Source organism: Gallinula chloropus, assembly GCF_964237585.1.
Source record: "Gallinula chloropus genome assembly, chromosome: 5".
In the NCBI taxonomy this organism is placed as follows: Eukaryota; Metazoa; Chordata; class Aves; order Gruiformes; family Rallidae; genus Gallinula; species Gallinula chloropus.
Window position 1 is genome coordinate 68,338,340 of NC_140090.1, and position 124,168 is coordinate 68,462,507.

Genomic DNA, 124,168 nt, shown 5'->3' on the forward strand with positions numbered 1-124,168 from the left:
GCACATGCGAGATTTGAGGATTTACACCCACAGCCAAAGCCAGAGACTTTCCATTCTGCCAGGCTCTTCTTCCCACTTCATCTGCTTCCCATCACCATCACATCACAAGATACTGACACAAGTACTAGGACAGCTCCAAACGGCCATCCCTGCCAGACATCATGAGAGTTCACCAATAGTAACCTCCTATAAAATATCCCCAAATCCAGATGGCAGAGGAGTTTTAGCAGGCTACCTTCAATAATATCCCTTCTAAAATGAGGAATTGGTGTAGCATTTTGAGCTCCTATGTGATGAAACCCACCCCTACAGTAGGAGAAACCAGACTGCATGTGCTGGGATTCAAAAAGCTCAGACTTGAGAAAACCACAGTAATCTGAGTTTCCATAATTAAGCAAGAAAGGCTTGAATTATTTTAATGATCCAGCAGTATTTTGCTGCAGCTGTGATGTAGAGTTCACAGGCAGGACAAAGTTTGTAGACAGAGGCAATATCTTTTATTAGACCAACTGGTATGGCTGGAAAAAATAGACAAGCTCTTAGGCACATAGGCTTGTCTAACTTTTCAAAGTCTATCCGTTGCTCTAATAAAAGATATTACCTCTATCTTCAGGCTTTGCCCTAATTTATCTATTGAAATCTTTCTTTTAATGTTCACAGAGAATAAAAAAAAAATCTTATGCTGAAGTTTTGTATTACACAAACTCAAAAGCACTCTTAGAGCTTAGCAGGCTCCAGTTGGCGCTGTGACAATAGCTTACTGCTCTGAAATAAAGTGGTAACAACTGACAAAAGATATCATGATGGATGTTCTCCACCTAAAAGTCTTACTCATGCAAAAATTCTCACAGACTTCAATGAAATTGTTCTGATGCTTCAAAGGTGTAAAAATCAGCCTACCTGCGTGGGTAAGAGATATGGAGCCTGATCCCTGAACACAAATTCCTTCTTCCAAATAGAACAGAGAAAAATAAGAAGGGCTGAATCACTCCATACACTTGTAAGCCACTGGAATAAACATCTAAGGGAGCTGGCAGCCAGCCAGGCAAGATTCTCAACTCTGACCAACTGAAATGCGATGCATCTTTCTTTAGTTACCAATCTATTTTTGAAATCAATAATCTGTAAATAGCTTATCATAAAAATAGAAATCTTTACACAGATAAAGCATGTCAGAACATCCCCCTGTAATTTATTGCAAACATGCTCCTTGCTAGTGCAGTCTTAATTAAGCATCTGATAGCATTTATAGAGTAGACTTCATTTTGAAAAAGTGTTTGAAATCTCAGCTTCAAAGCTCTGACACAGAGCTGGCACACATGCCTTGGTCCAAAAGAACAAGATTTTTAGCACATATTTTGAAGTTCATTTGCTGCCTTTGTCAGGTTTTGGCTGATTTCAAGTGTTATCCATAGTGTACTTTTTTCAAGTACTCATCCATTATAAAAAACCATGGCCAGCACTCCCCTTCAAGCTTTGCTATTATTTTTATTTATTACCTTTTTTGGCCAACAAATAGTTCCACATTTTGGCACCTGATAATACTCGATGTGTTCAGGTTAAATGCACTGCCTATATTTTTTTCTGAGTTTATCACTTTGATGCTGCAATGCCAAATCAGAAGCACATACTCACCAAAATGTGGAGAGGAACAAAACAGCAGTTACAATCCCCCTTTTTTCCAGGATATTCTCTAAGAGCTTTTATAGTATAGCAGGAAACAAAAGCCTCACTAACCAATCCCACGGCTGTAGCGTACTCACACTGATTTGCTATGCACTGTTCTGTCTGCTTCAAGAATCATTAATACCTTGTCAGGACGACCCACACATGTACGTGCACGGTGGAAAGCGAACAGAGAGAAAAGTCATCACACCTAACGTTAGCTACTTAAAAGCTTTGCGTCTAGTCAGAGGCTGTGGGTGTACAGGCAAGTCTCCTGGTGTCCCTGCCAAGCCTAGAGCAGTTCCTGGCTCCCCACCACAACACTGCTCCATCTCAAGGCGATTTGTGGGGTCCCAGCAAGGGAGGAGTGAACCATGTTAAAATGCTGACAGAGGGAAAAAGCAAAGGGAGCAGAGCTGGGGTTGGCTTGTTCAAGACTCATCAAATTCCTGGTCCAGGTCATGGCATGACCTCACACACAGGGCAGGGGAGGGGAAAGGCAGATTTTTCTATGCCAGAGAGAACTGTCCATGTAGGGGTAATTAAGAAAAGCTACTTACTTTCCAAGAGTGTCCCTTCACCAAAGGGAGAAGTAGCTTGCATCTAGTTTAAGCTAGACACTTGGGACAGCTAGCCTCAAAGGAGGTGAAATCCACTCAGGTTAGCATCATATCCTCTGATCCTCTGACATTGTGGGGCACACTGAAGAAAGTGTCTGGGTCTCTGCCATCCCTCTCAACAGCATCTCCTACTGCCGCTGTGCGATCAGGGGCTGGGCAGGCTGCTGGCCTCACCCAGAGGGCAGCTCTTAGGCCTCTGATCCCACAGCACTTCACAAACTCTTGTCCACATACATTTAAGGGCAGCAAAGAGGTGCTGTCCCCATTTTGTCAGCTATGACAACAGGGCACAGAAAAGAAGGTAATAAAACACAGCAAGTGGCAATCAGACACAGAAGTCCTAATTCCTCAGTGCCTGTGCTGAAAGCCAGTCTGACTTCCTACTGCTGTCAGGATGAATCACTGAGATGCACTGCATCTTCCTCGCACAGTATACTTTAACACGAGTTCAAATTTCAATGCCTAGCAGCAGCTGGCAGACACTGAGAGGTCAGCTAAAAGGTATATTAAATATAATTTCACACTTAACGTTGCCAGCTTCATAAATATAAGCATACTTTGATATATGTGCCTTGCTTGAAACAGCACGGTAGGAACAATGCCCACACTGACATACCTTTAGCAAGCTCAGATCTCTACCCGTCTCTGAACATGCCTGACTTCTGCTCCCTGCAAGGGTCAAACCATACATTGGCTCTCCCATGTCACACCCACATTCTCAGCCTATTCACTTGTTTCAGTCTCTTCTTCAACACCACCACTTCAACACCATGTCCCACTAGAGGTGTCCAGAAGGGAAGAGCCTTCAAACACTCCTCAAACCCAAACTCTGTGTGTCACAAACTCACTGAAGGGACATGGCAGACAAAAGACAGTGATGAGACATCTTGGGGCTGCTGGAAGGCAAGGTGACATAGAATTTGTAGAACTAAAAATGCCAACTAATGAGAAAAAAGTTCTGTTAAGCGGCATTTCTGAAACCCAGGAGAAACTATTCATGTCAGCTAAATACCAAAATCCCTACTCACACGCTGCTCAGGAATAACAATGCAGAGAAAATGGGTGGGGGACTCCCCAGTCCACATTTTAATGTTCCTGATAACTCAGAACTACAGGTCCCAGACGTACAGAAGTCAGTATCATCACAGAATCCAGATGTACCATCAAAACCCACTGGAAAACAGGACAAACTGCTCCTCAAGCTCCTACCAGGACAATGTAAAAAAAGAAAACGTCTTGCGTTAAACCAACTTGAGAAATTTGGTGGAGGTCCCACTTTTGGAGAGCTAAGGACACTAACAAAGAGAGTTTGTAAAAAGAATCCTCAGAAGAGAGAAGAGGCATGTTTTAAAAAAAGGATGATAGTCTGTTAATCCCTCAATGATAGCAAAGCATATCTCACCCAATTCGCTACTGATGAGAACGTTAAACAATACACAGACATGTTTAATCAGCCAGTCTGATAAAGTCTCCCCAGGAATCCTACAAGAATATTTTAGGCTAGGTCAGCTTTACCTGATGGCAAACCTAGGAAACACACCGCAAATGACAACACTGGTTTCAGTTAATGAACAATTAGAAGACAAAAATATAATCAGTCTTGGTCAAGGTATTAGTTCCACTAGGTATCTAGATCATGTCTAGAAATAGCTGAAGACTAAGAACTACCTGTATTTACACGTGACAAAAGCCCCAAAGGAGAAGGCTTCTGACTCGCTCAAGCCGCAGAGATGGATCCAAATGGCACTGATTTCATTCTGAATCACAGCCTTACACACCAGCTCTGTTAGTTTGCATAGTTCCTTCCCTCTCCTGCACAATCCTGGGATGACAATTGAAACCACACTGTGTTCTACTGCCAATGCTTGTCCCTAATAGCCAATGGCAAATTGTTTCCAAAAGGTGTTTTCAATTAGTGATGCTTTTGGAAAACCAGTATGTCCGTGACTTGAGACTGCTGGCACCACTGAAAAGCCCACAGTTTCCAAATATAAGCAGTGAAGCTTGTAAATTATCTAAACCAGAAAATTGACTGTTGGTTTGCCTGTTGGGCTTTTTTTCCTCCTTGTGCCTAATGTTAAGTCCTTCATTTGAAGAACTTTGACTTCTGGGTGGCCGCCTCTCTGACAGCAAGGCTTCAAGTTCATGATGGCAGGAAGGACGAAATACACTCTTCTTATTAGAATATTAAATTACTTCCAAGACACACTTCAAAGCATATTTTCAGCTCATAATTAATACTTGAGGTTGGCTTTAAGTGGGATAATTCTGTATGCCCATTACAGGATATTAAAGAGGTAAAGATCTGCTGTTAGAAACCTGTTAAGGTTAACCACAGACACGTATCTTGAGCTTACAACAGATCCCGCTTGCAGTATGCAAGGACCCAGTGGATGCCATTAGATTGGTATCACTCTTATTGCTCCATGGATTCTACTAGCTTTCCCACCCCCAAGCTTGCAATCTCCGACTCTTGAGTTTGAGTCTTCCCACAGGAAGGGGGTAACTACTTCTCTTGGAAGCTGCTTTTTCCAAGAGTGTGCCTTTAGTGGTATTGGTACAGCATTCACAGTCGTTCATTTATTTGACTACTATCCGACTGATAATGACGGTAATGCACGGGTTATTTCTGGATGGGTAAGGTCTAAGAAGAAAGACCGCTTCTCATGGCTTATTACAGGATTTGATTTAACTTCAGGCTGAATTTTATCTCTGTCATAAAGCCAGATGCTAAAGTAATGGCTATATATCAAATATGTGGTAAAATACATTTAATGAAACTGCTTATTTTCCGTGGATTTTATCATCAGACTATTTCTGCTGACAACTATATCCACAGTGTCTATGGCTCCAGTAGTAATTCAGGACCCACGTGCATCATATGCACTAAAAAACACAGATAAATTTGGAGTTTCTTTGGGTGACCATCAATTTCTATCCAAAGAGCACTAGGTATTGAAAATATTTTGAGCGTTATTTAACTATCATCAATTTTACAGGTGCTTAGAAGGGCATTTGGAAAACTATGAAATCCACAGTCCAACTGTGTGACGAGCAAAGGTCAAAGGTGACTCTGAGTACCATGAGACCATCTATACTCATTTATCTGTAACTGAGTTTACTGCCTTGAAACGGGAACCGCAAATTCTCTAGTGAGCCAATTAGCATATTTTCCAGCTTCCATACAGCTCACGCATCTCAGTATCTCCTGCAGAATTGCCCTCTTAGTTGTTTCCAACATACTGCTTTGTACACAGACGGTTTGAGAGAGGTCATGCTAGTTCTCCACTTCTCTAAGCCAAGAGTACCCCATATGGTTCCACTCCTAGGAAGAAAGGAGAAGGACCATACTTAAGGAATGTGAGACTTGATCCAGAAGAGCAAGAGCTACACCGCAGAGAAGAATCAGTGAACATGAGCTCTCAAAGAAATGCTGTGACTGTGGGTCAGATATGATTCTTGGATGTACAGGACTAGCAAGCAGGATGCCATGTGCCTATCTGTTGCTGCTACAGACACTGCTGGAAAACTGCCTTCAGCCAGCTGTCCCCATTCAAGAACGATGCTGATTATATTGAGGAGGGAATAGAGCTGTGAAAGCGAGCCAGGCTGGCGTGAAGGACTGCAATTTGCAAAGAGTGGCTCTGCAGGTGATTTGGAAATGGGCTAGACGCACTTACCCACAGGAAGGCAGTGTGACTCTGGAGGGCTCTCCATCTATCAATGACAGAACAAGAGCCCATGACTGGAAATTAATTAAATAATAACAATAAAAAAAGTATTGAGGACAGTTAATTATGAAACAGCAAATTTCTGAAGTTGTTTATCCCATCACCAGAGGGCTTTAAATGAATGGGGAAGAGGGGGTTGTTTAAATCAGCCTATTTTCACAGTCGAGCTACACAGCAGGTCAGTCAAATTGAGCGTCATGCCTCAGCAGACTCTTTCTCATTTTACAAACCCATGTATGAGCGAATAAGAGGCTGAGGCACAAGCAGAATCCTCCAGAGAGAGGTTTTCACCTGGAGAGAACATGCATGGACAAACACAAGCTCTTCTGAGCCAACAAGAACACGAACTGTGCACCCCAACGGCCCTGGGAAAGTCGCCTCCTTGGGGAAAGGTCTTCAGCTGCCTGCAGCAACCTCTGTTGCAGAGGTTCCCAAACTGCTCTCCAACTGAGCGCCTGCCAATAGCAAGCACAGACCTGGCCAAGATGTTCTCACTGCTTTTTGTTTCCAGCTGTTAAATTCCAGTAAGAAACATGTAACATAGTTCAAATATTTTGCTCACGCTGTTTTTCCCATAAGCAATTGCTCTAGTTGTGCAGGGTCTTGAAAGGTTAAAAACTAGAGGTGAATTTGATCCCTCTGCCTTAATACAGCCCACCCTAAAGAAAATATGTAAGAGTGCCCCATACATTTGCGTTAGCTGAAAACTGGAAGGTAAACTTTGTGCAAATGCAGATCACAATTGTAACTCAACATTTGACTGATATCTGCAAATACTAGTATCACTGCTCCAAAGATGAAGCGTGACAGCATGCCAAGCTATGGGTTAACGTTAACAGCATGAAAGGCAGAAACATCAGCATGTAACAAACTGAATTCTGCAAATCAGAAAGGAAAGTCAAGATAAACTTTTCTATTCTGACTCTGTTCTTTTACATCAGAACAATCTGAAGCATCTTAAACAACAAGTAAACATGCCAGCGAGAAGAGACAAATGATGGTGCTCAGCAGCCAGAGCGTTATTCCCTCTTCTCAAATGAAACCAGTTTCTTCCATCCCCTGCAGCTTGTCACTCCTAAGTAACACACTCAAGTGTTCAGACCTGTGCAGGGATTTATTACCAACTCAGGACAGCTGAACACCTCTGTGTGAGTTACAGTTCCCAAAGGGAGAGAACAAGATGAGACATGTCATCCGCGGGAAGCGAACTGGAAAGCCATCCTTCCACATACCAATTGCAAACCAAGGAACAACTGCCACTCTAACCTGCTATTAAGGCTTATACAACAGTAGCTCTTTTGGCAGCAGATCATGGTGTTTCAAAACAATGATGCTTTTCATTAGATTCCACTGTGTTTCAGGAAGCAAATACAGACTTAACGAGGCTTTCCAGAAGCGCGGCAGCAACCGACAAAGTATTTGAGATGCACAGCTCCAGTGAGTAGCACAGTCATTCTGAAAGCACGCAAGTGGGTCGGCTAGGATAACACAAGCAGCCAAAAGTCCTCTTTATCTTCTAAACACTGAAGGTGAGGGAGGACATTTTTATTGGCTTTCCTTACTGACTGTGCTTACTGGTAAAACACCCTCGTCTCTGAAGATCACGTCCCTGCTTCATTAATACTTTATAGAAAAAGCAAAGGTACTGAAAGCTTATTCTGGCTTTTTTTCTCATCTTTGAAAGTAAAAGGACGAATAAGGATTATTTTTTTAGACACACTGGGACCCTTTTCCATGCTGGATGGGCCCTCTACATGTTTATGGGCTCAATAAACAGATGTGACAGCAGAATCAGCATCTGAACCATCTCCGCAGGCTGGAAACATGAGTTCACATCTGCCTCTAGCTTTGGCTCAGCCCAGGTGCAGAGAGCCAACTGGCTAGTCAGCACGAGTCCCAGGGCTCTGGACACACCGCTCGCCAAGGGACGTGCTGTTGAGTAAAGAAGCTGACATACTTGATCTGAGGAACACTGGCTTCTCCTTCATAAAAAAAGTTACTGAAAATAAACAGTGATATCAGCAGCTGAAGACGATCCGGTAATTCTGAGAGCTGCTCTGTCAAAACCAGTATGAACTTTTTTTTCTCTGCTAAAAGTTTTCTTTTCCAGAGCCATTCCCTTCTCCTTCCACCTCCTATAAGGAAAAAGATTACCAAATGCTCATCTACTAACTTGGTTTCTCTTTCTTTTGAGAACTTACTCACCAAAACCAGGCAGATCATTGAGAAACAAACCCATCTTTCAAAAAGATGAAGGGTGATCTGAGGTCTGTGGAACTAAGTCAGACACAGGAGAGAAATACCTGTAATACCCAACAAGGCCGCAGGCTTCATATGCAAAACTCTGCCAGTTTTCAACGTGCTGTTTGTCCACAAAACACAAGCAAGATAAAATAATGATACTCCTCAACTATAAAGGATATTGTGAAGATACAACATAAATCATTTAGGAAAGAAGATCTTGATTCTCACAAAGGGCTCCAGACTAGCCCGCTACAGATTTCATGTGCTTCTTACTTTTGTCCTTAATAATGGTTACCCATCGCTCTTCCAAGAAGCATTCCCTGAGGCTGATCTAGCCTTTCCAGTGAGAATGGCAAAATTTTCCTGCATCTAGGCTAAGCTCACCAAATTAATTCCTGGGCTGGCTCTAACACTCTACTGAAAGCGCTCACAGAAGTCACAAGTACAACTCCCTCCTTTACATTCCTCCTTGTTCAGTAACCACAGGTAGGCCTCACCTCAGCCACACAGAAATGCTCTTTCTCCCCAGACCAGAGGCTGGACACGTACTTATCATTCACCATGGGGATCAGAAAAGCACATACCCAAACCTCTCTTGCATTGTGGTCTTCGCAAGCAGTCCCACACAGCAGCTCCTTGCTGATGAGAAACCAGCTATGCAGACATTCCAACTAGGCAAGGCCAAAGACGAAAAAACAGGGAACATGAGGTCTGGAGGTGTTTTGAAGCACTCACAGTCTGAAGTTCCCCTCTGCATCCAGACCACAATTCATTCCCATTCTGACCTGTTGGGTTTTTTTTAAATCAGAGGCAAACGTGGCATTTATAGTCTGTCTGATTACAAATGAAATTACCAGTCTCTCCTTAGGGCACAATAGTGTCCTCACCTAGGTGTTATCAGCCCCCAAATCTCATTTAATCTTGGCAGATGTGTAGTACTGAAGCACCACAGCAGGCCATTCTACAAGTAAATTAATTTTACAAATACATTCTTTGCAGTATTCCCATGCTCTTCCAAAAGACTGCTCATTCATATAGCATTTCTTAGGCAACCTCCGTAACGTCATTCATCAGCAAAATAAGTGAACATCTATAATGACTCTGAGCTTTTGCTAAGTCTCTGGCTTCTCTTTGATAACCTAACTGTCTCAGCTTTATCAAGTGATACCAAAGGCCTACATTATACTGTTTTCTAACTGTATCAACTCTTTTCTTTGGAAACTTTTTACTACCCTGTCCAAGGAAAACACAAACCACCAAGTTCATTTGAGGAAAACAACGTCATCTTTCTATGGTCCCTTCAGCTCACTGTTTTTAAACACATTAAATCAATCCTTCTGACACAGGAGCCTGTTCCCTGAGCTGAGGACAACATGCATAGTGCTCTGTCCACATTTGTCTCAGCAGAGACAGTGCTCAAAGGGAACACATGTGAAGTACAAACCTACTCCATCAGCCGTAACCTGGAAGAAATCTGTCAGCCTGAAGAGTAGAGAACATTAACAAACAACTAAGAAGGTATCGCAAGCAGATCCCCGATATCCCAAAACTAGAGCAAAGAGTTCCCAATGCTGAGCCATCCCTCTGTCCAGGACGTCTCTCTTCAGGGAACCTCAAGGATCTTGTCGATGCAGACTTGAAGACTCATTCTTGTGCTCCTGGTGCAGATGGGTGAAGAATCCCCTGGGTTCTGAGATGCCTTTAAAAATGCTTGTCCCAAGCAGAGCAGTACCACAACACTGATACACTGAGAAGGATTTCTTTTTCAGCATGTTACCTGACCTATTGCAGCTGCTAAAAAACAAGCTGACCACACACCCAGCCAGCACAAAGCCTCCTGTGCAGGCACAGAAACGCTCCCTTCTAACTGCTTTCAAAACAGCAACTGAAAAAAGTCCCAGCCTGGCTCTGAGCGTCACAACACGGGAAAACAGTTCTTTACATGTCCTAACCTTTCTGATATTTGTTCTTGACCCCACGAGCACACATCGATTTATGAGGACCAAAAGTGCTTTTTATTACTGTCTTTGTTAATATCTACTCGCTACATGTCTGTGAAGAAAAATGAGCGGTAGATGAGTAAAACATTGTTAGTTTTTCATCATCCATTCCCTCCTGATTGCTCAAGTTTAGCAAGCAGTCTTTTGGCCTTGGCTCATAGAACTGCCAGTGCAATACTGCAAGAGAAGTTACAGTACATATAAGATGAGGTTGAGAACCTACCTAACCTATTATCATGTGGGGAAAAAAAAAAAGGAAAGGTTAGATTACAAACATGTTTTTAACAAACTCTTAGAAAGGCCACAGTATTATTTTCCTGGATCAGAAGTGATGCAAGTCCCCAAATTACTGAATGCTACAGGTGGGTATTTCATCTCAGATCAAAGCAAGTAACCTTCTTTCCAATTCATATAAAACTCGCTCATAAAATATCACACATATCTGCTGATGATTCCAGCACTGACACTTTTCTGCTCAGGATGTCTGCTGTCACCAGGTGGCTAATGGTACTGGCAAGCTAAAGTCTTCAAGAGGCTAAATTCATATTATTAACTAAAAAGTTAGCAGTGACGCTTTTGGGCCAAGCAAGCATTTTAAAGCATAAAGAAGGGGGGTTGTGTCTATTTACTTGAACCTCTCACAGGCTTAAGTAGCAAAAGCCCTCTTTTGTCATTTTATCACTGTCCAGCTGTCAGCTGCAACCCTGCTTTTGATTACAGGTGGAAAAGGTCTGCCGACCACTTCTTCACAGAGACCTTGTTCATGCATCTGTACTTCCCTTTAAGAGATGTTTTGTTGTCCTTTTTTTAACAACTGGAAACAATGCGGAAATGCACCATCCCAAAACTCAAAGTCTCAAAACAGGCACCGCCTTGCTGACCTGCCCTTCATCACTGGTGCACCAACTGACTGACGCTTGCAACATGAAGCGGAAAATGAAATCTGACTCCTGCCTCAGTTTCCAGACAGCAGAACTAACAGATGATTTACCAGTCTGGCTTGCTTCTATGTTAAATTCCTCCCTCCAGCTTCACTCAGCCACTTGTATTCAATGATGGGAAAGCTACAGGAACTGAACTGGAAGAGCAGTTTCCAGGGTCAGCCTCAAGCTCAGAGCACCTGCAATTTATGTTCAAATGATCAGGTTTTTTCTTTAGGGAATAAACTCCTGACCTAAAAGCATACGCAGAGAATAACATTATAAAAGTAGAACTGAACAAGCCTTGAAGAAGAAGCAACAGTGTGGCTATTATGGGAATCTGTTCTTGAAAGGTCTCAGTGAATTCTGCGTAGAATGTCAGGAACTACATCATTTAACCAGGACACTCCAGACCAAATTTTGCAGCCCTTTCCTATGACTTCAAAGTCTTTGAACACTCTTGAAATGGAATTCTTTGTAATATCCAAAAAGGTGAATTCAAAAGATCAGGAAGAAATCCTTTTGCCAACAAGTTCAGCTCTTCCTCTGGAGTAAGAAAACGATATTTCAGATAGAGAAATCAAAGGAAATAATTATCTTAAAAGACTATTTATTTTTAATCGCAAATGGTTCTATTTATTGTCTTCCAAAATTACCTAAGGAGCCTGCTCTTCACTAGCTCTTGCTCTTAGATGTTATTTATGATTACAAAGCACTGGCATAAATCTCACTCAGCACATCTTTGGGTTTCTGAGGGCAGAACATTCACATGCTCTTCTGTGACCCATGTTCCTATTTGCTGTGCACGCCTATGTGCAACTCATCACCAACTGAATCAACTGAATCAATCCAAACACCAGCTGAATTCAGCTGGTCTAGAGTTTTTAGTATGCTTTATGCTAAACCATCGGTCTTCTCCATTTTGAATTCACCTTCCTTTCTAGGTTATTTTAGAAACCAATTAGAAAGTTTCTCTTGTTATATGCCATGGCTAGGTGCACTACATTTGATGCAAATGCCAAGAGGAGAGTGGTCCGAGTAGGAAAGTAAGAGTTGATTCCCACTCACAGCTACCATTCTCCAAAGGAAATAAGGAATACCAAGTTCAGCAGCACATGCAGCCTGCACAGCTGAATGCTTCCTCCTGAACCCGGCACACACAGCTGGGATGCAGCTGTTGCTACCACAGCAGTGCAGGCAGCAGCTGCTGCCAGGGGAAAGGCTGCAGCTCACACAAGAAAGGGACAACCCACCCAGAAGGTCACACAATCCAGATCTGGCCATTACAACTGCCAAAGCTGGACCACCACAGTTGGAATGTATTTTGGGGAACTGTACCTTCCTGGAGGGTTCAGCAAGAATTTCCTCCCCGAAAACCTAGCAAGAATGTCTTACTGAAGTGTTTTACGCATTATGCCAAGGCTAACAGGGAGAGCTACAAGGCCTGGGTCAAAGCCAGCTAATCCAAAGGCCTGCTCTTAAGTAAACACTGGAAAACCACTCTACTTCAGAGCCTCCTGCAGAAACCCGTACAGGAAATCTCTGTTTTACCCTTTCCTCTGATCCAGTTGTGCCAAGTGAGGTTAAATGATAATCTTGTACATATATGCAAAATAGTGAGTCTCTGTTTGAAAATAATCTGGAAGGCAGGTGGGATCCGTGACTACCCCATAACTAAATTAGGCTAAGTTTGGACTGTATAATGATTTCAAAGAACCTTTGTTTTTAAATAAATCATTTGTGGTGAAAAGAGCTGCAACAGTGCTTCTGGAGACCAAAACTGTTGTCTTATTTACAGGATGAGTACAACACAAGCAGTACTAAAGTGTGTTGTTCCCACACATCTGTTTCTACTAACTTCACGTTGGAACAACCTTCAAATCTCAAAATAATCACACCACCTTGGGCATCCCTTTCTTCTTCCATCCACCTACAGCAACTGTGCTCACACATCCTTAAATTCAAAAGAGAAACCAACCGGTGTTCATGTCCAGCATCGTATCTATGGGTATCTCATTACTGTGACTGCTGATCTCCACATTTCATGGGCTCACACCTTTTGCAGAATTTAAAGCTGTTTCAGCTGCTATGATGCACAGGGTAAGAACCTCCTTTCTTTCTTGCTTATATAGTAAGTGAAGACAGCATGAAGATCATCACAGTGGGGGTTTCCAACCTCCCCAGTTTAGTCAGAACCTCTTCTATAATGAAACTACTGAAAAAGGGCTGTCTGCTGGTAAATTCCACAGCAGGTATTTGTGCCCAGAGCATGCCAAGCTAAGGTTATCAGCAAGCAACAAGTTTATCCTCGAACATCCTGTCCTAGTCTTGACAAAGAGATAGGACTGAAAGGGCTGGCACACACCGTTCACTACTTCTATGTCTGGGGACCCAACTGTCTGGGAAGTAAGAACCTACCTGCTTTTAACCTGATAGTAAGGTGCACACACTGTTACACGTTCAGATAGTAGTAAGATTTTTGGCACAAACTGCTGTGGGGTTTTTTAAGCTGAATTATTTGTGCTCCTTTCCTCATCTCATGCTGTTATATAAAAAATGTATTTCCCCTAATGTGGGTTCATACAAACAGGTGTCCCAAGCACCTTTTTAGCCCTGGAAAACACACACATGAGGCTCTATCCTTATGTAGGCAGGTTTAGATTATCAATTACTTACCTTAAAGACCTACTCAATTTTTTCCAGATGTTCTTTAAGCTCTATTTAGTGTACCTTAGGTTCCATTTATTGTACATGCTGGATTCTCTCTGCAGTTAAGAAAGCAGACTCATGTTATACGTGTAGAGTACACAGTCCAAGGTTTTAGGAACCATTCCAGTTAAGGAGTCATAATGATTAAAAAGCAAAACACAGCTCATCACTACCAGCATCATAACCATGACACATAATAATAATTTCTTCAGAAGCACAAACTAGACATTTTATATTGGGAAATATTTATATGAATGTGCACTTAGGAGATGTTCAAAGAATATGACATGCTTCAGCACAGAATAGCCAACTTTTGAAGACTCAGATCGTGACCATTTTGAATATAATTTCAAATGGTATTGGTTCCTCTGACACTATAAATAAAACTTTTAAAGTAGATGCAGTACAGACAATAAGTGAAGAATTCCCATGCGCTGTCTTGGTAACATATCTCATCCCAAACACATCCCAAAGAGTGAGAAAAGGCTTCCAGTCCCCGGCACATTCTGTTCAGTTTTCTGTCCTATTATTCTCACTGCTAAAAAAGCCACAGCTGTTTTATATCAGGACACCCAGCATTCGTGAGCCACCCCGAGGCAAGGACACGGCACAGAGCAAGCACTGCGAACTCTTCCCAAGGTACATCACTCGGATTGTCCTCCGGTGACACACAGCACTGTCCTCAGTTTCCCTTGGGGTAGAGCTGGAGTGCCTCACTCCCTGGATGCTGGATGGCATATGAGTATTTCTTATCCTGAGGCGATTAGTTACGGAGGTGTTCTTTTAAAGGAGTGAAGACAAGGCACAGCCCTGCCAAACAGCAAGCCAGTTCCTATGACAACTTTCCACTGCAGCCTGGCTGGAGACCATTAATGCACCTTCCCCTGGCCAAGCAGCTTCTGTGTGGTAGCGTCACTTTGGGCCATTAAAGGCCTCTGTAGGATTTTCACCAGTGGCCAAGCAGCAGCAGTTTGTGCGGTGCTGAACCACCCAGGCCCCACAGCACCCCTCAATTTCAGACTCTTGCAAAAGAACAGGTTCACGGAGTGTGACTGAGTGATCCCGCTTCTGTCTCCTGCCTGGGATTTTCAGGGCAGATCTGCAGTCAGCCCTTCACCCTGCACCTCCTTGTGAGTCAGTATCTACAATTTCTGTAGGATTCAAAGGTTGCAGATCATCACAGTTTGTCCTGCAAACCTGCTCTGCGGCCGGCCCAGGGCCATCCCCAGATAACAGCTCCTGGCTAACCACCCATCTATCAGTTTTTAACCGAGGCATTATTTTATTAAGCTGAACTGCAAATAACAGGTATGATACAAGCAAATAAACCTATCTGCTTTTTCAATAAGCATCAGTTAAACATCTTATTTTAATAGCTTGCTTCCCATTTACTTTAGATGCAAAAATAATATACTTGTATGTTTTTAAAAGAAATAAAACACTCCTTCCAATGTTTCCCCAAAGAGTACAGTACCACAGTGTTTACCAGTAAACACCACATTAAGGTTTCTGGGTTTTTTCATAAGCAAACATTCCCCTGGAAGTTAAAAAAAAAGTCTAGGATAAATATTTCTAGTGATTTTAGGAAGGGTCTATTTACTTTCATTTCAGGCTATATTAGGAATCAAACATGACAAGGAGTAAAAATTTAAGGGGGTTTGTTGTTATTATCATTATTTAAAATTGCTTACAAACTGGAAATCTGCCTGAGAAAATTTCAGCTTGCATCTGTTTTTCGCCAGCGTATATCCTAGAAACAGCATATAACACTAATGCTACCAATGCAAATATACTAACAGGCTGTTAATGTCAAACCTCAGCTGAAAACATTTCTCCCATTCTTAGAATTTTTCTCCCCATTTAACTCTGCAATTGTACTTAATTCAATGGAGCATTTTAAATGCAATTCGGTGGTGCATTTTGCCATACAATCTGTGTGAATGACGCTGTACAGAGTAAAGGTTGTATTGTACTCTATAATGAAAGTACGTCTATGCTTGAACAAGCTCCAACTGCTGTTAATGAAACCAGCAAGTTCCTGAATGATCTTTTGGATTACGGACTAATGGCAATAGATTATTTTAAATACCAGTTCTACTCTGAAATATGTTTAGGTTGACACGGGCTGACAAGGGCTTGCGACAGACTTCCAGAGCTAAGCTGATCGGGCCACAAGTAAAACACCGGGGGTTTTCCTCACTGCCAGAACTACAAATTCAGCATGCGAACCGAGGATCAAAATGTAGTTTTGAGTTTTGTTTCTGGTTTCCAATAAAACCACACAGCGCCTGAAAGGGCCTGCAAATCTCCCTATTTTCGATATACTCGCTAGAGACAAGCAGGTGTATGGATCGTTACAGTATGTTTCAGCCAGTGACAAGATGTTATTCTCAACTGACAGAAGACCGTTTCTGAGTGATTACTTAGAAAGCATTTTGCAATCTTTGAGGTTCAAATGGTAAATCTCCCAGAGCTCAAAAAACCCCCAAACTTTTAAAGCATAAGGAACAATGCCTCGGGAGGAATGTTCTCAGGACCACAGCAGAAGAGGATCCCTAGCATCCAGCTTGGCAGCCTTTAGAAACACTAGCGAGGGAAACTTGAGGGTTTCATAATCCCAGCAGTTCCAGGAATTTTTAAAACTGCCTGTGCTATGAGAAACAGTAAGTACTGCCCTATTAAGTCATCTAGTCTATCAGAAACCAGTGTAGGTTTGTTTCCACCGTGCATTTTGCAACATCATTTTTGGCACAAACCCGGGGATTTAAAAAAAAAAAAAAAAAGCATAAGCAAGATGTGAGTTGAAGCAGTTTTGCGGTGGCTTTTTATTTATTTATTTATTTGGTGCCTCACTCCTGGCTTCAGGTTATCAGCTCGAGCTCGATATGGCCGGATTGCCGAGAGCAACTCAAACCAAACAGAGCAGTGACAATGACCCCTCGCCCTGATGCAAGGCTGTCCGGGAAGCGTTCTGCCCGCAGCCGGGATCAGGCTTTCCTCAGCAAAGAGGATCGTTTCCACCCGCCTACCCAACCGGGGCGGCGGCTACCCCGGGGGGAAGCCGTGAGCTGAAAGGTGCCGCCGGGACCCCTTCGGTCCACGTGGGGCGGAAGGAGGAAACGAACACACCGGGTGCCGGCCCCAAACCTCGGAAACACCTTCCCGAGGGCTCCTTCCCCTCAGGCTGCGCCTCGGACGGCAGAGGGGGGAGTGCGCTCCCCGCGCCGGGCCGGCAGACGAACAGCCACCCGATCCCAAGGAGGGGAGCACCTCCGGGGCGCACCCCGCCGGCCACCGGGAGGGGACTGCCTGCGGCTCGGAGGGGGCAGCTCGAGGTCCTGCCTGGGGGCGCGGTGGGAAGGGGAAGGGCTCGGGGATTCGCCTCGCCGGGGTCGGGAAAAGGGGGCCCGTACGGGATGGGCTGAGGTAACGGGGGCCGCCCCGCTCGGGACAGGATTGGGCTCTCGAGGCACAGCGGCCGGGCAGGGGAAGCGGCGGATCCGGCGGGCGCTGCCTCCGAAGGGATCCCCTCACCGGTATAAGGGGAAGTGCCGCCGCCGAGCACTCGGGCTCCACTCGCCGCCCCTCCCCGCCTCAGCCCCGGCCGCGACGGCGGACAGACACCCCCCCATTCCCGGGCTACGCGCCTGAGGGGAGAGGGGAAGGGGCGCCCCCCCCCCCAATACGCTCCCCAACGGTCCCCTCCAACGGTCCCCGCCACGCGCCCGGCGCGCGCACGCGCACCCGCACGCGCGTACTGCCCCCGCGCGCCCGGGCCGCTCTCACCTCCTGCCGCGCTCGGAAGAACTACCCCGCACAACTGCCGCAGCGCCGAGGCGGCCGCATTGCGCAGGCGCGCCCCGCGCCCCGCCCCTCCCGGCGGCAGGGACCGGGGAGAGTGTGCGAGAGCGGCGCCCAGCCGCAGAGGAGCGGCGGCAGGGAGCGGCGGCAGCCTGCCGGCCCGCGGGGCAACCGCACAGACCGCCCACCCCCAGCAGCAGAGCCCGGCATCGCTCCGGCTGAAACCTCCGAGGCTGCCCTCCCCTCCTTCCCGACCCTGCGCTGCCGGCCTGCCCGCCCCCAGCAGCTCTGCCAGCCGGCCGCGTACCAGGAAGGGGCCGGGGCTCTGGTTAAAATCCCGCGGCTAGCGCTTGATCTTGTGGGGTGTGCGTCTGCAGAGCGGGCTGCGGCGAGGGGAGCCGGGGTGCACCCCATCTGCTGCGAGAAGGGGGCCGAGGAGGTCCCGGGAGCGGCTGCGGGTGGCACGGGGTGTGATGGCCAGGGCGGGGGGGGGGGGGGGCACTGGCCGCGGCGGCAGGTGGGGAGGGGTCCCTACTGCCCATCCCTGCGGGTGAGCGGGGCCCTGCGCGCATCGCACCCGTGGGACGGTGATCCGGGCTGGCGAAGCGCAGGGGGTGGCTGTGCCGCGCAAAAGCTCCATTGTTCCCAGTTACACCGCGCTGGGACGGCGCTGCCCCAAAAAGTGCCAGGCAAAAAAAAAAATAATCCTTCCCAGCAAAACAAGCCTCCCTTTTCCTGCCTGTTCTTCCTGACCCCAGAGGCCTGGAAAAGGCTGCCGCTCCAGCAAGGTCCTGGCTACCTCAGGGTGGTCGCTGCCAGCAGTGAGGGTGATGGCTGCTGTCAGCCTGCTCTGGCTCACCCCAGCTCCACACAGCTCTGCCAAACCACTGGCACATAGGCCTGGTCTCCTTTCCTGCGCTTTGGTGGTGGCCAGGGGCCGGGAATGCCTCCCCTCCTCCAACAGCAGCTTTTCCAGCTCCACCACTGTAGTGCTTCCTTTATCTCCCTGAGGACGCTTCCCTTGGCTTTCTCCATCGCCCTCTGCTCTGCTCCGGGTGATAAGGCCACCACCCTCCATGGCACAGGGATGTGCCGCTGGGCAGGGTTTTGCTGACAGGCACACCTGGCTCTCCACGCTCTTTGAGCCTTGCTCGATTGCCTCACCAAAGGGATGCAACCAATGGCACCAGCCTTTAACATACACCATTAGTTCTGGCTAAAGGAAAGCCCATTTTTGGTGCTGAGCCCATATAGCAGGGTGGCATTACCTGCCTGGGAAGCTCAGCCTGCACCTCCCAATGCCCTGGGACATCTCATGACATCTGTGCTGAGCACCCAAGCAAAGGGGGTTCACTTGGAGATGTGTCCACCTGTACTTGGGAGCTCATTTGCCTACATCCTTTTGCTCAGGACCCATCCTGGAGTGTTTGTGCATCTCCCCAGCACATAACCCTACAAGATGCACTGAAGCCATCAGGGATGACTAAAAGTACAAAACGTCTTTCCATGAAGGAAAATTAAATAGACAAATATCCCCCAGGCTAGGAAAGAGTGGGGGGAAGGGTGGGTTGTGGGGGTGTGTGTAAGGCAGAGGTCTGCAAAACCCTGCATGGGGAGATGGGTGGGAAGGAACTGTGTCCCAGCTCTTCCACTGTGTTCCACAAGACAGGGGCTTGGAATTAAATTAGCTGGCAGTGACTCTGAAGCACAAACAAAGATGATGTTTTGTCATACAGCACATTATCAAACTGTGGATTACCAAGCACGGTGGCATCCAGGACGTGAACTCGCACTGATTAGATAAGGGCCAGCAAACACATGGATATGACTGCTGCTCAGAGCTACAGACAGACAGAGAAGTTAGACCAGGGAAGCGTAAGTCTGACACTCTCAGAACCGAACTCACAAGTTAGAGGGACCCAGTACAGACATTTTCTGATTTTTATTAACAGTTTTGTGTGCATGCCATTCAGTGAATATGTCCTTCTTTCTTATATATGTGTTCATCACTCATATATGTTTTCTCTCTGATTTTGCTGCCCTTATCCACAGAGATCCTCCTGTGGGGGATCAGCCCGGCTGTGCCACGAGAGATCTGGAGCAGCCTCACAGGAGACTCTTAGTTCTGCCTTTTTCCCACTGCCAGGAAGCATTTCCGACTCACGCCGCCGCCGCTGCGGTGAAGCCGTGTGGCAAAACACCTGCCCAGAGCATTAGTTAATGGACTGTGCTGGGAAGCAGCTGGAAGGTGTGTCCCACTGCTGCGTGTGTACAGCTGAGGGGACGGCTGTTTCCTCTGAATCACAAGCCCAGGCAGATTGCAGCTTGGGAGATAAACTGTTTAACGAGCCCCATCAGCAGGCGGCTGCCGTGCAGGGAGGATGATGGAGTTTTAAGGAGTCTTTCGGCTGCCTTACATGCAAGGCTTGATTTTCAAAGCAAGTGGGAGGTATAGAATGGTCCTAAGCAATTGAATCCCTAATACAATGCATGAGGTTTCAGTGGTGTATAATTCTTAGCTATGGGACTATTTCTCTTTGCTTTTCTGCCTGCTTTCTAGCCTTATAAAGATCCCCCTGATGCCATGTGTGTGTGTCCCAACAGAGACCATTGTCTTACTCAACTGGCGAGGTTACCTGAGGCTGAATGAAGTCCAGGCACTGCCCTGATTTCAGTTTGTGCCCTCTTCCAGGTTCCATCTCATTTCAGGTCTGAGCACTGGTGTTCAGCTTGTCTCCTGTCTCTAGCCAAGAGAGGAGAGGAGAGACAATAGAATTTGGGGGATTTGGCTATGGATCTTTAAAGGATGGACTTCCAGTCTGCTGGGACATGGCTTCTTCTCCAGGACATGGCCACACTGCAGCTTTCCCTCTCACTGGGAGGGCTGTACAGCTTCTAAGGTTGTTGGCCAAATCAGTCCCTGATTTGCTTAAGGGGCTTGCAAGGGAATTGCATTTGGGTGCCAACCACCTGGGACCATCCCAGGTCCTGCTGCAGCTGCCTAGAACATGGGAACACTCCCAGATGCAGAGGTGGATCCCAAGGTCTTGGACACCCTTTGCTACTCTGAAAGAACCAGCCTTCCAGCAAGCTATGGGTGTCAGTAGTCCCTGCAGAGACCTTTGAATTTCTTCTGCTGGGAGGACTGTGACTCTCCTAACTCCACTGTTAGAGTACATATGTATGGCAGTGCTAAAACAACACAAGTGAGGAGGCCAGGATAGGCTGCACTCCACTTTTCCAAGGCAAAAGAGAAGCAGAACAGCCTTTACCGTGAGCAATAATCAAAGTCATCAAAGTGATGCCACACAAGTAACTAAGCAGAGCTGGAAACTTCTCAGTTATTTGGTCAGATACTGCCAGTAGCAGAAACCTGACTTTGAAACTCAAAGCAACGGATGTTAAGGAAGTGGTAAAATGCATTTGTGTGTGAAGAGTGTGAGAAAAACCTGAAAAAAACCAAACTCAGACCAGGGAGAGGATTTCTGCATCAGCGATGTGAGCCAGGCGCTGTGCTCCAGACTTAGGATGTCTGGCAGCCCCCAGAATGGGCTGAGGCTGTCTGCCTGGACTGCTCTGCCACCAAAACATAAGCTCCTTGGATGATCCAAGTGTTGTCACAATCACTGACCTAAAACAGGCTTCAGGAAAACTGAGTCCTTCCAGGAAAACTACCTGTGAGCAGATCTGTGTCCTGGACAGACAGGCACAGGCCAGGTCTCTCTCCCAAGTGTGTGCATAGCTCCTGTCTCCTTTGCCTCTGCTGCCTGACCCTTCTTATTCTTCCTGTGTCCTATGGGACAGACGGATGGGTGGGGGCTATCCATGCGTGTGTTGGTCCTGTGGCTGATCCCTGGCTGCCAGCCTAGGACCAGCCTGATCCTGTAGTAGGGCAGTGCTCCCTCCTGGGCTGGGCTCACCTCACTCCCAAGGGAAAGGGGTGTTTCCCTGAGGGGTTTGTGCCCCAGGCAGTGCCCGTCTCAGCATGGCTGCAGGGACATGGGCTGGACACGGTTGCTGCCGTGCCTGCAGGGCCTCCTCTGGAGACACAGTTCTGACCCTAAGGGAATGTGAACCCCAGCACCATCTCTCCATGTTTGGCTAGTCCCTTTGAAACAGTGACAGGTCTTTTGGAAGTCACAGCTCTCTTTAAGGGGCAATGGCTTCAAGTTGGAGCACAGGAAGTTCCACACCGACATGCAGAAGAACTTTTTCACAGTGAGGGTGACAGAGCCCTGGGACAGGCTGCCCAGGGAGGTGGTGGAGTCTCCATCTCTGGAGATATTCAAGACCTGTCTGGAAGCCTACCTGTGTGATATATCCTAGGGAACCTGCTTTGGCAGGGGGGGTTGGACCTGATGATCTCTCAAGGTCTCTTCCAACCCCTACAATTCTGTGATTCTTCAGTGCCAGCCCCAGCTCACTTGTCCTCCCTGCTCATCTGCTGAACCTCCTTCATGCTTCCTCCCTGGTCACCTGTGAGAAGAAATGCAGCTGAGGAGTTGGTCATCAGTGCAGAGTTCAGTGGCACAGAGATGTACAGCAGGAAGCAGGACCTGTTTGCACATTCCACCATGTTTTTCACACCAGGATCACAGTTATTTTAAGCTGTGTTTCAATCTCACAGCAACATGTTGTGCTGGTATTCTCAGAGACCAGTCACTTCCCACTGGTCTCTTGGCAGGTCCTGCCCTGGGTGCCATGATCCTGGGCATGGTGCTTGGCCTGGAGCTGGAAGGCGGGGGGGGGGGGTGGGAGGGGGGGGTGTCTCCTCCCCATCAGCTCTGCAACTCTGGTTGCTCCCAGCAAGTATCTGTCAGGGGAATGCCCACCCTACTTTTATGGACAGGAAAGAAACTGAAGTGGCTCTTTCAGTTCCTAGGAAACATCCCAGAGGCAAAATCCTCCTGTCTGATCCCTGTAGCATGCCTGGATTGGCAATGAGTCTCTGTCCTGCGCACCCCCTCCTCCAGGCATGTCCCCACTTTGCCACACACCCCCCACCTCCCTTCCCGCACCCTAACTGCCCATGGTCCCATCCTGCAGAGATCCCACACTACTGTGGACACCCCAGTCCCCACCCAGAGGAGAGGGGCTGGGATCAACCCCAGGACACTTTCACCCCAGGCACAGGCATAGACGGTGGTTTCCTTTGAGCAGCAGCTGGGGGTCCCAGCGGGGTGATTTGGGTGTGTGCACAAGCATGGGTGTGCATGCACAGGCGTGTGTGCCTGTATGCGTGTGCCTGCCTCTGTCTGTGTGTCTGCCTGTCTCTCCATCTGCCCATTTCTGCCTGCTTACCTCCGAGTTTCTGCCTCCTTGCCTGTGCATCTGCGTGTGTATCTGCGTGTGTCTCTCTGCACGTCTGCTTGTCCCTTTGTCTGTCTGGCTCCGAGCAGGTGTGTTTGTGTGCATCTTGCTGTGAACGTGCCTGTCCCTGTTCACGTGCCTGTGCGTCCGTCTGTCTCTCCGTCTGTGTGTGACCTTGTCCACCTGCCCTTGTATGCTTGTGTGCTCTTTGTGTGTCCGTACGCCTGTGTCCGTCCTTCCCTAACACCTCCATCCCTCTGTCCTTCCCCCCTCCGCCGCCACAGCCCTTCAGCACCGCGGCGCACGGACAGCTCCCGCCACCTCCTACCGCGGCGGCTCCGGGGACGCACCCGCTCCGCACCGCAACCCGCGCCGCGCACCGCACCGCGCACCGCACCGCGCACCGCACCGCGCTGCGCCCCCTCCCCGCCGGAGCGCCCCTCCCCGCGCCGCGCTCCGCCCCGGGGTACATAAGCGCCGCCGCCGCCGGTCCTGCTCCGCCGCCATGAGCTACAGCGGGGAGCCGGCGGCGCTGGCCGCCTCCTACCGCCACCTCTTCGCGGAAGCCCCGGCGGGCCGCCGGACGCGCCCGGGCGCGGACCCGGGGTCGGTGCGGGAGCGCAGCGCCGAGCCGCGGCGGGCGCGGGCCAGCGAGAAGGAGCAGCTGCAGGGCCTCAACGAGCGCTTCGCCGGCTACATCGAGCGGGTGCGGGCGCTGGAGGAGCGGAACCGGGCGCTGGCTGCGGAGCTAGCGGAGCTGCGGCAGCGGTCGTCCGAGCCGCGCCGGCTGGGGCAGCTGCTGGGCGGGGAGCTGCGCGCCCTGCGCGCCCGCCTGGAGGAAGCGCACGGGGAGCGGGCGCAGGCGGCGCTGGAGCGGGCGCGCCTGGCCGAGGAGACGCACCGGCTGCGGGCGCGCTGCGAGGAGGAGGCGCGGGGCCGCGCCGAGGCGGAGCAGGCGCTGCGGTCCCGGCAGCAAGCGGCCGAGGGGGCCGCCCGCGCCCGCGCCGACCTGGAGCGGCGGGCGGCGGCGCTGCGGGAGGAGCTGGCGGCGCTGCGCAGCGCCCACGCCGAGCAGCTGGCCCAGCTGGGCGCAGCGCTCCGCGCCGCCGCGCCTCCTGCTCCGGCCCCGGCGGGGCGGCCCGACCTGGCGGCTGCGCTGCGGGAGCTGCGCGCCCAGTACGAGGCGCTAGCGGCCCGCAACCTGCAGGCGGCCGAGGACTGGTACCGCGCCCGCTGCGCCCGCCTCCACGAGCGGGCGGCCCGCAGCCAGGAGGCCGTGCGCGCCAGCCGCCGGGAGGCCGGCGAGTGCCGCCGCCAGCTGCAGGCCCGCCTGGCGGAGATGGAGAGCCTGCGCGGCGCCCACCAGTCCCTGGAGAGGCAGCTGCAGGAGCTGGAGGAGCGGCACAGCGCCGAGGCCGCCGGCCTGCAGGTGAGCCGGGCGGCGCCGGGAACCGTCGCCGTCCCCTCCCCGCGCAGGGTCCCCGGCGCCGGGCAGCTCCGCCCCGACGCTCGGTACTGTGCGACACCGAGCATCCTCCTCCCGTGCAACCTGCCCCGGCACTCGATACCTCCATCCCAGCAATCCCACTCCCCCAGAGCTGGGTAGCACCGGGCATCTTCATCCCACGCAGCCCCACCCGGCGCCGTGCAGCACCGGCACCTCCGTCCCACTCCTCGTCCTGTGCAGCGCCGAGCATCTCCGCTGCAGCGCGCTCCATGCCGTGCAGCAGCCCCTCCCGCAGTATCGCGCGGCTCTGGACATCTTGGCACGATGCGGTGTCCTTCCCCACCCTGCACCACACAGCGCCCTCGCTACCCCGCTATCCCGCGCTGTGCTTCACTGCATGCAACATCCCCCTCCAGCCACCAGCACTGTGCAGCACCAACCCCCCTGCCTTGTGCAGTGCCCACCCGCGCCCCCGCAGCACTGCACAGCACCAGGCATCTCTGCCAGCCTTCCTTCCCCCCGGTATACGGTCTCTCTGCCCTGCACAGCAGGTCCTGCCCCACCACAGCATTGCCTGCTGCCCTCACCCTTCATCCATAGGCAGAACCCCAGAGGGCAGGTTTGGGGGGGACAAGCAGGACCAGGACGCTCTCTCAACACCCCCTCCTCACAGAGGACAAAGGTCTCCCTGCATATGGCAGTGCTGTTTGGGGCATCACCCCATCCCTGCCCCAGCCCTTAGGAGTCAGCTCCAAAACTGCCCATGTTTCCCATCCTTATGGGTAATTCCTCGAAGCTGTCTGCCCAGGCTTGGCCCCCAGCCCTGTGGCCTGGCTCTTGGCACCTGCACTGCAGAAACTGGAGCCCTGCAGATGCTGAGGCTGAATCTGCAGTCAGATCCCAGCATTTCTTATGTCCCTTAAAGGACTTGAGTGGTGGACACTGAGTGTTCTGTAGCTCTTATTCCATTACCACAGTATTACCCCATTTTCTAGATACAGGGAAACAGTCATGATTCATAATAAAATAAATCCTGAGATTGTTCTATTATGTGGCTATTAAATGATCTGTGTTTCCTAAATCAAGCTGTTTCCTTCTAAATACTGAAACAACTGCCTTACGTCATACCTGAAGGACGCAGTTACTTCACAGCCAAGTAATGCCTTGTCATTTCCAGGCTCTCTAGAATCTGTGACTGTAGCACCAAGTTGCTCAGCATCTTCCTGAATAGTTGAGGTCTTCTCCAACAAATATTGTGGAAATAGGCAATACACAACATTACCTGTAAAGGCTGAAAGGATTACACACAGTAATCTTCTTAAATAGTCATGATGCTGTGTGAAAAGAGGGATTCTGGGAACACCCTATCAATTAGGGAGAAAAATAATGCAACTGTATTCAACAGGACCATAATTGAAATTGCTTTAGCTACAGCACAGCAACTTTTTACTATGTGACCCTGTGAAGCAACTAAATAATTTCCCTAGCTGCAACCAGTGGGAAAGTATGGAAGTCTCTTAAAACAGAGTATTCCTGTTGCTTGAGCTTTTAAAATGTTTCTATAGACTGCTAAGGCAGGGATGTGCCTTTATACCAGTAGGGTGTCTGGTCATATCTGAACTGTAAGTGAGAGCATATAGTTTGCAATGGTTTGGGGAGGGGGGTTTATTCCACCCTCTGGTAGAGCTGGGGTGTGGAAGAGAGGTAGAGTAGCAAGGATAACCCATTTTTAAAGGGGGAGTGTTTTGCTCGTGCAGGATGCAGGCAGAGAGGAGGAGGCTGTAGGCACAGAGGGTCAGAGCAGCAGAGGTCTCAGTCTGAACAGCAGTGGCATCCATGTGCATCCTGGGGCTTTGCAGCTGGCACCCCAATGGTCTCCTTGAACCCCTTCCCATTGCCCACTCCCACCTCAGAGGCACAGCTCCACGCAGCTCTTCTGCTGTTGGAGGTGGTTGGGGCAGCACAGGTCAAGGCAGGGACTCCAAGGGCAGCCCATAAACGTTCTACAAGGCAGGATGTGTCCAGGTGACCGAGACACCCTGCGCTGCGTTCGGGATGCGGCACTGCCAAGGGGGTAAGCTGGGGCTCATTCTGCCAGGCTCGGTGCAGCTCCCTGCCCTTTGGGCAGCTCCACACCTCGTGCCTGTCCCTGCTCTATGCAGGAGGGAGGTTACACGGGGCACAAAGAGGGGACAGAACAGGGATGGGGACAGGATGGGCATGGTGTGGCAGGACAAAACGCGTTTGCTGGAGCAGAGGAGCTGGAAGCACTTGCAAAGGCCGGGCTGTAGGAGGGGGTGTGGGAGAGCAGGCGTTGGCAATGGCCACGGTAGGACTTTGCAGGGAGGGCTGCTCTGCAAACTGCTTACTCATTCCTTCTCCAGATCAGCTGCTCTGGTGGCACAGTGGGGCGGCTGGCAGCAGGAAGCCTCTGACTTGGAAGATCCCTGTAGCAGGGGGTTTCATTGCTTTCAGGCTGCTGCTTAAGTATCTGGACACAAAAAAAAAACCCAAAACCTTGTTTTCTGGAAAAAAAAAAAAGGGGAAAAAAAAGATTAGTCCCCTTCGTTAGCAGATCTGTCCTCAGACTCCACCACAGCTCTGGGAAACTGGATGTGGCAGCCATGGCAGGGGAAGGTGGGTGAGAAGGACCCCAGAAGGATGTCATGGTCCAGCTGAGCACCCAGCTCTTGCAGTGCAGCACCCTGACTCTGTACCACTCCATACCCCCAGATCCCTATGTCCAGAGCCCCCAGCCTGGAGCTCTGAGGGAGTTTCCAGGAAGGGTGTCAGCCTTCCTCTCCTGGATCAAGCTCTTTCCTCCTGCCCTGGCAACACTAGCTCTCCTTCCATCACCCCAGACACACGTCCCAACCCTTCTTAAGCTCCCTGACAGACCGGTGTTGCCCCTGCCCCATCTCAGAGATCCTGCTGCAGATGTGAAACTATAGAAATCACCAGTGTTTAAAGCCTTCCCCCCTGCACACACTTGCATTCCGTGGCTGGTGCTCTGCCAGCTTCTTCATCCCTGTTAGCTTGAGATATTCTCCTGATGGGATGTGGCATCATGGACCAACTGCCCATTGCAGCTTCTCTGTCTGTGATGGGCAGAGCAGAAAACCTGTGGGAGAGGTCTCTGCTCCAAGCCAGAGCCCTGAGCACCCACCCTTGTCTTTGCAGGACACCATCGGGCAGCTGGAGGATGACCTGCGCAACACCAAGAATGAGATGGCTCGGCACTTGAGGGAGTACCAAGACCTGCTTAATGTCAAGATGGCACTTGATATTGAGATAGCTGCCTACAGGTAAGGCTGCTCTGACCTGGCCTGGCTGCCTCCCAGTCCATACCCCCAACCCTCCCGGGCTATGGTATTTTCAAGGGCCCAGAAAATACCTGGGTACACATTCAAGGAACAACAACACTGTGTTGCTCATCTCCCCTGCCTGGACCTGCCATGCTCCTGCCCAGGGAGCAGCCATGGCTCCATGCCATGTCTTGATCTGGTGCCATGAGCTGCGTCCCCCAGCCATCACAGAAGCAGGTTTTTTTAATGGGGACAGTTGGGGTTGGAAACTTGTGTCTTTTGCAAAGTCCAAGTAGATGCAAAAGGCAGAGTCCCTCTGCTTTGGGGCTTTATTTTCCTGAGGTCTCTGGAGGCAGAAGAGAGAGCTGGTTTCACACACTCCGTATTGCAAGTGACCCAAAAAATGATGAATCAAAGCATATGATTTTGAACCAGTTTCATGGCACGACCTGACCTGAGACAATGTCCACTGCAGGCTGTGGTGATGGCCTGGAGTGCTCAGACTCGCTGGCAGGTCACAGCATGCCCTCAAGCTTTGCAGATGTTTCATGTGAGATGTCCCCAGACTAACCTCTTTCCTTGTGCTGTGCTTGCAGGAAGCTGCTGGAGGGAGAGGAGACCCTCTTCAGCATGGGAAGCACTGGCCTTTCAGCGCTCAATCCCCTCCCCAATCCCACTTACTCATTCCAGCCAGGGGGCTTTAGTTCCTCTACTCTGTCCTTCGAGGAGGAACGAGGAGAGGTTATTAAAGTAACCTCTAAAATATCATCCAGCCGGGCTGAGGTGATTGAGGGGACCTTAAGCTCTGCCAAGAAACGAGGGAGATTAAACCTGCATGGAGGAATCCTTGCAGATGCAAAAATGTAACCCTTGGGACCCCGTCCGTCTCGCATTTGAGGGGGAACAGTCTCCACTCGGCCTTTAAATTGTCCTTCCAGGCACAAAGCCGCACTGGGCTCACAGGAAGCCCCCCTTAGAAACACATCACCCCCCTGGGGACACTGACTGGGTGGCTTCCTCGTGGGTCCCACCTTGCGGAGGCTGAGCTTGGGACATTGCTCCCTTTTAAATGGGGCAGAGGCGCAGGCAGGTAGATAGGTGCATGTCGGTTGTTGTTGTGGTGGCACAGTGGACTCATAGCACCCATCATCCCTCCCCCCTTCCTCCCCCTATGGCAGGCGAGGGGAGCTAGCTGGGACCATTGCTCACCTGGCTCTGGGGAGGGGGTAAGGGAAACAACTCGTTTACTCTAACTAGTTCCTAGGCTGCAGACCTTCATCGACTATCCAAATCCACAAACAGCCAAACTCCTCCCCACTCCCCAAGCCATAGCAGTCCACTTTTAGTCCCAGAAGCACAAAAATAGCCATACTGGACTGTAACCACACTGGATGTCTTGTCTATGAGCCACTGACATTTTAAACTATGAGGAATGTTCTTTTTTTTTTTGGTCCTGACATCTCTGGTTTTTAGCAGCATTATTCCAGCCAAGGGCACAGGGGTCGTTAGGTGCAGGGCAGGGAACCGGTGCACTGAAGGCGAAGGCCCTACCGTTCCACAGGGCACAGCATCTGATCTAGTGCTGCTGGCTCCAGAGCGATGGAGGGTTGGGGTCAACAGGGTCCCTTGTCCAGCTGCACGGTTGCCTCACGAAACCTTGTGCTTGCATTAGTGTGTCACACCCCAGCCAGCGCTGGGAAGCTGCAGGACTCCCAAACACCAGCCCGCGAAGCATCCTCGTCTCCGCTCTAACTGTTCCAACAACGTGCCAAATTTGATATAGGATTTACAACTGTAGGTTTCCTTCAATGCCTTAACGTTGCCAGCGATCGCTTCTGCAAGAGCCGGAGACCCCGCGTGTGCGCGCGCTGCGTGCCAGTGCCCTGGCCAGGTTGTTACCACGAGACCTCACCGCCCTCCCGGTGGTGCCAGAGGAGCTCCTGAAACCAGCAAGTTATTTGCTCGCACTCTTCCCCCTCCTGTGGTAAGGCACAAGTTCATAATTAAAAAGAAAGAAATAGTTACGTGGATCACACCGAGCTGTTCTGTCTTCTTTGCTGCTGCTTCACCCCAGGAACATGCCTTGGTGCCTGGCACACAGCTGGCTCAGTCCCTGGCAGCCCTCCTGCTATGCTTGATGCTGGGGTGCAGCTGCCAAATTCTGCTGCCGGGGCTGCCGACAAGGCGGGTGCCGCTGATGGGGATGGGGCACATCTGGTCACCCCCAAGTGGGCTCACAGCAGCCCCAGCTGTGTAGAAGAGTTCACAGCTGGCTGAGGGAACAAGGTCTCCCATGGCTGAGCACACCCTCATTTGCCCAGAAAATGGGCTCAGAGGCTTTGATTTGTGTCACACCCCTGGCAGCTCAGACCCAAGATACCTGCCATTTCTCCTCTGCCCCGCGTGCTCTGCCTCTTTCTGTGCCTTCACAAATGAAGAGAAAATGATTTCTGCAGCAGCAGGTGCAAGAAGAGGGGGTGCACCCACCTTCCAAGTAACCCCAGCAATGGAAGGTCCCGCAGATTTGGTGTTGCCCTGTGCTGCCATGTATTCATAAGATGCCCCCACTCTGCCCAAGATGGGACTTTAGAGGGGCACATGGGAGGGCAGGGAGGCGTGGGGCAGGCAGGAGCAGGCTGCCTGATGGGTGGCCCTGCCAGCAGCATGCTGTCCTACAGCCTTCCCATTCCTGCCTTGCCGTGCCATGTCATGGCAGTCGACATGGTGGGACAGCCATGGGCTTCTCTGCCAGCACCTCCCTTGACCCTGCCTCACCAATAACCTTGGGGATGATGCTGGGGTGAGGCCGCTCGCGGTGGAGTGATGCAGCCCCTGGGAAGACAACCCTGTGGGCAGGTGAAGCAAGGGGCACCTTTTGGAAGCAGAGGAGGGGACTTGGTGTGGCTGGATCAGCGCATCCCACCAGCAGCCCCCACCAAAACAGTGCAGAGCAGCGTGGGGTACACAGGCAGAGCTGGGGGGTGGTTGTGGGGATAGCATCTGCAGAGTTAAGCCTGGGGCAGCAGCACATAAAGCAAGGACCAGCCTCCGAACAGCTCCCGGCTCAGCTGTCAGCTGGCAAATGCAAACACACAGCATTTCTCCCAGAGCATAGGGGAATAAAAAGCAGATGTGACTGTGCAGCTAATGTAAGATGTCCTGAACCTCACATACCCTCCAGCGCTGCTTTCTTTCTGTCCCTGGAGTATTATCAGCCTGACCTGTCCTTTACTCCCAGCACAAGCCTTTGCAGGGATTCCTGCTTGCTCAGCTGGCTGGATGCTGGCAACAAAGCTGGGAGTTTCACTTTGATGGTACCAATGGGGACAGGCTGCGGGGGTGGTAGAGGACAAAGGAGCGGCGGTGAGGAACAAGGTACTGTTTTGGAAACAGCTTTTTGACCCAAATTAGCTCTTTGCAAGGGTTTCCTGCGTTTCTGGAGCGCTGTAGTGCTTTGGTGCTGTCTCATGCTGTTTAGCTCCAGCTGTGGGAGACGGGTAGCAGGTAGGGAAAGGACCTGGGCCTTTAGGATACACCAGAAAGGATCCAGGTGGATTTTGGATTACATCATGGTTTTGAGAGCCCCCATGGGCTCTGTGCCCGTGGTCTTACAGAGGCTGAGGTGCTACGCTTTAATTACTCTGATAGCAGCAAGGACTGAGCAGCCCCATAAATGCTCTCACAGGACTGAAGCTGAGCAAGAGCCTCACAGTGTGGAGAGGCCCACACTACCTTCCTGAAGGACAAAGCCCACCCACAGGTGTGTGACAGAGCTCCTGAGGGGGCCAGGGCCACCCCTGGCTCTGCAGCACCTTCCCAGCTGCTCATGTCCAGCCTCTGGCCATAGTGCCTGGGCTGTGGGGCCGCAGATAAGAGCTGGTCCTCCAGTGATGTCCTCTGCAAGCATGTACAGACCCAGGGAGAGCTGAGCTCCTCCCTGAATGTGTGGCAACACATGGTCAGGGGGACTTATGCCTCCCTTCTGACCCTAAGGGAGACCACCCATGCCTGCACTCTCCTCATCCTGAGGAGAACAAAGCCAGCAGAGAGGGGTGAGCCTGGCTTAGCACATTACCAGCACTGACCTCCAGTGATCTCCATTCAGGCCTCCTTTTCTATTGCTGTCTTCTTCAGGCTGAGTCCTTTCACCTGCCAGCTTACAGGCACCAGGCAGCTTTCTCCAGCAGAGCACTGAGGTGGAACAGGGCATTAAATCCTTCTTTGTGGTCCCATCTTTCTTTCTGGGTTAAACACCAGAGCTGCCAGAGGAAGGGACTGAGTCACGCTGCAGATGCTTAAAGATTTATACCTCTGCAGAACCTCAGCCTCTCAGATAAAAGGCAGCTGTGGACACCAACCACACTATCAACTCGGGGAGGAGGAGAGAGAGAGGGGACCTGTTTCTCCACAATGCTGTGCTGTCTCCACCTTTACTCCAGCCTCCACACAGAGGTGCAAGCTCCCACCACAGGGACAACTTACTGGTCTTTCCCTGGGCAGAGACACTGTCCCATGTGCCGTGCAGCTACGCCTTGGGACTGCCCGGCTCTGCTCATGTCGTTTCCTGGGTCACGCTCCTGCTGCTCCAGTGATGGAAGAGCCTTGTTTCTATCACAATCCTGCCACCAAAGGTCCTTCAGCTCTGCTGGACACTCCTGCAATGACTGTGCTGAGAGGTACAGCTCCCTAAAATCGGAGTCACTGCACAGAGCAAAGCTTTGCTAGTGCCACTTGTCTGGATGCTGGAATTCATTAAAGATTAAGCCATAGAAAAAGCAGCCAGAGAAAAAAGCCCCAAACATTTTCCTTTGGCAGGAATGCAAATATTCCCTTTTCCAGACTGGGGAAGAACCCTGTCATTTAGCAAGAAAGAAACAACAGGCAATTCAGAGCAAAGTTTCTTCCAGCACCTTTGTTTGGGTCTGTCCAGCTCTCTTCTCGACAGCTCTTAGCACAGAGACTGACACAAGGAGAAGAGCTGCTTCCCCAAATGACTGACCCACGCAGAGTCCCACTGCCAGCAGACACACCTGGCTGACCAAATGGCCCCCTCAGTGGGGTCTGATATGAAAGCAATGATCATACCAAACCAGCACGAGCCATGCAAGCTCATCCAGGCAAGTCTCTGCAGGGACATGGGAGTAAGGATCGCTTGGTAAACGCAGCACAACACACAAGGGGTGCAGAGAGAGAACGTGCATCAACCCCACTCTGCCCCAGCAGATCCCCATTGAGCCAGGAGGGCTGCAGAGCCGAGACATGGGTGTGTGTGTGGGGGTGTGTGTGCACGCCTACAGACAGCCTGCACACAGGTCTGCAATTCACCCAGCTAAACCAGAGAGGAACCTGCATGACAAATGATTATACTCTCCTTGAGGCAGAACATACCAAGAGGGAAGGGATGTGCCTGGGCAATGCCTGAGTGTGGTTGCAGAGCCCCAGGCACACATCCACTTGCTGCTCGTAGGTGATGCCCATGAACATCAGCTCAAAACAAGAGCCCCTGGAGTCCATTCCTACCGCCGCAGGGCCAGCTCAGCAACTTTGCCTTTGGGCAGGGGCAGGTGCCAGCTGCACACCAGCACAGCAGACATGAGCCCCTGGTCCCCCATGCCCAGAGCAGCCTTGTGAACACAGATGCATATGCAGTCATTCCCCAGGATGGTGAACATGCGCAGACCTGAGTGGGGTCTGCAAGAACCAGCTGTCTGGAGAGGTCATTTGGAAAAGCTGAGGTGGGATTGGAAACCCTGGGTTGCACAGAGATTAGGATGCCATTAAGTTCAAGCAAGTTTTTAATGGAAGTACAGAAACACCAGTCTAGCAAAGAGGCCTGGGGGCTGTATGAATAAGGATGCCTGGCTGTGCCTGAAGCAAGCCAAAATGGCAAGCCAGAATATTCTTTGCCTGGATTCTTAATATTTTTAATGCTCATCAGCTTAACTTCTGCCACATTGCAGAGCCAAACTCCTCCAAGTTTCACACAAGCAGGTACTGGTGAGGTGCACCCATTGATTAAAAAGTTGAGCTTCCCTTACTAGACACCAGAAATCCCATTCAGAGGGCAGAAGTTATGAATGCCTCAACACTGAGGCAAGCATCACTGTGGGCTCATTTGTAACCAAAAGACAAAGCTGTAAAAGCAGAAAGAAAAAAAAAAAACAAAATCAGACTGAAACAAACAATTCTTTTAAATCTGTTGACCAGCTACTTGTTTCTTAAAATCAATTTCTTTCTGTTCTTTCTGGTTGAACTTCTCCAGAGGAAACTAAATCCACTTGGAGCCTGAAGAGCCTGCAACACAACAAACCAACCGTTCCTGCTCTGTGTGTTGTGCCTCACAAATCATCTGTTACCTTATGGCCACTGACGGCTGAAGTGTTGTCCCTTGAGGAAGAAAAATGAGCTTGCAGGCCCCTGTGAAGGGTGTCAGGCTTCTCACCCAGGGAGTTCTTACCTTTCAGGCCCAGGTACACGCAAGGACAGACACGCTGGTCCGTCAGGTAACATCACTGTGTCTGTGATCCCACGCTGAGGAAAAGCCCGTTGCAAGGAACGTGCTCCCAGCACACCACTGGACCTTGGCCTGACCAGCTGCTGCCCAGCACCACCTGAAAAGGGCTCTAGAACAGCTCCCCAGGAACACACTTTCCCAGTCTGGGCCAAGTGGCCACCACCCACTTCTTTACTGTTAAAGGTTTGCCTTGGAAAAAACTAGGTATTTTAAGAGTCCTTTCCAAATAAGGCTATTTCACCAAGCAGTTAGAAAACACAAGCTCTCTTTTCCACTTTGGGAAATATTTCTTTTGCAGATTGCTGCTGCTTTGACACAAACATAACATTGTTATACTAAACCCAGTAAAGATGGTGGTACAGCTCCAGCAAGAATTATGCAGCTGTCAGGCAGCCAATCAATACCACATTTCATCAGATGGGATTACCATTTATCTCTCAAAGCCAATAAAGTGTGACCTGTTTAGTGATTAAACCCGTATCCATGGCAACTTTCTGAAACCTCAGCAAATGTAAATATCCCTTGCTCATTCAGCAAGGGTCTCAAAGATAACATGAGTAAAATTTGCTTCTCTCAGTGCTGAACTAGTCAGGTTTAAAGAAAATAAAGGAGGTAGAAAAAACAAATAGAAAGCAAAAGCAATGAGTTACCATTTGCATCATTCTCTCCATCCCTCAGCAATACCTACCAGAGCAGAATAAGTATATTTTGAAGTACCTAATCATTCAGGCTGACACCCATTGCACTCTACTGAGCATGCAGCATGTTAGAAGATTCACATGGACAACTTGACCATCTGTTTAAAAAAAGATGTAATACATAAGAACTCCCACACCTCTGGTAACAGGATCTCTCTCAATCACTGGTGAATCCTCCCTGTCCCTGCTTGTGTGGAGCACAAATTTCATAATGATGATACTTCACACTGAAGAAAAATGAAACCAGAAATGCCTGGGATGCAGCTTTGCTCCTGGCAATGTGCACAAACAGAAATTGTTGCCCCTAAGTGCCTGATGATTCCCTGAAATCCAACAGGGACCGTATCAGACAAGCTTCAGTGACTTTTCAGTAAAACTCATGTTTTCCCCACGTATGGAAATGGTTGTTAAGGGTCACCTGGCATGGGTGAGGGCTGGGTTCCCAGCACCCGTGGCAGCTGCCTGCTGCCATCGCAGCAACCCTCCGTGCAGGCAGCCCAGCTGCATGTTTCATCAGTCCCCTGAACCTTCTTAATGCACCGAATCCTCATTAAACACAGGCAGAATGTAACCAATGCAACTCGGGGCTTGTGCCTTGGTGGCAGCTTCTCTGCATTTGTAGGAAGTCCTGACACCAGGGCTCACCATCTCCTCTTGCTGGGCATTAGCAGATCTGTAAAGCAACTCAGAACTGTGCTGTAAAACAAACAGCATTGAATTAGGACCCATGTTAGCCATGACATCACTAAGCAGGTAACCAGAAAATAAAGCCAGAATTATTTCATCAATAGAGGAAACAATAGTAGTGTCTGTAAAATAATGAACAAGACCAAACACACCTCCTGTCACTTGCAGAGCACGGAGCTGGTTTATCTCCCACAAGGGCAGAAATGCCATCCCAGAGACAGCCTGTTGTTACAGCAGCTCCTCTATCATCAGGACCAAAAGCAACTGGAGGAAAGCCAAGGTTAAAAGGAGACCAACAGAAATAAAACAGCAGCAGGAGAGCTGAAAGAAGATTGGCACATTTTAAAGCACACAGACTGATTATGCAGAAAACTGCACAGCCCACGGAGCAGCCTTGGCTCAGCCAAAGGTCGCTCCTGCTGTGTGCTGATGCACCAAGCCGAGCCCCAGGGTCAGGGGGTGGCTGCAGGGCACAGGGAGCAGCTACAACATCACTGCCTGGAGGGTATGCTGTAGCCTGAAAGGAGGCACATGGTTCAGCCAGGAAATCTAGGCTAAGAATATGCTTTCTGAAGGCAGGTGAGAAATAAATAAAGGGAGAAGTGGAAAACTGGGAGAAAGAAAAAGATATCATTAAGCATTCATACCAAAATATCATGGGCAACACATCTTCAATCCTCTTTAAGTCACTGAAATCAAGTAGGAAGATCTGACCTTCTGCATTTTAGCTGGCATGTGACTGACCCTACAGAAAATCTCTCTGAAGATATCCAAAAGCACACCCCAGCACCCCCCCTCCTTTTTTTTTTTTTAAATTCTTTCAATAAACAAAGCAAACACTGACATCAGAACCAGTGGCAGCATGGTCATCTTGAGGCTATGCAAGTCAGCAGCACCCCAGAATGACATATATTTGAATTAACTATCAATTTCTATATAGCTATTAAACTTGGCAAATAAGCCCTTCCAAAGACATGAAATCCAAGCCTCGATTAGGGCAGAATTTGCAGTGTAAAATGTGACTATACTGCTGACTTATTTTTAAGCACAGAACTATATGGAGGAAACAAACCCATGAGAGATAATAAAAGGAAGCAGCAGTATGGAATAGACAAGTCAAACGCCTCATATCGATTCAGAATGATTGTAGTGGCAGAAGATGATCTGTCTCACAAGGGACTTGGTAACAACAGCCATAAGCATGAATGAAAATAATCTAGAGGTGGCTCTGACAAACTGATGCATGTACTGAGAAGAAAAACATTTCTCCTGTGTCTCAGCTGAAAAACTTACCTTAATGTCTTTGCTAGCTATTTCTCACTGAAATCCTCATTTTAATGAGAGCACAAGAAATTCCACATCACTCCAGCTAGTGATACTGCAGTTGGCTCCACTGGCAGTTTAGATTCTGGTATTAAACTACCCTCCACCATTCAACCCCCTAATTAAAACTGCCACTCTAATAACCCCCGAGCACATCCAGCAGTTTCAATATTAACTGCTATAATTTTGAGGCTAACATAGGGAGCATGCCATGGAAATACGAGTGTCCAATTTTAAATTGGCTAAAATAAAGTTTATTTTACTGTTACAATATATAATCTCTTATCAACACAACTCACAAAGTGTTTACAAAATAATCTCATTTTCTGCTGCAGTTTAAACTCTACTTTTATACAAACTTTAAAGGTAAAATAGAATTTGTAGCTAGAAATGTCTGTTACATTTTTAGAAGCATGACAAGAATGACTTTAAACAAGACTTCTCTCTCTCATAGTGTCATGTTCACAGACAAAACCAAACATTTATTGTGAAGAGCTAAGGAAGGAATCATGAAAGCTTTCTTTAGACAAAGGATGCCAGTCCTCTTCAGTTGACAGCCAACAAGCATTTGAGTTAGCCTAAGTGCCCTGAAACACCTTACAAAGGAATCTCCTCCCTTTCCCTACACTGACCATAGGGAAGGGAGAGAGCTTGGTGTGTAAGAGAAGCTTTCATGAGTCCCCACACTGATGATCTAGGATGCAGCAAGACCCTAACACACACAGCTCTAGCCCTTGATGCTGCCAAGAAACCACGGAATTCTCAAGCAGGACAGAGTTTGAAGTATTACAGTGGTCACAAAACCTAGTAACTTAATGTGTTAAAATTAAAGTTACTACTGTTGTCTGTGAATCTGGTAGTAACAGGTGAGTATTACATTACTCAACCCTGGTCTCCACTAGAATGCACTAATACATATTAGAAGGAGTGGAAAAAACCTACCATGTCCACTGCTGTTAGAACAGTATGTGCTAAAGTGAAAGGCTTTATGCTCCTGCTAGTCAAGCCAGCAGACAGATTTTACATGACAGCAGAATCAGGCTGCAGTGATTACTGTACATACAGCAAGCAGGCAGAAAGAGGTGCTACTTGTTTCGCTTTTTCCTGCATAGTTTAACCATCTTAGAGCCAGATCACCTCCAGTATGACCAGAGATGCATGATCCACCATTTGGTATAAGCCAAACTGCCAGCAAATATATGACCAGTGCAAACAAAATTGTCTTTCTTCAAGAAAAACAACTAAATTTAATGCTACTTCTCAAAACCCAATGCTTATGACGTGTCATTTTCTACCTGTTTTGGTCTGAGTTTCTGAAGTTCCCTTCCTTTCCCCAAATCACATCCCAAGACAGATGATCCCATTACATTTTTTTTTAGGCAAATGACCGTCTCCTCCCCAGAATAAACTGTACTGCCCACTGAAGATCATCCCTGAGAGCACTGTTCTAGCTAGACACTTAAGAGTAAGCAATATCTCATTGCTTCAAGGGGAAAAAAAGGCTGTTCACCCTGTGCGATCTTGTGGGGTTAGAAAGTAAAAAATGCAGCTCCTCTGAGCATTTAGATTCCCTGAGCTGAGTGAAGTTTGAAGACAGTAATTTGTAACACAAAGCATAGCAACATCTATGGCTGTACATACAGAAGCTGTGTACTTTACAGTGGTAAAGTCAGGCGTTGAGTTACAAGCATACAGCAGTTGGTGGTGGTGCCTTTTACTTGCTTCCTGTCACAGGAAATCCCACAGCCTTCTTTGGTGAAAAACAGCAGTGAAGCAGCTCGAGGGCTTCAGGTTCTTTTGCCTTCTGATATCCTGGCAATCGGTAAGTCAGTCAGTGGAGATACTACCAGGCCATAGTGCAGTACAAGTAAACCATCCTAGAGAGAAAAGAAAGAATCTTCACCATCATCATACCATTTCACCTTCTCCATGAGGGGTTTCTGTCACCACCTGGTATTACAGTCACTGTGTGGCAGAACCTCAGCTTCAGTCTCACTCACCATTTTATACCCTGTCCCTTCCATATGGTGAGTACTTGAAATATCAAGGCAAACGATTGTACTCCCCTCTCCCCTCAGACACAGAGAAAGGTGTTTTAAAAAAACCATCACTTAGTACTGTGCTTTTATTTTAAAGTTAGAAGGGAATTATCTCCTCTTTGATAGAGCTGGCTCCTGTTTATAACTCATGCTACTGTCCACAATGCTGTGAGGCAGAAGAAAAATAAATCACTTCAATAGTTCTGGAAAGCGCTGCCAAAGGCTGTGCTGGAAGAGCTCAGACTACTACTACACATTTAAGTAATGAATACAAGCGATTAAAACCCCCAAGTAAACAACTATTAGTTTATCAAGTCATGTTTCTCCTCTTCTGAGACTGCTCCACATAATGACAAAAGCTTGCAGCTGTGAAAGAGGACACTTCCTGACCCACTAGTGTTACTTATGTTACTTAACTCACAGCTGGCAAAAGATCCAGCACTCCTGCTTCCACCACTGATCTGCTGCGATCTGACTTGTTGCACTTTACCCATCTCTATGGACAGGCTTTAATAAAAGTTGTCTTTTGAAGAGACACACACCAATCACAACTGACACATCAGTACTTCTCTGTGCTTTGCTTCTGATGGTTCTGTGTGTTAACATACAGGACATAAGGTATGTTCAGAGAACTTACAGTTCTGAGGGGTAAAAAAATAAATAATTGTGTCTTTAAAAAAGTTAATTACAAAAAGACAGTAACAAGACTGTCACCAATTTACAGGTTCTGTTATGTAACACTAACAGAGTAGAAAGATTATTCTGATTATGGTGTTTTGGAAAAATATTTTTAACACAATAATTTATCTTTCTGAAACTGCTTTTGACAGGTTTGTGTAGCCTCAATTACTCAAAAAACCTCTGAGCCGTTTTGCAATGAAGGAAATTTACAATTAATAAATTAAACACAAGCCAACTCTAGAGAACATAATTTGCTTTGCAACATCTCCATGACATGCTCTTTTTTTCCTTCCCCTGGAGGAATCCTCTTCAGACAGCACCTATCAACACCTCTATGTTCAGTCTGGAAGATGACCTCTTATTAGAAAACACAACCTTTGTTTTGCCTGTGGTGCCACAAAGCTCTTTCAGTAGAAAGCTGCCCTAATTGCTGCTGTGTATCATTTTACTCATTCTTCTCCCACTAGTTTCTTTAACTTTGTCTGGCAGCTAAAGGGTGCCACTGGAAATAAAGCTATTGTTCTGAAAAAAAAAAGGCAGTGTGCTATTTTCAAGGGAAAAAAATAGAAAATTATGGTGAAAAAAAATTGAATAACAAAGGAAAAGAGAGTTGCAACAGCAATATTGTGATCAATTTAGCCAACATGCTCATTTAGTAAGACCTGAAACTCTGCCTCTGGCTACAGATTTTGTCATTTACTTAAAGAGAAGAATATTCTAAATCAGGAAAAGAAAAGACCAAAAGAGCAGCTAATTAAAAAAAACCCCAAACCACGAGGTCCTAAGAATGGCCATGCTAGGGCAGATCAAAGGGCTACCTAAGCCCCAGAGTGAAAGCCTAGATAAAAACAGATGAAAAGGGAAAGGGAAGTATGGTGCCTCCCTGTAGACTTTCCCAAATTCAAAAGCCTTTCTCGAAGTTCCTGAGCCTGAAGTCAAAGCAGCTTTGTATCAAGTGTCTTCTGATGACTTCTTCTCTGAACATGGTCTGCTGCTCTTGAATCTACAAACCTTTGGCATCCACAAGTCACAGCTAAGAGAAATCAAATCCAAATGCTTTGCATCACTGGGTACAGTGACGTCAATCATAAGATCAAGACTGAAGAGCCAGAAAAAAGGAATTAACATGCAGGCACTGAGAAAAGTGGATGAAAGTATTCTTCTGTAAGAGCTGTCAAAACCAACCAGAAAAGTCATGTTGGAAAAGGACAGCACATTAACACACCTATAGAAAAGACTACGCTCAGGCTACAGCAAATACAGATTCCCTAATTACAGCTACAGGTGACACAATACAAGCAGGTTCAGGCTGATGACAAATCTGCTCCCTGAGTCTCACACAGCATTGCTTTTGTTTAAAGGACAAACGAGGGCCTAGTGTGGGGTAGATGCCCATCAACCTCAACTTCAATGCACAGGAATGAAAAAAACCCTTCTTTTACTTCTGTGCTATTAGTGCCAGCTCACTAACTAGCTTCTCATCCTGTTAGTAAACAGAAATCTATAGCTAACTCCTAAAAGGATGCAGGAGGAGACAGGAGCTTTAACTCACACGCTTGGTGCCTAACATAAAGCAGGAGGACTATGTTGCAATAGGAAGGTAGGATCCTGATTGTCTTCACTTCTTGTTAGGGAGAAGAGGCACTGTGAAGTTACTTATGAGCTCCTTGGCACCCTGCTGTACTTCACAGAGGTATTCTTGCTCCTGTGCCCATTAGCTACTTGAAGACAGAAAACAGGAGGTATTGAAGCTTCCTTCTCTTGGTGAACTGCGGTCAAACCCAGCCTTTCCTCTGAGGCAGAGTTTCTTAAAATATTTATGCAAGAAGAAAATGCTACAATGCATTCTTTGTTGAATGAGTTTTTAAACGGTACATTTGGCACACATTGAAATAAATTACCCATCTACACAGGAAATATCCTGTTAAACCAGAGGCCAAAACCACTGCAATTCCTTACGTAAAAAGAGAAGCTGAGAGGCTGAGAGTTAACCCAGTATTGGCACTGGTTAGTCTAATTACTCACTTTTTAAGTGTAAGACATTGCTATATATGTTCAGCTGCTCTCTCTACATTCTGTTGTTACAAGGAAATCCAAGCAGAGAACGGGCTCTCACTGCTCATTACAAATCTCAAGTCAGGCTAGCTCAGCCATGCCCAAAAGGAAAGGCGGATGAACTTTACAGCAAGCCTCAGCACTGGTTTTGCCACACAGCTGTGAACCTGACTAAAAAAAAACATCCTACCTGTCACATCCAACTATAAACACTGTCAGAGTGGAACTGACAGACAGAAACATCATCATGTATAGACCCTTTCATGCTGTCAGAGCAGCAGCAACCAAAAGTGCCCCACTTGCCAAATTCAGTATCCCTACAGCAAAGAATACAAGGTTTCCATAGGAGATGTGTGCTACAGGGTCACAGTAACGAACGCTGATGGCAGCTCTCACTGCCCAGCTCAGGGGAGACCAAACAATACAATGGGGTTGGGTTAAAAAAGGTGGTCACAGTAACGAACGCTGATGGCAGCTCTCACTGCCCAGCTCAGGGGAGACCAAACAATACAATGGGGTTGGGTTAAAAAAGGTGAGCACTACAAAGAGAGCATTATAATCTGCCAGACCTCTGCACCAAGGCCAGGGACAGAAAGGAAGGTTCTCTTTTTAGCTTTTCCCATGTGTGAGCTTATTATAGCTATCAGTGATGCAGAGCTCAGAGGGCCAGTTTCAGACAGGAGAAAATAGCGAGCCGCTTGCCTTATGTTGCATTTGTGCTGCAGAGGGAAGGAAGGTAACACAGGGAAGAAATAGTTTGAAATATACTTAACACACTTCTTTCCTCAGCTACTTGATCAAACTCTTAACAATAGGCAAATCTCAATGTTTGGTAAAGAAATGGAGCCTTTAAAAATGTCAATCAGCGTCTTTGATGTCTCCTTGAAATAAGTTTCACAAGTTTCACACTGTTTTATATAAGTAGTAAATTTTCTTAATTTTTATAAATTCTGTGCAGCAATTTTTATGGTTTTGCCCTAAACAGAGCTAGAAATCTTGTTTTCAGCTAATTAGAAATATAATCAAGCACCCAGTTTCAGAAATATCAAAATATCTTGAGATGTACAAGATTAAGTGAGATTTATTCTTAAGGCTTTTTTAAACTTTCTATCAACTACTCAAATTAATACATTGCTTATATTCAACCACTACAATTAGTTGCCTATTTACTCCAATTACAACCACCCAAACAGGTTACTATGGGGCCAGTATCACAAATACTTATTTTACCATCAGATATCACTTGATCTTCTCACACTTGTCAGGAAGGCACAGTTATTCAGAACAGCTAAAACCATGCTAGCTTGCACCTATAGGAGACTTTAACTTACTGAGGCTATAAGGCATCACTAAGCAGAGTTACTTAGTAGGAAAAAAAAATTAATCCATCCTTCACATTAAACCTTCACAAAATGATCTTGAGCATTTAAGAACAATTCAGAAAGAAAGAAGTCTCTAAAAAAGTTACGGTGATCACGGCCCAGAAAAGTAAATCACACACAACATATGTTATGCTGAAACTTCCAAGGTAAGTGCTGCCAAAAAATATATTTTAAAATTAATGCCTTTGGCAAAGAGAAACTTATCTGCATTTTAAAAATAATTTTTCTCAGCAAAAAGAGTAACTGCTGACATGGATGAACTTGTAAGTGAAAAACGTGATTCAGAACAGTTATTTTTCTCGTCTAACAATGACTGTACCCATCTAAATAAAAACCACCCCAACACTTATTCCTTTAAGTGACTTTGTATTGCAGAACTAGTGACTGAAGCTATTTTCTCAGCAAGAAAAGTCTGCAGTGAATCTCAGAAACTGGTAAATGAGAACAGCAGTTTTGAAGAGCATTTCAACATCCTAGTGAGAGCTGCTAGGGGTGTTCCAAGATCCAACACTGGTTTGGAAAGGCTGGAAGGTTATGATGGCACAAGATCCTCTTGGAGATTAACGTAAAATCCAATAAACGTTCCCTTGAGGTAGTCAAAGTCTCACTGAGCCAGGACAATCATGCCCTTTGTTGCATTTCAGGTGTTGGTGAAAAAAGAAACAACCTTTACTGTTTTTAGGCTTGACTTTTTTTTTCCCCATACCTAAACATTTTCTAAGGTTTTTAAATCCTAGAAATGTATCCTATTGATTTCTGCAAAACATTATGTGAGGCTGTAAAATATGTAAAATGGCACAATTATTTTAGTAAGAAAAAGAAGTAACTATGGTTTATTTGCAACATTCCTACTGCAACAATGTGGCAACCAAAGGTTTTGTAATGAAATGCAGAAAAATGAAGGATGAACATAATTTTTCAAATTCTCTGGCAAAAGTGCCTAGGAAAGAACAAGACTTCACAAAAAGCAGAGATCTTTTTCTGTTTGCCCAACAGAGCAGGCTTGTGAGAATTCATTGCTAGCACACTGATTTTGTAATTATGAGACTTGAAACATCACTGGAGAATGTATCCCCAGACAACCATTCTCTTGGTGGAGCTGCTGACTGGCACTTTGCTACTAAACATCAATCAGGCAGACCCAATTCTGACAAGAATTGAAAGACACTAAACTTCAACTAGGCAGATCCATTTCTGACAAGAAATGAAACCAATGGAGTTTCTTCACAGTGCTTCCCCATGAGTATTTTTCATACATGAAAAGCTTTTGTGTTAAGATGAAGTCCAAAAGGATATACACTTGACTCTATGCATGGACTCAGAAGTAAAACATGCCCCTGCACGTACTGAAGCTTTCAGCAGAGGGCATTTCCAGCACTATGTCTCTCTGTATTTACTTATGCCTCGGTTCAGCTCCAGCCAGCAACCAAGCATCATTCAGCCACTCACTCAAGACCCCACACTAACTGCTGCTGGCTAAAGCAGGACAACTTAGAACTTGTTAATGTTAGAAACAAGTCTGTTACTAGTGCCACCTCCTCATGGTCTCTATCATGGACTCCCCAATATGGGTCCAGTTATATTTTCATTTTTTTCATAGTATTATACAAACAGCTAAGACATTAAGAATGGTATTTATTCCCTTTGACTGTAGAACATGAGGTCCATGCCACAGACCTCAAAGATTTTTAATGTCTGCCAACACAGCACAAGCCACATGATGTCTGCCCTGACTGTGGGATCCCTCCTAGTTACTCAAGTCACGTACATGGGATGCAATGTCCAAGTTACCTGGAAATCAGCTTTCCCCTTCTTGCCCCACACAAATGCCCTCCTGCAAGAAAGGGCTCAGTAGGAAATTTACATGGAAAAAGATCATGCCTGTGTGTGCACAAACCAGTGAGGAAGACTGGTTTTGCTACTAGCTTAGTCTTTCTGCCATCCGCTTAGATTGCTTTTCAAATAAAATACCTATCTAGATCCTATTTCTTCCCACTGTATAAGTTCAAGCATTAACTATTCAGACTTCCAAGTTTAGATTAACATACAGTTTACCAGACAACTTGATTTTACATCTGTGTCCAAGCACTGGGCAGACTACTTCATTGTTGTTGCACTTCTAAAATGTTTTGACTCTTCCCATTAGAAAGATGCTTGAAAAGCATTTTTTTTACATTTCCTTGGAATCTTTGTTATTTGCAGAGCCAGCAGCACTTAAAGACAGTAAGTTAACAAGAAAGCTGGCTATACAGTCATGCTGTGACCAGGACTCGTATAATATGCAAACATATTAATTGCATTTGTTACAAACCATCTCTGGGGTATGCTCTTTATGAGCAAGTCAACTCCCCATACCCAGTCACAAGACTAGGGATGCTTCAATCCTTTTATTTCTTGCAGATGCAATCACTAGGGAGGAAAAAAAGGAATTGAAAGAAAGGCTGGTAGAGTTTATCACTGATATGATATCAAGTTGTGTCAGAACAGGAATAAAAACCCCAAGAAACCCCACAAGCACAAAAAACTCATATCCAGAACATCAAAACCTATGAGCACATGGTATACTACTTAACTTTACACTATAAAAAACACTTTGCCTAAGTTGAAGGTTTTTTAAGTGATTTCTTCAGACAAGCTGGTGCTGCCTGGTAGCTTAAGAAAGAACTTTTCTATTTTAAAACAGAAAAACTAGAATGAATATCCAGCTGCCACACGTACCTGTACTGCATTCTCTCCTATGGCTTGACGAATTTCCCTCAGTGTCTGGTAGTGCTCTAGCAGGTGATCACCACATATTATGTCTACCTATGAAAGAACACAAGTATGGTCAAGTTCAACCTATGTTTGGACTAGCAAAACAGTACCTAAGACCTTTACATTTCATTAGGAGAGTTCAATTCTAACACGTTAAGACACTTTACCTTTGTTGTCCAGATGTATTTTGCATGCACAGCACTACTGCACTGCCCAAATACCTCCTACCCAATGTCCCTGAACTGGGGCTCACTTCTGGAAGAGAGATTATAGTTTATTGTTTCACTCCCAGTTTGGTGTGTCCTCTGAAAAAAGCTGGTTAGTAATACCTGAGATGAATTTAATTGGAATTTAGATCATGTATTAAAACAATCACACAAACATCCAGTCATTCCTCAGCTGCAAAAGAAGGCAAGGTGTTTGTGACACTGAGAAAATGAGCCACTGCCACCCTCATTCTTATCTTGAGTGAGAACACATGAATAAGTCTGCTTAATGTGAATGCTTGGAAGGAGTGTTCTAATAGAGGAGCTCACTGTCAGCAGTTACTTCACACAGCCCTCCTTCAAAATGCAATCAATACTTCTGTGATGCAAGTCAAGGGCATACTCAGCAATACAAGCAGTGTCCTCCTCTACTGCAGCTAAACTATGTCAATGTCGCCTGCAATTCTGGAGGAGGCACTTTTGTTAAGTAACTGCCCACAAAGCCACTAATTTTGGGGAAGAAAAACATCATGTGGTATTCTGAATTCTATGCTATGACTATTATGAAAAATAAGCTTCTTTATAAAGTTACTATGAATTTAATGTGTATAATGCAAATCAAGTCCCTAGCATTCCAAGTTTGAGCAGGCAGCACAGCACTATTTCTCTCTCAACTGCACTTCAGTTACATTTTCCTTATGAAGGATTTCTAGACATGGAAATGAGAGGGCTCTTTGTGAATTACAATGAAGAAACCTCAAAATGACAGTTCAGAGCATTGACAATGAGCTGCCCCACAGCTTTCTACAAGGAAAACGTCTGCCACTGCAGTACTCAGGGAGCATACTGCAATATCATTATGTATTCTCTCATATGGCCACTTTTTGCTATAGGATGCACTTTGTGCTTCAGCTGTTCAGTTCCCCTGGATTTATGCTGTTCTGCATGCAGATCCACTATCTCTCTCTCCTGTTCTTCATGAAAAGATTTAGGAAGATTTATGCCTTGCACTGGCAGACTGTTGTTCTGAGAATGAGGAACACAAGAATTCTACCCCTTAGAGGCTCAAAATGGGCTAATTTATTTTGCCATCTGTATAGTGAGAGAACAATGGGGAATACTCCATTCACATTAGGCTGAATCTTAACGTGCAGAAGATGTAAAACTGCCCACTACTACTCCTGCTTTTAGCTTCTAGGAGGAAACTAGCAATTAAAAAATAATTTGGACCTTAAATACTGATTAGATACTGATCCATATATATATATATGTGCACATGTGTATGTTTAGCACCAATATTTGCTGTGATATTTTTATCGCAGAACCCAAATAAATAACTGCAACAAGCTTTCAACAAGAAAAAAAATCTTTCTGCTGTTTCCTATCCATTCTCACCTCTACAGTTATTCCTGCAGGAAGACAGACATTTCAGCTTTGCTTTCCAGTGATGTATACAAGTTTGATTATTCTTGCTTTGTAAGATTTATATTTTTTTTATACCATAAGGCACTGAAGACTCAATCCTGCTCCTACTGAAACATATACACATTTTATGTATTTTACAGAAATAGGAAGTCTAATCTACCTGCCCAATACAGGATACAAACAGACATAGTGTCTACTGTCAACACTCTTTCAAAACACAATCAGAATGCTTGTTTGAAAAGATCCCAAATGATTCTGCTGCTCCAGTTTCAAATGCTAGTCATTCAAGATCCAGTGTCTTCTAATAAACCAAGAAGAGTTTTTCACATTTACAACGTTTGAGTGCTCTGAATACCAGATGCTGAATCTCCTCATTCCAGCAAAGCCTGAATTTCTGCCTGCTAATTGTTATGCAAGGATTCACTCTATAAGGACAAGAGAATAAAACATTCCATTAAAAAAAAAAATCCCAGTTCAGTGTGAAAATCAGCTGTAAAATGTATCTCAGAGGAATCATTGTGCCATACAGGAACGAATATATTCCATTACAAGAGAGATGCCAGAAACACTAGTGCTGTGAATTTGCTACAGTTTCAGCTGGCTGGTAAAACTGAAGCCAGCTAGTACTGATAGCCTGTGAGTCAGCAGTAAGTATGGTTTGACCTTTTGCTGAAAGGAAGCATGAAGATGCAGCTGCTAAGTACTCAGTCACTTCTATTAAAATTCTTATTAAAATTAAGTAGCCTTTCCATTATGCCATTTATTTTCATTTAGTGGCATGTTTGCTATTAGATCCATTTCTCTAAAAGCCATGATAACAGACAGCTACAAATTGACACCAAGTAACACAGAGAGAAAAATGGAAAACTTTCATGTTAGGGACACCCTACATAGAAACCACCCTAAAGGGGAATTAATCTCAAAAGGCAGTAGACCTCAATCAGTAATTTCTATGCCAAGCCATACTATCTAGGGAAGCACAAGGAAAACAAAGTTTTAGAGACTGACATGAGTATTTGGGCTAGTTATGCAAAGAGCTGGAAAAGCTTTCCATTTCCTCTAGCTGCCCTTTACTTTTCAAAGGTACCAGATACTTCTATTCCAGGGTCTAAGACTGGCATAAAGAAACTGCATCACCACACGTTTCCCTCCAATCTTCCCTCAGGCTGCAGTTGACACACACTTCCAGGAACCCACATCTGATTGCAGAACACTTCCACTCCATAAGCTACATTAATGCATCCAGAACAGAGCTGCAAGTCTTTCAGCAGTCTGTCATTCACAGAGCAAATGGCAAGGGTAACACTGCTGCAGGATGACCTCAAAGGGAGTAACAATTTAAAGAAAGCTTTTTTCCTCCACTCTTCAGAACACAAACTATACAAATCAAGCGTTGAAGCCAAGTATCTAATGGATTCCAAACACCATAGCCTCTACTTAGCTCAAATTAAATGCTGCCTACTTAGTCATTACTAGCAACTCCAGTTGCTCAAAATGTTTCTTCCTCCCAATAAATTCCAGCAAGAACATTCAAAAGAGACTTTGTAATTAGAAATATATATAAACACATGCAGAAAATTAGTTGTTGCTTGAAACACAGAGATCAAAACGAAGCACCAGAATGAGCAGTGTACAGTCTTGCAGCTCAAGTGGGAGACAAAAAGTGAAGCTGTAACCTTTCACATAGACCAAGAAATCCAAATCATATTCTTTTGCAAGCTCAAACACAGAAGACTGAAAAAAATTTGAGGCCTCAGATTAGGAAAAAAGAAAAAAGGCAGCAGCTTCAAAACTGCTTCTCAGACTTTTAAATATACTGTCACACAAGCCAGATGGCTTACTTCACCTTTTCATTAACCTCGATCCAACCCACTTCTGCAGGCCAATGAAGAAAGGCAAATATTAGCTAATATTCCACACAAATAAATTAAGTCCAAGAGGTCAAAGTACAGTCAGTAGTTCAGAATGTGTAACATGCTTTTTATCACTTCACCAAATCAGCTGAACCAGGGAACAACTCTCAAATACTTTTACAGCCTGTCAAACTCAGGTGGTACTCAGTCAAAACTGACAGCATTCACAAGACAACTACACCTAATAACCTTACTAGATGTTTGTGCTAGCTCTGGCTGGGTTAGAGTTAATTTTCCTCATCATAACTAGTACAAGGCTGTGTGTTGGATTTGCACTGAAAATCTCCTTGGTAACACAGGGATATTTTCATTATTGCTGAGTAATGCTTTCAAGGCCTCTTCTGCTTTCACCTGTCCCACCAGTGAGAAGGCTGGGGGTGCACAAGGATTTGGAAGGGACACAGCTGGAACAGCTGACAACATTCAAGGCCAGGCTGGATGATGCTTTGGGCAACCTGGGGTATTGAAGGGTGTCCCTGCCCATGGCAGGGGCTGGGTCATCTTTGAGGTCTCTTCCAACCCAAACCAGTCTAAGGTTCACATTCACATCTTTCACTTCAACACCTACATCCACAGCATCGTTCTTTCTTAGTCCTTGTTTGCTTTTTCAACACTCAGTTATATTTTACTGTTACTCAGCTCCTACCTCAGTCTCTGCCTTCATATCCTCCCACACTCACATGCTTTCTTGTCTATATATTCAGTTTTACCTTAGAAACAGCAGTATCTTTTGATTTTGAATTTCATCTGCTGAAAATGAAATGGCACTTTAGAAAATCTATACAAATAATAAAGTATTGTAATAAAAATTGAAGCATATTGCGAATGAGTTGGGAGAGTTGTTCCTTGCAGATCACAACATTTCAAACACTCAACTTTTAATTCTTACTGCATTAAAAATCCCTAACATTACTTCTAGACTTCAATGAACAAGGAAGTGTCTGAAGTGCAGGCACTACCCTGATCACAGTGAACCTGTGAGCACCACTTCGAGTGGCATACCTGACAAGCAGGGTCCAGGTCCATTTTTCTTCTGAGGAATTTCTCCACGTGTCCAATTGTTGCCTCCCCTGAAACACGCACAAACTTCTTTTCCAAAGGCTGCAAGGAATAAACAGAAGACTTTAAGACAACATGCATTTTCAGCCATCTCTGCAGCCCCCCATCTCTATCAGCACCCAGCTACTCAAAACTGTGACAATTCCTCAAACCCCAAACCCAAGTGAAAGCCCAGTAAGAGAGGAAGAGTGCTTAAATTTTTGGACACTTCTCTGATATATTTCCAGATTACCCCATAGGAAAAAGACTATAAATACATTTCAAGACTCCCTGTTGTTCAAAATAACATTTGAAAATAACGAACTGCTGACTTCACTCCTACTTCACTACTGAAGTACCAGAGAGCATTTGCTATGAATTCTATAAAGAAATCGGTATTACACAGCAGCTTAAGAACTTCTCCCCCTACAAGCAGAAGCACGTGAGCCATTTCATAAAGTCTCCTTATTTTTCCCAAAACAGGTTTGTGTACCAAACCCAATTCAGATAACTAAACCATGCCATTTTATAACACAAGGAGTTTAAGTCCTTTAGCATTCTTTAAGTATTATGGCTTGGGCTGGAATCAATAGCCCATGAAATTCCAGAATGAATTAAAATAAACTACTATGCAGAACACAAGAGCAAGACTGGTCTGAAATAATTTTGTATCATTTCTGAATACTTTCCTAGCAGGACTGCAATGACAAGACATTTGTTATGCCAGCTTCAAAAAATTTAATGGGTTTCTCTGCTGCAGCTGCAATTTCAAACAGCAGACTGGTGATAGGAGCAGCTAAGCTGAGGCACAAAGGAAGAACAGATGACTGCATTCAGTGTGATAAATGGATTACCTTTTGAGTCAATTAATTGGATTTTTATGTTGATTTCTGAACAGCTGTGATTTACTATCCAGGTTCATCATATTCTTTCAGTTTGAAAGAAGGGGAAGAGGGTCATAGGCTACCCTTGAATTCAATCATGAATTTAAATATGTATCCATGATAACTGTGCTTCCAGAACATTAGCTTGACTCATTCATGTACAAGGGCAAGAAATGCCACTCAGACCTGATCTGGAGAGCTGTGCTGCTGCAGGCTTGAGGACTCTGAACTTATGCTTGCTGTGTGTATAAATCACAGCTTATGGCCATGGACCTTGTAACCTGTTTCCTTACCCCCATCCCCATTTAAGGTTTTCAACTATTTTTTTTCATATGTATGTTCAAAATTTACTTCAGAACAATAAGATGGATAAACAAGTAATTGATGACAGAGCAATGCTAAAATAGATTGGGGTATGTTTTGTGAGAATTGGATATGAAAGAGGACTGGGAAGGTTGATGAGTAAGCCTTTTGGTCATGAAGTGGAATAAAAACCCACAAAGATATGTAGCCAAAAAAATACTAGGAGTAATGGGGAGCAGCCTTCATCTTCAACATCCCCAGAACACCAGCATTAAAGCAAGATGGAATATTTATGGCTTGAAAGAAAAAATAAGCCCAAAACCAAACAACACTTACACACAAGAAGACCCTTTCCTGAATCACACTCCTTAACGATGTTTGAGCTGAGTAGCATTTTCAAAAGGCAGCACTATCACATTGGAATGGCGTGTTTCAGGAGAAAGAAGTCTCTAACATAAATTTTTGTATTACAACATGCAAGTTAATGCAATGGTTGAACTGCCCCACACTCACTGTGTCACCCAAAATGAACAGGATACAGAAACCCAAGCAGAAACGAGAGCAAGTATGAGACAGGAAGGATGGGAGGTGATACAAGGGCAACAAGATGAAAAAACCAGCGTGAAATGTAAAGGCAAAAGGAGAAAAACCACCGGGTACATGTGGGGGTGTAGCAGGTGTAGAAAACTCACTGCAGACATATTCAGGAACATTGTTACTCTTTAACAAATTCATTTTGGGTTTGGAAACTATACTCACATTTCAACTCTCTGAAAATTCTTATTTATGTGTTTTTATAAGTTTGAAATTGCCTAAGCTCTGCCATGACAAATGTAATTACTATTAAAAATACTATAACAACTGCAATCAAATGTATCAGTTCAGATTTGTGCCTGAAAGTATCATTAGGAATCAACTCAACTGAAAACATGAAGGAAACTAGTAAAATAGTACAGTGAGGACAACTGGTATTTAAGTTACTTTTTTTTTTTCTTTCCAAATTCTGCAACAGTAAAATCTTCCTAACTGTACCAGTTATGCACCTCTCACTATCATTCTGACCCTTTCCATCTCTTGACTCCCACAATTCCACTACAATGAAAGATGAAATGCAGCATATACTGAGTAATTTTAAATTATCTCCTTCTTGCCCTTGAGTAGTCTTGTTTCCTCAATATTAAACCAAACTAATGGAATGACATATTCTGACCATCTCTAACTATAGCATATGAAATCATGAAGGCAGCCAACAAGGTGCATGAAGCCTACGAAATCATCGAGCGTGTCAGTAAGCTCATCTGCACTGGAAGGAAAGCCGGATTCTTTAGCAAGGATTGGGAATGCTGCTGCTTGTTTACAACAGCCACTATTCAGGCAACAAATGTTGTTAGGGAAGGGACAGAGAAAAGTGTTAAGTTTTCTGCTGGCTAAGGTGGTGTATCATGCTGTCTAGACAATTTGGGGTTCTTTTTGTTTTAGCGTGCTCTTTAGCACGTAGCAATTTGCTATGCTATTGCCATACCTCAGGCTACTCTTCCTCTAACCAACTATGTGAGCTCTTCACTACAGTCAAGGAAATCTTCCCAAAAAGCCGTGCTGGCTTTGGCTGGGTTGGAATTAATTTTCCTCAGTGGCCAGCATGGTGCCCTGTGTTGGATTTGTGGTGACAACAGTGTTGGTAACATAGGGATGTTTTCATTATTACTGAGCAGTGCTTACACAGAGCCAAGGCCTCTTCTGCTCTCACGCCCGCAGTGAGTGGCCGGGGGTGCACAAGGATTTGGGATGGGACACAGCTGGGACAGCTGACACCAACTGATCAAAGGGATGTTCCATAGCATATAATGTCAAGCTCAACAATAAAAGCTGGGGGAAGACAGATGAAGGGGGTGACATTCAGAGCAACACTGTCTGTCTTCCCAAGTAGCAGCTACACATGATGGAACCCTGCTTTCCTGGAGATAGCTGAACACCTGCCTGCTCATGGGAAGTGGGGAATGAATTCCTAGTTTTGCTTTGCAACTTTTGCTTTACCTGTTAAACGGTCTTCATCTCAACACACGAGTTCTCTCACTTTTACCCTTCTGATCGTCTCCCTCATCCTCTGGGCGGGGGGGGTGAGAGGGAGAGTGGGGAGTGACCAAGCAGTTGAGTGGTGCTTAGCTGTTGACTAGGGTTAAACCACAACAGTATTTTAGACAATGACTACATCTTTGTTTAGGATGTATAAGAAGCCACAGTAGTGCACCTTTTGGACAGAGATGCGAGAGCAAGATGCCAGAATCACCTAGGAGAAGTTTCATCAATATCGTTCTCATTGTCCCATCAGAACTTTAATTTCCTATTCTGTGATGCTGGTTATGACTGTGATGATGAAAGTTCAGGCTGCACTCAGTGTAAGATGAAACAAGCTAAATCGAATACATTCAGGTTATACATATTTCTAAAGTAAATCATAAGAGAAGAATTCAAATCACATCTGCACCTTAAAATTCCCTGCGCCTTCGTTAGCTCTGAAAAACAAGAGAAAAGTAAACACAATCAATATTGCTAAGGTTAACAGTTATGAATACCCTAAAGTCTTTTATTATAATAGTGGCTTATTGGTTTAGTAGTCTGGCATATCAGGCTCTTCCTTCCATTAGGCTCTAAGACATGAAACAATACTAGATTTAATTTACATATCTTTTTGTCCTACCCTTTTAGTACTCCATTCTTCTCAGGAATTCAGCTATTTATGTTTTGTCTACATGAAATGGAAAAACACACCAACACAGTCAAAAGTCATCTTTAAGCACAACATTGTAGGAACAGATTGTAATACTAATGCTGCTTAACCATCCATACCACTTCATCCTTGGCACTTGGAACTTTAACAGACAGTACCTAAGAAGTTGCTCACAGATCATGCCCAATCAGGGAAGAAAGAGGTTTTCTGGGCCAGCTGCTGGCCTTCCAGAGGTCTGAGTATGTGATCTGCTACTGATCATTTATATTCCACATCTCCATCTTGTGTTGCAACATATACATTTCTCAATTAAGCTCAATTTATGACATTTCCCTATTCCTGCATTGCATTAGCAAGTACGTGCACGGGAGAAAAAATGCAGTATTTCATTGCACTGGAGAGGAAAAAACCCCACCATCACTGAATTGACTGCATTTCTGACCATTTGATACAGCAAACAAGTGTATTTGTAGTGTTGTACACACCACATAACAGCATGGCACTTTGAGTTAGTATAATTGTGTATCTCCAGCTCTAAACAAGTACCAGTTAGTGTTAAGTAAAACTAACATGAAATTCACCTCTGAAGTGAAATCTAAAGTTACTAAGAAACAAACAAAGTTTTTCAACTACACCTGTCATTTTCTTTGACACAGTTCCACAGCCACAGCCAATTAGATAATATATTCTAAAAACACAATACAGACTGTCAGACTTTCTAAAGTAAAAAGATGTGATGGTTGGCCCAAACTATTCCAAGGGCTTTTTTTAATCTAAACCACTTTCTTAATCTCTCATTGCCAACTTAAGCTCTTTAATTTTGATGGTTGAAGAGGAAAAAAAAAATAACCTTTAAATAGATAAAGTATAAGAGAAGATCAAAAGTTTAAAAAGTCATTAAAATAAAATGCTGTTAAAGCATCTTTTTTGTTTTGTTTGCTTTGTTAGAAGCATTCTGCACTTCCTGACATACAGTAACTAAACCACAGTGGACAATTTCACATGGTGTAGACGATATTTGCACAGTGTTACCTGCTTTGCTGCCAACACTAGAGTGGAAGCTTTTAACTACCAGGGAAACAAATACAACATCACAGACTCAAAAGTCACCTTGCTTCACAGACAGATACATTTTTACTGGTTTTGAGGTCTAAGTTGCCTGACATCTTCCTCTTGCTTAGAAAAAAACCCGAAACTACACCTGCTGAGCATCACAGGAAGGGGGGAGTAACCAGCAAACTTAGAGTGGAGATCTAAACCAAAGAACTTTCACTGAAGGGAGATCAACCTGTATCTAATCCTGAAGCCAAGAAAATCTAAGGAAGCTTTCCAACAGTCACCAAGTGCTCCAACCTGAAAGGGACAGCCTTGGAACTAAAACCTAATTCCAGTTTTAAAAGTAATTTTACAGTGAAATCGTCATTGAGAAGGACACAGGGCTGTTGATATATAAGCTCACTCCCATGTCACTTCACTCCACATGCTCTCCTTGCCACCTGCCAGACCAGCACAGCAGTGGCTGATAGCCATCCAAGGACCCAGAACAAGCATCCTTCAAGTCTTATCTAAATCTTAACTTAATGAGATAGTCACAGCCAAGGAACGACAATAACTGCTTGTACATTCCTAACCCAACACAAATATAGGGTAAATAGCATCAGATTCACTCTCCTCTACTGAGATTTTAGTCAAAGCATTTCACCTTATGTTTGTACGTATCCTTTTAATTGCATTTTACCCAAAAAGGTAAAAATGCACCAGGTCACTGGGACCCCACACTGGTTTTATACTAACATTTGATACTACAGCTTTCACCATGACTTCCACTGCATTCTGCTGCACTTGTGAGCTTTCAGCACTTCTGTGAATGAAGTATACAGAAAATTAACACTGAAATTAAGTCAGATATGTGAGTCCTCAAGGACATTCTACAGAACAGTCTCCAGGGGCTTAGCTTGAAGACCTTGTCTTTCCTTCCTGCAATCCCACTCCTCATCCTTTTAAGGAAATAAAGGAGTCACGTGTTGGGCAACACTTAAAAAAAAAAAAGGCAACAAACAATCAAAAAACCAACCACCACCATCTTCACAGCCAAAAATTTACCCATGGAGTTAATTTGGTTTGCACCCTGAATAAAGTAAGGCACAGGAGAAACACTGGACATCACACCTGAAAAGACTAGGTAGGTCATGATGTCTACAAAGAATGAAGCTGAAGCAAGATGTTATGTTTCCCCATTTCTAATGGCTTCACTTCACATCACTTGTGCAATAGTTAGCTCTGATCACCTACTGGAGTTCTCTGAACATTTTGATCAGGTGAAGTCAGGCCAACAGCAGGCACAATCTGGGTAGATGGGTAAGAGCTGAAAAGTCAAGGTGCTTCTCCCCCACAAGCAAGGTTCTGCACTGTGTGGTGCTATGAGAGTAGCTTCGGCTTTCAACCCTTTCTCATCACTCACATATAAAACTGAACATGGCCAAAACAATACAATTCCTTCTTCCTGTGTTCCTGAAAACAGTGCAAGTGTTTGGGCCCTCAGGTCCATGGGTTAAAGGCCAGTCCTAATGCAAAAGCTTCAGCATAACTCATTAAAGTCTAGGAACTATCAGAAAAAAATTAACTGTGGACTACGTTACTACCCTCACCTGTGACATTTATAGGAACACTGATCTTGCTGCCCAGGCTGTGGTTTCTGCCCCAGAGTTACACGAGCAGTTCCTAACAGCATTACTGGTACTGCCACCTACAGGGATTATTGAAGCTAAGAGACAGGTATTTTATCATTCAGGTTATTGAGACTACATCACTTTGTTAAACACATGTAAATTTTAAAACTTTGCTTTTTAGGAAGCTATTTTCATAGGAAAACATCTTAAACAATTATCTGCATCATTTAGTTGTGCACAGTTGGTTGCCACTATTGCACTGTAAGTTAAACCCAGCTCCCCAGCTGCTATTTGAGGAGATGCATACTCAGTGACAGCCAAGAGCCAATAATGTCCAACACACACAAGCAGCACCCACACATCAGCCACTTGCTACTACATTTGCCCACAACTCACCCAATGAACTCCAGAAGTATGGAGATGTCAAGTTCTGGTGGGATCCGGAACATGGAGCCCAGAACCTTTCGAGGTCTTCCTCTGCTCACTGGAACTGGCTGTGGGACAGCTAAAATATTCAAATAGCCAAAATGCAAACAACAGCTTGAAACAAAAGCAGCACAGGCACTAACACGTACCAAGCAAAACAGATGAGCTCATAAGGAAAAAGAGCCCATGCAATTCATTCTGGTTTGTTGGGGGTTATTTAATTACCAAACCAGCTCTTTATACATTTCATGCTGTGAATCTGAGCCAGCATTTTATTAGCTTTCAGCATGGCACTTCTCCAAAGAGCTATTTATCTGATAGTGAAAGAAAAACTATTAGAACAATCACTCATCTGTCAACAGACTTTGAAACTCTTATTTTTACTCCTTTGTCACATCTATTATTTATTTAGGGCCAGAAAATAAAATTAATACAGACTTTATATATGTTCTAGTTGTAGGCAAAATAAAATCCATTTAAAAAAAATCCAACTACAATTTGGGTTTAAGTGCTGCCAATTGCATCTATTTTTGTAATTTGAGAACTGTGACAAGTTATAGTAATAAAGCAACAAAGAACCCTGTATTTCCAATACAACCTATCTTTTCCAGCTGCAAGCTGGAATAGTAAATATTTCCTTAATGGTGTCCTCTAAAGCAATTACAGCTCACCTGGTTTGGGCACTTCTAATCCTCTTTCTTTATAGAAGTCATGCATTTGCTTTTTCTCTCCTGAAAAAACAGATTGGAATGTTACTTCAAATGCTGAGAATATCCAGTAAGCTTTTCAGGCCTTCACCATCACTAGTATTCTATACAAGGCTGGGACACTTAAGATACCCAGACCACCAAGTCTGTTAGCAAAAACCATGAAGAAATCAGAGAAACTGGCCATAAATCATACCAAAATAGCTGCAAACACTACTGTTCTGACTCTGGTTTTATACCATATATATATATCTCCACTAGATATGTATATCACTCAACCCACACAGGTGGACCATGCAGATTCACTGGCTCCTAAAGTTCAAGATAAATGCCATGTGAGAGTGAACACACCTAATACCAGACAAATAAATGTGGCAGTGAGGAAAAAAGGAAAAGTACTTTAGAGAATCAATCTCAGCAACTTTTTTCAACTGAGGCAAGTGAAGCTTAGATAGAATGATATTTTTTTCTGTACTTAGAGAACAATACTAGGCATGGCTTCAAAATATTATCTGGATTTCTATCTGGATACAGTGACACCCATCTTTCATGACACAGGATACATACTGCTATCCATGGTGGCATTTAGTAGCCAGGAAGATGTCAGTTGGCACAGCTAATTCATTAAAATTTATAACCAAGCATTACAAAACTATTTTGAAGAGCTTGGAGTAGAAACAGGGCATTGAATTACTCTGTTTTCTGTTCAGTTTTTTCATTGTCTTGATAGTAATAAAATAAAGGGACTTACTTTCCTCCAAATTAACAACTAACTTATAGACTATGTCTTGCAGCTGTCGATCCAATCTATTAAAGAGAAAAAAAGAAAAGCATCTTTGGTGCAATACAGAATGGTTTTCATTAAATCCTAACAGAGATGTCGAATACACTGTTGAAATATGACATATATAAAGAAGAGTGACAGAGCAGCAACTATCTGTCAAAATTCATGTCCCAAAAGCAGATCTTCAACAGAAGCAGCCATGTAAAGCTAAAAACACTGCCCTTCAAGAACTCATGAACAGCTTGAGAAACTAAGTTTTCATGGTAAGTGTACCCTGCCAAAAAAGCTTTGTCTAAAAGGAAATAAAAGCAGTTAAGATCTCATATCACCTGTAACACTGAAAAAATGCATAAAGATGCCTAGAGTGGGGGGGTCACAAACCCTAGAAAGGGATATAAACTAGATAAAACAATAAAATGAGTACTTTAGTCTTCACTATTGAGGTGAAGCTTACATAAAAGAAGAACACAGTGTGTTTCTTTTAACTGTTCCTTCATTTGAAATAGGAAAGCAGTGCCAGTGTGTCAAATCAAATATTGAAAACAAAGCTGCAAAACTTTAAAATAAAATTATACCTATAAAAAGAGGCACGAACTCATTACCTGATGTTATAAAGGGGCTGTGTCTGATGTACAACAATATTGCATTTTGGACATCTGTTGCTGTAGTAGAAGTGTCTCACTATGCAGCTTTTACAAACTGTAAAGAAAAGAAACCCCATAAAAGCCACATGTCCATATACAATACCATCTGTTTAAGCAAGAGGAGCAATCACACCCAGACTTCTCAAGTCAAATTTGTCAGAGAGGAAAACAAAGCAAATCTTTCAACTTTCAAAGTCAAGTAAACAGCAGCTCTCCACCTGTACAGGATACAACACTCCTGAATGTTCAATCAGCATTAGTCCCATCAAGAATCCTAACCCAACTGGTGCAAAGATAGGTGTTCAGTGCTGTAACTGTGTTACCCAGAACAAGAGTAGAGCTAAAAACAGAATACTGACTGCTGCAGGCTAAAGGTTTGATGAAAAGCACACAGAGTTTCAGTAGAACAACCAAAGTATGAAGTTACAATTCTGCCATTTTCATTGTATTTTACATGTAGTTTAAAAATTTGGAAGGAAAGCTAATGAGTGGAAATCTCAAATAAATAAATAGCCTACTAACTACTGAATCAGTTCCCTATCAACCTGAACACATAAGACTTTCCCACAGCATTTATGAGGAAACTTCTAAATTATCACGGTTGCACTTGCAGCATTATGCTGTCCTCACCAGCAGTTATCAAACAGGTAACCAGTGTCCCACCAAAAAAGAAAAGAAAAGAGAGTAAATAGAAGAGTTTTCCCCTTTCTCCAGTGTTAGTGGCTGGAAGGACTAGGAAGCTGAGGTTCTCTGCTTCACATGGGAACATGAGCACAGCTCATGGGCCAGCTTCACAGAAAGGATTTTACTAGCTTTGAGAGAAAAAAGTTCTGTTAGCAGTTGAAAAACTGACACAACACAAGGACTGAGGGGAAAAATAATGAGATACAAGCACTGCAACCTTTATTATCCATTTCTATTCATCAGGTTCTAGACTGTTTCACAGGTGCATATTACAGTTTCTCTATCTGAACTGGTGCTTCCACACAGCCACTTCCTGCGTTTCATGAACTTACAAGCTTGTATCCAAAACAGTTTAGAAAAATCTTTGGTCTATTATGAGCAGGACCCACTCAACTTTTTCCTCAGTTACACACTCAAACTCCTAGAGCCTACTTAAAAATAAATGCAGGAGCTCTAGTTTTGTTTTACTTTGGCTTTTTTTTCCCCCTACATCATCTTCCTTTTTAACATGGGAAACCATGCTGACTTCATTATTGATTTCATGATTTTCTGATGCTTAAAAAATTCCCAAATACGTGTTCCTTAAAGAACACAATAAATACAACATGCATTCATGACAGACAGAGTTGTCTTTGTGAAGACAGAACACCACAACAGTTGATTTTAGTCTGATTTTGTAACTAAACTCTTGGAATAGCAATACTGATACTTACAGGTGTGCAGGCACTCTGTAATAGTTGTAGCATCGATAAAGTAACCTTTGCAGATGGAGCACAGGATGTAAGGGGTCAGCTCTGCCAGGTTTATCATACGCTACAATAAAGACAGTTTGGAAAAGTTTGAATACACAGGTTAAGCCATGAAATCTCCTGACTGCAGCTTCCAAAATAGCACAGCCTCAAACCATGAAAAAAAGTCTGGATCATTGTGCTTCAGAAATGGGTCGATCAGTCCCCATACACAGCTCTTTTTATAAAAACTTTTATACAGTCTTCTGAATTGACCTTTCTCTGGGTGACAACCCAATTGAAAAGCTAACTATCATAAATCCTTTTGGGAAAAGTTATTCTGGGTAAGTTCTCTTCAACAGAGTATCAAATAACCAGCAAGCTTGAAGTGGACAGGGGTAGAAAGTGATACCGTGATTTCCATGCTGGGCCTCTGCCCCCCAGCCAAGATACATCCCCAGCACCTCTCTTGTTCCTACACACAGGCCGGGATTATGCAAATACAAAGGGAAGCAAAGGCTGAAATTTCACCGCTCTGAATTCGGGCCGTGAGGTACATTTTCCTGTAACACGTATCAGTAGTTCCACAGCAGTTTTCCTGTCAGAAGTTTATTTTTAAAGAAATACATCTATAGCAACGATCTGAGGCAGGCAACACGTTAGAGTCTCTCACGTTCCGTGTCCTCCAGTCTCAGAGGCAGACCAAGGGACTCTCTTTCCCTCAGCAACACATCTCCCCCACGTGCGGCTGTTTGCCACCTCTCAGCTCTGCCAAGAGCCTGCAAGGGCTTCGTTTAAACGAGACAAAACGAACCTGGGCAGTAACACAGACCCCGTGACCTGTTACATTACCTAGGTAAGGGTCCAGATCTGTGCCTGGGAGCTCCCCGAAGCCCCCCCCCCGCCAAGGTGTAAGCGGGCGCCCGCTGCCTGGAAAGCGAGGACCCCAGCAGGGGCCATGTCCCACCAGGGGGACGTCGCGCCCCGCACGCAGCGGGCCAGGCCGCCCGCCCGCCCCCTCCTCTCTCCTCACACCTGCGGCCCCCGCGTGCCGCCCCGCCCGGGCCCGTCCCCGCCGCGCTGACGGCCGGCAGCGCGCGCCCCTACCGCGAGCCGCACGCGACCCCCCTCCCGCCACCCTGCGGCGCTGTGCACGCCGGGAGCGGGGCCTGGCGCGCGGCGGAGCCCTTGCGCCGGTAGAGGCCGGGGCGCTCCGCCCGCCCCTACCTCCCGGTCATCGTCCGAGTCGAGGTCCCCGTCGTCCATGCCGAACTGAGCCCCAGGGTCCCCCTCGAGCTCTTCTTCCTCCATCTCTTCTTCCTCGTCGTCTTCGTCGTCGTCCTCATCGCCGCTGGACTCCGAGCGGCTCCGCTCGAACTCGAAGGGGAGGGAGCGCGACCCCGAGCACCCGGGAGCCCCCTCCATCTCCTGGTCCTCATCGGACGGGCCCGCGCCGGCTCCGTCCCTGCCCGACAGCCCCGAGACCACAGAGCCAGCGTCCACCTCCGTGTCCATGGTTCAGGGTGGGGGGCGGGAACCGGGGCAAACGCGGGACCGACAGCCGGCCGCCCGCGGGGGGCGGCGGGAAGCGTAGTCCGCCCGTACCGCCGCGCTAGTGCGCATGCGCACCGGCAGCTCAGGGCATGCTGGGAATCGTGATTTTAGCGGGCGCGGGGAATGCGTCACTGCGCATGCGCTGAGCCTCGCCCACTAATACAATGGCGTTCAGCCTGCTTTTGTTATCGCCTGCGAGCTGTTCCTCCATCTGAGAGCAGACTCGTCAACGAAACGCTGGCGGATGCTAATCACGAAAGCATGTCAGTCACATGCTGTAACAGCAAGAAATCTGCATTTATCAAACGAGAAAAAACCCCTAAGATTAGAAATCAGAGGTGCCTGGAAATCTTAAGTGACCCAGCCGCGCTTAACTCGGGACAAAGGTTGTGAAAGGGGACTCAGACCCAAGGCCGCCCTTGGTCTACTCCGAAGCGGCTACAGAGTGGCGGTTTATTAACACGAAATCAACCAGTTTCTGAACAAGGTTTCTCGCAGGCGCACACCGCAAGCACTGCTGAGCTCCGTGATTCACGCCCACAGACACTACTCAGAATTACACTTACTTAGTGCCAGGGCAACCGCGACGCAACCCCTCCCCGCTCATGCCACCCTCGCTGCCATAAAGCGCTCCCGGCAGCGTCGTAAAACGAAGCCACGAGAGCCTGGATATGTAGAGGGAGTAATATCCGTCCTTTGCCCTGACTGTCGTAAGGGTGTTCGCGCCTGGCGGCGGCCGCCCGCTACCGGCGAATGGGGGGCGACGCAAGATGGCGGCGCTATCTGAGGAGCCGGCGGAGGTAGTGGCGGTAAAGCCGGACCCCGATGCCGGGACGTCACCGCAGCCCTCTGCTGCTCCTCCAGCCGCAGCCGCCGCTCCCGCCGCTCCCCCGGCCGCGGCGGCGGAGGGGGAGGCATCGGGGAGCGTTGGGGAGGCGGCGCCCGCTAAGCCTGCGGTACCGGGCCCCGCCGCCTCCCCGGCGACGCTGGACCGGCAGACGCTCGTGGCCGTGCTGCAGTTCCTGCGGCGCAGCAACCTGCGCGAGTCTGAGGAGATCCTGCGCCGCGAAGCCCGACTGCTCGGCGACGACCTCGGTACCGCCGCCCTCAGCCCCGGCGGTGCCGGGCTTCTGGGAGCCCCGGGCGGCGATGCGGACTCCGCCGGCGGCGAGGCGCTGCTCAGCCGGGTCACCGCCGCTACCGCGATGGGAGGCAGCGCCGCCGCTGTCGCCTCTTCCAGCCCCGGCGTGGCCGCGGTCGCTGCCGTGCCGCCGGGGAAAGGTGAGACCTGCACGGGGGGTGAGGGGTCGCTGCCTGGGGCTTGTGGCCGCCTCCTCCCGGTGGGTCGCCAGGGGACTGAGGGAGCCGCGGGATCTCTCCGTGATGCAGGGGCACAAGGGTCGGCGTTAGGTTGTGCCTGCCTTGGGCTGACTGTTCTTGCGACAGGAGGCGAGAGTCTACCCCGGCCTTCTGGGGCGACCCCTGAGTGGCCATCCCCGGTGCAACGCGGGAAGATACCGGGATCTCCTGGGTGTGCCCTCATCCGGAGACGCGACGGGTATCTGTTGTACTTGCAGGGAGCACTGTAAAAGCGAGAGGTGCTTCCCCTTGTCTTTGCGTCCCATTTGGTCTAATAGCGTAGCAGGAGACTGAAGGCTATCGGACTGTAACTTGTGTCGTTTAAACTTGGTGCTGAACAAGCTCAAAACTCGGTGGTATGCTTTGCTCGGGGTGCCTCACCTTATCAGTGGAGTTGATAGCCTCTAGATCTGCTAGCTCTTTCAGATTGTCTTACAAGCTCTGGTTATGTGCTAATGCTTTTGCAGTTGGAGGAGGCGTTGTTGTGGAAGATCAGCCAGATGTGAGTGCAGTGTTGTCTGCATACAATCAACAGGGAGACCCGACGCTGTATGAGGAATACTACAGTGGGTTAAAACACTTCATTGAGTGTTCCCTGGACTGTCATCGAGCAGAATTGTCTCAGCTGTTTTATCCTCTCTTTGTGCACATGTACTTGGAGTTGGTCTACAATCAACACGAGAGTGAGGCAAAGTCTTTTTTTGAAAGGTAGTTTATTTTCATTTGTGCATTTGTGTTAATTTCCATTGGCTACTTTGGTTTTATCTGTAAGCTATAGTAACAGATGTTTATATAGATATATGTGTACATATTCTTTTTCTTTTCTAACACTGAAGACATTTGGAACCTGAAGTAATGCTGCCATGGGTTACAGTAGCTGTCCTTAAATTCTTTTCCAGTCTTCTGTATTAGACGTGCAAACTAGATGCTTTTGAACTGCCCATGAGTAGATTTTGAAGCATCTTTATGATGAGCTGATGGGCTTCTTGCTGTAAAAGTATCAGTGAAGAGATGCTGCTCCTGTGGGAAAGATTGTGGGGTCATTTTTTTGGCACTGGAAAACTGTGCTGACATGCTGAAGTAACGTACGCTATGAGTATTCACTGATGTCATCGTGCATGTATACTGAAATTCTTTAAATGAGATTAAAGGAATCGGTTTATGGGTAATGTATAATTTCCTGTGCTCTTACTATGTTTCACTTCTTTATCACTTGAGAAGCAAATGCAAATGAGTTTGTTTTCTGGGTTCAGACTAATTATGAAATATCTGAATCCAAAAGGGTAACTTGGTCTCCCTCCAATATGGTCAGCAAAAATGGTTCTGTCAGCACTTAAAATGTTCCCTGCCACAACTGTTTTATAACACTTTTTGAGTAAAAATGAAAAACTGTAGACATACATTAGCTGTTAGGTAATTCAAGTGGAGAATGAGAAACATTTACACTGTGAAATGTGCACATTTGTATAGTGAATCATATATAAATGCATCCAAGTAGTCTCACGTAATAACAAATACCCTGTAGTTTATGATACCACAAATTAGGGTTTCTTTTCTGTAAATAACAGGCAAGAACCCTTTGGGTGTGTGAATTCAGTGAGGTTCCATTTGTGTGTTCTCTTTGTCTTGTTTTCTGACTGTCAAATGCTTTTACTATGTACAGTGAGTCACTGGTGTTTCTTCCTCAGGATGAAATTTATTTCAGGTGAAAAGGAAGTCCATGTGCAGCCAGTAGCTTCCAAAAGTTCCTTATGTATATGTTCCATGTTAATGTAAATAACTGTGCACTTAGGAGATAATGTTTTTGCAGTAAATCTTATTTTTGTGCCTTAAATTATTTCAATAGATTTCATGGGGATCAGGAGTGCTATTACCAGGATGACCTGCGTGTCTTGTCTAGCTTAACCAAAAAAGAGCACATGAAGGGTAACGAGACCATGCTGGATTTCCGAACGAGCAAATTTGTGCTGCGTATTTCCCGTGACTCTTACCAGCTCTTGAAGAGGCATCTTCAGGAAAAGCAGAACAATCAGATCTGGAACATTGTTCAGGAACATCTTTACATTGATATCTTCGATGGAATGCCTCGCAGTAAACAACAGATAGATGCTATGGTTGGAAGCTTGGCTGGGGAGGCAAAACGAGAGGCTAATAAAGCAAAGGTAGGAGGGGAGGATTGTTGCACTCTTATAATTAAACAATTCTCCCTAGTTTTTGTGGCACACACCTTCCTTTAGATTGGCAGTTGTCACTTGAGATCTTAAGACAGGATGAGAGGGAGAGAACTGTACAAATAGTTGTTGTCAGGAGCAAAGAGATCAAGATGTGTCACTGTGATAGAAGGCACTGTTGAACCCCTTTGACAGATCACCTTGTGTTCAGCCCACTGAACTCTAACTCCTGTATTACTCTATGGCTTTAAAATGAACACCTGGCTATTTGACTTCCTCTCTTGTATAACAAATGGAATTCTTTTTTACTACAAGGGCTGTTTGTGTGGATCTTGACAGTGTAGTACCACAGTATTATACAGACAAACTATCTCAGCTGTAAGCGTTCTGCTTTAAGGAAGTGCTAAGAGATGGTGGGAGAACTTACAGCCCTCCAGATCAGTTGCTGGGTAAACTAGCAGAACCCATGCTACATTTGCTGTGGGCTAACCAGTAGTGTGTGCAGTACTACAAACATAGCAGTTTTCAAGGGGCAGCTCTATTGCTTGGGCTATTGCATTGAAAAGTTTGCATTTAAAGAAGCTAGTATTCAGTAAGAACAGTAATTACTATTTTGTCTCTTGTGTTTTACTGGCTTGCAGGTTTTCTTTGGCTTATTGAAGGAACCAGAGTTTGATGTGCCTTTGGATGATGAAGATGAAGAAGGAGAAAATGAGGAAGGAAAGCCAAAGAAGAAAAAACCTAAAAAAGATAGTGTAGGGTCAAAAAGTAAAAAACAAGACCCTAATGCTCCTCCCCAAAACAGGTACCAAGGGAACATTGAGTAGAGAAGCCTTGTTAAATCTGGTCTCATCAGGCCAAAGGTGCATTGCTGCTTACATGACATTTTTAGCTCCTTGGCCATTTCAGCTGTATGTAGCTTTAGCCATAAGAATTGTAAGGGAGGTAATGGAAAGCTCAGTGGGTAGCCCTCTGGTTTTGCCATTTTAGTCAATCTAGATTTCCCTTGATAAAATTGTACTGTTAGCCACTAATATTTCCAGATCATGCACAATTATTTATTTTGTTCTGTTGACTGTCTGGAATTCTTAAAGCTGTTGGCTCATTTTCTCATCAGTTAACCTTTTACATGATCTTTCACATTTTCTTAATTCTCATTTCATGGTTGAATATTGAGGTATAGGGTTGCATGGGAAAGTTTTGATTCCTTTGTGTAGATTAACAATGTGGAAGGTGCTTTTAGTTCATAAAAATGTGTGTTTCTTGCAGAATTCCTCTGCCTGAACTGAAAGACTCTGACAAGCTGGATAAAGTGATGAATATGAAGGAAGCTGCAAGACGTGTGCGTCTTGGCCCAGAGTGCCTGCCCTCCATCTGTTTCTACACGTTCCTTAATGCTTACCAGGTTGGTAAAGGAAGAGTTTGGATAATGTGGAAAAGGGAATCAAAATTAAAAACATTACTCTTAATAAAGAAATACAACTTAACAGAGGTTACAAATGTTATCGCAGTGTTTGGAATAAGTGTTGCAAAGTTTATGTTCCAAAATGACCCCTTAAACTATTTAACTTCCTCGTTCCTTGATTTTGCCATAATTCCTTCTTTCCCTTTTCTTCTGGGCCCCTAAGTGTATTCCACAGAATGCAGTAGGTGGTTTGCACCAAAATACTGGAAAACAGTCCTCTGTTTTTTGTCACTAACATCTGTTCTTCATTCGTGTAGCTTTATTTTTAATAGTGCAAGAGTTTATGCCTGTTTGTCTACCTCAGAGTGATTCCCTCTTCCTTTGTATGTCGAGTTAATTTTCTTATTAGTAATATGTGAAACACACCACGAGAGATACAAACGATACACGTGTGTGTTTCCTGCGTAGGGTCTGACTGCTGTGGATATTACAGATGACTCCAGCATGATTGTAGGAGGCTTTGCCGACTCTACTGTCAGAGTGTGGTCTGTGACCCCGAAAAAGCTGCGCAGTGTGAAAACAGCAGCAGGTAATTAAGACAATAACACTTCCCATCAGCCTGCATGACTTGTGTGAGCCAGTGTTTGGTGTGAACAGAGAAAGATGTCTGTGGCAGGAGAGTTGTCTTCAGCAGTTAGATGCTTTCACTTTCAAGAAACAAAATGTGCACAGATATACAGTTGTAACTTATATGTTACTGTTTTTAAACATTTTTAAAGGAATGAGAAATCTGGTTTTGTTCACCTGCTGTGAGGTGGCCAGTGTGTGGACTAGCATGGGACTAGCCATTCCTAGTGTGGAACTAGCCATCTTACTTCTTAACTGGATGGTAACTACAGGCTGTAGTAGACAGTTGGGTTTAGGTGATCTAGGGGAGAGACTAGAGGGACCTTGGGGAAAATTATAGAAGGGAACTGAGAAGGATGGAGGAGAATGTCAGTAGCTCAAAACCGATGTAAATTCATGGAAACCAGGCTGCTTTAATTCTGCTGTTCACATTACCCTGGGTTGCAGTTGAAGCTTGATACCATACCATACAAATGTGATTTAATCTTGATACTTAACTGAGATGTGGTTGTGCTGTTCAACAACTGGTAGCCTATAGACAAAAAGTTAAAGTTGTGTGTAGTGTGCAGCTGTCAAAATGTGTCTGAAAAGCATGTGTGTCATATTAATTTCCTGTAAAAAGACACCAAAGTTTGGCATCTGTATCAAGAAGGTGTTACTGTGCTTGGAGGCTGAACAATATATGTATGAAAAATAACACACCATGATATATTTATTTTAGCTCTCAGTGAAGATTAAAGAAAGTGATTATTTATATAAACCATTATGTTCACCTTTTACAGTGGTAAAATATATTTTAAATGCCATTGCATATTTTAAACTCATGAAATTCCCAGGTATTTTGCTGTGTTGATATCCTACAGTCCTCTTTTAGAGAGAATGTTACTTGTTTTTGTGTTGATGGCATTTATCTTTGAACTGCTGACAGTTATGATATATACACTTTGAAATATTGCAGACCTCAGTCTTATCGACAAAGAATCAGATGATGTCTTGGAGAGGATCATGGATGAAAAAACAGCAAGTGAGTTGAAGATTTTATATGGTCACAGTGGACCTGTGTATGGCACCAGCTTCAGCCCTGATAGGTAAAATAAATTTACAAGCTAACAAGTTTGCTTGTTTTGAGTTTTGTGTGCTGCTGAATCCAAACGTGTTCTTTAATGCAGCTTTTTCCAGAAGGTTAAAACCATTCTTGTGTATTCAGCTATAAGGAATGGAGTGCAAGCTAAGTGCTCATTGCACCTGGGGTGTTGGGCACTGTGAGCTGTTACTGAAATCAATTGGAGTGGCAGATGCCAGCACCTTCTTTGAGGTTTGGGGCTTAGATGGCATCATTTTTGTAAGCTGTAGCTAAAACTGGCTTTTAACTAATTGAATTGTAAAGAGAAAAAATACTGCAGCATTCATTTTACTTATAGTATTGTAAAACATAAAATGAGCATATCATTGCACTTCAATTTTCTCATGCTATTTATTTTCAAAATGTATGAAATAGCATCTTTAAAGTAAGAGATTTAAAAGCCATTATGTAATTAGGAGAGTCTGGGCAGTAGAAAGGATGTTTAAATGTCTGAAGTTTTGCTTTTGCATGTGTCTAGTCAGGAAACAACCATCGCAGGAAACACAGCTGAGACGTAAACATGAATGTAGAGGCCATAATTATCAATGAGAATGTGAACATGATATGAATTTTCTTTCAGGGAATCCTGAAATTTTATTCAGTTACATTAAAAAATATTTTAAAAGTAACATAATATAGCAGTTTATTAGTGATTTTTTTTTCCTAAATCTGGAATTCCTGAGTAAAGACCAGCTCTGTAGGTTTGCTTGGGGTTTTTTGTCCCCTGAGTGTAGATAGCTGTGTCATCAGAATTAGTCAGCAACAACCACGTCTCCCTTTTTTGCATAAGGACCTAGAACTGGATGCTGCTTAAATAAGTTATTGTTACTTACTCCACCAAAATGCTGATTTATATGTGATCTGCTGAACAGATGCTGTTCAGTGGACAGTTTTTTCTGGTCATAGACATCTCGCAGTGTTGGTGCAATGGTTACACAGCCGTGTGCAAGTTTGGTTTGTAATATGCTGTACTTTCTCCTGTGACAGGAACTATCTATTGTCCTGTTCTGAGGATGGCACTGTCAGATTGTGGAGTCTCCAAACATTCACGTGTTTGGTGGGATATAAAGGACACAACTACCCAGTATGGGACACGCAGTTCTCTCCTTATGGGTATTACTTCGTGTCAGGGGGACATGACAGAGTGGCTCGGTAAGAAACTGGAAGGGTTTTCTACTTCTTTGGGAACAGCCTGGGGTGTAGTAACCCTGAAAGTGATTAGCTGATATGCTCTAGCTTACCCTGTTACTGGAAAGAAATTTTATTTCATGTCAATTAAAACACTGAACAAATGTTTTAATGGTTTTTTTTTCTTTTTTTTTTTTTCCCCAACACACATCAGATTATCTGGCACCTAAAGAAATGGTGTCTTTTTAGGTGACTAGCTGATTTTAAGCATTCTCTTCCAGTTGTTTAACAGCTTGACAGAATAGTCTTTATTTCTCTCTTCTGCAAAGTGTACTTTTCCAAAACAGATCCTGCTAATTCAATGAACTGACCAGTAAGAAGCCACTGCATAATTACTTCCTTTTATTCCTGATTGTACAACAGATACTAAACTTCATTAAGGTTCTTTTTATAACCAAGCTTTTCTCTTCAGTCTGTGGGCAACAGATCACTACCAGCCTTTACGGATATTTGCTGGCCATCTTGCTGATGTGACGTGTACCCGATTTCATCCAAACTCCAACTATATTGCCACGGGCTCAGCAGACAGGACTGTACGGCTCTGGGATGTTTTGAATGGGAATTGTGTAAGAATATTCACTGGACACAAGGTAAAGGCATATTGCTCAGTGAGCATACTTCTGTGCTGGGATTCTGAAAAGTAGCGTTTGGAACTGCTTGACTGACTGAATGTGAGTGGACTTAATTAACCTTTGGTCATTCCCCCAAATGTCTGTTTTAGGGACCAATTCATTCCTTGGCGTTTTCTCCTAATGGACGATTCCTGGCTACTGGAGCAACAGATGGACGAGTTCTGCTGTGGGATATAGGACACGGCTTGATGGTTGGAGAGTTGAAAGGGCACACTGACACGATCTACGCCCTCAGATTCAGTAGAGATGGAGAGATTTTAGCATCAGGTAAAATTCATTTGGAACAGTGAAGTTCCTGTGGTATTCCATAAATCTGAAGAGGAACAATATAATTGTTTCCTTAAATTGAAGAAGACAAAGTTGCAGCAGAAGCAGCAACTTTAAACTGCTTGTCCAGGGCAAGTACTTCACTGAGCTGTGCAGTATGAGCCTTCACTGTTCTATGGGCTGCAGGAAAGGTGTCAGGCAGTTAGACAGTAGTGAAGGTTGGGATCTGTGCACAGTTCAGGGGTGGAACCTGAAATTAGAAATAACTCTAGGGCAGACAAGAAGGGGCAGGACTAGAGAGGTGCAGGATACTGGAACAGGAGTGAGACATGCAGCAGAACTTTGAGAGGAAGGGATAGAAAGGAAGAGGAATTATCCACACCCTTACTGTTCCCTCACATGAGATTTTTGATACAGAAACGTGTGTGTAATATTAACAGTCAGGTCTATGAAGCTTGTTGACGCCTGCTGTTCTTCCTGCCTGTCCACATGGTTTCTCTGTTGTCTAACATAGCAGAGTTCCTTTGCCAGTTTTGCCTTCATGGAGGCACAAAGGTTTGTCTCTCCACATTTGGTGAATCGCTTTCTTGAAATGTGTAGGAATTTAATGAACTTGGAACTTCTTCTGTTCTGCAACTGGTTGAAATTGGCCAACAAGTTCAAGACAGAAGAAATGATGGACAGACACTTAATTACATCAGGGGGATTTCCTCATGAAACTAGGCTAGGAATATTCAGTATTCTCAATGTGTCTAGTAGGATGTTCCTAAATGCAGTTTAGTGAGAATCCTTGGTGAACCACTACTGCAGAAGGGAAAGCTACCAGAGAGGGTACAGGGTTGATTCAGCCTGCTTGGTGGCTTCTTCAGTTTATCTGCGGGATGCTCCAGTGAAAGCACAAGCCACAGGACTGGAAAATTCTGCTGTCTTCCCTGTATCAAATGAAGAAAATGTTGGTATGTGACTTGGAATGCCAGTTATTGAAATTGGCATCTAGCCCACGGAGTGGCCCTACTTTTTCAGTGCTGGGGGATATAATCCAAACCCAAGGGTTTGGAGAGGGTAATTCGCTGTGCTTTACCCACAGGGCATTCAGGTTACGCTACGGGAAAGCTGAAGTCCTGGTAATGTCTGTGTGTGTGTTCAGTATGTTAGAGGCTTGCTGAAGTCTGGTTCCAAGTTTCCTTGCAGGATGGGGCACCGTTATGAGCAAACATGATTTTGAGCATGTTTTATATGGTTTTTGAGCAGGTTTTATGTTTCCTTTTTATTAATAAAAGACTTTAAGCTGTTCTTTATTGTTTTTAGGTTCCATGGATAACACAGTTCGTCTGTGGGATGCTGTGAAGGCATTTGAAGATTTGGAAACTGATGACTTTACTACAGCCACTGGACATATAAACTTGCCTGAAAACTCACAGGACTTGTTACTAGGTACATACATGACCAAATCGACCCCGGTCGTACACCTCCACTTCACACGCAGGAACTTGCTGCTGGCGGCGGGAGCCTACAGTTCACAGTGAATTGGGAAGCTCCAAGACTGACTGTGCCAAGTCATTGCAGTAGTGACCTCAGGATGTGAGATGAGCAGAAATGTCTTGTATAAGTGGATCCCACTGATCTCTTGCAGGAAAAACAAAACTGTGTAAACTAATGCAAGCAGCATTTCTCAGTTCTGCTATTTCGTATTTATCTATGGTTCTGAAATGCTGGAGGTTGACAAGACATCATGGCTGTAAAGGAAGGAATTGTTCATGGTGCTTTTCATAAGATTAAAAAAAAAAAGCACGTATATGAAAATGGCTGTCTCCTCTCAGAGATGGTTTTGAACTCTGCTTAAACTTATGGAGAGTTACCAGCCTCGGTATGTGCTCTCAAATGATTTTTTTTTTTAAAGCACTTAATTTATGTTAGCAAATGTTTAATCAGTCTCAAACACAGGCAAGAGCTGTTCTCTTCAGAACAGAAGAATATTGTTCAACTGGCTGTAGCCTGGGCTGGGCAGCAGGTGTGGTGAGGGTACACAGCAACAACGAGGGCATTGAAAGGGTCTTGTGGGGAGCTGCCACAGGTGTGTGCGAATCTTTTGTGCATCCGTGTACTGAGTCCTGAGAAAATTTCAAGCTCCTGTGCTCTGAGGTATCAGAAGCAGATCTTGTTACTCTGTTTTCACAGGTAGCCAGTGCTGCAAGTGTGATAAACAACCAGAAGTGCAATGTGAACTTTTATTTACTTTCACACTTTATAGTATGGGGGAAAAGGGAAGACTGAGGCACAACTGAAATAATTTATTAAAAAAGCAGAGTTAACCCCTTTCAGGTTGTACTGGTTGTAAAATACCTTTAAAGTCCTGCATCCTTTCTGCATAAGGTTTAATTTATCAAAATGTAAAACCAGGCAAGAAACGGAGATATTCTTGCAGAGTAGGAGAGTAAAACAAGCAAAATGTTCTACTGGGAAGAACGTCTTTGAACAGAAACAACTGCTGGACAGGCCCAGTTTGGTGGGGTTTTGTCTTTTTTAAAAATCTCTTCCAAGCTGTACCTAGGGAAATCAGTTTTGTGTTCCTCACTACTTTCTAGTAAGGGCTTGCACACTTGAGTTCTGCTGGCTCTCTAGTGAAAATAAAAACAAGACTTGGCATTTCAAAGGCAAATTAAATGGAGAACTACCTCCCTTCTTGTCCCTTCTTTGACTCTTTAACTCTTGGGAGCACAAGTGTATTATGGGCATTATGGATCAAAATGAAAGGTGGAAAATTCATTAGGAAGCTCACCTAGAAACTTTTTTTCTAAAGAAAAAAGGTCAAAACTAAATTATTATGCCTTTTTTTGTGTGTACCTGAACAGTCTAACTCAGTATGACCACTTGAAGTACAGTTAGTTACCTAAAATACAGCATGTACAGTTTTGACAGCTTAAGTAAACACTGCCACATTCTGCCTTTGTATTTTGTACAGTTTTATACTTTTGATATTATAATAAATAATAAAACCATATAGTTTGTGTCTGTACATACAAGAAGGTATTTTCCTCCCTGGATGGCTGCAGTGGAAGCCAGAGCACTGCTTGTCACTGGGAGCACTCTGCTAAGAGAAACAATGTAATTCAATTAAGTTGCTGACTAGCCTGTTTCATGTAAATCTGTTCTATAAGTAGGTGATGGGTTCCAGCTAATTACATCTATTACACTGTTAAAACAGCCATCATTCATCTGGAAAGTTGTATGCAGCCATTTATGCAAACAAACCCATGGGAGAGGAAGAGGACTAGATTTATTCAGAAGGCTCAGCGAGTACAAATAGCTTTAAGAATACATGAACCAAAGAGAGAGCACAAAGACCCTGTTGTCACTTATCCTTTCTCCCCAGCACCCACGTTTCCTCCTGCTCCCCTCAGTCTGGGTAATACTGTGCATGCTGTCTGCATCACAAGTCCCAGGCTTGGCCCGAGCTGCTGACACCTTCCAAGCAGCACAGTGCTGCGCAATCACATGCACATGTCAGCACTAATGTGACAGCTAAGGAAGGTACTGAGTTTCAATTGAGATATGGAAAGATGCCAGAGGATGTGATGGACAAGTATTGGGGGGGGGGGGAGGCTGTGCATATATCTAATTGTAGTAGGAACACCTTATTTAAGGGGCTATGTCCAGGAAAAATTAGCACTGAACTATTATCTCACTGTTGAGGAACACACAGGGTTATAAGAGCTTGGCATCAGCAAAGTAAGCAGTTTTCTTTCTGGCAGTTACTGCTGCCAGAGGCTGGTAACAGAAAAAGCTCCAATATCATAATGTGATCAGTCTGTTTTGGGTGGGTTTCCATCAAAACAGAGACAACCATGGCACAAGCTGCAGTCTGAGAAGTCACTGTTTCCATGTAAGCTACCAGCTTGTAATGCAAAAAGTGGGGGCAACCAGGTAACTGCAAACCATGTCATCCACTGTGACATGGAAGTGTGGAGAACTGTGATCAGCTGTAAACTCTGTGCCAGTATTACTGTCATGCTGCCCAGGTCTCTCCTAGGTTACTACTAGGTGCTCAGAACACTTCAGGATGTGTTACAGCAGAAGAGTTAACACAGTAAAGACAGGAATCAGCTACTCTGTTGCCACTACAAATATTTTTGACACAAAAAAAAAGCAAACTGCCACATTTATCCTTTTTGCACCATTTCATATTTCAAATAAAACACGTAATTATTTTATTTTATTAGCCACAACAGCTCATCATCAGCTTGCATTACACTGACATAGATCAGAGGTTCAGATGTGCCAGCAACCTGCCGAGAGAAGAGAGGTCAAACATAGCAAGTCTTGCACTGTAGTTCCAGAACCAGAGTATTCCCCCTTCCCAAGCCCAAACATTAGTTAAAAGCAGATAGATTTCAGCACACCCAGGAAGAAGTGACTGATGTCTCTGTAACACACCCCAACAATGCTCAAGCTTATTCTTTTCTACGCCTTTTTGCAGACTATGGGGACAAAGTCCATTTTTTTATCAAAATTATATTTTCAGTGGAAATTTTCTATTTGAAAGTGAATCTAGAATTTTGTAAGGCGTGGTTGTTGCTGTGTAAGAATGGTCCAGTCACTTTCATGTGGGTCTTGCACAATCAAGTGTGCAATATCTACATTGCAAGGTGTTCATTCATGCTGTTCAAAGGAAGGTTTTAACAGATGTCATTAATCTCTGCTTGGAATTCTCTAATACAATATAATAAGTCCTCATGTATTACTGTTATTATTTCAGTAACCTACAAAGCAACAGCTATCCCTATCTGATACACCAAGGTGCAACATCCTTCCATGGTTACTCTTCCCCCCCGCATGCTGCCCCTAATCCTATTTACCATGTCAGAAGAACAAACAGAACAGGGTGTCCCATACTCTCTGCATTCCCCTTGAACAACCTACTTCATTCAGAATGTCCCCAAATAAGATGATGCCATACTTGAGGTTTAAAATGAAAAAAAAAAAAAAATCTGGTGCCTGTGTTTCTCTCCAATTATATTGTATTATCAGCAACTTGTCCTTTGTCACTCTTTCTTCCTAAGCTGGCACTGACTCATTTTGGTCCTGGTAGAACCCCAGCCACTTACCATTTACTTATCTGCGACAGCAGGAGTTTTCTTTTTAGGTCTGAGCTTGAAATACAAGATGAGCATCGCAATGCCTGTGTACGTTGCTATTACATACTGGAAAACATAAGGGTTAAGTTCAGTTTCATCCTAACTTCCAGGAAACACCATTATACTAGCCTACAAAAGTTAACAGACAATACATACGTTCCTCCTGCCTGTGATGGTGTAGGAATTGAAGTACTTCTGAAATCCAGTGAACTGGTGTTGAGATCCCGAGTCATGGCCAGCCATGGTTGCTTGTCCTAACAAGCAAAACAGGACAGGTAACAAGCTTTACAGTCAGTTGGATGGGATCAATTAAAAAAAAAAAATCAAATTAATCTCCACACTGAAATGAATAACTCCATTGTCAGCTTTCAAAGTGCTCTCAGGACCTTCAACAGAGAGTGGCTATACCCAAGGAGCAGGCAATTCAGAGCATTGTATCTTAAGGTACAAAACAGGTGACAAGAGCAGACAAGGAAGTGAGGGGATATGAAGGGAAAAACTTTTATTCAACCGAATATAAACACGGCAAAGTCAATATATGATGACCCTGATGACAAAGGGGAAAATTTCTGAAAGCACTTATAAAGAACAGACCCGCCAGTCCTGCCTACACAACCCTTCAACACAGGCAAATTTCTACCAATTGCTCAAGAATCTCACAGTCCAACCCCAACCTGCTCAAAGCAGGGGCAGCTACAGCAGGTCAGTTGGGAATATGCCCAGTCAGGTGTTTAGTATCTTCAGAGATAGAGACTCCACAACTGCGCTGGGGAGCCTGTTGGGGTGTTTGATCAGCCTTACAATAAAAGGGGTCTTCTTTTTAACATATAGAGATAAATTTTTCTAATGTTTAAGAGGTTTTTAGGACAAGCTGATCTTGTGACTCACCTCAGAGGAGGCATACAAGCCATCTGCCTACCCAATCAGACAGCGGCCATAGCCACCAGCACCCCAAAAGAGGATCACAAGCTGCTGCTATAGCAGATGTTATGCTCATTAAATCCAGCTGTTATGGCAACTCAACACAGTAACCTATCTCTCCGCTGCACATAAGATAAACATACTTGCAACTGGAAGGACTATGCAATAGCTGAAAACCTCAATGAAATAACCCCTGCAACACCTGCCCTGCGCGCCTTGGCAAGCCAAGGTCATCTTTTCTCACGTCTGACTGATACAAACGCCTGAAGAAAGGTCACCACACGCCCTTCCGCGGACGGCTCGGAGACCAGACGCCACAAGACAAGTTTTCTGTCGGAAGAGCCCGCTGCCCTTGCCAGGCCCGGCCCCGCCGGCTGCCCCGCCGCCGGGTGCCGCCGCCCGCCGCGCTCGCCCCAGCCCCGCACGGGAGCCGAGCACATCCCGGCGGCGCAGACAGCCGCGACCCCAGCGCTCCCCCGCCTCGGCTCGCGTCGGGCCGGGGGCAGGGACGCGGCGGCACCTGGTACCAGGAAGGGAGCGCCAGCACGACTGAAGGTCGCGGGGGCCCCGGGGACCAGCCGCAGCTCGGCGCCGCAGTCAGCCGCCTCTCCCGCCCAACGGCACCGCCCGACAGGAACAGGCACGGACAAGGGCCTGCGGCCGGGACGGACACCCTCCCCGCGGGCGCCCAGTGGTACCTCAGCCGCTGCCGCTGCCGTCCGGCCACCGCACTCTGCCCTTCGCCAGCGCCCTCCCACAAAATGGCGGCTACCGAACGCCGCGCGCAGCCACTGCGGGCCGCACGGGTTGGCTGCACGGCGCAGCCGGCGGGCTCTCCCCGCCCCCTTCCTCCTGGTTGGCTGAGAAGCGGCGGTACCGCTTCCGCTCGCCCTTTGGCTCGCGTACTGCTTCCGGTTGCGTCCCCGTGCTGCCTGCGCGTGGTGCCCGAAGCTCAGCGGCACCGGGTGAGGGGCCGCGGGGCCGGAGCGGCGGCGGCAGCAGGGCAGGTAAGGCCGGGGCCCCACGGCTAGGCCCCCGCGGGCAGAGCTCCCGCCCTACCTGGCCCAGCTGCGTGGCGTGCCTGGAGCAGCCGGCTCCGTTACCGGCCGCGGAAGGCGTGTGCAGCTTGGCGAGCCCGTGGGCGAGGTGTTGCCGCTGGCGCTTTCCCGCCTGAGGGGGCTGTGCGTGCCCGGCGGGCAGCGTTAAGCTCGGCAGCGCAGCGGTTCGGCGGTGATGCCTCTAGAGAAGCTCCCTTGACCGAAGCGAGCAGGGCGCGGATCCGGCAGGGCGCTCCCGCGTCGGCGCAGCTTGCGCGGGGGGCTGTGGCGCCGTGTTACCCTGCGGGGGTGGCGCCGGGAGGAAAGCGGCCAGGCCGAGCTTGCCCAGCGTCCCCCTCGCAGCGCTCTCCCCGAGGGGCGAAGCTGGCTGGGGAAATGAGACCTGCTGGGGAAGCTGGTGGCCGGAGCCGCGTGATGGGTATGGGCTGGTACAGCCGCGTGCCTTAAAAGCCGCTGCTTCAGTCACCCGGAGGCCAGCAGCAGTAAAAAGACGGTGGCTGCGTGCCTTTAGGCAGCCCGCTGTAAGGTTTGGTGCAGCCGAATGTTACCTGCGTTTGGGCGCGAGTTGGGGCTTTGTTGCTGACCGAGGGCAAAGTGGCCGCACGGAATCCTTCTTTGTGGGCTGCTCACGGCTGTCTCACCTCGGTGGTCAGTGAGGAGCTGGTGTAACGGCTGCGTATTTCATCTCTGTTCTGTTGTTTGCCCGGCAGAGGTGCAAGCATGGCATCCGCGGAAGAAAACTTCCCTCGAGGGGGCATCCAGAAAAAACCTGCAGAGGGGAAAACGCCCAAGTCCAAGTTAGAGCGCGACAATTTGTTTGATGTATGTTTGTGTCTCTGTCTTAACTCTTTTTAAGAGCTCTTCCCCTGTCAGAATGTGACCTGTCCTGTCTCTAATGAACTGTAGAAGGGACTTCCAGAGAGAGATAACTGCTGACATCCACCTTCCTCCTGATCCCTTAGAGATCCCTGATGTCTGATACAGGTTGAATATGACGACAGAGAAAGTTGAATCAAAATTATCAATCAGGCTTTAGCTTTTAAACTTCCCACGAGCACTTTATCTCAAGGCACTTGTGTGGTGAGGCTGATGGCAGTAGATATAGACTGAGTTAGCTTTTTCTTTTCTGTTAGCAGAGTGTGGATCACTTACACTACTCTTTTCCATTCCCAAGATTCATAGATTTATAAATTATCAGCCTCAGCTCAGAGGAGATCCTGTGGAACACTTGTACGTAGGCATATAGTGGTTAGCGAGGTTCTATTTTTTGTTTTCCTCTCCATTCCTACTATTTTCTTATTTTATTCTTGGCAGCAGAGCTCTGTCTTAGTGCAAAGTTAATTTTTTTATCCAATTCTTTTTTCTCCCACTCTTAAATTTTGCTATAGGTTCGCCATGAAGAACAATCCCAGAAAAGAAAAAGGAGCCAAAAGGATCAAGGAAAGCAGAAAAAGTTCAAGGCAGACAAAGTAGCTGCTGCTAAAGACAGTGTTCTTATCATTGAACCACTCATGATTGAGGTTTGTGTTTGATTTTGTGTGCATCTCTCTTCTGGGTTATGTAAAAATAGTGTGTTTTTCCTCGCTGAACCTGTGTGATATTTCAGTGAGTCAGGACAAAAGTATGTTTGCCACCCTGTTATCACTGACTTGCCAACATAGCAACAGCATGCTGTTCTTTCTGCTTTTCCAGGCACTCTGTGAGGGGATGCTGCTCCTTGGTTGTATAAAAGAGGTCAGTGAATATGAGCTAGTCATCAGCCTACCCAGTGGACTTCTAGGATTTGTGCCAGTAACACACATCAGCGATGCCTACAGCAAAATGCTGAGCAAGCAGGTGGCCCAAGGAGAACTCCTGGAGGTGAGACCTTGTCCTGAGGCCCGTGATTTGTGCCTGGGTGCACATACCTCAGAACTAACCCTGAAGTCTTGCTTAGGAGCCTGGTTCCTGGTGTTTTGGAGCTGACTTGACTTTGATCCCCTGAGGTGCCTCAGTCTTGGCTAAATAATCCTTGAACTTTGTAGACAGCTTGTTGAACGTGGTGTGATTTGTGTTGTCTGTCTGCTGCTGAAGCTAAATACTGATTCTTGGCTGCAGGCAGTGATGGGAAAAAGTTAGGGCAGTGGATGGAAAATGATGTAAGGGTGCAAGTGTTTTTCAGGGGCACGGGGAGCAGCATGGTTCTTGCAGTTTTGTTCTCTGCTGATGTGTGCAACGTGATGCTGTGTAGTGCTAATATAGAGTGACCTTGTTTTGGAACTGGCTTTGCCAACAAACTTTGCAATTTCCTGATAATGATGATTGCTAGAAGGAAAGGATGGGATCATCTGTTACCCCATCTCTGATGTCAGCGCCTCTTAAGTTTTCCTGTGGTGGTGTTGAATTTGGGATCTCATGGTTTTCTTCTCTGCTGAAGAGGGAGGTGAGGCTGGCATCACTGTTGTCTTTGTAGATGTTTTCTCAGCAGCAACCTCCTGCCCACACAGTGTTCCTCTTTAAGCAAAGCCTACCAGTCTTGCCAGCATCACATAGTGGAATCCCTGCCACTGTATTGAGATCCTGTGTTTGTGACATTTCCTGCCTTTTATTGTAGTTTTGACAGAGAAACAGGGATTTCATATGTGATGTTGATTTCAAAAGATACTTTGATAACAAATTCTGGTCTTACAAATTTTATAATATTAAATAATGTATGTTTCTCCCTTGATCATCTTGCTGGGCAGGACTTGCCTTCACTCTTGGACCTGTACTCCCCTGGGATGCTGGTCAGGTGCATTGTGACTTGTGTGGAGAAAAGGGCTGATGGTCGTCGGAGTATCAAATTGTCGATCGACCCCAAGAAGGTCAATAAGGGTCTGAATGCTTCAGCACTGGCATCGGGCATGGTATGTGTTCTGGGTCTGTCAGCCTCTCTAGGCTTCAGAAGGTGCCTCTTGCACAGTGTGTGGGGGAACACCTCAGTTTGCCCTTCCATGGTATCAGAGCAGAATGTGGAGTGGCTCCCACTGTGGAAGAGCCCTGACAGGAGAGGGCAGATCACCTGATGCGGTTTCCATGTGGACAAATTACTTTATGATTTCTTTCTGGGTAGTTTTCAGTGTCATTTATGCAGAGAATAATAATTAACATATGCAGAGGGGCTTAGCTGTCTAGTTGTTGTGTTTTCAGCTCTATGATTGTAGGCACATGCCTGCAATTAGAACACCTGCTAATTTTGAGCATGCCAGGTTTTTTTCCTGCTGGTTTGTGAACTCCATACATGCATAGGTGGGTAAAGACTGAGACTTCACTGCCAGATGAGCAGAAAGAATGTAGTATTCTCTTGCTGCTTTGGAAAACGGTTCCCTGTCCTTACGAAACAAGTGGGTACTCGAGTGGGGAGTCTCTTGCCAGATGCATGTTCTTTGAAGACCCAGTTGTTTCATCACATTACTGATTGCAGTGCTTCCCTCCCAACAGCTGCTCTCTGGCTTTGTGTCTAGCGTGGAAGACCATGGCTACCTGATTGATATTGGAGTCAGTGGGACTCATGCTTTTCTGCCTCATCAGAAAGCTCAAAATTACATCAAAGCAGTCAAGAGAGGTAAGAAGTAGTGCAGGAGGACTCGCTTCTGGGGTTAAAAAGGAGGTGAAGAATGGCAGGGATTCAAGCTTGTGTCTGTGGTGTTAGGGCACCTCAATGAGATTGGGTCAAGGTGAAGTCTTTGTGAGCTGCTGAGGAAAGCTGTTTCGTGGCTGGTCTGCCACAAGCTGTTGTGTTTTAACCTGTTCTCTGACAGACTGTGCTACTGTTCCAAGCCCATCCATCCCTGCTGGCAGCAGACTTTACTTAGATTTACAGGAGTTGTAACCACTTAAAAAAGAGTGAACTCTAAAAAAGCTTTGGAAAGAGTGGAAGGGAATTCCTGAGTGTTCTGGCTGGAGGTTTCATGCTGTGACTTATCTTTCTAGGGTCTGACTTGAAAATTGGCCAGAACCTGAACTGTGTCATTGTGGAAGTCAAGAACGAGGGAAGAGTGGTCCGTTTGTCCATTGATCGATCGGATGTTGCTGCATCCCTGGCAACAGAGCAACAGAACTGGACACTCTCCAATTTATTGCCAGGGCTGGTGGTGAAAGCACGTGTGCAGATGGTAAGCTTAGGTTTGGGTTTGGTTTGTTGCTTTGGGGGTTTTTTTTTGGTGGGTAGGTGGGTTGAGCCTTGCTGAAGGCAGGGGGAAAGGTGAAGCAGAAATGGAAGTTCATGTCTTGGAAAATTTTGTGGTTGAGGAAAATCACTTTACAGTAGCAGATGCTATTATCTGCTAGACACTTCCACTGCATTCATTTAAAGTCTGATCTCTGTCCTGGTTGTGATGTCATGAGTATAAAGGCCCCAGCCTGATGTTGATGAAGCTTGAAGCAGAACAGGATCCATTGTGTGCTTCTCTGGCCTTTACCTAGGTAAAAATGTCAACAAGTTAGCAGCAGTTCACACACAGAGTTTTAAAATATCTAAAGGGTTTTTTGGTTTGTTTTTTTGTTTTAAACAGAAATCCGAAGTGTTACTGGTTTCCCTGTCTCTTATGATGTGCTTCTTGATAATCACTGGCAGTGCCTTTTTGTGAAATGTGTGAATTGCAGCTCTGTTTGAGCTGCAGGGAAACTGAATGCAATTTTTTTTTTTTTGGCATCTTTTCCCTCCCATTCCTAGGTGGCCCCATTTGGGATCAAACTGAGCTTTTTGTCTTCCTTCACTGGCATTGTGGATTTCATGCACATGGACCCAGAGAAATCCATGAAATATTCTCCAGATCAAGTGGTAAGGGGGTTGAAGGAGCTGCTGTGTCATGTGTAACATTTCTTATCTTCTCCAACATTTATGTGGAATAATCTTTAAAATCTTACTGATGATAGCTGTCTTTCTTATCTTTTATTTAAATTATTATCATGGCTGCTTTGGAGCTGTAAAGAGCAAAGTCATTCATGGGGTAATGGAAGACTTCAATTGGAAAGCACAAGAGACTTGCAAACAGTAGAAGAAATACTGCTGCAGTTGTGTTCCCCTCACTGCATTGGTACCAGGCTAGTCTGGAAACAGCAGACAGAAGCAAGAAAACCTCTTCTGGAAAGCACTTAGAGCTGAAGTGGTGTCTCAGTAGTAATATAAGAAAGTGCCTGCATATGGACAAAGAGTTGGGCTACCAAGCATAATGTCTAAAAACATGAGCAGTGTGCTTTTCTCCTCTTTTGTTTACAAACCTGTGTTTAATGAGCGTACCACCTTCTCCCAGGTGAAAGCTTGCATCCTCTCCATCAACCCCACCTCCAAGGTGGTGCGGCTTACTCTACGGCAGGCCTTCCTCCACCCTGGGGGATCCCCAAACCAGCTCTCCAGTGACCGAATGGGAGCAGTGGTGGAAGAGGCCACAGTGAAAGCTTTCTACAAGCGGTTTGGTGCCTTCTTTGAGCTCGATGATGGCACCCTTGCGTTTGCACGGGTAAGTACCAGGGTGGGAAGGCAATTCCTCCATAGCATGCTCAGCCTCCTGGGGAAGGATGCTAGGAGGAGGTTCTATTTTTCTATCTTTATGATTTACTTTTATCCTCTTTGTGAGACAAATACAACAGAATTAAGACAATGTGAATGGTGTTTGCCAAACCATACCTGCTCTTGTTCAGGTTGGAATGTAGGTGGATTGTTGTAGAAGAACTGGGGAAACCTGCTGACAGAGAATGTTAGAGGAACAGTTTTGTCTAGTGCAACCACTTCAACCAAAGGTCAATAGCAGTGCTTCCATTTTCCAAACAGTAATTTCTAATTATTTTTTTCCTAGTTGAAGCATCTTTCAAAAAACAAGAAGTCACTGCAACCCATGGCATTGAAGGCAGGATGCAAACATAAATGTCGGATCATTGACTACAGCCTGATGGATGAAATGTGTATCGTGTCTCTGAAGCAGTAAGTTTGATAGACTCTTCCAGAAAATTACTTGAAGGATTAAAATGGTGTGGTTGGGAGTGCAAAATACAACTTTGCTGAATCAGAAAATGCCATTTGGGGTTTTTGGCTCTTACCTCTGTTGTCTTACGTCAGGTTGTCTGGGTGTCTTGCATACCCTCCCCATCCATGGGAGGATTGGGGCACCATCCACAGAGTTGGTGAGCTGAAGCACGGGGAGGCTAAATTACTTCTGCAGATCATGTTGGAAGACTGTGGCTGGACAGGAAATTGAGCCTTGATCTTCCAAGTCCCAGCTCATTTTTCTCCTCCCTCTTAGTATTTCTATCTATCTGGCTTTAAGTCATACAGGTGATGGGTTCCCCTTCCATGGGCCATTGCCAGTGGCTGGAACTATGTGACTGTCACCTAGAATAAGGCTTGGAGATCCTCACCAAACTTTGTGTTTGGAGAGCTGTTTTGTGAGCTGGGTTAGTTGGAATCAAACACAGAACTCTGGAGTTGTAGAGCACTGGAGAAAGTGTTTGGGATAATCGATACTTGGGACAGGACAAAAAGGGAACTGTCTCCTCTTATCCTGGATTTCCTTCTAGTTGACTGGTCATCTCTTGCTGTGTTCTTTCCTAGTCAGGTTATTGAAGCCCGATTTCTGCAGTACCAAGATGTCCACACAGGGGATGTGGTGAAGGTGAGCTTCTGAAGGACACGTGCAGTACTGTGCAGCCATTATACTTAGGAGAATGATTTAGCTAATGTACATTTCCTCTGCCTAATACGTATTTTCTCACTAGTCTGGATCAGAAGTTGATGAAAGTGAGGAGAAAAGTCTCTCCTTGCAGAACTTGATTAATGGAATGTGCTACTTTTCTTTCCCCGTTTTGTTCAGGTTTTTATTCATGATGCTGCCAAGGCAATAAAATTTTAGCCATGGTCAAACATTAATTTATAGCCACAAATACGTTTTTAGAAAGACCTGAGTGAAAGAAACTGAAAGTTGCCTGGCACTCAGAGTAGAAGTTCATGTATGGACCATCACAGTCAGCTGATGGGCAGAAAGTTACAAGTTGGTTGGGTGGGCTGTAGGTTGGAATGAGATCTTATTTTCTGGAGGGTGATTGGATTTGGTGATAATAGATGATACAGTGTTTTGGCTGTTTCCTACCTGTGTGTGGTCTGCTTTTCATGCTTAATCTACAGATCTTTTTCCCTGTTTTGGGTTCTAGGGCAAAGTGTTTTCTCTGAAACCCATTGGCATGCAGGTGAAAGTGACTGATGGCATTAAAGGGCTTGTGCCATTCATGCATCTTGCTGATGTGATCTTGAAGCAGCCTGAGAAGAAGTACAGCATAGGAGATGAAGTCAAGTGTCGGGTGAGAGCTGTCAGACAGCTGCTTTGCACTCTTTGATTCTGCATATTTAGCATCTGCATTGGTTAGACAGTGGCAGATGTGTTTTTTGAACCTTCTTTTACTCCATTTTTGTAGGTGCTAGAGTGCAATCCTGAAGGAAGAAAGTTGATCCTTACTCTAAAGAAAGGTCTTATCCAATCAAAGCTTCCAGTCCTCTCCAATTATGAAGACGCAAAACCAGGTCTGATCACACATGGCTTTGTGGTGTGTGCAAGGGAGTTTGGCTGCATCGTGAAGTTCTACAATGATGTCAAAGGTCTGGTACCCAAGAATGAGCTGAGCTCAGAACCTGTAGCTTGTCCAGATAAAGTCTTCCATGAAGGCCAGGTAATTGATGTACCTATGCTATGCTTTGTGTTTGAATGCAAAAGAGAAATCTGCAGTTGAGTTCAGTCTCACATGGATTTTCCCATGGAGGAGCAACCTACAAGAACAGGTGTTGATGCCCTTTCACTTTAATAGTTGTGCTCCATTTAAACAGATTAGGCTGCAAAAGGGGCATTTCTTTGAGTATTTCACAGACCTGTGTCTGTTTCTAGGCATTCTCTGTTCTGGTGTGTAGGAAGCACCATCGTATGTGATACAGGGACTAGAATGGTTGAGTTAGTGAGATCTTAGTAGAAGTTTGGTGTCTTAGGCTGCAGTTTCTCCTAAGGGAGTTAAAACTTACCTACAGAATCAGAGGGATGAAGTTTTCTCACACTGTGTTGTTCTGGTTCCCTGTTTGTTTCAAGTCCTGCATGTCTTACACCAGGAACTCTGGGAACCATTCTATTCACCAAGTTCTGGTCTTTGTTGTGGACAAGCTTATAGAGATCTAATCCCTCTTTGTTTTTTCTGGTGCTTCTGTTTTTCTTGAATCTTGTTGCTTGATGACTGTCTAAGGAGAAGGCTAATTTTCTAGTAAATATTTCTGACTGCAAATCTGGAGATCTGAGTTTTATTCTCAGTTCTTCTACCACCCTGCTACATACCTTTAGCGTGTTGTTTAATGATTATGTACTTGCATTTTCAGTCTGTGTGATCAGAAGGACATTTGGCTCTGGTTGAACTTGTTAAGTTGCAGTCACTGGCATGCTGTCCTTGGATGTCAGAGAAGTGTACTGTGTCTGTGTTTCCCTGTCCCATTCTGTAGGTGGTAGCACACTGAGGAGGAGCATCGGCTGAATTAAACTTTTAATTTTTTTTTTCTTTTTCTGCAGGTTGTTAAAGTAATGGTCTTAAAATGTGAGCCCCAGCAGGAAAGACTCTTGTTGTCCTTCCGGCTGTCAAACAAGCCAGCTCTGGAAGACAAAAAGGAATTTACTCCAAAGAAGAAAGAGGAAGTGAAGTATCAAATAGGAGAGGTATTGAATTCAGTAACTGCTATCTTTTTGCTTTTTTCTATTTGTTTTCCAAACAATTTGGTATCACTTTGAACAACTTTGGTTCAAGAAAAGCTGTTGGTCAGGAACTAGCATGAAATGTGCATTTCTTACTGTGTGGTTGGCCTTCTGGGTCAAAAACAGGATCTCTGCTGTCAGACGTCAGGATAAAGGAGTCCCAGGACTGTCCTTCTGGAGGTAACAATTAGGTACTCCTACTCCTAGGTGGAGTCCTCTTGTCAGTGCTGCTTGATGTTCTCACTCCAAAAGCAGTTGCTTTTAGTCCCTGGAAAAAGACGACTTCAGAGAAATGTTTTGAAATGTTTCTGTGTTGTCTTTGGACTGAAAACAGTTTTCAGCACCCTGCAGATATTGCTAATGCAGGAACAAGACAGTTGTAATCTTACTTAAATTATTCTCTTTGCCCTTCAAATATGACGTCACAACCAAGAGAATGTTTCTAGCTCTTGATTTCTCCAGAGCTGAGAATTACGTCTTGTTGTACTGTCAGTGTTGTCCTGCTCTTTAGGTGCAGCCCTGTTGGTGTGAGATTTTCCCGTATATATAGCTGCAAGGCCGTGTCAGAGCTACTGAGGGTGGCATTTGGAGCCCTGTGCATCAAAAGGGATGACTTCAAAGACACTTGGGGTATTACATCACAATATTTGTTCTCTTTTCAGATGGTTGATGTGAAAGTCTTGAAGAAGAAAGATAATGGGATAGAGGTTTCTATCTTAGAAGATGAAGGCAATGTGATAGCCTTCATTCCCACAGCGCATCTCTCTGACTTTGTTACTACCTGCAAGCTCCAGTGGCATTGTCTGGAAGAGGGAGATGTCCTGCCCAGAGTTATGTGCCTAAGTGACAAGGGAGAGCGGATGGTATCCTTTGCCACCTCAACCAGTCAAAGCAGGGGGAAGGAGATGTTGGGAATCCAGAGTATCTGCAACAAGCAGTAGATACACTAGTTTGTGCATTGTGAATGGAAGCACCTGTCAAGCTAGTTATGTTTCAAAGAGTCACTGTAACTTGCTCGTGTTAAAAGTGAGGTTCAGCTGCTGCTAGAATCCCATCAGAACCAGGACGTGGTTGTGAATTGACTGATGTTTCCAACCACCTTCTGGGCTGTTCCCATATCACACAACCTTAGCAAAAAATTTGCTGCTTTTGTACCAAAAATCAGGAATTAGGAAGTTAACATTGTGCTAGTGTGAAGCACACATCTTTAATGCTGAGCAGTTCAAGAGACATCAGTTGCTAAATTCTAGTGTAAGAGAGGTCAAGACAGAAACTGGAATAGCAGGATTTTGAACCCCTGTACTGTCCTAACCTACAAAATGTTCTGTAGCCCAGTGGCTCACAGCACAGAGATTTGCTTGGCATCGAGCTCCTTTCATCCATCTTTTCCTGTTTTTCCTAACTGGTTGCTCAGATGTTGAGCAGAAAGTCTGCAATCATTTCTGCTGTACAGGAAGAGCAAGTTGTGAGAAGTTTCTCTGAAATCCAGCCTGGGATGCTGTTGACAGGTTACGTGAGGAAAGTGATGCCGTTTGGAGTGTTTGTGGAGTTTCCTTTCGGTGGGACAGGACTGGCACCCAAAGTGGTAAGCAATGCATGCCCTTCAGTGAATGGCTTCTGTGTGATCAGGAGTGCTTGAAACATGGCTATGGGTCCTGCATTTGTGTAGCTTCCTTCAGTAGGCTAAAAGCTGCTTTTAGGTTTGTGTCTTAATTAGCTTCCAAAGTGAAACAAAGGACTTTTTTTATTGATGTGAACTTATGCTTCAATGAGGATTTCATGTGACTTCAGTAATTAATTTTAATTTATCTTCTGTGTTTTCATGAAGTCTGAACAGTACTGGAGGTGGTTGATAGTTGGCAGCTGTGCTCAATAACACTTGCCTTGTTGTTGTCTTTGAACAGAGCATGAGTGACAAGTTTGTGACGGACACCAAGGACCACTTTGAGGTGGGACAGACTGTGATTGCGAAGGTGATGAGCATTGATGAGGAGAAGCAACGTGTGCTCCTCAATCTGAAGGTGTCAGAGTGCAGCTCAGGAGATTCCGCTGCAGAGAGCTTTGCCCTGCTGAATCAGTATTTCAAGGAGATGAAAGAAATCAGGAACTTGTTGACAAGAAGAGGTAAAAGATTGCACATCTTCTGCTAAAGGGGATCGTACCATAAAAAAGGGGCTTCAGAAGAACAAAAAGGGAAAACCATTTTCTTTTAAGTGAAAGAAATGTCAGTTTGAGCAAAGATTTAGCTTCTGAGAGGAGCTTATTAGACGAAGGATGTATGTGCAGCATCTGCCATTGGCAGGAAGGCTCTTTGGAACTAAAGTTAGAATAAACCAGAAAAGCTGCTCTTTTTATTGAGATCTGACAGGCCTCTTAAAGTGATTTTGGGTTGAAGCTTAGAGAATTAAAAGTAAGGGGTTAAGTACATGAACTGTGAGGTCCATATACCAAAAGTGAGGTACAGTGGTACAAAAAGATGGGATTTTTGAAGGGCGTGTGAAGGTGAAAATAAGAAAGGCCAGGGTGAGACTGGATGTTCTGTGGACTAAAGCCTTTCTCCGGCCTTGGATATACCTTTTTTGTTTGAAAATTTGTAATTGCTTTAACAGCAATCTAAAAGCATCTGAGCACATCTGAGATGTGGTAGTAGTTTCACCATTTAATTTTGTGTCACATGAAGCACTCTGTTTAATTTGAATTTGGCAGTGGTTAATTTTTGCTACTCTAGGCTCGTGTAATTTTAAGAGCCTTTGAAAAGCTGCAGACCTGATACCTCTGGTTAATGAACAGATGTTAAACTCCAAAGACCTTATGGATATAAACATTTTCACAGCTTGGCCCAATACTCATCTAGTTTGCGAACAGGGATGTAGGCACATGTTTTTTATGTTATTTGATTTTGGTTGTTTTTTGGGGTCTTTTTATGTTGTTTTTTTTTCTTTTTTTCAAGTGGAAGAATGACCTCAAGGAATTTATTTCTGTCTGAGTGAATTGCCACAAAGCAAACCAGTTTGCCCAATGCCCAAACTTGAATTTCCCCAAACGCCTGAAAAGAGAATGGTGACAAGTAACATGGGAGGCTCTCATTGTGTGCAAACTCATGTGTTAGAAACAGGCACGTAAGGCCTTCCCCTGCCAGTTATTTAGTTACAACACCAGTCTCTGGATTCCAGGGCAGTAGGCACATACAAATCAGAATGGGTGTCATGTCAGTCATCTTTACTCAAAAGTAAAAAGGACATTGATTTCCTTGAGCAAGTGCAGAGATGGGCAACCAGGCTGGTGAAGGGGCTGGAGGGCAAATCATATGAATAATGGCTGAGGGAGCTGGGGATGTTTAGCCTGGAGAAGAGGAGGCTGAGGGGAGAGACCTTATCACCACCTACAACTACCTGAAGGGAGGTTGTAGAGAGGTGGGTGATGGTCTCTTCAGCCAGGTGACAGGAGATAGATCAAGGGGAAATGGCATGAAGCTGTGCCAGGGCAGGTTTAGATTGGATATTAGAAAAAAAAATTTTACTGAAAGAGTTGTCAGGGCCTGGAACAGGCTGCCCAGGGAGGGGGTTGAGTCACCTTCCCTGGATGTGTTCAAAACAAGGGTAGATGAGGTACTTAAGGATATGGTTTAGCATAGGATGGGAATGGTTGGACTTGATGATCTTCAACAGTCTCTTCCAACCTTGTGATTCTGTGAAAAGTGATGGAAGGACAGAAGACAACTGGAATGGCCTGAGTCAGTGCATCAGTGTCACTTGCTGTGACGTTAGAAAGGCTAAGTTAGCTGTCCGGTGGTAAAGCCACGATCTTTTGTCCCCTGGTGCTTTCTGAAGAATAATACATCTAAGTGACTGATGGAGAGCTAAAATAATAGAGAAGGCTTTAATTTAAAAAAAATTCCTTACTTGCCTATTATATGTGGCGGACAGCAGGTGCTCCTACTGTGTTTAAGCAAATAGGACTAACTTTGTCCATCAAAGTAAAGGGGAATCATTGACAAGAGTAATGCTGTAGTATTTGTGTGCACACTGTATTTGTTAGTAACTCATAATTGATGAGAAATTACCATTTCTACCTTCATCTAGTGCTTTTTAAACTATGGCAGTGAAGGACACTAGCATTGCTTTTTACTGGCACTAAGAACTGCTCCTGTTATGGTACAGAAATCTGCGTGTGTACATGCTGTCATCATCAAACTGGGGTTCTATTGTTGATATTTGTGCATGGGATGCCTGATTTTCACAGATGGAGTTTTCAACTGCCTTGAGCCTTAGCCAGGCTTAACTAGAAAATACAAAGATAATTATGCTGGCACTCAAGTGCTTGTGATAACCCAAACCTATTACTCACATGAGGATGAGTTGATACAAATAAATTTGTCTACTTGTATCACAGGTTTTGCCTGTAAGAGGTGTTTTCTCATGTGTTCTTCTTACAGTGCAGTTGATTTTCATAAAATTCTAACTTGTTCTTTTTATATACAGTAGTGTTTAATACTTTGTTTCCTAGAATTGTGAAGTGATAGGTCTGTTTTGTGCTTTCAGTATTAATCTATTCTGCATTCACCTTTTTCTATATGTAGTACTGTGTGTCAGTGTTTCTGTAAGGTTAGAAAATGTTTTCCCCAAAGTTATCAGATCCTTAATGTCACAAAGATGATTTTACTTTCATTAACTTGGAATTTACTTTGTATTTCTACAGATTTGGGAGCTTAAGCTTTGTATATTTGGATTTAAATGCTTGTTTGTGCACTCGAGCAAATCTGAGAACTGTCTTTGTTTCGCAAAGACAAGCTGACTTCCCACTTTTTCTTCCTTTTTTTAGAGGAGCGTAGCATGGCCCGAGGCCTTGGTGAGTTGGTGCCTGGGAAGGAGCTACAGCTGGTCGTGCAGGATGTGAAGGAGGATGGCTCAGCATTGTTCCATGGCAGCTCTGTCACGGGCTTGACTGTAACAGCCACTCGTTACCATATGGGAGGTGAGGGTCTTGTCTCTGTTGGCTGCGGTTTTCACTTAATCTCTGTCCTGAAATGAATTCTTCTGCAGTGGAACTATCATGGGAGGAGTCTGATCAGAGTAGGGATGGGCTCGTAGTTTCATTTCCTAATGTATTTCTGACCCATTTGTGATTTGGAACATATTTAAGCCTACCTGTGTCTCTGTTACCCCATCTGTAAAATGGATGTAATTTTGGGGTGTCTTGTAAAGTCCAGCTTGTGCTCTGAGGTCCTTACTTGAAGTATACTGTATATAGGCAAAGTAGTGATACAAGCTCCAGCTTGCTTTTACTTTTCTTCTTTAGAAATATGTTCATTTGGAGTATAATCTTTATCTGAAATTGCTGTTAATTTTTCTTTTAAATCAGTGTAACTTTAAGACTTTAATGAATAAACCAATGAAACCAATGTAAAATGCTGACTTCAGCAGAAGTAATACCCCTGCACTTCTGTGTCCAGAACAGTTTCTTTGTTTCCTCAGCAACAGATAGACTGATGATGGTTTTGTTTAAATTTAGCATAACCTTTTTCAAAACCTATATTACCTTGAATTTGTGTTTAATCAGCCTTCCTAGTTATTTAAGAGTTGTATCTTCTTAAAATCAATTTACTACTTCTGTGAAAGCATCAAAACTTTTTGCCCCTTGCTATTAATGTTGGAGGAATCTGTTATTTGCTTAAAGAGACTTAATAGACATTTGTTGCTAAGTTGACTTTGTTACAGTAACTTAGTTACGATTAGTAATGTAGGAGTCTTTTTATCACAGTGATCTTCAGAAAGAAGCGCAGGCAACCCTTCCTGTCCTGTAATGTGTCAGTAGCTCAGTTGCTCAAAATTCTTTGCTGTCATCAGGAGATATCTTTTTATTCTCATTTGTAGACAAAAACATTGGTCCTGGTGAGAAAACCAAGGCATTGGTTCTTCACGTGGATGCCCTCACATCCAAGGTGTATGTTTCTCTTCGGGAAGAACTGTTAAAACAAAGAGTCAAGCAAGTATGTGCTCAGTTTTTGGATGTGCATATTCCTGTTCATCTAGCAAACTGTAGGCAATTAATGAATTTGGAGGGGGGGGTGCTGTTTCTTTTAGAACTGTGGGAGGTAGAGTGGAGGGAGCTACAATCTCTGCAGGGGAAGTAACTATCTCAGTTTCTGTCTAGCGCCTCTCAGAGAACTCCCAGCACGCTGCCATCGTGCAGCACATCGCAGAAGAGTTTGCCATCGTGTCTTTGTTGGAAACAGGCCAGCTGGCAGCGGTCCCCATAGCATCTCACTTCAACGACACCTTCCGCTTTGACTCAGAAAAACTGAAGGTGGGACAAATAATCTCTGCAACCTTAAAAGTGGTGAAGGTGAATGACCACGGGGTCCTGTTAGCGGTACAAGGCCCAGCAAAGAAGAATGTCTATGTGAGGGTCCGGAACGAGTCTGAGACAGCAGTAGAAGAGATGCTTTCTGCTGTGAAACACTCGCTTTCCCTGGGGGATATTGTTACTGGTACTGTTAAGTCCGTCAAACCAACCCACGTCACAGTTGCTATTGATGACAAGCTGACAGGTTCAATCCATGCATCCCGGATTATGGATGAAGTGCCCATAGGCTCTTTTCCAACATTTACTCTGAAAGCTGGACAGAAGGTGACTGCCCGAGTCATTGGAGGCAGAGATGTGAATACTCACAGGTGAGAAATTGTGCACATCATATTACTTCTTGAGGAATACAAGGAGTGAAAGAGTTACTCAGTTCTGGTAATCTAGGCTCTTGCCTCTGTCAACAGAAGCTATCACAGCTACCCTTGCTGCAGTGGTTAAGGCCTAAGGAAATCTGCTTGCTTATTCTGTTCCAGATCCAGGTTTCAGTGAATTAACTCTCTACCTGCATCACTATATTTTATGTATAGGTTGGAGGGGTAGGGGGAAGATGTCTAAACTCTTGAAGCCTGGTGGAGGCCTTAAATGCAAGCAGGATTTAAGGGGGCTAAATTTCCCAGTGTGTTTTGAGTACCTAAATTGCCACTGAAATAGTGCTAGAAAGAACTGGAACTGAAAGGCTTTGATAGTGTTAGAGGGCTTACACCTGTTTATTTTTTTGGCACATGCAGAGGGATTACAAGTGGGTGACTGGGACCTGGGGAGATCATGAGAAACTTTGATCCTTTTTCCTGCTTTAGGTACCTACCCATTACCCATCCACACTTCACACGGTCCATTCCAGAGCTCAGCATTCGTCCAAGGTAAGTGTTGGTCTCTGCTGTCTGCAGATCTTCAAAGGCCTGTGTCCTTGTAGGTTCTCTCCCTTGTTCATTCTACCTGTGAAGGAGCTTGCTGTAAGCAAGGACTTCCACGTGTATGCAATATGACAAGGCCTCTTATTCTTTCTGTCATGATAACTTGGGTCTGGGAGCTGTGTTAAACCTCACAGTGCTCTCCTACCACGTAATTTCCTTTGAATGTCCTTTTAGCTTCTGATTCTGCCGAACTGTACGCTGGTGCATATCTGTTCCTGTTGGAAGGATTGCCTCTTATGCCCAGGGAAGAATTCCTCACAGAATGATGCAACTGGGGAGGGAATGGGGATGAATGTCACAAAGGCATTGTCACAGTAGTACTGTCTCACCATAATCTCCTGGGTTTCTAACTTGTATCTTCTTCATTAGGACCAAAGCTGTCTTGCTGATGTCCTCTTTCTTTCTTTGCAAACAGTGAAATGGAAGGGGAAGTCACATCAGTGCTGAACCTTAAAGAAGACAGTGCCCTCAAGAAATCTGGACTCTATGGTGTTGGACAGACAGTCACCTGTTTTGTGAAAAAGGTGAGGTCAGAGTCTTCCTAAGAAGTGTGCTGGGGAGGCAGCAAGGGAGAGTCAGGCCTCAGGGGCCTTCGTTCAGACCTAAACACTGACACTACTGTAGTCTTCATCAGCTGTGAGAGCAGCTTGTGCAAAGTGCAGTGTCATACGGGGAAGGCAGGAGGAGGGGGTCACACTTGCTGTACTTGATGGGGTTGAGCTCACTCACCCTCTCTGACATGCCTGTTTGTGGCCAGCAGGTGCTTCCCTCCCTGCTCTCTAGCAAAGTGGCCTTTGAGAAATTGCATATGCCACCAGCACAAAGCACTCTCACTGCTGGTCCCCTGTGTGCACTTGCTAGTGAACCACAGCAGTTGTACCTTGTAGGAGTAGAAGCTAAATCACCATTTTTGTTGGAGCAAAAGCCAAAGCTGGAGTAGTTTTTTATAGCCTTAAAAATTAGTGAATCTACCAGGGAAGGTGGTTTCCGCCATGCCAAGGTCTCATGCTGTCTTCTCTGCTTATTTGGTGCCTTTTCAGTATAACATCCTCAAAAACTGGCTGGAGGTGGAAGTCAGCCCTGACATTCGAGGAAGAGTTCCTTACCTGCTGCTGTCTCTCAACACCAAGGTAAGATACACAAAGGTTGTTTTCCGTGCAAGTGATGACTACAGACACTCCAGGCATCCATGTGAAATCATAATCCAGTGCTCTGCCTGTCAGGCATCACTGCTTCTTACTGACAAGCAAGTACTGTGCCTGTGGCTGGTTTGGCTCAGCACAGTTGAGCCATTGCAGCAATGCTGAGCTATCAGTCAAGTATACATGCCAAAGATTTGTATAGAAAGCGTAAGCACCAGTCAGAGTTGTGCAGTGCTCCTTGTCTGGTAATAAATGAAATCTGTCTTTCAGGTCTTAAAACACCCAGAAAAGAGCTTCAAAAACGGCCAGGCAATAGCAGCTACAGTGACTGGAACAGATGTCACAGAAACACACCTCTGCTTGTCGCTCACAGGTATAGTGGAGCCTTAACAATAGGACCCCACTGTGCATGATGCTCACTCAGAGGTGGGCCTGCACTGACCTCTCAGGTGAAGGTGTTACACTCCAGAGCCAAACTGTACCTCCCTGTAGGACAGAACCAAGCCCTGGGACCCTGACCCAGATGAGGCAGCATACAAGGCAAGAGGGGTCAGATCTCTGTATGCCAAGACTAAATAATCACCTTCCTACTGTCTCAGGCTGAAGCCCTTTTCTGAGCCCCTGTGAACATTATTCCCTTCTGATCTCAGACATGAAATGGTACTTTTGTCAGTTATTGTGGATCCCAGAACTGTGCAAAGTAAACGACCTTGTCTGTGCTGCCACGGCAGATATTACTGTGAACTGAGAGAGTTTATAGACTTGGTGGGTTTGATATGTACTAGGTAACTAAAGCCAGTTTCACTGACTCATTACCCCTGTTGCTTTGGCTACATACTTCTGGAGTACTATGAAACCCTCTCCCTCCTTCACTCTTGACAGGAATTCAGTCACTGGAGCAGGGCACCATCACTGTAGGCATGGTAACAAAGGTGACTCCACACATGGGTTTGACTGTTGCGCTGCCAGGTGGGAAGACTGGCAGAGTCAGTATCTTTCACCTGAATGATACTTACACAGAGAATCCTCTGGGTGACTTCAAAGTTGGCAAGATTGTCAGGTCAGTAATTCTTTCTTGTTCCCTCAAGCTACAAGGCTTAGAAATACCTCCTTCTGGTGACGGGCTTTTTGCTGCCATAAGGTGACGCCAGACCTGTAAGGTTCAGTCTGTAACTAAGAAGTAATGCTGACTTATGACCTTATAAGGGTGAAAGTCTCGTATTTTCCACGTGTAAAGAAGCCCCTTTTCATCTTGGACTCTGTTTTCAGAGTAGTTACTCTCTGAATTAAGGGACTGAGGGATGCCAGTTATCCCAGCTCTGCTGTGGTTCTGTGGGCTGTTTGGCAAGTCAGTTGTCTGTATGTTTGCAATGCACGAGTAATTGCATTGCTCTGCTTCACAGACTTGTGGGAATGCTGGGGAGTGCAGCAGGCCAAGTGATTCAGCTGTAACAATCTTTGTCTTTTGTACCAGCAATAGAGACTGGGTAAAGCAAGTTCCAAAACCTTTAGCTGGTTTTGGGAACCATTGTGTGATACTGATTTACATTAGACAGCAAGTGCTCCAAGGGACAGAGTGGTTTGTCTCCCCTAGAGCTTCATTCTGCTAGTGAAAATACCTATTTTTTTTTAACCTGGGGGGGGGGTTAACAGGTAAAAAAGCCTTCTGATTTTTCTCCTTACTTTGCCATGCAGGTGTTATGTTCTCTCCAGCGGGAATCGCAAAATCCAGTTATCGCTTCGGCAGTCCCGGTATGTGTCATCCTTCCAGTCTGTGTGTATCCTACTAGTGAAGAGTAGGATAGTGAAATACAGTGACTGCTGGTTTGGGTGGATCAGTGTGAAGTGTAAAATGGACAAGGACTGCTTTTTTTTTGGTTTTTTTTGAGGGATGAGACTTGTTCTTCCTACTTCAGAAAGATCTGTTTTGTTTCCATTTGTGTTGACAAACATGGAGGCGTCTGACACTTAATGTAGAACTGATGAAGTGGCTTCAGATTTAATTTCTGTTATCATAGTATCTAGACCTGACTTACTTTTTTGCTTCTTTGGGAAGCACTGAATCTGCAATATAAGCATGTAACTTTTCAATGTTCAGCACATTTTAACCACTTCGATTAAATAGCAGACTTAGTCCTAAATGTCTCTTAAAACTGAGCCTCTTGCTTTGTCTTCTTCTTGGAAAAAACATGCATAAACCATGGGGAATGAAATATCTTAGAAAAAAGTAGGGGGAAAAAAAAACCCAAGTCTATGCTGTGCAGAATTACTGGCAGCATTTCGGTCTCCTTATGTTCTTATTGTCAGAGAAAGCCAGGGTGATGTGTGTTGTTTGGCTTTGTTTACAGCAGCATGTCTGTTCCCTAATGCTATGTATAGTTTGGCAGAGATGCAGATAGTCCATTAGTACTTCTGAATAAACTGAAGGGTGCCTCTGACCTGGTCTGCTTTCCAGAAAGTACTAGCTGTTGTTGATACTGATTTCTTTTTTTCTGATATCCAGAGCAGAACATGGATTATTCAGATGAGTGCTTTAACTTCTAATCTCTCTTTTAGGCTAAACCCAAAGAGCAAGAGCAAAGTGGAAGATGTTGAAATAACATGTATTAAGGATGTTAAAAAAGGCCAGTTACTGAGAGGCTATGTCAAGTCAGTCACTCCATCAGTTGTATTCTTTGGGTGAGTAGCATAAGAAAACAATTCTGGGAAATGAGGGGTCTTTGAGAACTTATTTTGAATGTAGGATTCTGGAATCTTGTTTGGGGCTGGTCTCTGGTATAATGTGGTGTTACAAAATGAATTTCCTCCTGGGAATCAAGTTGTCACTGCTTCTATCTTGAGCCTATGAAATTAAAGCAGGGAAAGTCATATAGAACTGGTGGCACCACGGATACAGTCACTGCACTATTTTTTTTAATTCCTCCCTCCATGTTTTCTTCCTCTTAGCTTGTCCAGTTCACTTCAAGGCCGAATCTTGTTCCAGAATGTTTCCCCATACTTTGTACAGAAGCACTCCTTATATGAAAAGTACTTGCCTGAAGGAAAGCTGCTCACTGTCAAGGTGCTTGGGTAGGTCCAATGTTCTTTAAAAGCGGCTGTGAATTAGTAGAAAGGAGATGGTGGAGAAGGAGGGCATGGAAAGAGAGGGGATAACAGACAGGAAGATTTGAATGGAATTCATATCTTTTCAGTCGTTGTAAATGCTCTGATTTTTATTTATTCTCTTCTCTCCTTGATGCTCCTGGCAACACACTACAGTGTAAATAGAAAGGAAAAACATATTGAACTCTCTCTCCTGCCCGAGGATACTGGTATGCCAAGTGTCATCCCTGAATCCCTAGGCCTACCACGATATAGTGCAGAGGAAGAGAAAAGAGAGGCAGGTGATAGTGAGAAGAGAGAAGAGCTTAAGCCAAAGACAAAACGGAGAAGAGGGAACTCTGAAAGTGAGCAGGTATGGATATGATTGTGGAGGACATCCTGAAAGAACTTGCTTGCCCAAATACTGAAGGGATTAGAAAGAACCATTGAGAGCAGACTGGGGAACTATAAAGGGTAGGAAAAAAAGATTAAATTGCATTGGAGATCAGTGAAGATCAGAAACTCTTCCCATTTGGAAGAGTTAAGAGTTAATGGGGCTGCTAATTCAGTTGTGTTGCCTGTGTGGCCTGTTGGTCTTGGCACCATTATGTAGGGGAGCATGGGTTTCTTCTGTTGTGTCATATGTGAAAGGATAGTGGGGTTTTCTGTGCTAGGGCATTACCCTCTCTCTGTCAGCTGTTGGCCTCCACCATATTCTTGTTTCCATTTGTTGTAGGAGACAAAGCCAAAAAAAAGGAAGACGTGCCCTGCAGATGAGTATGACAGTGGAATTGAGGTGTATTACCGGGAGAAGGATGATGATGACCAGGAGGAAGAAGCAGCTAAAAAGATACCTAAGGTAAGAAGCCTGGAGAAGAACCTGAGCCTGAAATGACTTTCCAGCCCTACTGACGTGTCAGCTGTGACTTGGATGGCAACAAGTATCATTGCTGCAAACAGGAATGACAGAGACTTGTGTTTGTGGCATCTGAAAATGGCTTGAGATGGATTGAGTTTAAATTGCAGCAAAGGTGACCAGAGTTCAGTGTTTTTGCAAGTTGTCTGTTTCCAAGTGTGAGAAGTCAAAAGGACTGGCCAGAGAGCAGCCACAGGCAAACAGCAGTTGTCTGATCTCAGTGTAAACCTTCAAATTAAAACTCGGGGAATTCTCTGTCTTCTTCCAAACAGATAAGGAAACCTGGGGAAGCTCCCAGGCTGCAGGTTTCTGTGGGCTTCACGTGGGATGAGGACACGAATGCAATGGATACACCTGTGCTGAATCAGAAAGAAGAGAGCTCAGAGAGCGAGGAGGAGGAGGATCCGCATTCGAAGGTACTGTGTGCTAGCGTTGCCTGCACAAGAGACACCACATGGTGGCTGTACTGTGATGCCTCAGTATTTGCACGTCTGCCTGCCCCATAGCAAAGCCTTTTAACCCAAGGGAACATCTCTGACAGCTAGTAAAGAACTTAGTTAACTACTCCGAGCATGGGGCTTAGCAGCAGGTATCTCTGAAGCAGAGGAGAAAAGGCTCTATTTTAGCATGGCTGCAGGAAAATGGGGATTCTCAGGTTGACACACTAAAAAAGTAATTATTTTGGGTCAAACAAACATTTTCATGAAAGTAAAAATTTTTGTACTTGATGTCAGCTCTCTTTTACTTTTTTGGGTGTTACAAATTTACAGGAAAAGTTGCATATAGAAAACTCTTTCAATTTATGGTCCTCTTGTCTAGAAAAACACAAAATAATACTTCAGTGCTGTAATTAATGCTGTAATATTTCAGAAGAGTTTTCCATTGTAAGCAACTCAGCAAAATTGGGAAGCAGCTCATGAATTGCTTTCATGTTTGCTCTTCAGGATTTCCTCTGTCCCTCAAAACTTAACCCTGTGAAGACGGTGCGTGGCTGATGTTTGTTGCCCAAGGTGTAGCTGCCATGTGCGGAGAACTTCAGCGCTGTCAGTTCCCAATTTAGACCTGAGTCACTTTAGTGATCCAGCAGCATACCCCCATCTTTCACAATTTGTCCCCGTGTATTCTGGAGTTTTACAAAGTGGGGGTGGGGGTGAGCACTGGCCTGGAGGGGGTAAAGATGGAAGAATGAGAGGGTGAATTGGGGTGAACAATCCTGCAGTTGGGGGTGCAAGACTAGCCAAGTATGTGGTCCCTCAATATTTTGTTAAAAGATTTCCTGTACTGCTGCTCTTCTTGGGGGTGTGAGGGGGTGAGGTGTGTGTACTATTTTCCTCCTCTCTTAAACAACTGGCCTCATCTCTTCCTGTGAAAACTGCTTACCTGTGGACACGCTGAGGGCTGGCTGTGCTTTAGCTGGGCCTATTCCCACATGAAGTACCTGCTTTTTTCCCAAACCTCCATTTTTTTCTTTCAGGTGAAGAAACAAACAAAGAAGGAGAAGGAGCTAGAGAAGCAGAAGAAGGAGAAGGAGCTCTGCAAATTAGAGGCAGCTCTGATGGACCCCAGTCGACAGCCCCAGTCAGCAGATGACTTTGACCGCCTGGTGCTGAGCAGTCCCAACAGCTCCATCCTCTGGCTACAGTACATGGCTTTCCATCTCCAGGCCACTGAGATTGAGAAGGCCAGAGCTGTGGCAGAGCGGGCACTTAAAACAATCTGCTTCAGGTAATAATGGGGTTCTACCTTTCTTTGCCACAAAGAACAAATCATGGTGGGGTAGTGGTGGTAGAAGAGCGTTGGTAGCATCATCAGCCTGTGTGGCGTGGCAGAGTCTGTCTCGGTGAGCTCACAGGGATTAAATAGCAGCAATTGTCAGTTGGCCCTTGGAAGGGCTGCACCCTTGCATATTAAATCATCTCTACAGTATGATGAAGTATATAATGCTTTCTTGAATCATCCTTGTGGCTTTTAATTACAAACAGCAGTGACCATAAGTTGTAGCGTCAAACAAGTGCTGTGCTTTATTCTGAAAGTGGTGGTTCAGTGAGCAGCATGCCCCTTCCTTTGTTCTGGAGGCAGGTTGCCAAGTCAGTGAGGCTTTGTAGGGTGGTTTGCAAAAAGCTGATAAAGACTGGTAAAATGCTAAATATTTTTGTTCACGTCTGCTTTAAGGGAAGAACAGGAGAAACTGAATGTCTGGGTAGCTCTGCTGAACTTGGAGAACATGTATGGTACTGAGGAGACATTGATGAAGGTCTTTGAGAGAGCTGTTCAATACAATGAGCCTCTGAAAGTCTTCCAGCATCTGTGTGACATCTACGCCAATTCTGAGAAGTACAAGGTGAGATAGTGCAAGCAGGTCCCAGGCACATATCCCATCCAGTCATGCCAGTAAGCTACCAGTGCTGACTGTATAAGCTTCCAGCTGACAAATGTTATGCCTAACTTTTGCCCAACTGATGGTTCTGTGATTCTTAATAGTTATGACTGACAGCAGACAGGGAACTATTCTTACTTGCTTTTCTGTCATAAGTGTTTGGAGATACCTGGGCCAAGAGTTTTAAAGCCACAGGGCTTTATTATGTATCTGTGTAATCTAACCCCACTCTGTCCTTCCAGCAAGCAGAGGAATTGTACCAGACAATGCTGAAGCGTTTCCGTCAGGACAAATCTGTGTGGCTGAAATACGCCTCCTTCCTCCTGAAGCAAGGCCAGGCTGAGGCTACACACAGGCTTTTGGAGCGTGCTCTCAAGGCTTTGCCCATCAAAGAACGTAAGCACACTCTTCCCTGTCCTTAGTGCAGACCAAGTGTTGACAGGCCTCCAGTAGTCAGACTGCTCTGTGGTATCTCTGCCTGTGACCTGTGTGTGTAGTAAGTGAACAGTGCCACCGGTTGGTGCTCAATGTGCTGCCTGTTACTCTCAGGGAAGGGGAAATGGCAACCTTGATATCAACACTAAATTCTTATGTAATAGCATTTGCTGTAATGGGCAAAAGCAAAGCACCTGAAGCAAAGATGACTTTGAGCCTTACAGCCCTCTAGAAAACTTCAGCCAGGTTTGTGGGGCTGCCCCTCAATATTGCAAGATGTGTTTTGAATGTAAGAAAAAACTTCTGTCTCCTGCAGAGAGCTGAAATGGGAAGTGAAATGTGACCCTTTTCTCTCACACTGAGCCCCCCCTTGGTCCAGAATTACTTTAGAACAAAGCCTCTTCTCTTTGAGCAGAGATGGTGGTGTCTGTGCCTGTCTCTGTTCTGTGTCATTATCAGTCGTGTTTGTTCACAGGGAGAAGAGATACTGTGATATCCTAATATGTCATTATTTGTTTCAGATGTGGATGTAATTTCAAGGTTTGCACAGCTGGAGTTCCGTTTTGGAGACTCAGAACATGCCAAGGCCCTCTTTGAGAGCACCCTCAGCAGCTATCCCAAGCGAACAGACATCTGGTCCATCTACATGGACATCATGATCAAACATGGCAGCCAGAAGGAAGTACGGTGAGTAGTTCTACAGCAGTCTGGGACAGGGCAGAGTACAGTGCTCAGAGCCACACCTGAAAAGAGCAGAGGTGTCCTGCACCATGAGGTTGTGTAGGGCTTCCCAGAGTAGAGCAAAAGAGAATTTTTATCACCTAAAGAAAGAAAACTGGGGTTTATGGAAGTGCCTATCTTTGGCAGGACTGAGGAGACTCCAAGGAGATCCATAGGGCAGATGGGGACTGATTGTAACTACTGACCTGCGTGACATAAACTAGAGGATTTGCACTGGGGCTTATCTGTCCCTCTGGAGGCATTGCCTTCTCTCTGAAGGGTGAGATCAAGCCCTTTTCTATCTTGTAACAAAAGTAGAGAAACTTTTTTTTTTTGCCTTTTCTAAGAGTTGACAAAAGGAAGTACAGCTTTCTGCATATGGATCCTGCCACATCCACTTAATGAAAGCAGGGTCAAGTGCAGTGGCCAGATCTTAGCATAAGTTGACCAGTTCTGTGAGTAAATAGAAGAGCTCTGCTTCGAAATTTTGTCCAGTTGTCAGGAATCTCCTCCTTCAAGCACCAGCACTTTGCAGCAGATTGAGTATCTCCCCTGAATTTCTGCTTTTTGTTCAAAGGCAGGTTACAGGGCTTGTATTGACTGCTATTGGCAACACAGCAATCTGATTCACTTCGGTTTCTTGCAGGGACATCTTTGAAAGGGTCATACACCTGAGCTTGGCACCAAAGAAGATGAAATTCTTCTTTAAACGCTACCTGGATTATGAGAAGAAATTTGGTACAGAGGAAAGTGTCCTGGCTGTTAAAAGAGCAGCACTTGAGTATGTGGAGACCAAGAGTTCCCTTGCTGACATCTAAGTACAGCACAAATAAAAGCAGAGACATTCAACTCTCCATGCAGCATGTGAACTGAGAGGTGTGGAGTTCTGCCCTGAGTGTCTATGGACAGTGAGTTTCTGGGGTCTATGACCAAACCAAACTGAAAAGAACAATCAAAGGAAAAGGTCTGATAAATATTTGCAGCTTTGTCCAGATGTTACAAATAGTCTTAGTCTCTTGATGACTTTGAAGACATGTTTTTAAGTATAGACTGTTTTACAGTCAACACAAACACGAGCTGTATGTGTTCTTCTTTCCTGGGGAAATGGTGCAATTACATCACGCTATTTTTAAGTATAGTGATGTCTTGCAAATAATTTCTTTCTGTCAAGATGAAGAAGAGTCTTGCACTTCAGATGGATTAACACTTTGGAAGATTTATCTCAAGTACCTTTGTGCTCTAGAAACTGACAGAGCAACACAGAATTCTGGCATAGTTGAGGTTGGAGGGGACCTTTGGGGAGATGACCTGGTTCAGACCCCTGCTTTGAGCAGGGGTCATCTAGGCTAGGTTGCTCAGGACCGCATCCAGTTTGGTTTTGAGTTCTCCTAGGGATGGAGACAGCACAACCTCTCTGGGCAGCCTGTTCCAGTGTTTGTCTATGTTCACAGTAAAAACAAAAAGTTCTTACATTTAAGTGGGATTTTTTGTATTTCAATTTGTGCTTATTTCCATTTATCCTGTCACTGAGCACCACTAAGAACAGTCTGTTTCTACTTCCTACACATCCTTGTGTCAAGTATTTATACACATGGATAAGATCCACCTTGAGCTTTTTCAGGCTGGGCAGCTGCAGCTATCTCGGCCTATGATGGATACCAGCATCCAGTTGTGATGGATCCCAATTGCAGCTGTCTCTTCTAACAAGTTCCCAGGGATTGATCACAGACAAAATGGTGATTTTTGGTAGTTACTGCCTCTTAAGAGAAATTGGTGAAGTCAAAGAAAGAAAGTGTGTTTCCTGTGCTGAAAAAAACAAGTCATCCCAATCTGACTTCCTTGGAAAAAGCCAGGTATCTTGGCTGCTTAGGGAGTCTCTGTCAGTGGTGTCGGTGCCTTGTGATCCACATTCTTGTAAGTCTCTAGTAAGACATGGATATGGTCACATGTTTTACAGATGAAGAACTGAAGGCAATAGGAAGAGCAGGGTATGTGAACTGGTGTGATTATCCAGTGTAGACACTAGCGAGTGGGTGTCCAGCTTTGAGATACCAAACTTAAAGTGTCTTACTCATTGTAGGTACTCTGAACTCAAAACCAGAGCTCTGCAGGATCCAGCTTTTCTGCTTCTGTGAATGCCCAGTGCTTGCTAGGCTGAATGATTAAGTTCATTCCGAAGTCCCTTGGGATCCAGAAACAAGCCATTTCACTTCTTTCCCCCAGGGGAGAGCAGGGTACTGTACTCAGATTTCCCTTAATGCGCTTAGAGGAAGAGGCTGCTTGCAACATCCAGTAGCAGCTGCTGCTTTTTATAAGAACACAGCTGCAATGATGGTGGCTTTTTCTTTGGATTAATTAGTTACATAATAGAATACGTAAATAAGTGTTTCAATAGAAACCAGGATCCCTTTGAGGTATTGTTTCTTCTTGACTACTGGGGCTATTATAGTCTCTACAGTTGTCATCAGGGAAAATGAAAGACCTGTGTTTAATTCCCCATACTGAAGGAGCCTGGTTTGAACCCATCTAGCTGCTGGGAAGTGTGCCCTAACTGGCAGCCCGTAGGCTGCTCTATGATGGGCTTGTTTCTGGCCCCTGGAAGAAAAGCAGTGTGAGTTCGAGCTCTCAGCCTGCATGATCTGGCATGCCAGGAAGGCGGGCAGCTCAATTTCCCTCTTGACGTTTCGGTGAGAAGCTTTGCCTGCTTGCTTGTGGACCTGTGTAAATCCTTGTGGATTAGTTCAGCTCAGCATCATCACTGGGGGAGGATGAGTGACAGGGCCAGCAAGGATATTTGTGAGGGTGATGATGGGCTATGAGGGTCAGAAGCTCAGGATGTCTCATCTGGGGCCATGCACAGGGTGGCAGATGGGGGGAGAAATTCTTACAGTTTTGAACAAGAATTTGTGAGCGTGTGGCTTGTTCCATTCCTCACTGTCAGCTGTCTGTGCAAACATACCTCCAGCAAGAGGGAAAGAAAACAGACAAGCTGGGCAAGCCCCATGCCCATTCCAGCACATGGCAAGTGGCTGGAGTTAATGGAGAAGGGAGGTAGATGGTGCAAAGGCTCATGGTTTATACTTAGGATAAAGAAATCTATTCCTAAGTGCTACGTGACTTGCTCCATTGAAGGAAAGTAGGGAAAGTGGGGAGAAGGAACAACTGGGACTATCAAGGAGAAAGGCAAGGGAAGTGAAAACGTGCTTTGTTTCAGCAAGTTACCTTGCATCTGCTGACCTGAGTGCGGGGGTGGCATGCATGTCTGCATGTTCCCACTCGAGGGCCAAGGAGAAGAAATGCAAATTAACTCTCTTTCATCTCAAGTTAATGCAATTTCATTTAACTTGCATCTGATCATTCCTGCAGATTACTTGATGGTGAGGCTGGGAGCCAAGCCTTCCCACAAATGCAAGGCAAATCTGTAGAGAAGCTGAATCGGGATCCTGGGATGCCTTGCCTGTTAAGTGGTGTTCCAGCCTCTTTATGCAAGGAAATACCTTCCAGCTCTTTCCTGCAAGGGGATGTACTGTAGAAAGGCTTCTAAACACATTCTCTGTCATTTGCTGCAATTGTGCATCCTGATGCAGAAGACTTATGCTACTCATGGCAGGAATAGCTAAAAAGCAGTGTTAGTAACTTGTAGTATGTGTAATATACTACATATAACTTCATATTCCAGGGTCATCTGGATAGGAGAGAATCTGAATGCTAATAGAAAAAAGTAGTTCTCAGTCCTTGAGTTCAAAGAGAATGTTAAATTACGTCTTTTTTTGTCCCCCTGAAAGAAACTCAGAGTCAGTGAAAAATAACTCTCTCATTTAATAATTTATTTCAAAACTCTTTGTGTGTAAGCCCCTCTGAATTCTGTGGGTTTGAGTCGTTACTTGAACAACTTAAGGCTTTTGGGTAAACAGCACAGTGTAAAAGGAAGTTGTACCTGTATAGAAACAGTATGAGCAGGAAAAATAAACTTCATTATTCTGCCAGCTCTTCAAACAGTGTTGGGTGCATAGGGCTGATCTTCAGGAGGAAAGTGCCACAGTCAGCACGGTGTCACGGTGGGGGCAGTAATTCTGCACCTTTCTGAGTTTCCTTTCTCAGAGTATGGTCAAGTCTGTGAGACCTTCTGCTGCAGGGACCATTTAGGGCAGTGGGAAGAGTTTAAGAAAACTCAGTGGTAGAAGAGTAAAGAGGGCTGCTGGCCCCATCCCGTTCCTGCTGTCCCTCGTCACTCCAGGGCTGCAGTCCCACTGCAACAGATGCTTTGGCTGGTAACTTTCCCCTTGAAGAAAGACACTCCATTAATACAGCTAAATAACTACAATTACATAGTATATACACTATACATATACGTGTGTGTGTATATATACATATATGTAAAATAGTTGTATTCTGGTTGAGGTCTTGCTGCAGCTCACAACCCAAATGAGCAGGACTCAGGGATGGTTGGATGAGAAATGCAGTGAGCTGCAGACAGTGGTGTGGCTCACTGTGGGTGCTGCTTGCAGCCTCCACCTCACCTGAAAGCTATTCTGCTGATGGTGCCATCTTCTGGGTTTATAAACTCGTGGTTGTGACCATTTGGGCTCATTAGAGATTGCCAGGCACTTCAGTAAGAACAAAGGGAGTTTGGTGTCCTACCCAAATTCCAACTTGGTAATTACAGAGTGTCTTTCTGAATACTGGGAATATTGGTGATTCCTCCTGCCTTAGTCTTAGTTATTCCGTGTGCTGCTGTATTACCAACCCATTCCTTCCTGGGTGCTACTGTGTCCCTGTTGCCACAGGAATTTACCCACTGCTTCCCTCTTTTCCCTGTGCTGTAAAGTCTGTGAAGTGCTCTGAGACCTGCCAGGCACTGTGCAACTGTTTAAGAAGGTATCAATGTCAGTAAAACAGGTGTGTGGGATGGCTGGGGCTAGTGGGGGACACCAGTGGGTCTGTTGGAATCACAGTTAGAAATGTTGTGCCCACCTCTCGTTCCCTGAGGTTTCTGCTGACGCGTGAGATGGCAGCGTGCACTGGCAGCCCAGAGGTAAGGTGTGCATCTGCTCCCTGCTCCCCTCCTGTCTCTGGGAGCAGCCACAAGCTGCTTGTCCCCAAGTGAGGTGAGGTGAGGTTTTCTCCTCCACTTAGTGTATTGCTTATCAGTCTCTACCTTGAGGCTGTTGATCCCTGTTTACCCACTGAGAGAGGAAATCCTGCTCGGAGGAATATTCCCAGTGAATCCCTCAGCTGTGCACTGGTACTGGTAGGCCTGCCTGGCAGTCTGGGGAACTTCTGCCAGTGCCCGTCTGTCTTAGGAAGCCAAAAACAGCATTTCATGGCCTTCTGGGCTTGGCCCGTTCCCTTCCACCCCTTTGGCCCATTTGTGGAGCCGGCTGTAGAGGGGGAAGCCCTTGTTCTCCCGGTAGATATAGACACCAGTGATGGCGTTCCACTGGGGGCTTGGCTGGACACCCTCCACTGGGAACTCCTGCACCAGCTCCTTCTCCTCCTTGTCCAGCGCCACGAAGCCAAAGAATTGCTTCACATTCTTGGCTGCCAAGATCCTGGAGTGGACCTCAGCCGTGCGTCGGAAGAGCTTGTCCTCGTTGCAGCGGTACTGAGCCCAGTAAGCCTCCTGCCTGTAGCTCAGTGGTGAGCAGCAGTGCTTCAGGCACTTGGTGAGGAAAACCAGGACTGCAACAATGCCAATAAGCAGCCAGCCGAAGAGCTGAGAGAGAAGAGAGAGGCTGCATTAGGACATGGTAAGATGGTCTTACCCACTCTGAGTGGCTTTTTCCCTGGTGTGCCTACCTGGGACTCGTATCTCAGCCTCCGCGTCATGTCATCCCTGAATTTGGTGAGGTTTGCTGGCACATCTTTACAGGGGAACCTGGCCAGCACCTCGGCCCCATACTCAGCCGGGAACTTGTCCGTGGAGGATGGCCTGACGAACTCACTGAGGGCGCAGATGTAAGCCTCCCCGCGCAGCAGCGAGATGACCGACCAGGTGACAGGTGCCACAGCTGCCCGGCCCATGATGGAGCCGAAAAGGAGGAAGGTGGCAGCGGCAGAGAAGTTCTTGGTGCCACGCTTGTGGCACTCAGCCACCAGGTTCCAGGTGTGATTGTTCCAGATGACGCCAATGAGGAAGAGGGCCAGGGCTGGGACACCAATGGCGGCCAGCCCATAGATGTAGTTGCGGGCAGGGGAGCAGGGGCAGTTGAAGGCAACAACTGAGAAGAGCTCCTCGCTGCCCACTGTCCCTAGGGCCACTAAACCATTGAAGATCATCACATCTTTGCTCTTGAAGAACAAGGAAAGGAAACGGAAGTTCTCGGCGATGAGGGCAGCCATCTTGTCCTGGGGTCAACAGGCAGCGTGTACTGCAGTGGGAGGCCGTGCTGGCCCACCTCTCAGCACAGAGGGATACACCGATGGGGAGTGATATGGCCTTGGGCCAGCTGACGTGCAAGGGGAAGCTCCAGGTGCACACCACCTTCTTTGCTGTCCCTTCCTCCAGCCTGGTGTCCAGCTTCTGGAGCTGGCTGGTGACACCAGGGATACTTCAATAGGGGCCAAAGAGGGACTCAGCCTAAGCAGCAGGGGAAATCGTGGTCCCTTCAGTTTTGCACTGAACCCTTGAGAAATGTTTCTGTGGCAGAGGTGACAATGGGACAGTTGTTTCTGCCTCTGGCATTTGCACGTTGTCTTTTCTTCTCTGTGGTTTTAGTTGCTTCCCACAGAGGTGATTACTGTCAGCGTTGCTGCTGGACACTTGATGATCTCTCAATCCTGCAATGAAGGAGGATGCCGCATTACTGGGGAAACTGGACTGGAGCACTGGAGTTGGGATGTGTTGCCAGCCCTGCTTGCTGACTCACGCTAGCCCAAGCACATGCAACACGTGTGTGCTGGTGCTGCACTGCCTTGAAGGTGCTGTGTGTGGCTTCTACCTCCCTCTTTAGACCTGATGAGTTAGTATTTAGTAACAGGCAAAGGTACATCAGGGAGGCAGCAAGAGGTGGTGTGAGATGGCCAAGCAGGTTTGGGGTCAGGGAGATGGAGCAGCCTCCACTGACAGGGGTGAAGGGATGCTCAGAGGCTGTTGCCATCAGCAAGAGAAGTTACTTTCTGGGAAAGTAGAGCTTATCTTTATGACTCAGGATACAAACAGCAAATGCCGATAGAGCTGGGTCAGCAATTATGTAGGAGTTTTTGCTAGGATTAGGTGTGGCAGGATGATCTCCTTCTCCCCCACAGCTGACATAACCATACTCCCTGTCCTGGCCTGCAGTCCTCCTAGCTCAGCCTCTAACTGCTTGCCTGAAATTGAGCCTCTCGACCTGCACACCTCAGTGCCAGAGATGCACTTCACTGCACTTTGTCTCGGGCTTTTCTCCCAGTATAACGCTGGTTATACCAGGCTGCCCACCCCACTGATGGGTCTGAGCTGTGTGGGCTGTAGGCACTCAGGACCAAGCAGAGGAAAGCACATGCTGATTTGTTTGGGGTTTTTTTTGAAGGACAGGAAAATACTTGGGAAGTGTATCCATGCCCTTTGCAGTGATGTCCATTCCCCTATGCTATCTGCAAGCCACATTTAATTGATTTCTTAGTTGACTTTCCATCTGTGCTGTATCCCCATGTGGCTTCATCTTGGGAAGCCTCAAGCACCTTGCTAGCTCTGGGGAACATCACCTCTGTGACGAAACCCACTGGCCTCTGAGGAACTGCTCTCACTGAGGTTTGCCAGAGACCGGAAGGACCTGGGCACCCAACTACCTGCCTCTGGCAGCTTGCACAGTGCTGGCAGTATCTGTGCACATCCGGAGCTGCGAGGGAACCCTGACCCACAGCAAGCTTGCTCTGAAATCTGCCGTGATGATGGCATCTCCCAGCAGAGAGCAAGGCTTCCCTGGAACAGCCTCAGCTCCAGGGAAAAGGCTATGTGGACATTCATCCAGAAGAGACAAAAGCACCTTAATCCCTCTAGTCCCTTGTACAAGGCTTGCTCATGTGCCACGCTTTAAATCACTACAGTGATTCAACTCATCTGCTGCCCCACCAAACCCTGCTTTACCCACTTCCTGCATGGTGTAGCAGAGGGCAATGGGGGCAGAAATTTGGCTTTGGTTCCCTGCTGTGTCTAACCCACATACTCCCTTTAAAGTCATGCTGTGATATCGCCGAGTTCAAACACAAGCAGCCCTTGATGTCTTCTTGCATCTTCCCAGTTTTCCTTATGCAAAACTCCCTTGACAAAGAAGACAGACCAGCTGAAAGCTGCTGCCACGTGATGGGGACCAGGCTTCCAGCTCCAGCTGCTGTGCTTTGTGGTACACCATGTTTGGAGCCAGGCCGTAAAGCTGCAAACTTGTTCTAGTGTGGGGGGCTCAAGACTGTTACTAGAATTACCAGCAAATAGCCCCAATAAACACAGCCCTCTCACCTTCCAGACAGGGCCTGGCACCCAGCAAAACAAAAATAAGAGGAGAAGACAACGAGGAGTATGCCATTTGGGGTGGGGTGGTAGTGTGTGTGTTTCCTTCCTCTGCTTGGTGGCTATGGTGCCTGCCTGGGAGAAAGGGGGGTAGGTAGTTGTTTGCAGCAGATCATTTTTTAGCAGCCTCTGTTACAGTCCTTCCCTAAAGCATGCACAAAAACAAGAAAAAAATGAAATCACTTACTTGAAAAGTTATTGAAACCAGTTCTGGAGCGTCCGCAGCTCCTCAAATGGTTTTGCTTGGTCTCTGGCTGTGGCGGGTTCCTGGCAGCACACAGGGCTCTGTAGAAGTGAGGATGTGGCTGAGGCCGAGAGGGTGGGCAAAGCGAAAGCTGATGAAAACAGAGCTAAGAGTTTGGCAGCGTCCCTTCTCAGCCTGCAATGTGCCCTGGGCTGTCAGCTTTTGGGAGGAGGGAGGAGGTGGTTCTCCCGCCCTGTGCTTGGGTGGGGCAAAGAGCAGGCGCTTGGCTTCTGCTGGGTGCAAGGCTGAGGTTGTGCCTTTAAAAAGAAAAAAAAAAAAAAGGAAAGGAAAAGCTCAGAGTGAGTCACTGGAAAAAGCACATCGTCCTTTTCCAGATCTGCAGCACAGCTGTGCAAAGGCTGGGGTTTGCCTGGAGGATGGGAGCAATGGGGCGCCTTGCTGGGACGTACGGGGAAAACACCAGAGCCCCCCAGCATCTGTCGCGGTCCCCAGGGGCTGCGGTCGTGCATGGGAGAAGCTCTTGGTCCCAGTGAAGGGGCAGGAACTGTATGGGAGCCAGCTGAGCCAGCGGGGAAGACACCAGCCTGGCTGGGTTTTCAGGAGGAGCAGGAACCCACCGTCACGAGCTCTGCAGGACAGCCAGGTTTCACTTCCCACTGCCCGGGACTGAGGGGCGAGGCTGCTGTGCAGGGTGATGGGGGCTGACGGGCTGGGGGAGCCATGCGTCTGGGACTGGGCGCAGCTCTCGCTCTGGCGAGCGCGGTGCATTCCTGCCCAGCTTGGCTTTTCCGCTCGCTGCTTCCTCTGCCGAGCACTGCCTGCAAGGCAGCCGATGGTGCCTCGCATTGCTCCCTTCTCTCTGCCATTGGTCCCTCGGCTCCAGCTCCCGCCCAGCCTATTGCAGAGGCCCCCAGCCTCCTCATCCCCGTGTCCCCGGGCTTAAACTCAGCCTTCCCCAGAGGATGTCTTCAGCACAGGCAAATCTTCAGCAACGCCCACATTCCCCCTGCCTAGAGCAAAGCTGAGCTCAGCCCAGCGTCGGCAGCTCAGACGGGAGCTTTGGACTGGGTCCTCCTTCTTACTCCCAGATCTGGAGGCCCTGGGTGCGTTTTCACAGGTCCCAGGTGCTTGGTTGAGGTGGTGCATCCCTTGGCACTCGCACACCTCCTGCTCCGTGCCTGCCGGCTTGGCTGCAGGCCCTGAGGCTCGCTCCGTGCTTGGGGCACTGCTGATACCTCACCTCAGGGCCGGATACTACAGCTGAAATCCCAGGGGCCATGTCAGGTTCCCTAACAAGGGGTCTCCTCCTGAAGACTGTGAACATTGTCCCCAGGCTCCAGGAAAGAGAAGAGATACCGCCTGCCTTGTGGGGACTCTGCTACTGCTGGAATTGCTATATGGGAGCAGAGCTCTGATCCTAAAAATCTAAATTAAAAGTGCAAGAGCTTCTCTTTGCCAATGCATGCCCATTCTCCAGTATTTTAATCGCTCTGCTGCGGAGTCTGCCGGCCCTGCTCACCATTGCGGGGCCTGCGTGCGCCTTTCGCAGTGAGCCATTAAGAGCACTGAACTGCAAATAATAGGAGTGGAAACCGCCTTTATCTTTTAATCTCCTTTGCTTTGTAAATCAGGTTTTGTGCCTATTAATTTCTGGGCAGGTGCCTTAATTAAAGTTTGGGGTGTGAAGATTAATGATAAATCTGTGTCACACTCCTTTCTCCTGGGAGTCAGCCAGATTCAGCCTGCCCTTCGCTACGGGCTTGCTAGGGCACTCTCACAGCAGCTCAGAGAATTTCCTCGTCATTTTGGTCCTTTGTTCTCCTCTCCCCACAGCCTCTGTGGAGTTCCACACTGATAATTAAGGTTTACGTGAACGACAGTCACCTCAGTTACCAGCCAGAAGTTTGAAGAAGACCGCGGCAGCAGGAGTTTCCAGGGAATGGGCATTTCACAAGGGATGTGGCAGGGGTAAAACTTGCCTCTTGAAAGGGGATTTCCTTCTGTGTATTGGTAATAAAATCAGAGCCACCAGGGAACACTCACTCAGGCTGCGATTTCCATAGTCACCTCCAGGGCCTGTGTCCCCGTCATCCTCAGTTTCTATGGAAATGGGCAGCCACCTGGTATTGCGTAGGGTCGGCGGTGCCTCCTCAGCTTCTCCTCTGAGCTGGCTCAGTGCTGGCCACCCGGCACTGGCAAAATGCCCTGATACACACAGCCTCAGCACCCTGTGTTTGGCTTGAGGGCCCCCAATCTTTTTCATTGCATTAAAATAAAGAAACACAACAGCTTTTGTAAATAACTTTTATAAATAATTTTGCCTGAGCTTGAACAGTAAGCCTGAATTATTTATTTGGCTCTAAACAAACACCCAGGTGGGTTTTTAACATCAGTCTTTGTGTCAGGGAGGAATCCAGGTAAAACTGGATTCAAGAACAAACCAACCTGCAGCAAATTTTTGGCAGGGGGATGGCCTGGCCCACACCCTTCATGCAACTGAATGGTAGCTGCTCTCCCTGTCTGGACAGTCCCTTCAAGGACCATCTCTGTGGAGTCCTCATTGGATAGTTCTTGTGACACCAGCCATGCCATTCCCATCACTTGTAATGCCATATAGGATGTCTCTTCACTAGCTTGTTTCTTGGGTGAAATTTATTTTAAAGCTGTTCTTGGCCTGGAAACTGTGTGTGTCTGTGGGGATGTGGTGTGTGGAGGGGTAGTGGGGAGAGTTTTGGGGTTTCATAGCTTGGTGTGAGGAAGGGGCATCCTCATTTTGTTTCCCGACCAGGGGACTTTGAATACTGCCTAAACCCACCTGTGCTTCCCAGTGCTGGGCATGTGGAAAAAGAAGGAAGTTTGCACATCTGGTAGCATCTGCCTTGGCAATCACCACAGCATAAACCTGGTGCTTGGTGGTGTGGGGAAACACAGAACTCTGTCCTGTCTGCCACATTGTGTCCATCAGCATCCCCAGGGCTCGTCCATCACAGCCTTCAGTAGCTGTGCTGTTCAGCACAGAACTCGTTGCCTGAATTACTGATGCTGTTGGATTGGATGTGGCAGCGGATGGGATCACACCAGCACCACCAAGTCCTTTGGGTCCCCTGTCCCCTCCAGCCCCTGTGGTGCTGGGCCTCAGCTCTGCCCAGATTGGACACCCACCTGGTCTGCCCACTCTTGCAGCCCCTCTTGCAAAAGCGTGGCTCTGCTTCTGCACAGCCCTGTGCCCCCTCACACCCGGCTGTAGTAGGCGGCCATCTCCCTTCGGGGCACTGGAGGATGTGGGGGTGGCTGCTCTTCCCCTGCCCAGCCGTTGCTGCTGTGGAGGGCAGGTGGGTGGAGGTCCAGTGGTGGCTTGCATTTATGCCAGCTCTTCAGGGCCGTGTTCATGGTGCCTTGGTTGGTGATGCCCAGAAGCTTCTCAGCAGCTTCCTCCACATCTGCAGGAGCTTTCCTGGGTGAGTGGCAGTGAGCAGCCACCAGGTCTGTGCTCATGCCCTCGAAGAACTGCTGGATGCAGACCTTGGCAAAGCTCTTGGCGTGCTCCGCACACGTCTCATCGAACAGCTTGCGCTCAATGTCGATGTAGTGGGACCAGTACCTGCTCTTCAGAAAGGCAGCTTGGGTGAAGCAGGGCCGGAGGGATCTAACCAAGAAAGCCAGCGTGGTCATCAGCAGCACAAAGCACCAGCCCAGAGCCTGCAGGGACGAGGGGGAACCAGACCTGTCACAGGCAGGCAGAGCACGTGCCCAGGACTTCCCACCAGCTGGCAGGAGCACCCTGGGCTGTGAATGAGCCTGGCTCTGCTTTGGACTGTTTGACATTTGGCTGTGCCCACACTGCAGACCTGGGAAAGGAGACCCTGTGTACCATGTCAGTGCATCTGCGCTGAGATTTTGCTCAGTGCACACCCATAGGCAGCACCTCTCCCCTTCTTACCATGTGTAACATCAGCAGGCAGTGACCACAAATAACACCAGACTGAACCCTGCACCCAGCCCTCACTCCTGCCATGGATTTGATTGTACCTCACCTGGCTCTAAGATAGTCTCTGACTCACAGCTAATGCTGTTCCAGATACTCCCTGGGTTAATGCAGCTGTCTAACTCTTTTCCCGAGCTGTTGGACTTAGTAACATCTATCATGGGTGAACAGTGGTGACAGGCTCCCCCATTAATGGGGTCTGACATGATGGGTGAGATGAAGGCAGAGCCAGGACCGGTCTGTCCTGTTCACCATCAGTCCTGGCTCAGGCTATCACCAGGCTGTGTAGGCGGAGCTCACGAGGGTGAACCCCGCTCTGAATGTGTCCCCCATCCCATCCAAATAAGTGCACCTGGGAGTGGGGTATCTGTATGGCACCTCTTGTTTTGCAGCTCCCAGTACTTCTTGGCAGCTGGGAATTGGGGTGTACCCAGGAAGGTCTGCTTTGTGTCTTTGGAGAAGTCTTTGTGCCTCCATTTCTCTTGTTACATGGGGGATAATCCTCTCTACTCTAAGGAAGTTGGGGAGAGGAGCTGCATGAGTACATGAGTGACCAGAGTGGGTCAGACCATCCTTTCTCCAAGGTGGCCAGAAGCAGAGGACTTGAAAGGCTTAATGCACAGGACAAGCAGTTAGTGGCATGTCTTCATTTGCGGTTCCCTGGGATGGTTAATAAACACACTCTGGCTGTTGCCATGCAAGTGGCAGAGGCAAGTGCCATAGATGGTTATCAGCCCATCACTTGCACATCTTATAATAAGCAGCAAGAGCAAACGGGGGCAATGGGTAGGTTACAGAAAGGGAACCTGCCAGGCAGTAACATCCATGTCAGCCCTTTTGGACACTTACACTAATTGAATCTCTGCATACATCTAGGCTCTCTGCACCACACCAGAGGTGTAACTGAGTACCTTGTACCTCTGCAAAATCACCAGGCTCTCCTCCTGCATCTTGATTTCAATGAGGAGATTCCCTTGAGGGATGAGCTAAGGCTCACCGTGCCTAACTCCAGTCCACCAGGAAGGGCACAGCCATGATGCTTCTTACCTGCGAGATGCAGCGCAGGTACCTGATGGCCACTTCATTGGCAATGAGCTCCTGCCCATTGTAAATCTCTTTGCAGGGGATGCGGGCAAGGACCTGCTTCATCTCCCCTTGGGAGAGGCCGGCGTGGCTGGCGTTGCCCAGGGTCTCCACAGGCACCAAGGTGCAGAAGGCGCAGGTGACACACTTGCCATCCAGCAGCGTCACGGAGACCCACACCACCGGGGCGATCATGGCCCGCTGCGCCATGGAGCAGAACATGTAGCGCAGGACAGCCGGGTCCTTCCCTCGCTGGCCCCGGGGACGCCTCCACTCCTCTGCCAGCATGGAGACATTGTTGTTCAGCACGAAGCCCAGCAGGAACAAGATGAAGGGTGGCACTAGGAGGATGCCCAGCCCATAGGCCAGGTTGTAGCGTGGCAGGCAGGGGCAGTTGAAATCAAAAGCTGAATACATCTGGGCACTGACGAGGGCCATGATCCCACAGATGCCATTCATGAATGACTCCTGGTTGGACTGGAGGAACTGGAAGATCATCCGAAACTTGTCCATCTTCCCTTGATGCTATTCTTCCCACCACTGGGGTCCAAGCTGTGGCCTCAGTTCACTTCATTCTTCCAGCCTTCCTCTTCAAAGACGGGCATCAACAAGTCTCTGTGCAGTTCACCGGTTCGTTTGTGCACTCTTACAGCCCCAATATTTAAAGCAGAGAATGAAAGTATTTTTTTCTGCTGATTTTGCTGCTTGGAAAAGATCAGATTTTGCTTCTTCCTTCTCTTCTTTGGGTCTGTGGAACCTGGGTTGTTTCTGGTTTGCTAAATCCAGCTTTGTTCTTCTGCATGTCCCCATTTCTGCAGTCTCCCAGCCACTGGTCCCCTTGTCTGGAGGGTGCAGTTGTTACCATCGTTCTGCCCTCCCTAGAACAATCTGTGCCCTGGACAGAAAACAGAGTTGGCTGTTTGGCCTCTGTGAACCCATTTGCAAATGCAGGAGGTGGGTGCTCCTCCCAGGACTGAATGGGATGCCCCACCTCTGCAGTGTTGGCATACAGTGCCTCTGCAGTGCCGGAAAAGCGGGATGCCAGAGTTTCCTCCTACCCTCCCTCCCTCCCTGCATCATCCTAGCAGCATCTTGTGCAAGCACCTCTCAGGTCCTTCAGCCCCCTCCTCTGTACCTGCCTCAGTGGAAAATGCCTTCTGGTTTGTTCTGCAGAGGAAAGGGAAGAGAAAAAGAAATGCAGAGGAAGGAGGGATAAAGCTCTTCATGCTCTGGAATGTAGTATCTGTATTGCTGAGGTCTGTCAGTGGCTCCCCTCTGTCCTGAAAACACCCACATTTCAGCCAGACTTACCAGATGAGACTTAATAGCTCCTGGTTTTCACATCTCTCTGCTCTAAGGGTTTGCTAAAATGTCCTTCAAACCCTGGTGCACATAGTCTGGCAACATCCAGAGGCACATGGTGCTTTTCTAGGCTTTGGGATGGAGAAAAACCATCATAGAAAAAACGGCATAGAAATGAGAGGGGGCTGTGGGGACAGGGGTGCAGAGGATGCACCCTGCACTGCAGACAGGTAGCACTGAGAGCATCTGCGCCCTGGGCATCTCTGTTTTCTCAGGAGATGCTCCCTGCCTAGCTGACCTCTGAGATTCGTGTTTTTCCCTGAGATTTTTTTCTTTTCACCCTCTTTCAATGAGCATTTCTGAAGGCTGCAGCCTTCTCTGAATGGCAGCAATGGAGGCCAAATGGCTTTCTTACAGCCACCTCTTGTGTGTATAATCCCAGCTCCTTCATACATTTGGGATGTGCAGGAACTAAGAATACAAGGAGGATGTGTAAATCCTGCCAGTGACTGCCTTGGCCCAAGAGCAGCTGCTGTTCCCCGAGGGACTGTGTTTCTCAGCGGTCCCAGATCACCTGCAGGCATGGACTGTGCAGAACACTTCCTCCAGTCAGTCCAGTGGGTACCAGAGCCCTGGGTGCTAAAGGTGCTGTGAAGCTGCTGCTCCTCTGAAGATTGCTTGAACTCTGCTGGGAAGGGCAAAACAAGGATTACCTGAGCCCACAATCTGCATCCATTTATCAGGAGGGTCTGGGGCTGGGATTTGGCAATATGCCTTGACCTGAGGTTAAGGTCTCTAAGGACGCATTTCCATTGCAACCAGTGCAGCTGAGCTAGCTGGGTGCTGGGCTGGCTGGTCCATACCACTGACAGTTTAGCTATGCCATGTTACCTGGGCTTATTAATTCAGTAGCAACAGCCGGTGCTACGCTCCCAAGCACACCTGAATACCTGTGCTGTCCTCTTTGCGCACCAGGGGTAGCCCAGGGAGATCCAGCTCAGGTCTGTGGATGTGTGCCATGTGTTGATATTGGGGTGCAAAGCTTCGCCATCACTTCCATCCCTCTTCCCTTTCACAAGGGCATGCCACAGTTCAGTTTGTTGCTGCCAGTTCTCCAGACCTGGGGGTTTCTGGCACAGAGATCCTGTGCATGTTTGCCAGCACAGAGCCAACCAGGCAAGCAGAGATGTGATAGCTACAGTTGGGACAGACTTAGCTCCTACAGCACAAACCTAAAAGAAGTGAACTGTGTTGCTGGTGCTCTCCTGCATCTCTATTCCCAGCTCACAAAGCAGCTTGATGCACTTGGCCAAAAGATGGGGGAACATTTGGTCTGCAGGTGGCCATAAAAGAGATGGTTGTGGTATTGACTACCTGCAAGGCGTTCCCTCAGTCCAGGAACCACCTGATGTGAGTGTCAAGCTATATCTTGGCTGCACAGTGGCTGTGAGACAACCTCACCAAGGCAAGCTGTACAAAGGTGGGTGGCATGTGAGAGAGACTTTAACCCCAGGGTTTTGCAGTGTATCAGCACAGTGATGGGAAGCCAAACCACAGTGTTGTTACCACTGGTCAATGCTGTAGTTTCTGATGTTCCCCTCACACCAGCCCTAGGGCTCAGTGGGTAACACCGAGTTCACCCTGAGATGCCACCACGTGGATACAACCTGGCCAGTCTTAGCTTTGCCTGCTGTGAAGAGGTTAATTGCATGATCTCATAATGGGAAGAGATTTGGCTGCATGAATATAGATGAGACTTACTGTGTTGCTAGCTAAGAGCTCAGGCTGGCTTCCTTGTTCACCTGGCAAGTGGCTTTTGGAAGGGCACCTCACATCAAAGCCTGCATGAATCAACCTTGCACAAAGCAGAGAGCTTTTTGATCTCCCGGAAAACTCTGCCTTTCGTTAATCATGAATGAGGGGCCTGGGACTGCTTGGTATGCAGCACTGGAAGTTCTCATTGAAACCAACAATAAGTTAGTAGGATTCAAAACAGCCTACAGAAACCAATGCCTGGGTCTTTTTTCCATATTGCCTTCTCAGGGAGGACCTTATTTCCCTGAGCTTGCCAACAGAAAGTTCACTCTAACCGATTTGCAAGAGAAAGCAGAGCTGGTGCTTCCTCCCACAAACCCAATCTGCTCATGCTTTGGAAACCAGGTTCTAGGAGAGATGGTACATGCCAAAGTGCCTCCCAGAATGTGGTTCTGCACCTGGATGCCAAGACAGACACCAAGATAGGGACTCAGGGAGGAATTTGTGTGTCCCAGCCAATACAGGATAGAGACAGGGAGAATGAAAACAGTCACAATTCCCATTAGGAGAATTTGTGAAGAATTTGGTGAGATTGTCTTTGTAGTCATCCCTGCTGTTTCACTGTCTCTTGGCAGGTGAGGATCCCTGAGCATGTCAGACATGTCTGTAGGTCAGACATCAGACCAGCCCTGAGAAACAGAGCTACTAAAGTTTGTGAATGACCTTCTCTGCTCCCACTTCCACAGGAGGGTACACACTCCTAGCAGAGCTGGTGGACCAGAGAGGTCCACCCCCCTGCTCAAAGGACATTCAGGGACACATCTAATAGGGTTGTGAGTTTCTTCATGGATGGAGGTGCCACAGTCTCTCTGGGAAGCCTGTTCCACCACCCCCAAAATAAGTAAGTGTTTTCTTCTGTTAAATGGAATTTCCTGCATTTTGTGTTTGTGCCTGTTGCCTCTTCTCCTGTCATGGGGTGCCAGATACCATTTTCCACAATGGAGAAAGGTTCTCTAGCTTCAAAGGGGAACACAGAACAGGACTTGTGGAAGTTGGGAGGGATGAACAGCCATGGCCTGGCCAATCAGAGCTACTCCCTGGCCAGACTGACCCTCCCAGCAGCATGTAAGCGTTGTAGATCTGCAAAAGTTGATGGCAGTGTCCTTAAATACTCTGGGTTTCTCCCTCCCAATACAGATTATAAAAAGCTGTTCCTCTTCCCCTTTTTTACATTTCATGTTTTGTGGCCATTCTGGGATGACTTAAAACCTGAGAACATGGAAAGCAACATGCAAAGGGGAGCTGTGGACCTCTGCTCTGAGCTGCTTAGGAAAATAGCCAATTTGACTAGCATGGAGTGGTGAGTCCAAAATTAGTCTCCTCCTGAGATTTGTGATGTCTTGGCTGATAAAAGTAAACCAGGAATTAAATTCAAACTGCAGTGCTGATTTCAGAAGAGCTTGGGAGCTTCCTGGACATAAAGAACTCCTGATGGAAAGACCACTGTGTTGTTCCCAGCCAGTATGGGCTACATCTGGCTTTGTGGCCTCTGAGCACATCCAGGGCAGCTCAGGGATTCAGCCAGAGCTTGTTTTGCTATGCAAATAAGAAAAGCTCTGCAGCCCATCTGTCTGCAGGCCGTGGCTGGCAGAGGGGTGCAGCTGCCCACAGACAGGCCATGGAGTTATTTTGCCTTCCTGTGTTTTGCCAAGCATCTCCTCCCACCTGACCCTGTGCATGCAAACATCCTGGGGATGAGGTGACCCATCTCACAGCAGCTCAACAAGTTAATTTGGGGGATTACTGTGTGCTTTCAAATCCACCCCTCATTTTGGACTTAGTCACAATGTGGTGGCAGGTTTCTCTCCCCCTTTTCCACCCCCTTCTTTTCTCCTGGACACCCTGCTTGCCCCATCTATCCATGGCCAAGGAGATGTTTCTTCTTCACCACCCCTCCTCAGAGCCCCTCCACCTTGCACCCCTCACTCCCAAGGACAAAGCGGACATCAGCACAAGCCTCAGCCTGAAGGAATATATGTGTTGCACTGGGTTAGTTTGCAGTAAAGAGTTTAATGCATCCAAACAGCAATGCTGGGTATCAGTCAATCTGGCACCATGGCTGGCAGCATCTACAACAGAGGCTGGAAGAAGTCAAGTAAGGAAGTAATTTGCATTAGAGGCTCAGAGATAAGGTTACATTCAAACGGTTTTGAAACTATGGGTGGAAATACCCAACTAGGCAACGTAAGGATGACCCTTTGGAGAGATCCGTTTGTACTAAAATCTAGCAGGGGACTGCTTAAAATCTGTGTTCAGACTTCTCAGGCAGAGTCAGCGTGTCCTTTCCATGGCACAGTGCCAGTGCTTAGAGCAGCCACCTGAACCCCAGCACAGTCCCGTGGCTCTGGGTACATTAAGCAAAGCCCCCCTCTCCTCTTCCTTCTGAGAATCCAACCCAACCCAGGCACACTTTTCCAGAGGTATCTTCAATTAAATTTCTGCTGCTCAGTGAATTTCAGTGTTGCCATATTTTGTTTTGAAAATGCATGGAAGTATTGATGGGCTGTTAGAAGGAGGCTGAACAGTTTGGCAGCTGTGCTGGGGGCAGCCAGAGCTCTCGGCAGATGGGAACACGTAGGAGGTGGTTTTGCCTTTTTGAGTAAACAAGTTGGTGTGGTACTAAAAGAGTGGCCAATTAAATCATTTCAGTGTCAGCACTGCTAACTCTCTGGAGCAGGTTTCCCTGAAATGGGCAGGAGCTCCTCACACCTCTGGGAAGCTGCCTCTCCAGTCGGTTTGCACACGCTGCCAGATGTTGCTGCCTTGGTTAAATCCTTCCTCAAGCCAAAAGGGTTTTATCACAGCTCTAAAGAGCTGCAAACCCTTTAATGTGACAAAAGTGCTACGCAGAGCCCTTGTTTGAGAAATGTCATTAGCAGTGACTTGGTCTGGGACTTTCAGATCTCCAGAGCTAGTTTATTTTGGAGGTTTTTCTCATGGAATGGAGTCATTGGGGTTGGGATTTTGGAGGAAGATGTGAGCACTACTGTAATCTCTCCTCTAGTTCTGGCTTTGTGCAAAGATATGGGCAGTGCCCCTCAGTGTCTGCAGGACAAGACCCCCTTTACACCTCAGTGTGCCAGGGCAATTTGGACTGGGGACTGGGGCTGTCTGCCCAGGGCAGAGGGGATCTCTCTAACCTCGGGGGATGCCTCTGGGTCACCCAGCTGACATCCAGGGCAGGTTTATCATAGTACCACGTTTTCAGAAGTTTATTCACCTGGTCCTGATCTGTGATGCCCCGGAGAAGATATTCCTCTCCTTCTGCTTCCTTTTCCTTCCTAGGCAAGCTGAAGCTGTGCAGCTTGATCTCTTGCCGCATGCTTTCGAAGAAGTGGAGGATGCATTTGTGAGCAAAGAGACGGCTGTGCTCACAGCAGGTTTCTTCAAAAATCTTTTGCTCAATGTCAATGTAGTTGCTCCAGTGACGTGCCTGCAGGAGGGTGGCCTGGTTGAAGCAAGGTCTGAGCCAGCGGGCGAGGAAAGCTGCTACGATAAGGATCAACAGAATGCTCCATCCAAGTGCCTGGGTGTTAAGAAATAAGCAGTGGAACAAGAGCAAGACAGGCATGAGCTGTTCACCTGGGTGAAGCTATGACAAATCAAGGAAGGGCAGGAGCAGATAACATGTGGGGGCTCTGCCAACAGAGACTTACCTGGGACCAGCTGCGCAGGTACCTAGACACTGCCTTGCGGGACGTGTTATTCCTCATGAGCTCGTCATCCTTGCAGGGCACCTTGGCCAGCAGCTGCTGTACCTGCACCAGACTGGTGTTGTCCAAGCCCACAAACTTTTCAGGATCCACGGAGCCACTGAAGGCGCAGATCAGGCATTTGCCATCCAGGAGGGTGACTATGATCCAGACGACTGGGGCAACCAGGGCTCGCTGCAGGATGGAGGAACACATGTACCTGGGGTGGGAGAGAGAGAAGTGAGTGGGTAAATGCTGGGATCTTTCTCCTCATCCAGAGCCTTGATGGATGCAGCCTGCCCTATGCCAAGCCATCCTCCTGGAACCACAGAGCCGACTCCCAGGACTGTTCCCAGCATTGCTGCAGCTAATGGCTATTCTGCTCCAGGATCTATTTGTGGGTGCTGCCTCTCCATGCAATCTGTGCTGGTGTGCTCTGTGTGCTTCCTGC

General features: G+C 46.2%; 8 protein-coding genes across 8 annotated transcripts in view; 3 read left to right on the plus strand and 5 right to left on the minus strand.

Annotated features, from left to right (window-relative positions):
• Positions 1 to 23,505: 23,505 nt before the first annotated feature.
• Positions 23,506 to 28,619, plus strand: INA (internexin neuronal intermediate filament protein alpha; the record flags this gene model as incomplete). The annotated part of the gene is made up of 3 exons (XM_084265293.1): positions 23,506 to 24,429; positions 27,628 to 27,752; positions 28,349 to 28,619. The coding sequence occupies 3 exons, from the start codon at positions 23,506 to 23,508 to the stop codon at positions 28,617 to 28,619; spliced, it is 1,320 nt and encodes a 439-aa protein (XP_084121419.1).
• An 8,593-nt stretch (positions 28,620 to 37,212) lies between these two features.
• On the minus strand, positions 37,213 to 62,539 carry PCGF6 (polycomb group ring finger 6; the record flags this gene model as incomplete). The annotated part of the gene is made up of 10 exons (XM_084264875.1): positions 37,213 to 38,851; positions 45,850 to 45,936; positions 50,432 to 50,530; positions 54,140 to 54,167; positions 57,448 to 57,556; positions 58,149 to 58,208; positions 58,936 to 58,991; positions 59,571 to 59,667; positions 61,010 to 61,109; positions 62,252 to 62,539. 10 exons carry the CDS (start codon positions 62,537 to 62,539, stop codon positions 38,762 to 38,764), a joined length of 1,014 nt encoding a protein of 337 aa, XP_084121001.1. The 3' UTR covers positions 37,213 to 38,761.
• An 809-nt stretch (positions 62,540 to 63,348) lies between these two features.
• Positions 63,349 to 72,876, plus strand: TAF5 (TATA-box binding protein associated factor 5; the record flags this gene model as incomplete). Its single annotated transcript, XM_084265045.1, has 11 exons — positions 63,349 to 63,859; positions 64,405 to 64,645; positions 65,784 to 66,099; positions 66,750 to 66,913; positions 67,378 to 67,513; positions 67,982 to 68,102; positions 69,099 to 69,228; positions 70,251 to 70,415; positions 70,864 to 71,041; positions 71,173 to 71,350; positions 72,659 to 72,876. 11 exons carry the CDS (start codon positions 63,349 to 63,351, stop codon positions 72,874 to 72,876), a joined length of 2,358 nt encoding a protein of 785 aa, XP_084121171.1.
• Positions 72,877 to 74,616: 1,740 nt separating this feature from the next.
• On the minus strand, positions 74,617 to 78,233 carry ATP5MK (ATP synthase membrane subunit k). Its single transcript, XM_084264825.1, has 4 exons — positions 78,105 to 78,233; positions 76,642 to 76,739; positions 76,456 to 76,551; positions 74,617 to 75,636 (listed from the first exon to the last, which is right to left on the minus strand). Exons 2-3 carry the CDS (start codon positions 76,726 to 76,728, stop codon positions 76,459 to 76,461), a joined length of 180 nt encoding a protein of 59 aa, XP_084120951.1. The 5' UTR covers positions 76,729 to 76,739; positions 78,105 to 78,233; the 3' UTR covers positions 74,617 to 75,636; positions 76,456 to 76,458.
• Positions 78,234 to 79,184: 951 nt separating this feature from the next.
• PDCD11 (programmed cell death 11) lies at positions 79,185 to 104,220 on the plus strand (the record flags this gene model as incomplete). Its single annotated transcript, XM_084264305.1, has 35 exons — positions 79,185 to 79,286; positions 79,853 to 79,984; positions 80,157 to 80,324; positions 81,188 to 81,349; positions 81,924 to 82,047; positions 82,416 to 82,597; positions 83,158 to 83,265; positions 83,738 to 83,944; positions 84,281 to 84,405; positions 85,033 to 85,093; positions 85,629 to 85,775; positions 85,890 to 86,141; positions 87,017 to 87,160; positions 87,859 to 88,059; positions 88,611 to 88,781; positions 89,101 to 89,320; positions 92,018 to 92,170; positions 93,070 to 93,185; positions 93,350 to 93,870; positions 94,360 to 94,422; positions 94,892 to 95,000; positions 95,517 to 95,606; positions 95,889 to 95,991; positions 96,501 to 96,678; positions 97,314 to 97,370; positions 98,175 to 98,297; positions 98,565 to 98,687; positions 98,877 to 99,072; positions 99,436 to 99,558; positions 99,888 to 100,031; positions 101,090 to 101,340; positions 101,788 to 101,956; positions 102,235 to 102,388; positions 102,949 to 103,114; positions 103,794 to 104,220. 35 exons carry the CDS (start codon positions 79,185 to 79,187, stop codon positions 103,963 to 103,965), a joined length of 5,517 nt encoding a protein of 1,838 aa, XP_084120431.1. The 3' UTR covers positions 103,966 to 104,220.
• Positions 104,221 to 108,446: 4,226 nt separating this feature from the next.
• CALHM2 (calcium homeostasis modulator family member 2) lies at positions 108,447 to 109,489 on the minus strand (the record flags this gene model as incomplete). The annotated part of the gene is made up of 2 exons (XM_084265204.1): positions 108,447 to 108,863; positions 108,947 to 109,489. The coding sequence occupies 2 exons, from the start codon at positions 109,487 to 109,489 to the stop codon at positions 108,447 to 108,449; spliced, it is 960 nt and encodes a 319-aa protein (XP_084121330.1).
• A 5,582-nt stretch (positions 109,490 to 115,071) lies between these two features.
• On the minus strand, positions 115,072 to 117,421 carry CALHM1 (calcium homeostasis modulator 1; the record flags this gene model as incomplete). The annotated part of the gene is made up of 2 exons (XM_084265395.1): positions 115,072 to 115,539; positions 116,873 to 117,421. The coding sequence occupies 2 exons, from the start codon at positions 117,419 to 117,421 to the stop codon at positions 115,072 to 115,074; spliced, it is 1,017 nt and encodes a 338-aa protein (XP_084121521.1).
• A 5,668-nt stretch (positions 117,422 to 123,089) lies between these two features.
• CALHM3 (calcium homeostasis modulator 3) overlaps positions 123,090 to 124,168 on the minus strand; it is a gene marked incomplete at both ends in the record, with an annotated part of 2,092 nt that continues 1,013 nt past the window's right edge. Inside the window, 2 exons of the mRNA XM_084264731.1 lie at positions 123,090 to 123,551; positions 123,682 to 123,937. Of these exons, the coding sequence (XP_084120857.1) occupies positions 123,090 to 123,551; positions 123,682 to 123,937 (718 nt within the window). The remainder of the gene's footprint in view (positions 123,552 to 123,681; positions 123,938 to 124,168) is intronic.

What these genes read in the sequence shown, in the direction of transcription:
- ATP5MK (XM_084264825.1), bottom strand. Translation starts at nt 76,728, where the DNA reads ATGGCTGGCCATGACTCGGGATCTCAACACCAGTTCACTGGATTTCAG. An exon ending in CCATCACAGGCAGGAGGAAC is followed by an intron (nt 76,552 to 76,641) that starts GTATGTATTGTC and finishes TATGTTTTCCAG; the next exon opens with TATGTAATAGCAACGTACAC.